At 36.7% G+C, this 132,693-nt stretch overlaps 8 protein-coding genes across 8 annotated transcripts; 5 read left to right on the plus strand and 3 right to left on the minus strand.

The window, feature by feature from the left end:
* The first annotated feature begins 17,301 nt into the window (after positions 1-17,301).
* On the plus strand, positions 17,302-17,811 carry LOC136231925 (uncharacterized). Its single transcript, XM_066020988.1, has one exon. The coding sequence runs from the start codon at positions 17,343-17,345 to the stop codon at positions 17,541-17,543; it is 201 nt and encodes a 66-aa protein (XP_065877060.1). The 5' UTR covers positions 17,302-17,342; the 3' UTR covers positions 17,544-17,811.
* Positions 17,812-31,191: 13,380 nt separating this feature from the next.
* Positions 31,192-32,544, plus strand: LOC136216148 (stemmadenine O-acetyltransferase-like). Its single transcript, XM_066002971.1, has one exon. It carries the CDS (start codon positions 31,192-31,194, stop codon positions 32,542-32,544), a length of 1,353 nt encoding a protein of 450 aa, XP_065859043.1.
* Positions 32,545-37,166: 4,622 nt separating this feature from the next.
* On the plus strand, positions 37,167-38,729 carry LOC136217756 (GRAS family protein RAD1-like). The gene has a single exon (XM_066004407.1). It carries the CDS (start codon positions 37,167-37,169, stop codon positions 38,727-38,729), a length of 1,563 nt encoding a protein of 520 aa, XP_065860479.1.
* A 16,434-nt stretch (positions 38,730-55,163) lies between these two features.
* On the plus strand, positions 55,164-58,312 carry LOC136229075 (nucleoside diphosphate kinase 2, chloroplastic). The gene is made up of 7 exons (XM_066017642.1): positions 55,164-55,486; positions 55,755-55,811; positions 56,034-56,120; positions 56,300-56,380; positions 56,474-56,586; positions 56,703-56,752; positions 58,070-58,312. The coding sequence occupies exons 1-7, from the start codon at positions 55,232-55,234 to the stop codon at positions 58,135-58,137; spliced, it is 711 nt and encodes a 236-aa protein (XP_065873714.1). The 5' UTR covers positions 55,164-55,231; the 3' UTR covers positions 58,138-58,312.
* Positions 58,313-59,005: 693 nt separating this feature from the next.
* On the minus strand, positions 59,006-60,557 carry LOC136232003 (uncharacterized). Its single transcript, XM_066021061.1, has 2 exons — positions 60,329-60,557; positions 59,006-59,600 (listed from the first exon to the last, which is right to left on the minus strand). Exons 1-2 carry the CDS (start codon positions 60,420-60,422, stop codon positions 59,131-59,133), a joined length of 564 nt encoding a protein of 187 aa, XP_065877133.1. The 5' UTR covers positions 60,423-60,557; the 3' UTR covers positions 59,006-59,130.
* A 2,872-nt stretch (positions 60,558-63,429) lies between these two features.
* LOC136229093 (uncharacterized) lies at positions 63,430-76,798 on the minus strand. Its single transcript, XM_066017663.1, has 12 exons — positions 76,436-76,798; positions 76,220-76,348; positions 75,876-76,070; positions 75,253-75,300; positions 75,057-75,185; positions 73,757-73,881; positions 65,891-66,001; positions 65,523-65,631; positions 65,255-65,373; positions 64,921-65,074; positions 64,497-64,641; positions 63,430-63,750 (listed from the first exon to the last, which is right to left on the minus strand). Exons 1-12 carry the CDS (start codon positions 76,550-76,552, stop codon positions 63,686-63,688), a joined length of 1,446 nt encoding a protein of 481 aa, XP_065873735.1. The 5' UTR covers positions 76,553-76,798; the 3' UTR covers positions 63,430-63,685.
* A 5,737-nt stretch (positions 76,799-82,535) lies between these two features.
* Positions 82,536-87,163, minus strand: LOC136229101 (26S proteasome non-ATPase regulatory subunit 6 homolog). Its single transcript, XM_066017675.1, has 8 exons — positions 86,940-87,163; positions 86,738-86,852; positions 84,112-84,202; positions 83,876-84,021; positions 83,565-83,784; positions 83,366-83,474; positions 83,063-83,231; positions 82,536-82,947 (listed from the first exon to the last, which is right to left on the minus strand). The coding sequence occupies exons 1-8, from the start codon at positions 87,073-87,075 to the stop codon at positions 82,773-82,775; spliced, it is 1,161 nt and encodes a 386-aa protein (XP_065873747.1). The 5' UTR covers positions 87,076-87,163; the 3' UTR covers positions 82,536-82,772.
* A 3,702-nt stretch (positions 87,164-90,865) lies between these two features.
* On the plus strand, positions 90,866-93,749 carry LOC136232075 (probable ubiquitin-like-specific protease 2A). Its single transcript, XM_066021137.1, has 7 exons — positions 90,866-91,033; positions 92,061-92,310; positions 92,385-92,552; positions 92,618-92,749; positions 92,836-92,917; positions 93,008-93,118; positions 93,229-93,749. Exons 1-7 carry the CDS (start codon positions 90,964-90,966, stop codon positions 93,298-93,300), a joined length of 885 nt encoding a protein of 294 aa, XP_065877209.1. The 5' UTR covers positions 90,866-90,963; the 3' UTR covers positions 93,301-93,749.
* The last annotated feature ends 38,944 nt before the right edge of the window (positions 93,750-132,693 follow it).

Consider the following 132,693-nt stretch of genomic DNA (forward strand, 5'->3'; position numbering starts at 1 on the left):
TTTAGATTAAAACGGTTTGCTCAACGTTTTCAAATGCTCGAGTCGTTCCAACGGCGATTCGAGTGAACATCATTAACAGGGCTTTGAAACGTACCTAAATCGTTCCAACGGCGATTAAGGTACGAACCGTGTAAATAAACTCGTTTTTGGGAGTGAGATTAGCGTAGATGTAATATACGACATAAAGCCTAAACCACACTGTGAATAAATCAATTCTTCCTTCTCCCCCTCTCTCTCCTATGTATTTTAAATTTATGCAAAATGGGTGATTCTTTACTAAAGTGGCTTTTAATGACATGCTTAAAACGGTTTTTAAAGCAAGAAAGAAAAGGTTTCAAATGAATTTTAAACTTAAAGAAATATGCGATTAGTCCGTTACCGCCTAACACGCTGAGTAGGAGGCCGGTGGTTCATAACCGGGCGATGTCGGGGTGCCTAGTAGCCTTTCTCCGGAAAGGAGCTAGCCTTCTCGGCTCATACCTAAGTTTCCCGAACCCTCACCGGTCTCCCGCAAGGGATCGGTGTTCATTTTCCCATTCGTGGGTGGCGACTCTTCCATATTCCAGGCTCCGGTCCTGCCGAGCAGTTTGATTCCATGATTGGTTGCTTTCGGCGCCAATCACCGCTTACGTCGCCATGAGGTGTCCACCCCCCGGTCCGCCCGAGCGAGGCCGTTCGGCACCTTGTCTAACACCAGTATTCAGGGACCGAGGACCCGAACGACCATGTAGCATCGTTCATGAGCACCATCAACCTATACTCGAAAGACGAGGACATCATGTGCAAGGTTTTTCCAACCACACTCTCGTCTAGTGCGCAAGAGTGGTATCGAGGACTTGCTCCAGAGTCAATCGACTCATTTGATCTCCTGAAGGACCTTTTCCTCTCCCGTTTTGCCGCAGCAGCAAAAGTAAGGAAGATCAGCTCAGACCTCAACGGGCTCAAGCAGCGAGCAACTGAACCGCTGCGCAACTTTCTCTCTAGGTTTCACCATATGGCCTCGCAGGTTAAAGGCCTCAACCTAGAGGTGGCTCATGACGCTCTGGCAAGAGGGACCTCATGCGAGCCTCTAAAGCAGAAATGTTTACGAAAGATGCCGAGATCTTTCGAAGAGCTCATGACCATGGCGCAAAACTTCGTCAGATATGACGACTGTGACCGGCCCACAGGATACGAGGAGTCAGACAGGGATAAGGCCAGAGGAGACACGCACAAGCAGGAAAAAGGCAGACCGATCGCAGAAGCACGTAAGGAGGGCCGAGCCCGTAAGGAGGCCCCAATGCCTTTTCCGGTTCGGACCGAGCGAGCAAACCTAGAGCGTAGGGGACATCGATCCCGTGGGAAGGAAGTGTATTACGCTGCTCAGAGCCAGCCTCGCCGATTCACGCAGCAAATCCCATCCGCCGACAAGAGCAAGACCCGTGCCGAGAAAGAATACTACAAATATCACAAATCCTCCGGACATTCCACGGAGAACTGATATCAGTTGCAGAAGGAAATTGAGCGGATCACGGGGCATGGAGCTCCACCAAAGGCGATCAGGCAGAGGGAGCAGAGCCCGAAGCAGTGGGAAGCAGGCCGAGCATATGAGCCAAAATGGCCAAGGTACCACGGGGAGCTACACGTCATAAGGGAGGGGGCACCAGCACTCTGCGCGCCTCCGGAGAGCTCCTGTAAAAGGAAGGCAATCGGATAGACCCTAACGGTGCAACCACCGCTCCGGACCAGCCATTCGGAGGCTCTTGTTGTCACCATCAACATCGTCGGCTTTAAAATGCACCGAGTGCTAGTGGACACAGGAAGTTCGGTGAACTTGCTCACCTGGACGGCACTCCGCGCAATGAAGAATACTCACACTACCCTCCGAGCCGGGACTTTCCCCCTGGTTGGCCTGTCGGAAATTGAAGTTCCAGTGAAGGGAGTTATCACACTGTCGACTATCTTCGCCGAAGGTGTCGAGGAGATCGAGGACACCACAGAATGGGTGGTGGTCGATATCCCCCTGGCCTACAATACCATCATCGGAAGGCCTCTGCTGGCTACCTTGAAGGCCACGGTTGATATCTCCGGATTATTCTTGACCTTGCCGCTTCAGCACGGAAGGATCACCATCCAAGGAGATCGCATGCTGGCCAAAAGATCGCAGTGGGAGGCGACTCAGCCTCGGACAACGCTTTACCTGGAGGATGGCCTGATGGATGTAAGGGGTTACAATCCCGTACCAATCAAGCCGGTCAGCGACTGTGTTCTCAGAGACACCAAGACAGTGAAGATTGGGACCAGGCTCGCATCCCCTTTGGCCGACGAAATCAAGGCTGTCCTATCAGAGCATTCAGATGTGTTCGCTTGGTGCACCGAAGATATCACAGGGCTCTCACCTGGTCAAGCAGTGCACAAACTGAGCATCGACCCCTCCGTGGAGCCCTTGAAACAGAAGATGCGAGTACAGGCGAAGGACAAGCAAGCCGCAGTTAAGGCAGAGGTGGATAAGCTCTTACCTGTAAAATTTATTCATGAGGTCCACTACCCGGACTGGCTTTCTAACGTTGTACTTGTAAAAAAAGCCAGCGGGAAGTACTGTATGTGTGTAGATTTTACAAATGTTAATAAAGCTTGCCCCAAGGATTCTTACCCGCTGCCTAATATAGATCAGCTCCTCGACCAAACTGCTGGTCGCAAAATTCTGTCTCAGTTTGATGCCATCGCTGGGTTTCAGCAAATCCCTCTGGACCCAGCCGACGCCGAGAAAACCTCCTTCATTACGCATGAAGGCACTTATTGCTACAATGTCATGCCTTTCGGGTTAAAGAATGTGGGGGCAACATACCAGCGGTTGGTAGATAAGATATTCGCCCATCTCATCGGCAAGACAGTGCAGGTGTACATTGATGATATGGTGGTCCTAAGCACTGAAGAGGGTGACCACCCGCGAGACTTGGCGGAGGTGTTTAAGATTTTCAGAACCTACAACCTTAAGCTAAATCCGGAGAAATGCTTCTTTGGGATTCGCAGCGGAAAATTCCTGGGATGCGTGGTGTCAGAGAAAGGCATCGAACCCAACCCTGCGAAGATCGAGGCAATCTTGGCAATGGAGCCACCGCGCGACTTACAGGGGGTTCAAAGGCTCAACAGAAGGATCATCGCCTTGGGACGTTTCATCTCTTGCTCGGCACAGCGGTGCTTGCCTTTCTACAAAGCAATCAAGAAGGAGCATCCTTTTAAGTGGTCTACGGACTGCCAGGCCGCGTTCAATGCCATCAAAATCTTCCTCGCCACACCCCCACTGTTGTCGGTGCCAATGCTAGGGCGGGACATTCACTTGTATTTCACCATCACCGATGAAACGGTAGGAGTCGTTTTAACTCAAGAAGAGGGGACGGAGCTTTATCCAATCTACTTTCTGAGCAAAGTTCTGAAGGGAGTCGAAATCCGATACTCCGAGGTTGAGAAGGTTCTGTTCGCCATAACTCAAGTAACTCAAGCATCCGAGCGTCTGAGACCGTACTTCCAAGCGCATACGGTTATGGTCAGGACCAATTACCCTCTGAAAAATTCCGTCCAGAAACCAGAGGTCTCCGGTCGAATCACCAACTGGTCCGTTCGACTATCCCAGTTTGACGTACGGTTTGAGCCCTGCACGACGATCAAGGCTCAGGTACTGTCCGATTTCATCGTAGAATTCACTGGATCATCTGCTGCCAACCCCACGACAACAAAAGCTCGCACCAACGATGTCTGGACCATGCGTATAGATGGGTCCTGCGCTCCAGGATGGGCAGGTGCAGGCATAGCCATTCAGGGGCCCGATAATCTCCACATACGGTATGCCGTCTGGCTCGATTTCCCAACCACAAATAATCAGGCAGAGTATGAGGCCTTGATCGCAGCTCTTCGACTATTGAAAACAATAGTGAACGGACAGCTGACGATATACTCGGACTCAAAGCTCGTCGTCAGCCACGTCAGCGGTACCTACAAGGCAAAAGATCCGACGATGTGCCAGTACTTGGCCCTCGCCACCTCCTTGCTCAATGACCTCAAAGCAAAAGGGATAACCCTCGACCTCATACTGGTGCCACGAGAGGATAATGAAGAGGCGGATGCTATCACCGCTCTCACAGCAGGCGAACAATCCAATGACCCGCACACCCTCATCGAAATCGCTGGGGCCCCGGCCATTCACGTAGAGAGCTCACTACAGATCGACTCGGCAGACGCTACGGCTAGCGGGTGGAGAAGTCCAATTATCAGATATCTTCAAGATGGAACACTCCCCACAGATCGAACACAGGCAGCCCTCGTGGTTCGGTGTTCCTGGCGTTATGCATTGCATGGTGGCTTACTCTATCGGAAGTCCGCCACGCATCCCTGGTTGCGCTGTATATCCGAAGAGGAAGGGGATCACTGTCTAAAGGAGATACACCAGGTCATCTGTAGCTCGCATCAGGGCGCCCGAACAATTACGAAGAAGGCCCGGCTCCAGGGGCTCTACTGGCATACCATGGATTCCGATGCGATGCGTCTAGTTCGCAGTTGCCAGGCATGTTAGCTACACACCAATACTCATCACGCCCCGGCGGCTCCGTTCAAAGGCATTATCACACCTTGGCCATTTGCAGTATGGGGCATTGACTTGCTCGGCCCTTTCCCGATGGCTTTACCACAAAAGCGCTTCGTCGTAGTGGTAGTCGATCACTTTACCAAATGGATCGAGGCTGAGACAATTACCAAGATAACCGTCGATAATGTAATAGGTTTCCTCAAGTGAACAATCATATACCGATTCGGGGTCCCTCACTCCTTCATCACTGATAACTGGAGGCAGTTCGACTGCAGTCAATTCCGCGAGTTTTGCGCAGAGTGGGGCATCAAAGGGCGATACACCTCGGTGGCACACCCTCAGAGCAACGGCCTCACTGAAGTAAGCAATCGAACACTCCTGTGAGGAATTAAAACGCGCCTATCTGACCAAGGCCGAGCATGGCCTGACCACATTGCGGCAATATTATGGTCATATCGCACAACCCCACATTCGGGTACAGGGCGCACTCCTTTTTTCCTCACTTATGGGGCGGAAGCAATGGCACCATCGGAGGTCATCCTTCATTCCCCTCGACAAACCACTTTCAAAGAGACCGACAACAACGCGGAACTTGCGGCAGCTAGTGAGCGGCTTGAAGAGGAGCGCCTTAATGCTTTATTACACATCACGGCCCATAAGCAGAGCATAGCGCGTTACCACGATATGAGGGTTCGTCCCTGCACTTTTCAAGTCGGAGACCTTGTGCTCAAAGACGCCGCAGCTGCACAATCCCCGTTAGCTCAGGGCAAGCTCGGCCAATCATGGGAGGGACCATACAAGATTGACACTGTCCTCCACAATGGAGCTTACAAAATCGCCTCTTTAGACGGCTTGGTCTATGACAATAGCTGGAACATCCAGACGTTGAAGAAGTATTATCAATAGCTTCTTGTAAGGAAAATCATGAATAAAGGGTTTTCGTTCTTTTTTTTTTCTTTTATCGAATAACCCCATGTGGTTGACGATTAAACAAGAAGCGAGCTACCCGATCCGGTCCTCGCAGTGCATTACTCCATGCAATCCAAAGGCTTATCGAGCATCTCGACTGCCTTCGTAATCGCCTAGCAATCCCATATTGTTATCGATTATTTACAAGCGGGCACCACAGATGTGTTCTCCACTGCAAAAGCATCAAGATGCAATCCAAAGGATTATCGAGCATCTCGACTGCCTTCGTAATCACCTAGCAATCCCATATTGTTATCGATTATTTACAAGCGCGCACCACAGATGTGTTCTCCGCTACAAAAGCATCAAAATGCAATCCAAAGGCGCATCAAACATCTCGACTGCCTTCGTAATCGCCTAGCAATCCCATATTGTTATCGATTATTTACAAGCGCGCACCACAGATGTGTTCTCCGCTACAAAAGCATCAAAATGCAATCCAAAGGCGTATCGAACATCTCGACTGCCTTCGTAATCGCCTAGCAATCCCATATTGTTATCGATTATTTACAAGCGGGCACCACAGATGTGTTCTCCGCTACAAAAGCATCAAAATGCAATCCAAAGGCGTATCGAACATCTCGACTGCCTTCGTAATCGCCTAGCAATCCGATATTGTTATCGATTGTTTACAAGCGGGCACCACAGATGTGTTTCTCCACTACAAAAGCATCCATGTGCTACCCAAAGGCTTATCGAGCATCTCGACTGCCTTCGTAATCACCTAGCAATCCCATATTGTTATCGATTGTTTACCAGCGGGCACCACAGACGTGTTCTCCACTACAAAAGCATCAAAATGCTATCCGGAGGCTAGTCGAGCACCTCCAATGACTTCATAGTCACCTAAACAATCTTGTATTATCAGCAATGGTTCATGGGTAAATATTTCGATTCATGCTCCGCTAAGTAACACTACACGAGCACCTAAAACGTTCTCTGAAGAAGGAATTTTACATATAATTCAGAGGAAAAAAGGCTAAATAACAAAGCTGCATAAGCGCATGAATTTTATAAAGCGTACCAAACTTCATTACAGAAAAAGAGCAACAATTATGTCCAAAACACAAAACACTACAGGTAAAATACATCACAATCACTCAAGAGAAGCACGGACAGTGTCGGGGTTCGGGATATCCTCCGCATCCACGAGGGCATGGTGCACTGCTCGCCAATCGATACATTCGTCAGTGTTATGCCCATTCTGCCTATGGTATAGGCATGCTTTCCCAACATGCGTCACTCGATGTGCCGGATCGGCCGGAATAGGCCCAAGAAACCATTGTCTCGAAAATTCAAGGAAAACCACACTACGCGGTTTCAGCGGATCGACAAACGTCACCCCGTGGGGACGGCTCGGTGAAGCATGGCGCCCAGGACAGTGGTTCTCTAGCACAGGAGGAAGGTTCATAACCCTGTCTAGTTCATCGGCAGGAAGTCTCCTTACCCAGGCAGGATGCGGATTCGTCACGGGAACCACTGACTCGTCAGGATTCAGGTACCCAATCCCATCCTGCGACCATGCTTTCTTCTCAGTAGAAGAAAAGGTACTAATAACCACGTCACGGGAGTCCGTCGCAGACCCAGTGTAAGGCGCGGAACTCTCACTCTCTCCATTTCGGCTTCTCCGTGAGAAACCCTGGTTCATCCACACCGGGGAAGCGTACCGCACCTTCCTATCCAACTCATGATCATCCATTGGGGGACAGTACATGTAGGGATGAGGCATCACCGAGATGGCCTTTTGCACTTCGAGCACCTTGGCAGAGTCCACCACATCCCGAAGCGACATCACAAAGACAGGTGCAAGCAAATCGCGGAGGATACGAGTACTAAAAGCAAGAACGGAGTTTTTGAACGAGACGCATAAGCAAAAAACCAACTCCTATTTATAGTGAGAATGGAAAAGACTTGACAAACACATTATGAAGCATCAAATCAAATCAAAAGTGCAAGATAATGATCAAAATAAAACTGCCAAAAGATCCTTCAAGATATAAACCGTACAATAAAATTATTACATATTTGAAAAACAAGGCGTCATATGGAGCAATACGCCTTCATCTCCAGCTACTTCTTCTTAAAGCGACCACATAACTCTACGGCCTTCGCCTGGGCAGCTTTGTCATAGACATTCGGAGAAAAGATGACCTCTGGAGGAATTTCACGCCCCGCAGCATAGGCAGCAGTGATAATCATCATCCGATCTATCTTGATCAATTTCGCCTTGCGATCTCCCGCGAGGGCCCGCAACTCCCTGGCCTCCTTCCGAGCTGCCTCAAGATCCTGCCTAAGCTTTTCGTTCTCAGCTGATAACGCAGTTGCTCGCTTCGCCCTCTCATCCACCTGCTCCTTCACTCGGCGAACCCATAGTGTGGCCGCCCTAAACAGAACTTTGTAGAAACGGAGTTCCTCGACTGCGCGTGCCAACTTTCTCGACTGCTCCAATCGGCACCCCGTCTCCACTTTTAGCTTCTCGCTTAGCACATCAATCTCGCCTTCTCGGCGCCCCAACAGCTCCCCGGCAGCAACTACTTTTCCATTCGTCGTCTCCAGATCCTTCACTGCATTACGCAGACCTTGCTCCATGTCGCGAAAGAGGTTTTCATCGGTCACATATATGTCGAACACCTTGTTAGCATTTTGAACGGCCTGCGTAAAATTTGGCCAATTCAGGGCACAGTTGTCAGGAATAAATCTAAGCAAGAGGATCAGAAAAACTTACCACACCGAGCGCCGACAGAGTCTCCACCCCAAGGTTCATCTTGGACACACTGTCCATCCGCATCACTTCACCGGGCACCTTTGCGACGTGAGCCATCACCCTCGCAAGGTCGGATGTCACCATATTGGAATGCACCGATAAGCCCATCATATATTCTCGGAACTTAGCAATTTTAGCATCCATTCTTTTCATCATCTCCGGGTGATCACCCAGCCGATCCATCATCCCCGCCTCCAGTTCATTTCCACCATCAGTACACGCTCACTTAGAGCCTTCGTGCCCCCCAACGGCATCCTCTCCAGCACGCACCTTCTCATTGTCAATCCCAACAACAACCTTACCTTTATCCTTCTTCCGTTTTCGGGTAACGGGTCCTTGCATTTGCTGCTCGCTTTGCTTCTTCTCCGCGGCAGTCACCTCCGCATTTTCTTCGGCCGCATCCCCTTCAACCGGCATCCCTTGCAGTATGTCGCCAGTAACATCAGTGTCAGCATACACGGCCAGCACGCCCCCCATACTCTGCACCACCTGGTTCGCATCTTCAAGCGATGATAATGAGGCCAAGGATCCAGATGGAACAACGAAGGCTTCCTCCGCAGTCTCAAGGCCAACACCAAACTCGTTCGGATCAAAATCCATGCTAACACGAGGATTACCTGGACCTGCATCAATAACATCAGGGTCAATACATATTTCAAAGTAGAAAAGCAGGTTAGAACTACGAAATAAAACTTGCAACCCGGACCCCTCACATACGATGGCAACATTTACGGTTATCGCCTCCAACTCCGCTAGCTCTCCGTCTGAGAAATTATACCCGCGTTTCCATTTTTCGAAATCCGCTTGCGACAAGCCAGCTAGCTGGGCCATTCGCCATTGTTTCCAAATATAATATCCAGCGGCCAGAAAATGTCCCACGAGTTCATCGACATCTTTCTTACTTTCTTCATCCGTCGGCAACCCCTTTAAGTACTTTATCAGAAGCTCCTCTGATGGCAGCATTTGTCGCATTTTTAGCCACCTACCCGAATCCATGGGATCGTCATTCCATGTCACGCGGAACGGAAAGTCGCCATCCAGTTTTCGCACTAAGAAGTACCGATGCCTAAACTCGGGGATCTTATCCTTCAAGCCACCGAGTACCTTGAACTTCTGGTGATAGAAGGTCACATGTTGAGAGCGGGGTCCTTTATTCGGCCGAAAGAACTCGCGAAACACCAGCCCGGTAGCTCGGTATCTGGCCGACCGACACAAAGAATAAAACGCCACCATCATCCTCCACCCGTTCAGATGAATTTGGCCAGGACACAAGTCATACTCTTTTAATACCTCAACAAAGAAGGGAAGCAGAGGTAGCCGCATCCTCGACTCCAACTGCTCCTCATAGACAACCAGTTCGTTTGCCCCGCCAACATGATGAGCTCGATCATTTTCCTCCAGCGCCACCAACTCATAAGGCTGCCCTAGCCAATACACGGAAGAAATAGCGGCCAGTCTGCAGACACAATAATACTATAGGCATCGTCCACCGCAAAGGATTCCGGCCTCTTCGGACGGTGCCTCCCCTCAAAGCGTTTACCGTCTGATGACTAGTGGAGAATTTCCGATAGGTTTCCGTCTCTGTGGGGGCGTCGTTGGGTTCGACGGGGGGAAGCTCCGATGCCAAAGTCAGTATAGAAGAACAAGAGAGCAAACTGAATTGACAAAGGGTAAGTGAATGTGTACCTTGATAGCTCGAGATACTAGCTATATATAGTCGTGAAGTTGTAACCTTTAGTAACTAGAAAGTATCCATTAATGCTCCATTAATGGTGGTTACTGATTCCCTTTAAGCATGTCCATTTAGGAAATTGATTGCTTATTAATGGTCTTTAGTGCGGGATCGGCTCAGCTGTTTCAATTGCGAATTGGGCGGTTATGGCGATTCGCCTCTTAGGTTCGCCTGCGGATCTCTTGTGGTGAGATTTTGGTGATCCGCCTGTCAGATCCCTCTGTTCAATACGCTATGATACGCCAGTATCAGGTGATCAACACGTGGCCATTTTAGGCGAATATCCTTTTTGATCCTTGGGATAATATCACAATGTTATCACCGTCTACACTCGTCACACCTGCCGACCTTGTCCATACCTTTTCCCGCATTTGTTCGTAGATCGAAGTCAAGGGTCGCTCTTTGATAATCACTCCCTCGGGTACAACCACAACTACTTCAAGAACACCAGCGGTGGGCCCTCCAAGGGGGTGCTCAACGCTGGGCGACGCGCGTACCACGATGGTTTTCCTTTTCTTTCTGGCGGCAGCACCGCTCCTCCACCGTCCCTACTCGTCTTTTTCGCTTTACGGATCATTTTCGGGAAGCATCACGGAGTGTAAAGTCGCCCGGTGTCACTAGCGGCAGTCGCTTTAGGGCTCCCCGTGAAGAAGCCTCTGACATACTCCCCCTCCACAGAAAGAAAACAAACTAGACACAAGAACTAAAAAATAGGAGAGATAAGCATTTCGACTGACCTCGAAAAGTTTACGACAAGCGTCGTGGAGAATCTTCAGAAGAACGCCGCTAAAACAGTATACCCGGTGCCCAGCAAGTGCGAGCAAACGACGAAGCACCGATGAAACGGTCGATAAAAAACAGCGGCTCCAAAGGGAAAGCACAACGGCCAAATTGTAATGGGAGGAGAATGTGACGAAATAAGGCAGAGGTAGCGCCTACCCCTGCATTTTATACCTAAACAAGAGCGGTGGCACCGGCAAGGCACGACATTCAAAGCCTTTTTTACGGCGCGTGCAGGAGCATTTAATGAAGGAGTAATAAATTGTGCACTAAAACCCACAAGTGCATGCATCAATCTGAAAGGTCTCTATGACGAAATCGAGCACCTTTCATCCAGCTGTCCACCACTCGTTAAGAAGAGAATAATCATATTAAATCCACGTCTCCTCGCATGCAATACTCGGCTAACCTCGCCGGGGGGGACTACTTGATTCGGAATATCACTTGAGCCCATGAAGGCCCAGCAATATCCGACCAACGAATGGGCCAGGACAACAGGAGGCCCACGGGCCCAATTCAATCCGCTATAAATACGAGAATGAAGGAAGAAGAAGAAAGGGGGTAACTAATTTCCTACCTCATTCATATTTGATTACTAAGCTCTCTTGAACCACTAACTGTCTTGATCTTCGGAGTGTCCGCAGGGACCGATCCCCGCGCAGAGCCGATCCCCGAAGAAGCCAGACCTGCCCGACGAAGATCCAGATCACTATGCGTGTTGTGCTTCACATCACGTTATAATAATCAATATAATTGCTATGTAGAACGAGTTTATGATCCTTATGAAGCCCCACGCGATCTTAATTATGTTGAAATATGGGAGCATCTACAGAAGAAAAATCCTCATTGATTGAGCGATGATTTTCATCATAAAATAGGGGAACACTAAAACTTTTTATCGTCCTTATCAGCAATCTTGTTTTGGAGGAAGTATGGTTGCAATTCCAACATATCATGAGACCTATGAGAATTACAGCTACTCTGATACTGACTTTAACACAAATTCATTCAAGGGTTCCAATCTTATTGAAATTGTGGTAACGATACAAGTTGTTGAAAAGGATGGAGAGACTGAATCCTTTGTTGTAGAAGAGAAACAATCAATGGAGAATTTTTCTGAAGATTTTGCAAAAACAAACCAATCCTTGAAGTAGATGGATGATATGTTCGAAGCATATAATGCTAAATTTTTCCCAAAAGACAATCACAAGAAAGAAATCCAGCCTGATAAAGAAATAGATATGGCTCACACACCTTTAGCTCCTCTAAAATCATTGGAAGCATTGAAGATTCCTAACTTGGATGAAGAGGCAGCAACATAAAGTCAAGAGGCGGAAGATGATTCCTACGACCTTAATTCTGATTTTTTTCATGTGGATGATTGTTTCTAACGATTTTGACTCGGGGGGCAGTGACGAGGTAGAGGTTCAACAAGAATCTATTCTATAAATGTTTCCTATAGATGAGAATCCCTTGTCAATGAAATTTATAAGGAGTCCTGACATGAATGATAAAATAGTTGTATAAGCCCACGAAGAGGAGGAAGATATCTCTTATGACTTTAATTTTGATTTCAGTCATAAGGATGATGACCTTTCAAATACTTCTGACTCGAGGGGCATCCATGAAGCAGTAGTAGAAATTTAATAAGACGAGGATGATATTTCCAATTCTAGGGGCATCCATAAGGAAAAGATTCAACACAAAATTATTTTAAAAGTGTCTCTCGCTCTTGTAAACTCTCTAAAAGCAAGAAATTTTATGAAAAATTCTGATATTAATAAAGAAGGGCCTTCAGAAACTCAAGGAAAGAGTGAAGACATTTTCTATGGTTGTAACTAAGAATTAAGTCAGGATGAAGATAATTTCTATGATCATGATTTAAGGGATGATCAAAAGAAAGAGATTCAACAAGAATCCACATCGGAAATACCTCCAATGATGCTTCCAACAACTCATATTTTGTTAGAACCTAGGATTGGTATATAGTTTGTTAACTTGAATGGAAGATCAAGTTTGCAATCTATGATTCTGTTTGTCGTCAATCTATTTCAGCTTTGCTACTATCGAAAAATTCAGAAGGTTTTACTTGTTTACCTTGTATATTTATTTGGATTCTAATTACAATTGCATCCTTTTATTTGGAAAGAAAATCATGAAAATATAGTTCCCGACATGGAACTTGTATCCTTTTTAAAGAAATGCTACTGAGCGTCTTTATTGTATGAGCGATAACATGATCGTGTTACTTACAACATACTCCATAAGGTCATTCGTGGTCAAAATAAGTTTGCATTTTTTTCCAGCATAAAAAATATATAAAATGAAAAATATTTCAGTTGAAAAAAGCATTTTGTAAATAATCAAGTTCAAGAATGTCCAATAATAGAACACCAGTCAAGGAAAACGAGAGGAATCAATCTACGACGAGCCTAGTCCGAACAAATCTTGATAGCCACATGCCTATGTTGCTCACTCTCCTTATCTCAAGCCCACATCTCGTGATAAAGAACCAATCTTTGATCACTTGATAAAGGAAATTGAGGAATAAGAGTCGTATCCGGATTTCCAGCAGGTCCAAGTGTGATAATGTTATCCTGAAATATGTTTTGCCCAAAACAGAATTAGCTGAAATAATGTCGGAGGACAATGAAGCAGTTGTAAATTCAAAGTGCAAAGCAATTCAATTCACAAGTTCAAGTTTTAGTCACAAATATTAAAAATCATTTGAGAATTTACTTTCATAACATGCTCGCATCAAATCCACACGCTTCAAGATTGAATACGAAATATTTCGAAAACACTATATATATATATATATATATATATATAATTAGAAAATAACTATAAAAGGCATATTTCTAATTAATGTTAATTTCCTATTATATATATAAAACTAGCAACCAAGTAGTGATTTATAATAGAGATGGTGATGGAAGACCATGATATTGTGGTTGAATTTTTGTATGGAGAAAAAGAAGAGGAGTTTGTCGTATGCATTTGATGGGGCAAGTCTTCATGTGCAAAGCCATGTGACCATGTGTTTATGTTCCACACTTCTACTCTTTTATCTTCATAGGACCCCATCCATATATAACTTCCTCTCTCTTCTATAAACCTTAATTCTCTTTTTTCTAAAAGCAAAAAGTATATACCTTAGGTTAGGGGTTCAGAGGAAAAAAAAATCCCCAAAACCGAAAAATCGAAAGACCAAACTGAAAGTAAAGTTAACCAAAATCGATGGACTAGTGTACGATTTTTAATTTTAAAAATAGTGGTTAATTGTTACGGTTTTTGTATTCCAAAAACCGCGGTTAACCGAAACTGACTGAATATCAATTAAATATTAAAAACATCTGAAAAAATATTTATTTATATTTATATATAATTGTATATTATCTCACTTAGAATAAATACAGAGTCAATAACAAAAAATTAATAAAAAACACTAATTATTTTCGATGATTAAGACTCAACTCATATTACCAATTTGTCACAAATTGGATAATTAGTGAAATTAATATACCTAAATAAGGCTTAATTGGTAAAACACGGAGAATAATAATTCTAGTCCAAAAAAATAAGCATAGTAATTTGATGTTGTAAAGAGTTATTGTAAGGGAAAAATTCAGGACCTGTTTGGTTTACATGTTGTTTGTTGTTTGCTGTCACGGTTTACTATTTATTAATGGTTAGAAACCAAAATAAAAGGTTAACCGACCGAAATAATTGGTTAACTGATTAGTAGTTAATCGAAATTAGTGGACTAGTGTACTGTTAGCATTTTTAAAAAACCGATTAAATGATTAACCGATCGAATTAACCTTAATGGTATGGTTATCCGACCATGTGCACCCCTACCTTAGGTTGTTCGATTCGAAGCTCGTCGATAATGTGACAATGGAGGACGAGTTTGATATGCTCTCTATTACCTGACTCTAATGGAGCTACTACATGAACCTTGTATACAAGGATTTAGGAAAGAATGAGATTTAAAAGGATACATGTAATGAGTATAGGACGAGAATAAGAATACCCTTAAAATACATACTATCCTTTACCCGCCATTGACGGATTAAAAACGTTGATGAATGCAAATAAAAAATAGAGAAAAAGATAAAGAGTGTCAAGATAAGCTATTTATTTCAAGTGTTTTTTACTTTCTTGCTAATTTGAATAATTTAAACTTGAATTGTTTCCATTTTTTTTCCCTTAAATTTGTGAATGATTTGTTAAATTTGTAGAATACTTATTTTATTAAATTTATAATTTATTTGATTTATTCTTAACAGGTGCGAGTACCTATAAAGTAAATGGGATGAAAATATGATTAATTCATAATGTATGCACGTGTATGGGACGAGTAGTTCTAATATAATAAAGGGATAAAGATACGAGAATGACATTATGTGTGGGTATCCTACCCATTGTCATTCCTCCTCGCCATACACTCTTTAGGTGAATTTCTTCCAATTAAAGTTTTACGCATGATAAGAAGCAAAGAGAGCCTACAAGTAATGCAAGTGAATCTAAACAAACGATCCGCCCCTAATTACCTTATCATATTAGACACGCCATTCTGAAGACATGCCAAAAGCTATGCATATCCTAACTTATGGGAAGGATCCACCACGAGGAAGGGATCTCTATTATCATGTGTCATTTGAATGGTTACAAGAAAAATTAAAAGGAACTGTTATTCATTCTAACGAAGAACAAATGACATTTAATAGAGAATAAATAGTCATTAATACGAATAATAGTGCAACGCCTCAATTAAGTCCCATTAAGGCAAGAGCATTGTAAAAAGCTGTATATATACCCTCCAAGGGACATCTTTTCAAATAAGCTAACTATCACTTTCGTACGTACTTTTAATATCCTTATACTTTTCTATACGATACTAACTTTAGCATCTGAGTGCCCTCGGCCTAACCCAAGGGGATTCCGAGTGACGAAATAGACAAAAGAAGGGTATTATCAATTAGTTTGTTGTGTTATTCTTATTATTTCAATTTAAATATGCTTTTTATATGTAATTTCCTAATTAAGGCGAAATTTTCTATTTCCAAGGAAAAGATGAATTTATTTTTCCCCTAAATAAGGTCTGATCATCTTTTATCAGACTGATTCATAAACTCTTCTATAATCTACGTTCTACATCAATTAATTAATGATTAAGACTTAAAAAAATTGAAATTTCAATGATCATATATATTCTTATTAAATACCAACTTAGAAAATCATTATCATAAATCTAATAATAGGTATTCAAACAGAATCCAATGCGCCAAAAATGCCAGCATGCTGCTAATATCTGTACATAAATTATAATAATATGGAAGTTTTAGTATAGAAGTACCTATAATATAATATTAAATTTTATAAGAAAAAAAAAAGATATTTAATATTACGTTAGTATGGGAATTATCTACAGCTACAGAGAAGGAATGAATATTGTATTGAGTTTGTTGCAAAAACACAAACAAACCCACCACATCAAATACCATCAAAGAATAAAGAATAAATACATAAATTTAAGACTTAATATACATCATGCCCCTGTACTAATACATATTATCCAATCGGTCCCTAGAGATGCCTTATTAATTATTTGAACTTGCTTACAATGATATATTAGCCCCTAAATTTATTTAAAGTGACATACTGGTCTTTGAAATGGTTGCAATGATCTGTTAACAAATTTTAGCTTGTCCAAATCTTTTGTTGTTCTGTCATGTGAATTTAGGAAGCTAATGTGATATTTTAAGCAAGTTTGGATAATAATGAGACATCTCCAAAATTCAGAAGAAGATAATTTGAATAAGTACATGAAGCTCTTGATGTATTAAGGGTACATAAATTTAAGGCTTGATAAACCAGGTTCAGATTATCCGATTGGTCCCCGCATTTTGAGGATATTACGTTAATTTTCTAAACTTGCTTATAATGATTTATTAGTGCTGTAAACTTGTTTCAAGTAACTTATAGATCTTATTTAAAGTAAGACATGCTTGTAATTTGTTCAAATATCTTTTTATTTTGCCACCTAAATTTAATAAGTTATTTAAAATGCTTAATACATTTGCCTTTTGGACTTGTTCAAAAAGCTTAATTGGTCCCCTAAACTTTTAGAGTGTCCCGATAACCCCCTCAACTTAGATAAAATATCCAGGTAACCCTTTGAACTTAGTTAAAATGTAATCAATATATCTTCCGCATTTAACTTACTTTCTTTTTGCAACCGAGTGATTAATTGATTACATTTTACGCAAGTTCAATGATTAACTAAATATTTTATACAAATTGAGTAGGCTATCGGGACACTTTAAGTCCAATCAAACTTTTTGGATACCTATTTAAAATTAGGAGGTGGATAGGATAATATGGGCCATAGTATCATAAGTAAGTAATATAATAATTAAATAATTAGAAAAAAAAGAAGTCTATAAAAGGAGTAGCATAGTCCAAAGCAGAAACTCAATTTCCATTGGTAGAAAACACCAGATCATAACTTAAAAAGAAGAAGAAGAAGAATGAAGAAAAGGCAGCAGCAAGAAGATAAGAACTACAGGTATGAAGAATATCAACAACAGCAGATGCAGAAGCAGATACAATGTAACAAAGGGAAAACATCAAAGTTCAAGAGAAGTATTTCCAATCTTGAAGATGATGGTGCTTCCTCTGCTATTCTCTTCCTTGCTTGCATTGCCTGCACTACTCCCTCCTCTTATTAAATTCTACTGTAGTTCGGGATCATTCATAAGACGACATATCATTCAGATGTGTTACTATCTGAATGGTCCGGAACCAATTTATCTAGCATCATTCTAGAAATTTTTCGCAAATACCAATCAATTTATGTTTAGTTTCATCCAATATTTTCTAGCTGCTAGTTCTTCAGTATTTTCTTATACATGTGTCTTACATGTTTAGTTAGTTTCCCTTGGTGTAGATTTTAATTAGTAATTGTTATCATATATATATTTATATTGTTTTTCAGAACTTATAATATATAATTCCTAGCATATTGTTTGTGATGAATAATAGTTGCCATAACAAAGTGTACTATGAGAATTGAGATGCACGTCAGTCATTTCAGCTAATGTTTAAAGTTACTTTATTATGATAAAAACAAACTTAAGTAAGACAATTTGAATTTTTGTGACTTTTTTAGAATATTATCTTGTGCCGATCAATACTAATTACCCCTAATGTCTCGCTGGGTTACTTTGCTCTCCTTTTCCGATTTTGGGTTCCTCAATTTTTCTTTTACTTTTATTATCGCAGCTGACTTCAAAACTGAATATTATGGTCTCTAACCTTTATACTTTATTAACATAATGACTTTTTTTTTATTTTTACCTATAATCAATTCAAAAATAACTCATGACGAACTGATGCGGATTGGTGTTGATAGTAGAAATAGTTTGAGGATTGTCTTAAACCAACATAAAGATTTTCAAACGAAACTTGAAACTTCGAAGGAGTTGAAATCCCCGATTCACAAATTAAACTTGCAATAATTTTGAAAATCTCCATTAGATGGTATTAGAATATGTAATTATTATCTTTTATATATTTGACTGTTAGATTCTTGAATTGGTCTATGGAAATGTAGCCACTTTTATGAAAGCTCCTTTTTTTTAATAATAGCAAAATAATTTTTTTCCTGAGGTTTTTTAATGTGAAAAATTATTTAAGGTTGTCCTTGGAATTTTTTTTTCTATCCAAGGTCCATTCTTCCTTCAACCACCGTGACCGGCTGGGCCCAAACCCTTCTACTGCCTCTCTTTCTCATCCTGCTCTTGTAGGAATTTTAGAAAAAAAAATTGATTGATAAAAAGATTACATATATAAAATTGGAGTTTATATATCCAATAAACTCTTAAAAATAAAAATACAATAAAGTTCTAAGAATAAACTATTATAAAATAACTTAAAAGGCTAAAATAAAAAGGGCTAAGTATAAATCAATAGCAAACTACTAAATATTGAGTGGTAGGACAATAAATAAATAGATAATAGAAAGTGTAATTAAACAGCGTAATGTAATAGAAGGCAACGGAGGGGAAAAGAGCAATGTTGATTCAAAAATTCACACCACGTGTCAGAATAGCCACACGCGGAATGAATTAAAATTCAAGAGGCAAAACCTCCTATTTAGAGTCACACGAACTCTACTTCTCTTCCGCTCGGTCTGTCGCCTCTTTGACCCGACTTCTTCCAACCACCTGTTTTCACACATTCGATCAACTTGATCTCATCATACGCTCTCTCTTAAAAAGAACTTGACTTCAAGTTGGTTATTGAGTATAGAAGAAACCCATCGATCGTGAACAGACTCCAAGCTTTCATATCGAATAAAAGTGTTATTTGTAATGAATTCGTGAATACTACCCCCACAAGCTTTTAATAAGGCTTAGAGGGTGTTTGGTTGCTCCTTTTCAGGCTCCTTTTACCTTTTCACTTCAAAAGGGAGAGTTTTAGGTGTTTGGTTAGTGACCTCCTATTTGCCTTTTACAATTGAAAAGCAGCATTATGTGTTTGGTTAGTGATATCCTGTTTGCATTTTACACCAAAAAAGCAGCCTTTTACAAAAGCAGATAATCTCTGCTTTTTGGAAAAGCAGCTTTTTCCAACAGGAAACAACAAACCGTAACAGCAACAACAATCCGTAACAGCAAACAGTAAACCGTAACAGTAAACAGCAAACAATAAGTAAAACAAACGGGCCCTTAATATAAGAAGAGCCCCATGTAGTTGTTTAAATTATCTATTGCCCTTACACTTCCAAGACAAATTTTTAAATGTCTCTTTAGATCCCAAGTCAACATGGTAGAAAAAATGAGATATTTGGAGAAATTTAAACATCCATCATTTTAAATAATTTTAGATGGACTAATAGATAATTATAATTATTTAGATGCTCAATAAATTATTTAAGCAAAGGTTAGAAAATTAATAGGTGTTTATAAACAAATTTAAGAACTAACAAGAAACTCAAGGGACAAATCAATTTTTGTCACCAAATTCAAGACATCCGTGATGAATTCAACCTTTTTAATAAAGTAAACAAAACATAAAATCTTAGTTAAAATGTTTAATAGGTTGGGCATTTAAAACTATCCTCTTAAAAAGGAAATTAATATGATAAATTTTTTTTTAAAAAAAGTCCCAATGCTAAATATAGAAAAGGATTTGTAGATATTTTGTTATATATAGAATAAAGAAGGTATAACACCTATTTTACCCCTCAAATTAAAACTCAAAGTCAATTAGACTCTTGTATTATCAAAATTAGCAATTAAATCCCTAACCTAAACTAAAGTTACCAATTAAATCCAATTTAACAAACTAATTTGTTCTTTACCATACAAATGGCTGAATGAGGATGCTAAGATTTAATTATTGTAATTTCAAAAAATCACCAAGATTAGTATTTTCTTTCAAGAAGTACATGACACTTATGAAGCACAAGTAGAGAATAGATAATTTGATTTTTTTTTTTTTTTTTTTTGTACGTGGTCAATATTCTAAACAGGCTAAAAGGAAAAAAATATCAATCAACCTTACTATATTACATTTTACTTTTTAACTTGTTAAACTGACTCTTGATTGTAAACAGTAAATGTAAACATTTCAATTTAACTTGTTTTGACAAATTATGGTAAATAACTGTTAGTTAGTGTGTTAGATTGGATTTAATTGGCAATATTTGTTTAATCCAGAGATTGGATTGTTGATTTTGTTAGTATAGGGTTCTAATGGATTACTTTTAGTTTAGGGGGGGATAAATGGATGTTAGGCCAATAAAGAAAGGAGTAAAAGAGACATGGGAGGAGGCACGTGGTGTAGCTAGGGTAGTAGTGCAATATCACGTGGGGGAGCTTATTTTAGTTAGAGTCCAAGAAAGAAACGAAACAAAACAATGAGTTTGATTCAGTGAACGACTATAGTATAGTGTACTTTAACTGTTAACATAACATGCATGAATCAACCGTCTAACTGTTTAATTGGCGACATACCCATGTGACGTGCCTTACTTCATTTTGGATAATTAAAGGCCAAAAAAGATTTTTTTATTTTTTTTATTTGGACATTATATTTTATTTTCTGTAATATTAAAGGTCCGCGTCCGTTTATTTTACCTACTATTTGTTATTGGAAAAAGAAGAGATTCAGTGCTTTTATGTGTGTAAAATACAAACAGAAACTTTATAACCAAACACCTAATACTCTCTATTTTGAAGTGAAAAAGCAAACAACCAAACATCCCTACACCTCTAAAGGTTATAAAAGTTAGTTTTAAATATAAAACTTGATTAACATAGTGTTATTTTTTAATACGTGAAGTTAAATGTGGCTATAGAAAAAATGTAAAACCTTATTATAAACTATAAAAGATATAATTTTAAACACGTGAAATTAATAATATTTTTTAAACTGAATTATCACAACTAATTAATTTGATAAGAAACCACTTAATGTTAAAAATATAAAGAAAATGAAATATCATGGATACTTTGTTTTTTACCTAAATTAAACAGGTTAATTGGTTAAAATTACATGGACTTTGAAATATCATGATATCTGATTATTACCATATCCAAGTCTAATCCTGTATATGCTATATTTGCGTCGAATTTGGGCCCAGTTGGGCCATGCTAAAGAAATGAGAAAATTACATAAAAATTCATATTTTAAAAACTATTTACAACTATGTCAAGTCATAATTTTGGATTATGTTAAACTAATAAAATCAGTACTTTTAATATATTTTAAGGATTAAAATTTATAAATTAGAAGTCTAGAATATATTTTATAGGGTTTATGATTTATGAATTGGAATTTAGAATTTTTAAATTATGGTGTAAAATCATAATATATAGAAAATAATGACAATTTAAGAATTAAATTTAGTGATATGACTTAATTGTAATTTTTTACTTAATTATGATATTTATGTATTTCACCCGAAAGAAGTCAATTTCCATATCCAACTCAATCTACCCAACTAGTTTTTTTTTTGTATTAAAAAAATAATTTAAAATTAAACTTTGATTACGAATAATAAAATGCATCAAATTAATATTTAAATATAACTTAACTAACATCATTTTAAATAAATAAAAAATATATAAGATAATGTGTAAAAATTACACTTAACGTACATGGCAATAAGGAACAACTTTATCCATAACATTTACAATGGTGTGATTTTACTTAATATGGACAACCAATAACAATTTTATTCATAACATCTGTAAGTTGGTCAATTTCAGATATCATTATCAAAAACATATTTTATTTCTTATTCCATACCGGTTATATATTAGTTGGTTCTAAAAAAAATTCACATTTTTATGATTTAATAATAAAATCAAAGATTGATATTTTTAAATTCGACAAAATAAGTGTATTTCTTTCATCCAACTCGTAAAAATACTGTATAATTTTTAAATTTTTTTTTCAATCTATTCATATGTTTGTGTTTTGTAATCATTATTACAAAATGCTTTTAACTATAATTCTATCTAACTATCATAATCCTATAGTGGCACTAAATGACGAAGGAGAGAGAGCGTGAGAGGGAGCGAGTTAGGGTGCGAGATCGGTCTTAGGAGAGGGCGGCGCAAGGCGGTCTGAGTGGCCGATTTTGGGCGGACGGGGCGGATCGGCAAGAAGGTAAGGGGATCGGCGGGATTAAAGGGCCGAAGGGGGAGAAAGAGGGAGGAGGAAGGAGAGCGGTGGGATCGGTTCGGGGGGAGGGGGCGATAGGCGGATCGGGTGCGGTGGAGGAACGCCTGGATTGGGGAAGGGGCGCGAATCGGTAGGGGCTTGATGGAGGCAGGCCGGTGGACGAGTGCTCGGATCTGGGAGGGGGCGCGAATCGGTAGGGGCTTGATGGAGGCAGGCCGGTGGACGAGTGCTCGGATCTGGGAGGGGGCGCGAGTCGGCAGGGGATAGATGGAGGTAGGGCAGGTGAAGGCAAGGGTCTCCTTGTGGCAGGAGAATTTTCCGCTGGCGGAGGGATGTTAAACGGGGCAGGAGGTGTCGCGCATAACCAAGAGGGTGCGCCTGCTGTCCAGGGGGTCTTGGCGGCAGCGGCCATGGCTGGGATAATTGCTGATTCGGCCTTGGCTGATGGGGGTAATCAGGTTGAGGGGGTTGAGGTGCAAGACGAGTCCAGGTCCACATTGAAAGTGGTTTCTAGGGCATTTGAGGATGTGAAAAGCAAAAAAGCTAACGAGCAAAGCGTGGGGAAAATCTCATGGAGAGATACAGTGATGGGAGTGGTCGAGGAGGAACCTGTGTTAGATGAAGAAATCATGGAGGATGATTTTGAGGAGGACTATTCTGACTCTGATAAAGAGGATGGAGAACATGATGATCCGTTATGTCCTGTGATTCGGCTATCCTCGGCTGATAAACGTGCCCTCAGGTCTAAATGGAAGCTAGCTTTAATAGTTACCGTGCTTGGTAAAAGAATTAGTTTTAAGGGAAAAGTACAAAAATAAACCTTCTGGTTACACCGGTTTTCGAACAGTACCTATGTGGTTTAAAAGTTTACAAAATGGTACATTGAGGTTCATTCCGTTAGCAAATACATGCAAAATTGACTAACGGTGTTAAAAGTCAAAGGAAAAAGAGTTAATTCGGTCCTTATATTTTATTTATTTTATAAATTAACCCACTTATTATCTAATTATCACAAACAAGCCCAAAAATAAAAAATAAAAAGGGTAAAGTTCAAATAAAACCCCTGTGGTTTTACTAATTTTTAGATAAAGGACTGTGGTTTACTTTTTGTCAAAACGAGGATTGAGGTTTTTAACTTTAACAAAATAAGGATTTTTTCGATTGATACTATTAAAACCACCTTTGACGACTTCAAAAATGACATATTTTAAGAACTACTAATATTTTAAGCAACTTTAATTCTTCAACTTTTTTATTTTGAGATTGTTTAGATGATGTTTGGTAAAGAGAGAGAAAGTTAATGTTTAGAGAGAGAAAGTTCCAAAAAAGATGATTTTCAAAAATAAAAAATGCAGTTCCATAGAAAATATGACATTGAACAACTTTAATTCTTGAAAATTTTCATTTTCGGGTCGTTAAAGATGGTTTTAATAGCAATAATCCAAGTTTGAAACCTCAATCCTTGTTTTGACAAAAAGTAAACCATAGTCCTTTATCTGAAAATTAGTGAAATCACAGGAGTTTTATTTGAACTTTACCCAAATAAAAATCAATTATACCATTTTCTCTATCTCTTTAATTTTTTATTTGTTTTTTTTTTACTTTCTCTCTTTTCTATCTTGATTTTTATCTCTCTAAAATCAATTAAACCATCAAACAAACACTCAATTATTCCATCTCATTGTTCCATTGTCTTGAATAGCTGTTGGAATAATATTGAATAAAATGAAGGAAAGAAAACTAGCCGAGTATGGGAAGAAACTCTTTCTCCTTCCTCTATTTTCTCTGCTCCTCCTAGTAAACACGAAAACCTAAATCAGATTCAATGAAATTCAAACTTTAATCACTTAATTTGTTCATCTTTTTTCTGGAATCAGAAGAGATTCATTGTGGAGGAAGACAACTTTTTATATTCAATCTTATTTCTCATCTGTTTCCTGCACTCTGTTTTCAATTTCCTCTGTTTTTTCATAGATATGAGCCGAAATGCCCAAATGTTCCTTTCATTTATCTTTGCCTCTTCGAATTCAATAAAATTTCCGCGGCGGATTCAACATCTTATGTACTTGACGGAGATGGACAGAAATGGGAACCTGATTTGAAATTTGTAAGTTCTTACGGTAATTCAATTACTGCTACAACAGATAGTCAAGATCCTTCTTTGCCGTCGACGGTACCGTACATGATGGCTATGGGTCTGATTGCATTTTTATCCTAACACTTATAGCTCTTTGAATCCAAACACGTCGTATTTCGCTGTTGCGGCGAATAAATTTCAACTTCTCAACAATTTCAGCGCATCGATTACTGCTGAAGCTATGACAATGGCGTATATAATCAAGGAATACAGTCTCACAGCGGCGGAGTCCGGTAGTCTGGCATTAGCGATGGCTTACCAAGTCGGTCAGTGATCACTACAAGCAGCTGTTGGAATGATGAGGTGTAATAATTAGATGTTTGTTTGATGATTTAATTGATTTTAGAGAGATAAAAATTAAGAGAGAAAAGAAGAGATAGTAGGAAAAAAAAAATTAAAGAGATGGAAAAGATGGTATAATTGATTTTTATTTTTTATTTTGGGGTTTGTTTGTGATAATTCGATAATAAATGGGGTTAATTTATAAAATAAATAAATATAAGGACCAAATTAACTCTTTTTCCTTTGACTTTTAACACCGTTAGTCAATTTTGTATGTATTTGCTAACGGAATGAACCTCAATGTACTATTTTGCAAACTTTTAAACCACAGGGTGTTGCCTCAAAACTGGTGTAACCACAAGGTTTATTTTTATACTTTTCCCTAATTTTAATTATTTCGCTCAGAGAATCCAGGCGCAGTGGGCTAAAAAAGGGAAAGTCACCATTACTGATTTAGAAAATGACTATTCTGTTATCAAATTTACTAGGGCGGAGGACTTTAATGCTGTTATTAATGGTGGTCCTTATATTATTTCTAATCATGTTCTGACATTAAGGTCATGGGTCCCTAACTTTAATCCTCATGACTGTTCAGTTAATAGGATTCTTACTTGGGTGAGATTCCCGGGCTTACATATTGAATATTATAATGAAAGCTTTCTTAATAAAATTGGTGGACTAGTTGGTAAAGTTCACCATGTGGATAAAACCACCATTGGGGCAGTTAGAGGTAAGTTTGCCAGAGTTTGTATTGATATCGATCTAGCTAAGCCTCTCTTGTCTAAATTCTGTGTTCAAAATATGGTTTACTTTATTGAGTATGAAGGTATCCATAATATTTGCTATGAGTGTGGTATATTTGGTCATACTTATGAAGGGTGTCCTAAAAGAGAGAAGCTGGTCGAAGAGGTTATGATGGTCGATAAAGAAAGAGAAGAGGGGATTAAAGGTGAAGGGAGAAACTTTGGCCCTTGGATGATGGCTAAGAGGTCGGGTAGACGAAGGACTCGTGCAACTGTTGTTCAAAATCGTCCTCCTGACATCAGTAAATAGATGAATCTTCTCCAGATAGCCCCTGAGATCAAGGAGAGGCCCCCAAATAAGAAAGTAGGTTCTGGAGATGAATTGGTCCCCGGCTCAGGATCCAGATTTGGGGTTCTGTCTATGGAGGATGCTCATGAATCTGACCATTCAAACGTGCAATTGGAGCTTTGCATGCCAGGGTTAGAATCTGCTGAGCCGGCGGATAATAAAGTGGAGGCTGTTAACCCTCTGTTTGAATCCAAAGTTGATGGCCTGGGGAGCTCCTAGAATCATGCCCCAATGGGGATAAAGAAGCAAAATGAGGTTAGTAACCCGAATATCTATGTTGATAATTTAAATGGAAAAGCTATGGGGGTTAATAAAATGAGTATGAAAAAACCTAAGGGTATTTAGAAAAATAACCATAGTTCCTTGGATTCATGGGATAAAAGGGGGCCTGCTGGTACCTCCTCAAGGCTCTCAGGAGCCCCGAATAAGTACCTGGTTTAGGGTGTTGGGTCTGTGGTCAGTAGTCTGCCTTTTTGATGGACTTTTTTGTATGGAATGTTAGAGGTGCGGCTAGTAAGGCTACCCGTATCCATGTTAGATTTAGTTAAACAATTTAACCCTTCTTGTTTTGCTTTGCTGGAAACCAAGATCAGTGGTAGTAAAGCAGATGAGGTGGTTAGAAAGTTTAGAAATTAGAATTGTGTCAGATCGGAGGCTACTGACCGGGCTGGGGGGATTTGGCTCTTCTGGAAGCCAGATCGTGTTCAGATTGACATTGTCAGTATGGATAAACAATTTATTCACAGTAAGGTTATTTATCCTGGTAATAAACCTTTCTTTATCACCTTTGTTTATGCTGATCCTATCATGGCCAATCGTAAAAGGTTGTGGGAGGTTCTGTATACTATGAGTACGAGTATTTTGGATGCTTGGTTTGTGGCTGGGGATTTTAATGATATTGCCCTTATGAGCGATCAAAGAGGGGGTGGGAACCACTATGTGAACCAGTGTCTCAACCATAAGCAGAGTATGGATTTCTGTGGGCTTTCGGATCTGGAAGCTGCTGGTCATAGATTTACTTGGAAACGTAATAGTGTTTTTGTTCGTTTGGACAAAGTTTATGCGAATATTGCGGCTATCTGTAGATTTCCCGAAGTGAACGTGTTAAATCTCCCTTTCCGTCACTCTGATCACTGTCCTATTTTAGTTAAGTTGGTTAAGAGCCATCGGCCTAAAGGGGACAGACCTTTTAGGTACCAGGTGGCCTAGGATTCTCACCCTGAGTTTAAAAACTTTGTTCAGGATAATTGGCAGCCGCACTCTAATGTTCTCCTTGCTGCTGAGGGGTTTAGAAGAAATGTGGTGGGATGGAATAAAAACATCTTTGGCCATATTATCAGAAGAAAGAATAAACTTTTAAGCAGAATCGAAGGCATTCAACATAATTTGGAGATTAGATTTGATCATAGCTTGAATGGTCTTCTTAGAGATCTCCAGAAAGAATTGGAAGCTGTGCTGAGGCAGGAAGAGTTACTTTGGTTCTAGAAATCTAGGAAGGCTTGGATTAAAGATGGAGATCGCAATACCAGGTTTTTCCACCTTTCTACTATTATTAGAAGGCAGAGGAATCGGATTGATGCTATCAAAGATTCAAATGGAGATTGGGTCTATGAGGATGAGGACATTCGCTGCTTGGCCCTTAATTTTTATAAAGACCTATTCAAAGAGGAGAGTGTGGATCTGGATAAAGCTTTTTCTAGGACTACGTTTCCTAGGTTGGAAGAGGGAACGATTCGGGAAGCTTTCCATCCTATTGACCAGAAGGAGATTGATCAGGCCTTCTCGAGTATTGGAGGTACCAAAGCTCCTGGGATTGATTGTATTCATGCCAGTTTTTATCACAAACATTGGGATACTGTGAAGGAAGGTATTTATAGTTTTGTTAAAGGAGCTTTCAGTGGTTCCGATGATATTAGGCTTGTGAATAAAACTCTTCTGGTCTTGATTCCGAAAGTTGAGAAACCATCCTCCTTTTTACAAATGAGGCCTATTAGTCTTTGTAATGTGTTGTACAAAGCTATTACAAAAATTGTGGCTAATAGACCCCGGTGTATTCTTCCAGATATTATTAGCCAGAATCAAGACAGTTTTGTTCCTGACAGACAGATGATGGATAATGTTGTAATAGCCCAGAAGATGGTTCACTCCATGAAAATTAAAAAGGGTAGGAGAGGTATTGTGGCTCTTAAGCTGGATCTGGAGAAAGCTTATAATCGCTTAAACTGGAGTTTTCTTCTGGATAGTCTGAAGAGATTGATCGAAGTCTGCATTTCTTCTCCTGTTTTTCAGGTTTTGATCAATGGAGATATGTCGGAGGAGTTTACTCGGGGCATCCGTCAAGGGGATCCTATGAGCCCCTTCTTATTTGTTATTGCTATGGAAAGGTTGTCTCACCTTATCCAAGAGGCGGTGGACAATGGGAATTTCCATCCAGTCTCCATCAACAAATTATGTCCTTCGATTACTCATTTGTTCTTCGCAGATGATGTTATGATCTTTGTGGAAGGGAATGAGGAGCAAATTGGTGTGGTGATGGATATCCTTAACTGTTTCTGCACTGCTTCTGGCCAAAAGCTCAATATCCAAAAATCCCGGATGTTGTGTTCTAAAAACATGAATAAGGGTGTCTGCAAAAGGCTAAGTGAAATATCTGGTATTCCTTTGACTAATTCTTTGGGTAAGTATCTGGGGGTTCCCCTCCATAGTGACAGAGTCTCCAAAGCCTCCTTTAAAGAGACTCTCGACAAAACTAATGGTAAATGTGCCATTTGGAAAGCTAAAACTCTTTCTCTGGCGGGCCGTCTTACTTTGATTCAGTCTGTCAATTGTATGCAAGCTTGTAGGTTGCCTGAGCTTGTTCTTAATGATCTTGATAAAATCAATCGGCGTTTCCTTTGGGGGGACTCTACGGAGGGGAAAAAGATCCACCTTGTTCCTTGGAAGGAGGTTTGTCAACCTAAAAACATGGGAGGCCTGGGGATAAGACAAGCTAACAAAGTGTTATTAATGAAGCTTCTGTGGAGAATGTGGCAAATCCCCTCTTCTCTTTGGGTTTGCTTTCTATGTGGGAAATATAGAAAAGATAGGATTTTTGGGGGTCCTAAGGAGAGAGTTGTCAATTGTTCTTTTCTTTGGAAAGGCCTCAGTACTTTGTTTTCAGAGTTTTGCTCTGGGATAGGTTGGGCAATGGGAAGTCTATCAGCTTCTGGAATGACGTCTGGATTGATGGTAAATCTCTTTTAGAGGTGTGTAATTCCCTACCGCCTGATAATATCTGTAATTGGAAGATTGCTGATGTGGTGGATTCTGAGGGGGATTGGATTTGGTCTAAATTTGACTCTTTTTTCAGTCTGGATACGCTCCTGAGGATTAGAGGGGTTAAGATAAGTAACAAGGAGGAAGATAGGGATAGTCATTGTTGGGCGTTGACAAATAATGGGGCTTATACCTGTAAGTCTGCCTTTGAGGCCTTCAATCAAAATGGGGCGGGTCCTCACTCTGAAGACTGGAAGCTTATTTGGGCTTTAAAAGTTCCTTACCGTATCAGGAGCTTTCTGTGGCTTGGTGTTAAGGATAGGTTGCTTACTAATTCAGATAGAAATAGACGGCATCTGGTGGATTCTGGTGCTTGTAGCAGATGCAGAGGGCATGTTGAAACAATATGCCATGCTCTTAGGGATTGTACTAGGAGTAAAGAGGTGTGGATGAAAGTTCTCCCTCACCACCTGCTTTCTACTTTCTTGGCCTACTCTGATCTAGAATGGTTTGCAGATGGAGTTAGTGGGAAGTTGTTGGCTGACCTAGAGCATGGTGATATTTTCTTTGCTATTGTCTGTCACCAGATTTGGAATTGGAGGAACGAGGAGATTTTTGGAAGGAAAACTGTTATTATTCCTAATTTGGGTGAGTTCTTCTCGAAAAAATTATTTAATATTATTGATAGCTTCAAAGGAGATTCGCTTGCTAGGTCTACCCAGAAGAAGTCTGTTCACCTCCTTGGCTGGTGTAGGCCTAGGGAAGGGGTGGTGAAATTAAATACGGATGGTTCTTGCCTTAAGGGGAGGTGTTCTGAGAGATGATGGGGGTGCTTGGTTGTCTGGGTTTGTTCAGAATCTGGGCTTGGGATCGTCATTTTCGGCTGAGCTTTGGGGGATTTTTTCTGGCCTTAGACTGGCCAAGAGTCTGGGTTTGAAGAAGTTGCTTGTACAATCTGACAACCTCGAGGCTATCAAAATGATCTCCGATAATAAAGCTATTTGTTTAAATAGCCAAAATATTTAATCAAAGGTATTAGAAGGTTTTGCTCTTCCTTTGACCTCATCAATTTCAGCCATGTCTTCAGAGAGCAGAACCGGGTAGCGGATCGTTTGGCGGCTGCTGTTCATGAGAGGATGTTGGGCGTCACAACCTTCTCTTCTCCTCGTGATTATTTATCTTCTCTTCTTTTGGAAGATGTAGTGGGGGTTAGCTTCCCTAGGCTAATCCCAGGTTAGGCTTTTGGGTTTTGTTTTTTCTTTCCTGTTTCTACCAAAAAAAAAAAAATCCTATAGTAGCACTACCATAGAGATATTTCAACACATGTATTGCAACATCCATTTGGAGCTGAGTTGGATTTTATAAGAATTGACTCGGTTATTGAGTTACATGTCTGGTCTAGTGAATCCCAAATACATAGCAAAGTAAGGGATTTTCATTACGATATCGTCACCTACGGAGAAAGGACTAGATGCAACTGTTGCATTTTGTAACCCAGCCTCTTTTAACATATCTTGCACATGGTTATGTTGAGATAAAACTAACCCTTCCTGTGATCTAGTTGACTCAATACCTAAAAAATACTTGGCAATACCGAGATTACTTTTTGCTTAGACTTTCTACCCCAAGGACCCACTGCGGACCGGGTGGGCATGTGATTTGATTTTAGTTAGCATAGTTTCCTTCTTTTGTTTTCAGGATTTTTTTTCCAAATCCAAACATATTCCTTTTCTTTGTTTCTGAACATTGACATTATCAAATTGTCAAAAACAATAAGCACCTTAACATACAAACAAATAGCAGAATATATATGTCCACAAATACTAAACTTCATATCCTCAGATTCATTACTATTTAACCACAAAACAACTCCAAATTAAGCTTTTCCCTTCTTCAAAATCTGAAATCTAGTGAAAATGGATCAAATAAACGTTTCAATCACATCAAGAGAGACAATTAAACCATCATCTCCAACCCCTCTAAACCTTAAACATTTCAAACTTTCCCTCCTAGACCAGCTCTCTCCTGCAGCATATGTTCCTATGATCATTTACTATGCACCAACACCTGATAGTTCAGACATCAAAATCCAAAAAAGAGTTCATCTCCTGAAGAAATCCTTATCAGAAACATTGACAGAATTCTATCCATTAGCAGGAAGAGTGAAAGAGAATTCATTCATCGATTGCAACGATGACGGTGTCGATTTCATTGAAGCCAGAGTGAATTTCCCCCTTTCTAGAATCATACAGCAACCTGAAGCTGAAATTATTGATCAGTTCTTGCCTCAGGAATATCATGTTCCTTCGAATTCGTCGCCAATAGTGTTGCAATCTCAAGTTGCTGTTCAAGTTAACATTTTTAGCTGTGGAGGGATTGCAATTGGTACATGTATTTCTCACAAGCTTGTTGATGGAATCACATTTACTTGCTTCATGAACATGTGGGCTTCCAAGGCTAGAACAGCCTCAGGAAAGCACTTTTCGCCTTTTTTCATCGGACCACATCTTTTTCCTGCAAAGGATTTGTCTGCTGCACTGCCTGTACTTAACATACCTCAGGCGAAGAATGTTACCAAGAGATTCGTGTTTGATATGCAAAAGATTGCGTTTTTACGAGAAAGGGTACTCGAAAATTCGTGTGTTACTCGTCCTAGTCGTGTTGAATTAGTGTCAGCATTGATCTGGAAATGTGCTGTTGATGCATCCAGAACAAAGTCAGCAGGTTCTAAAACCAAAACAAGTACATCTTTCCTGACACAGACTGTTAATTTACGTGCGAAGATGGATCCGCCTTTGCCAGAGTCTGCGGCTGGGAATCTTCTTTGGCTAGCAATGGCACAGGAACCGAATGAGGGGGCGGAAATTGGAGAGTTTGTGTGTCAAGTGCAGAAGGGTTTGGAGAAATTTGATAGTGAATATGTGAGGAAAATTCAAGGTGAAGATGGGTTTTTAGTGTTGAGTGAGACTTTGAAACAAATAGGAGAACTTGTTTCAAAAGATGTGGAGATATATAGGTGTACTAGTTTAAGAAAATCTCAGGTTTATGAAGCTGATTTTGGGTGGGGAAAGCCTGTTTGGGTGAGTAGTGCAGGTTTGACATTTAAGAATGTTGTTTTTTTGATTGAGTCTAGAGATGGCAATAGAATTGAAGCTTGGGTGACCTTAGATGAACACGAAATGGCGATTTTCGAGCGAAATCAGGAGCTTCTTTCATTTGATTCTACTGTCCAAGATGCTTCCTTTTTACAGCTTAATTCTCGTCTTTAGCTGCTGCCTAAACGGACACGAAACGTGAAAACGCTAGTGAAGAAGCGTTTCAGTGCAACATTGGCTGCTGCTGCTGCTCAAAATCATATGTATAATGGCATAATAAGATTGTTTCTTGTTCAGTATTTAGTTTCAGTTCCAATGTAATTGAAGAAAATGATATATTTGGAATCAAAACTCTGAGCTTGACAACTACATTTGTAGCATATGATTCTTGGGGACATCATTCTTAATTAATGATTAATCTTATGTGGAGATTATAAGACTAATTAACAATTGTTGTCACTTTTCTTGTTAGAACAATGTGAAAGAGACATCTTGATTGTAAAAAGTTGCTTAAAGTCACGTTTTGATCTCTTTAAAGTGATATATTAACCCTTAAACTACTTAAAATATGACCTTTTGACTCTTGAACTTGCTTAAACTAATCTATTAACACTTGAACTTGCTTAAAGCGTGATTTTGGCTCCTTAAACTTGATTAAAGTCATCTATTGGCTCCTGAACTTGTTTAGCGTGATACACACTTTAACTCGTCCGAATCTCCACTTTGATTTAATCATCCCACTCTAAGCAAGTTCAAAGAATTAATAAAACATCTCCAAAATTCAGGACCAACCAGATTATTTACCGAGTTAGAGACTGCTTGTTGTATTAAGCCTATAAAAGAAAATGGAAGGTACTTACTACTTAGGCTAGCTCCAAGCATATTGATCTTGATTTTAAGAACCTTTTCTTGTACTTGTCCACCTAAAAAACAGAACTCCCCTTTCTATAAGCTCCGAGGAGTGAGTCACTTTTTGAATTTGAGCAATTGGAGTTATAGTTAAATTAATGTAATTAAGCTTCTAATTGCCAAAGTTGTGGATACTATTAATGCCAAACTAATCTTCAAACTATGCAATCAAGGGGATCAAATTTTAGTTGAACCCAAGAACAAGAATGAAGAATGTTTTTAGTGAAATGAGCAGACTTTGTTGGATAAAAACTGACATTAACTTTATTTAGCTCAATTTGTGAGATAAGTTGACTTAGAGCATATCAGGTTACAATGAGGTCCAAACTAGAAACCACTTAGTTCAGTTCTGCCCTGCAGGCTTCAACTAAAGGACATGTGAAAAGAATTTTTAGGACGTGTTTGTTTCCAAAATTGTGAAAAAATAAGGTAGAATGCAAACAAATCATAGAACAAAATGATTCCAACATTATAAAAAAGGACAAATTGATGCTTGTAAAGACTCCGTTTAGCAAACCAAGGCTTCATGATGTATGTAGTAGTAGTATAGGCTATCACTAGGGTGGTAATTATTGGGTGACTGTGTGTTTGTATTGGTGTCGTGCCGAGTCAATTATCGAATTTGCAGCCTGCAATCCGAACTGAGGACGGGTTTTTGGAGTTAGCTCATCCTTGCGGTGTTAGGTTTCATAGACACACCTTACATCAAAATTAAGTCATAACCGGCAGACTTCTTAACCAAGTCTCTGCCTAGTACTTACGTGAATCTTGTGTTGTGCAAGCTTGAAATGGGTTTTAATGTTAAAGTTATTTCACTTGTTTTCAATTGTATTAGTTAAGTGATAATCGAGTATCTAGACTTACTACTGAGTGGCCGAAATTCCTGGACGTCTTTTGAGTTTGAACCTGTAAAACAGAGCAAGAAGTCGGAGAGGGGCCGGAGTCCGACGAACCCACGCTGATGCAGTCAGTAGGTGCAAAAAGGGTTTGAGGAGTAAGGACTAGCTATGAGACCATAACTTTAACATAACCTTTGATGTGACCGGACCGAACCTTTCCTGTTCTAGGAGTCGCTTTTGTATTAGGACTCCTATTAGTAGTCTCACTTAGAGAAAAGTTTTTGATAGGTCCCAGTCAAAGCTCAAAAGAAATTCTAAGAAAATAAAAAAATGTTCTGCTCAAGGTGAGAACAATAACCACCAATTTTTTATTGATAGTTCGCTCCCCTGTTACTAACAAAAGAAGAGTTTAAATAGAATTCTAAATAACAACTTTTCCTAATCTGTAGAAAGATAATACCTGCGATTTAGCCAACTAAGGATAATACCTACAATTTAGCTAACTATACTATTGAATTCAAAAAAGCATAAGGTGTTCTAGTTAGACCAGTTCTTTACAAATTTCACTTTAGTCCTCATACTTAGAATAATGCTGCACTTGGACTCAAATGGAGATAACAGGCTTATCAGTTTTTCATGATACCGAGTCTTTGACCCAGCGGCATTGGGGTTTCCTTTGTCGGAGATTAATATAAGATTTATGATTGGGCCTTAACTATCACTTCGACTTCGAGCTTTTAGTTCAAACGGTTCCATGACGTTCCTTAATATGGAAAATGTTCCATGGAAGTGGCAGATTTGGAGGTGTAACGATCCGGTCTGGAGTGGGTAATAAGGAGCGCCCTTAAGGGATGTCGATGGGGCAGGAATGAACTGAATTCCTACGTCGTAAATGGAGAGAGAGTGATTAAGGCTTATTAGTAAGATGAGAATCCAATACATGTAGACGCGTGTTGGATTTGTGTAGGGTGATGTTGGGGTGTATCAAAATTGTGACCTCAAACTATGAGAATTACAATTAATTCCTGGCCTCTTATCTGTTATTGTTATGGTTGCAGACAAATTGATGGCATAGTGAGTTTTGTCCATATTAATTTGATAAAAGCTAATATGAGAATGTCTTTTCATATGTGTAGTGTAGCGAGGAAGGGAACATATATAGTTGTAGGGGGAACATATATAGTTTGTATATTAAAATATCATAAGCCGACTCCATTGTATCTGTGGTACCAAATAATCCATCCATTACATTCTAAAACTTTTATGTTTGTTTTATAAAAAAAATAAAAATGTATTTTTGGGGACATAAAAGCATATCTGGATATCTGAATTCCCTTGTAATATGTTATTTGGCATGATCAGAAATATAGCTTTGCTTATTTCTCAGCACACTAAGAGGATATGCTCACAACAATAAGCTTTTCACCTTGTCTTATGATGTTCAACTTATCTCATTCCTCTCTGCTCTATAATATGAATGGTTAAATGTGTTAGGGAGATAGAAAACTAATAAAAGAAAAAAAAAATTAATAAGTAAAGAGATTATATAACCGTCTGTTACAATACCATATAAATATTGTCCCCTTCGTTCCAAATCTAACCTTTTAACCTCACAGCTTTAAAACATGTATACATGTATTAGAAATCTACTTTACTAATAAGTTTCTGTCACTCTCTATCCATTTCTGATGTGGAATTCAGTTAGGTCAAGCCTTCTATCCCGGCGCCATCCGTCCAGACCGGATCATTACAGATGATTAAATAGTGAAATAAGAAAAAAGAACGGTTAGAGAAAAAAGGAACAGTTAGAGAAGGGGACGGAGTCCGGCATCCCCGCTCTAATGATTAAATCAGTGATACTGAGAAGTTGGAACTTGGAAGTAATTGACAAGGGAATTTGTTGTGTGTACCTTGAGGTGTTGTGTTTAGTATTTATAGCAGTCTCAAAGGGTATCCTATGTTTTAGTAGGTATCCACATGTTAGAACCTTAATGGTATACTCATTTTAGGTACCTTTGGGACCACCCGCTCCTTCCATAAGTTCCGGCGAGAAACAAGGGAAAGTAGAGAGTGCACTTGAACTTTATGTTATAATTGGGACGCGTGCATTGGCAGTTATGCTTTTTGAGAAAACAACCCTTATTGGTTCACGCATGCTTCTTTCACAATTCTTTTTCTGTGATAGTATGATATCACAGCTTATCAGAGCTGGCTCGCCACATATGATGTGTTGATTGTGGGACGAACTAAGTTGAAGTTGGTGGACATGTAATGAATGGGTCGTGAAGAGGTTGTGCCGCAATGAATCTAAAGAATATAGCAATGGGGGAGTGACTGAGCTATATTTATAAGATGTTTTTCATACATGTAGACGCGTTTTAAAACCATAAGTCCAACTAATAGGACTCGTTGAAACCAATATCTACATTTTATAAGACCAAGTTGTTATAGTTGGTATCAGAACCGATTTTCCACGTATGATTTGTTGGTTCAGAAACCAATAAAAAATAATAGATCAGCAGAAGAGAAATTGATTATACAGGCATTACTTCAAATGGGGCATTCAAGCAGCCTCTGTCAGTCGTTTTGTCTCATAATTTTACTCTGAAAGTAACATGTTTTAACCTATTAATACATTGGATCAATCAGAAATAGACTTCATTAATTATCTTATCCTTTAGGGTAGATTTAGATAAACTTAAGGTAAAAAAAGAATGATTTGAAGTTGACACAATTAGGATCAATATTGCAGAAAAACAATGTGAACATAAACTTACCACCAAAGCTGGAATATTTAGGACAGACATGAAATTCCAAAATCTGTGGAACTTTTGGTACAGGAATTTATTTGATTGCTCTATGCAACCTCTCGAGCCGACACAATGCACTTCTTGTCTTTTTCTGATACCTTAGCCTAGGAATCAACTCCAAACAAGAACACCTTTGTGTCTTTATATACATTCTTTGCTTCATCATCCAAAAGTTCAGAGCTTCATTGAAACATCTTTAGAAATAATAATCATAATAATAAAGGAGGAGACTTGAGAAATGACTCCATTTCTGGTCAATGATTTCCCCATTGATGAAAGCAGCCTTGATTTAAGTCTTTCAGCTATGGCTAATTACTACCCCTACCCTTACTTGCCAACAATTTTAGAGAACAATGATTGCATCTGTTTCGTTCCGTTTGAAGACGAAACGAGAGAGCATAAGCGGATCAAGCGAACGCTAAGTTTCGCTGAATCCACAGGAAGTAATGGGAGTATTTATAGTGGTGGAAGTGGAAGTGGAAGTGGGAGTATGAGTCGTGACTCGAGCTATGGCAGCCTGAATAGCTTGCCAAAGCTGCATTTTCGGGATCATATATGGACTTATACGCAAAGATATCTAGCTGCCGAAGCTATTGAGGAGGCAGCCGAAGCTATGGCAGCAGCAAATTGTGATGATATTCGGGGCGGGGACAAAGATGGACATGCTGATGGAATGAGGCTTGTGCAGCTTTTAATTGCTTGTGCTGAAGCTGTGGCTTGTAGAGACAAGACACATGCTTCGGCGTTATTGTCTGAGCTTCGTTCGAGTGTTTTGGTGTTTGGTTCTTCCTTTCAGAGGGTTGCGTCGTGCTTTGTTCAAGGGCTCGCGGACAGACTGTCGCTGGTTCAACCACTAGGGACAGTAGGATTCGTCGTGCCGATGATGAACATAATGGATGTTGCCTCGGATAAAAAGGAGGAAGCTTTACGCCTTGTTTACGAAATTTGTCCACATATTCAATTTGGTCATTTCTTGGCTAACTTGTCAATATTGGAAGCCTTTGAGGGAGAGAGTTTTGTCCATGTTGTGGACTTAGGTATGACCCTAGGTTTGCCTCATGGACACCAATGGCGCCACCTGATCGAAAGCCTCGCAAGTCGCCCTGGGAAGCCGCCTAGTCGCCTTCGAATTACGGGTGTAGGCCTTCGTGTCGGTAGGTTCCGAACCATCGGTGATGAGCTGATGGAATATGCAAAAGACTTTGGTATCAATCTCGAATTTTCGGTAGTAGAAAGCAACTTGGAAAACCTGAAACTTACCGATATCAACAAGTCGGACGGCGAAATTGTTGTCGTAAACAGCATACTTCAGCTACATTGTGTAGTTAAAGAAAGCAGGGGAGCTCTGAATTCGGTTCTCCGAATCATTCACTCACTTTCGCCGAAACTACTTGTATTAGTGGAGCAGGATTCTAGCCACAACGGTCCATTCTTTCTAGGGAGATTTATGGAAGCACTCCATTACTATTCAGCTATATTTGATTCCTTGGATGCTATGCTGCCAAGGTATGACACGAGGCGCGCAAAGATGGAGCAGTTTTACTTCGCGGAGGAAATCAAGAACATTGTGAGCTGTGAAGGGCCTGCAAGAGTGGAAAGGCATGAGAAAGTGGAGCAGTGGAGGAGGAGAATGAGCCGTGCGGGGTTTCAGGCCGTACCAGTGAAGATGATGAGTCAGGCTAAAAAATGGCTTGAGAAGAACAAGGTTTGTGATGGATATACAGTTGTGGAAGAAAAGGGTTGTTTGGTGCTTGGTTGGAAATCAAAGCCTATTATAGCAACATCTTGCTGGAAATGTTGAGTTATGCCAAACATTTACTTATTATGATTGAAGTTTGAATAAAATTGGCTATGGTCAATGTCATGTACAAATGCTTGTGTTTTGAAGTGCAAAAGGTTGATTCTTTGCACTTGGTTAAAATAAATTGACTTGTTTTGAGTCTGGTTTTTAAGTTGTTCTTTCTGGTTATAAACAGATGAAATAAAAGTTGTGAATTTGATGTTTTATGTGAAAAAGGATTGGATTCAGGTTGAATATATTAGCAAACATTTATTCATTCTTTATTTGTCCAATTTGGAATTGCAACTTTTTCACTCTCAACTCATATAGATTTTGCCCAAAAGGAAAACGATGAAGTTTCATTGAGTCCACCTCCTTGAATACTTTATAAGAAAAATCAATTTGAACATAAGTAAATCTTAAAAAAAAATGGCTGACTGTATTTATGACACATAAACAAAAAAAGACTACAAACCTGTCACGTGCCAAATCTGTCTACAAATTTAGATAACGGATAGTATAGATAATAAAACTTATGAGATGAGACTTTACTTATCTAGTGAAAACAAATATCAATAACTGATAACGAACCAAACTAAATATATAAATAAATAAGTTCCCATCTATGGAGACATCCGCCTTCCTTCACAAATGACGTATGCCCGACTCTCCTATCCTTAGTGGATGAGGGTGGATTGCTTAAGCCAGTTCCGACTACTGGCCCAAAGGGTGGCGGAGATCTAACACTAGGGTAGTCCCTGTCCCATATAGTGTTCTTTATACCAACTCCGCCTCTTCCATCAACATACGTTGATATGTCCCATTCGACACTCCATGCCGAAGCCTTCTCATAGATTTTGCTAATGCTTGGGGTTGAGTATGCCTATGGCTAAACTCCCCTCCCCCTTTACATCCTTCCCCCACTTAGAGGATCAACGTCCTCGTTGATTGAGCTCGTCTCCTCTTGCAAGAGATTCACTTCCTACTCGAATGCTACTGAGGTTCCACCAAGCTATCGACGTTCTTGTTTCCAACTGATCTCCGTTCGCACTTAAACTCTACTTGAGTTTCCACGTTGTTCGCATGTGACTAGAGATGGTTTCAACTTCGACCACCATTATGTTGTTTCTGTAATCTACAACTTGAACGTCTTCGACTGAAGAACTTTTCTTGCGCTACAACTGTAAAACATAGGTTTTCCACCAAATTAACCACATTTGAGAGTATAAACACCCCACCAAACACTATTTTATTAGTTTATATGGGCGAAATCAGGTCTCCCATATCCCATTTCACTATAATTGGGTTCTTGAAGTCATTAAACTTATAAGAACCACCACTTTGAGTTCAAGCCTTTCAATACTGTTACAATTTGGTTTTAAACTTATTTGGAACTCCTTTTTCGGATCTTTCAAAGCCACTACCTTTGGGTTCTGGTTGTTGATCTACGTTCATGTCTCGTGTTCGTCAGCCTACCACACACAACAAAATGGAAAAGCACTTAAAAGTTAACTTCTGAAAAGTTTTAAAAGTCTTTCTCCCTTAAAGTGCAATTTGTTTCTTTTGTTTTACGTGTTTTGTGTTTATTTTGGGTTTTCAGATCAAGAAGGAAATCTGCTGCCTATAAAGGGTCACCAATCGGTGATGTAATCACTGATCAGCGTCCTTATCACCGCTCGGACACCTCGTGTCAGATCAATGACAAATGACAGACAAACAGAATTTTGTCTTGAGTCGGGCAGTTTTAAGTTTTGCTTATTTCGGAAAATTTACATTTTATTGTATATTTGCATGTGTTTAATATAGTATGGAGATGGAATAAAACCAAATAAGGGGTAAAAGGGTATTTTAGTCTGTTTCAAGATATTAAACCGATTAGAACGAATAGCTTGGGTGTGGATTAAATTGCATGCTGATTTGATTAGACAAATGTTGAAACACATTTCCACATGATTTTGATTTGACAAAATTATTTAAGTTAATCCATGATTAAGGGACAATTAAATTTAAGTGCTTTGATTTAATTGTACTAATATGTTTGTTCAATGTTGAGTATAAATATAAATACAAATAGAAATAAAAAGTAAGACAGGACGAAGTCAGCATAAGATCACAGCACAAGCTGAGTAGAGTGGAACTCAGCATAAAAAGAAGATAAGTTATCTTCAGAACAGAAGCTTAAAAATCAAGCTAATCAACGAAGCTGAGTGGAACGGAACTCAGTATTAAAAATAGAGAAGTCTTCTTGAGAATTATGTCTTGCAAAACGAAGCTGACCATGGAAGCTGAGTAAAAGAGAACTCAGTATATGAATTGACAACAATTAAAGACAACGACTATCAAAGACAAGCTGAGTGATCTTCAGGACAGCATGAAGGATCCGTTTGCTAAAAGACAAGATCCGACAACTGTCTGCACTAATCCAGAACCTTGGAATTACGCAAAAGCCAATTTCGAGAGGCATGGGTCAACTGTTCGTTAGCTAAAAGACAAACTGGCACAAGAAGACGAAACCTGCAAGAAGAAGACAAGCCTGGCGACTGTGGAAATTCAGACGACAGGATTGGCCTGCCGTCTAAAATTTTATTAGTATTTTAATAAAAGACAAATCTACGTGTTCATTATCAGATCCTTTAAAAGTTAAAGTCACGAACCAAACTCTAAAGATGTGGCATGTTGTGAGCCCGTATGCCGTCTAAAATTTGATATATTTCCGAATATTAAAACTCCGGTGGCGACTCTGAAATAATTAAGCTAATCCAAAAACATGACAAATAAGTTAGTAAATATAAAGAACGCATACACCGGAAGGGACAAGCTAAGCATCGTCCTTAAAAACCAAGGTTAGTGGTTCTAAACCAAGAAAAGGTTATATGGCGACCCGCATCCATTTTAATGATCTTATTAAGCAATTTAATCCTTCTTGTTTTTCTCTTCTTGAAACCAAGGTTAGTGGTTCTAAAGCATATGAGGTGGTTAAAAAGTTTAAGAATTGGAATTGTGTCAGATCGGAGGCGATTGGTCGGGCAGGGGGGATTTGGCTTTTTTGGAAGCCAGGTCGTGTTAATATTGATATTATCAGTATAGATAATCAATTCATTCATAGTAAGGTGTGTTATCCTGGCAATAAACCTTTTTTGTTACCTTTGTCTATGCCGATCCTATTTTGACTAACCGGAAAAGGCTTTGGGAGATCTTATACTCTATTAGTACAAGCATGGTGGATGCTTGGATGGTTGCTGGGGACTTTAATGATATTGCCCTGATGAGTGATCAGAAAGGGAGAGGTAATCATTATGTCAACCGGTGCCTTAACCATAAGCAGAATATGGATTTATGCGGACTGTCTGACCTGGGAGCTGCTGGCCACAAGTTTACTTGGAAAAGGAATAGCGTGTTTGTTCGGTTGGACAAAATGTACGTGAATGTTGCGGCTATTTGTAGATTTCCCGAGGTGAACGTGCTGAATCTCCCGTTCCGTCATTCTGACCATTGTCCTATCCTCGTCAATCTGGTTAAATGTCGGCCTAAAGGGAATAGACCTTTTAGGTACCTTGTTGCCTGGGAATCTCATCCTGAGTTTAGGAATTTTGTTAAAGATAATTGGCAGCCTCATTCTAATGTTCTCCTCGCCGCGGAGGGGTTTAGGAAGAATGTGGTGGGATGGAATAAAAACATCTTTGGCCATATTATCAGACGGAAAAGTAAACTTTTAAGAAGAATTGAGGGCATTCAACGCTGTTTGGAGATCCGTTTTGATCACAGTCTGAGTTGTCAGCTTAGATCCCTCCAGAACGAGCTGGAAGCTGTTCTTAGACAGGAAGAGCTTCTTTGGTTCCAGAAATCTAGGAAGGCTTGGATTAAGGACGGAGACCGGAATACCAGGTTTTTCCACCTCTCGACTATTGTTAGGAGGCAGAGGAATTGGATCGATGCTATTAAAGATTCCAATGGAGACTGGGTCTATGAGGATGAAGAGATTCGTCGCCTGGCCCTTGACTTCTACAAAGTGCTTTTTAAAGAGGACGAGGTGGATCTGGATAAAGCCCTCGCTGGGATTTCTTTTCCTAGGTTGGAGGAGGATGCTATTAAAGAAGCTTTCCATCCTATCGACCAGAAAGAAATTGATCTGGCGTTCTCTAGTATTGGAGCCACGAAAGCTCCGGGGATCGATGGTATTCCTGCCAGTTTTTACCACAAACACTGGGACACTGTGAAGGAAGGCATCTACAGTTTTGTTAAAGGTGTTTTCAGCGGCTCTAATGATATTAGACTGGTGAATAAAACCCTCCTGGTCCTGATCCCAAAAGTTGAAAAACCTTCCTCCTTTTTGCAGATGAGGCCGATTAGTCTTTGCAATGTGTTATACAAAGCTATCACTAAGATTGTGGCTAATAGGATCCGGCGTATTCTTCCTGAGATTATAGGCCAGAACCAAGGCAGCTTTGTCCCTGGCAGGCAAATGATGGACAATGTGGTTATCGCCCAGGAAATGGTTCATTCCATGAAAATGAAGAAGCGTAAGAAAGGGTTTGTGGCGCTCAAGCTGGATCTGGAGAAAGCTTATGACCGTTTAAACTGGAGTTTTCTTCTGGATAGTTTGAAGAAAGCTGGTATCCCGAAGAGCTGGAGGAAATTGATTGAGGATTGCATTTCCTCTCCTGTTTTCCAGGTTATGATCAATGGAGATATGTCTGATGAGTTCTCTCCCTCCAGGGGAATCCGTCAAGGAGATCCCATGAGCCCCTTCCTTTTTGTTATTGCTATGGAAAGATTGTCGCACCTGATCCATGAGGCTGTGAGCAAGGGGATTCTCCATCCTGTGTCCATCAACAAATTTTGCCCTCCTATTACCCATTTGTTCTTCGCTGATGATGTGATGCTCTTCGTGGAAGGGAATGAGGAGCAAATTAGTGTGGTAATGGATATCCTTAATTGTTTCTGTGCTGCTTCTGGCCAGAAGATTAATATCCAAAAGTCTCGGATGCTTTGCTCTAAAAACATGGATAGAGGCATTTGTAGAAGCCTGAGTGATCTTTCTGGCATTCCCCTTACTCACTCTTTGGGTAAGTATCTTGGGGTCCCTCTCCATAGCAACAGAGTCTCCAAAGCCTCCTTTAAAGAAACTTTGGACAAAACCAATGGTTTGTGTGCTAGTTGGAAAGCTAATTCTCTTTCCCTAGCAGGCCGTCTAACTTTAATCCAATCTGTCAATTGCGCAGCTCCTAATCATATCATGCAAGCCTGTAGACTGCCTGAGCCGGTCCTCAACGAGCTTGACAAAATCAACCGGTGTTTCCTTTGGGGAGAGTCTGGAGAAGGGAAAAAGATTCACCTTGTCCCTTGGAAGGAGGTCTGCCAACCGAAAAGCAGGGGGGGTCTTGGTATAAGACAAGCTAAGGACAATAATAAAGTCCTTTTAATGAAGCTTCTTTGGAGAATGTGGCAATGCCCATCCTCTCTTTGGGTTCGTCTTCTCTGTGGCAAGTATCGGAAAGACAAAATCTTTGGTGGCCCTAAGGAGAGAGTTGTCAGTTGTTCCTTCCTTTGGAAAGGGCTTAGCGCTATGTTTGCAGAGTTCTGCTTGGGGGTTGGTCTGGAGTTGGGTAATGGTAAGTCCATCAGCTTCTGGTATGATACATGGATTGGTGACAAACCGCTTGTTGAGGTGTGTAGATCCCCCCCGCCTAGTAACATCCGTAACTGGAGAATTGCCGATGTGGTGGACTCTGAGGGAGACTAGATCTGGTCAAAGTTTGATACATTCTTTAGCCTGGAGACTCTCCTTAGAATTAGAGGAGTTAAGATTAGTAATCATGAGGAAGATAAGGATAGACATTGCTGGGCCCTGACTATCAATGGTGCTTATTCTTGCAAATCAGCCTTTGAAGCTTTTACCCCTAACAGGGCCGATCCTCTTTCAGATACGTGGAAATCCATTTGGGCGCTTAAAATCCCTTACCGTATTAGGAGTTTCCTGTGGCTGGGAGTCAAGAACAGGTTGCTTACTAATTCGGATCGACACAGACGGCACTTGGCGGATTCTGGAGCTTGCAGTAGATGCAGAGGCCATGATGAAACTTTGTGTCATGCTCTGAGGGATTGCTCTAAGAGTAAAGAGGTGTGGAAGAAAATTATCCCTCTCCACATTCTTCCTTCCTTCATGGCCCACTCTGAGTATAACTGGTTCTTTGATGGTGTTAGTGGGAAATTATTGGCTAACATGGAGCATGGTGACATTTTCTTTGCTATCATCTGTCACCAAATTTGGAAGTGGAGGAACGAGGAGATTTTTGCTGATAAAACTGTCTTTATTCCTGACTTACTGGATTTCTTCTCGAAAAAACTCTCTATTATTACTGAGAGCTTCAAAGGGGATCCACTTGCCAGGTCTACGCAGAAAAGAGAGGTCCACCTCGTTGGATGGAGCAAGCCAGGAGAAGGGGTGGTGAAGCTGAATACGGATGGCTCCTGCCTTAGCAATGACAAGATTGCTTCTGGAGGAGTTCTTCGTGATGCGGGTGGCGCTTGGCTGTCTGGGTTTACCCAGAACCTGGGGATGGGTTCTTCCTTTTCGGTGGAACTGTGGGGTATTCTTTCGGGTATCAAGCTTGCCATTAGCCTGGGTGTAAAGAGGTTATCTGTGGAGTCTGATAACATGGAGGCAATCAACAGGATTTCAAATAACCAGGCTATTTGTCTTAACAGCCAAAATCTTATCAAAGCTATTTTAAGGCTTCGCCCTTCCTTTGAGTTCTTAAAGTTCAGCCACATTTATAGGGAACAGAACCGGGTTGCGGATCGCTTGGCGGCAGCTGGGCATGAGGGGATGTTAGGTGTCTCTACCCTTTCTGATCCTCCCATCTTTCTTTCGTCTCTTCTTTTAGAGGATAGAATTGGGGTTAGCCTTCCTAGGCTGATCTCGGGTTAGTTTTCTTTGTTTGTTCGTTTTCTTTTCCTGTTCCTACCAAAAAAAAAAAAAGGTTATATTAGTTCCTAACCCCCCCATTGGAACTAATCACACGGGACCAACAACAATAAGATCTGATTGGGTTCTAATTGATCGAGTCCGGCGTCGTAGTTAAATCCGAAAGACGAGTTCCAATGTCCAGCGGCTAACGTTTATTGTTTTGCAGGTTTAATAGATTTATTTTATAGGACTAGAACTGATGTAATAGGGCTCTTGCGCCATTTGTATCGTGATGTAATATATTTTATCATTTCAGTATTTATTTATCACTTTCGAACGTAAACCGATATTTAAATGAAATTTGATTAGAATATAAATAGTATTTTAATAAAAGACAAATCTACGTGTTCATTAATCAGATCCTTTAAAAGTTAAAGTCACGAACCAAACTCCAAAGATGTGGCATGTTGTGAGCCCGTATGCCGTCTAAAATTTGATATATTTCCGAATATTAAAACTCCGGTGGCGACTCTGAAATAATTAAGCTAATCCAAAAACATGACAAATGAGTTAGTAAATATAAAGAACGCATACACCGGAAGGGACAAGCTAAGCATCGTCCTTAAAAACGTAAGTGACGATGTCATGTAAAAACAGAATTCCATTTACCAACATAAAACCTTCTTAAAATAAGATAATCGGGTTACACGGCTGCTCACAATAAGGTCTATAAAGATTTTTTTGAAACAAAACTATAAAACCGGATCATACGTCCACATATTCTCTTTTCCAGGTGGTGGTTCCAACTTTATAAGTGCTGCGTCTGATATCAAAAATATTAACTCTAAATTTTTTTCAAAGATAGCAATTTCAAAATCTGATTGATTCGATTTCTCCGTTTTAATATCTTTTATCAAGTGGGTTACTAAACCCAGCCCTAAATTTATACTTCTAGCCCCTGGAATATACCATACTACCCTTTGAACTAAATTTTAAAAAACCTAAAACCTCTCAAGACCCCTATACGATTTTTGCTCAAATCCGGACAAATTACTGAACCGAATCATGGATGGTGACAGAATTCGTAAAGGAAAAGATAAAATGGTAAGATTTACCGCTTATTTCGTTGATTTGTAGCTCGAATTGAATCTGTTGGTTTATTGAAAAAAATCGTCGGAATCGCAGTCGGGCGTATGAACATCACGCCCAATATGCGGTTCGGGCGTATGAGTATCACGCCCGACCAGTGGTGCGGGCGTGATAGCCACATGCCCGAACCAGTGGTAGGGCGTGATACTCATACGCCCGAACCACTGATAGGGCGTGATGCTCATACGCCCGCCCAGTGGTTCGGGCGTGATTCCCTTACGCCCGCCTAGTGGTTCGGGCGTGATTCTCTTACGCCCCACGCTGTTTTTGTATAAAAAAAAATATTATTTAAAATTTTAGTATTAATTTAGTAGTATTTATTTTAGTACAATGTATTATAATTTTATTAATTTAGTGTAATTTATTTATTTTAGTATAATATATTATAATTTTATTAATTTAGTGTAATTTATTATTATAATTAGTATTAATTTAGTATTAATTTAGTATTATTTTAGTATAATTTTATATAAATTGAGTATAACTTTAGTATAATTTAGTATAAATTGAGTACAATTTTAGTATAATTTATTATAATTTTATTAATTTAGTGTAATTTATTATTATCATTTGTATTAATTTAGTAGTATTTTAGTATAATTTACATTGTTTACAATTTTATTAATTTAGTGTAATTTTTTTTGTAGACGGAGCGGCCTACTAGGGGTGGGAAATCCATCCCGTCATCTGCTCGTCGTCTAGATATGGACGACGAGGATGATACACCACGGCATACGAGATTGCGTGGTATAGATATATCTGGTCGTAGGCGGAGAGGGGCTGCGACGGAGCAGGTGAGGAGAGGGCCGATTGCGGATCAGCCCGATATTCATGAATCAGAGGGGACGACTGATTTTGAGGACTACCTGGATGTGGCAGCCCGGGTAGTGCGACAGTCTGCAGTTGCACATGATCGCGAGGTTGAGGAGAGCGATGAGCAGCCGACCCCGGGGAGACAGCCGACCCAGCGCGTAGGAGGTCGTTTTGCGAGTACAAGTATTTTTTATAATTTTAGTTATATTTATAACTTTAGTATAACTTTAGTAATTTTAGTATATTTATAATTTTAGTATAATTTTAGTATATTTTATAATTTTAGTAAAATTTTAGTATATTTATAATTTTAGTATATTTATAATTTTATATAAATTGAGTATAACTTTAGTATAATTTAGTATAAATTGAGTACAATTTTAGTATAATTTTAGTATATTTATAATTTTAGTATATTTTAGTATAACTTTAGTATATTTATAACTTTAGTATAGCTTTAGTATAATTTTAGTATATTTATAATTTTAGTATAACTTTAGTATATTTATAATTTTAGTATAACTTTAGTATATTTATAATTTTAGTATATTTTAGTATAACTTTAGTATATTTATAACTTTAGTATATTTATAATTTTAGTATAACTTTTGTATAACTTTAGTATATTTATAATTTTAGTATAACTTTAGTATAACTTTAGTATATTTATAACTTTAGTATAATTTTAGTATATTTATAATTTTAGTATAATTTTAGTATAATATTAATATAATTTTATAATTTTCAGGGACAAGCAAACGTTCCAAAGCTAGTGAGGACGAGAGCTGGGTAGTTACTACACCGGTTGATAGTGGTCCCGTTGATGGTTCCGTGATTCCTAGTTTTCTAGGACATGTTGCCTCACGGATGTTGGGAGGGGAGATTCGGTCGTTTCTGACATGCTATAATAGATCATCAGCATGCAAAGATTTGTGTCAGTGGTTTTCTGATGCGTCACCCGAGGTAAGTATAATATAGTGTGTCAACATTTATTGTAATTTGTATTTTTAACTATAAACATAAAAAACATTCAGTAATTGTATAAATTGTATATGTGTCATTTTACAGCTGAGGGAGATGATCGAGAGGACTGGTTTGTCTCACCTTCCACATGCCATGTTCAAGAACCTCGACACTCCGCTGTTGACTGCGTTCGTGGAGCGGTGGCAGCCTGATACGAACTCATTCCACATGCCGTTCGGGGAGATGACTATCCAGTTGCATGATGTGTGGCAGATTCTTCGGATCCCGATCGACGGTCCGATGGTGTCCGAGTCTCCCCCTACTGACTCGCTTGATGCCATGTGCATGATGATGTTTGGGGTGAGTCAGGCTGAGCTTCTGTTGCCGACTAGTCATTTATGGGGAGGTGGAGGTGTATTTGTTGGGGCTGTACATGGGCTTCTCGCCGAGGGTAGGGATGACGCTACTCGGGCCACAGCGTGGATGTGGCTTATGCTTAGATCCACTCTGTTTGTTGACAAGAGTGGAGATAGGATTAGGCCGGCCCATCTTGCTGAGGTTTACAGCGGTGTCAGCGGGGCATCTGGACTATCATGGGGGTCTGCTACACTAGCCATGTTGTACCGGCAGCTGTGGATAGAGAGCAGGGGAGACTGTTCATGTATATGCGGATGTTTGACTCTACTGCAGACATGGATATACGAGTATTTTTCGGTGTTCCGGCCGCATAGAGGAGCTCACTTGATCCCAGCTGACCATGCCCGTGCACTGAGATGGGAGGTCGGGGTACCAGGCAAGACGACCGCCCGACTAGATACCTTTCATGGGCAGCTGGATCGTATGACGGCGGCAGAGGTATTTTATAAAATTTTAGAATTTATTTAAGTATTATTTATAGTATATTATTATTTTTTTTATTGAGTATTACTTTTTTTCCAAGTGAAGTGGTTGCCTTATGGTCCTGTCGCCGATGATGATCGGCTTCGAGTGTCCTACGCCGGTTGGATACGGTGTAAAGACATCGTCGAGCCGTATATGCCCGATCGAGCGCTGCGACAGGTCGGATATATTCAGCCTATCCCAGCTGAGCGTATTAGACCTGATAAAGCAGTACGACCATGGAGATCTATCGCGTATAAGCTCACGCATTCCTTAGTCACAGTTGAGGATACGTGGCAGAGATTTTCATCAGCTCGGGGCATTGATCGGAGGAGATGCCGACCCGTTGGATACGATCCCACTGCCTGTGAGCCTGATTATATGGACTGGTATAGGCGACATTTGCATCCCCATCTCCTTCATGCACCACAGGCTGCACCGGTACAGCATGCTCGCGCCAACAGCGAATTTGTAAGTTTATTATTATTTAATATTATTATTTAGTATTAGTTTATATGTGTTTAATTGTTAATATTTATTTATTTATTAAGTTTTATTTTTTTTTGCAGTGGGTTAGCTGGTTATGGCGTGTCACCCAACTATCGGCTACCCACCGATCTGACGAGGATGTTCCACGCATTAAGAGGGAGATGGATGAGTTTATGGATGCGTGGCGTCGGGCGAGCTGAATTTTTGTTGTAAAAATTCATACATTTTAACACTTTTTGTTGTATATATTATATTTAACCATTTACGTTTATAAATGTTTATGTTTATTAATGTTTATTTTAATTTTTAAGTTTTCTATTTTTATTTGTTACGTACAATTCTGTAGTTACGGGCTTAACGGCCTATTTACGGGTTTCACGGCCTATTTACGGGTTTAACGAACTATTTACGGGGTTAAAAAGCTTTTTTTTTTGCCAATCCGACACGCGGGTGTGTGGATATCACGCCTCACCGCGTGGTCGGACGTGATATACACACGCCTCACCACGTGGTCGGACGTGATAGCCCCACGTCCGATCTTGCGGTGAAGCATGGGGCTATCACATCCTACCACGTGGTGAGGCGTGTGTATATCACGTCCGACCACGCGGTGAGACGTGATATCCACACGCCCGCGTGTTGAATTGATAAAAAAATTAGAAATTCCCCTCCCAAATTCCATGAAAGGGCATTTTCGTCCTTTCACGAGGTTAGGGGTGGGAAAATGGGACTGGGTTTAACAACACCCTTTATCAATTGTATGATAACACATGCTCTAATTTGCTCACTAAAATATCCAAGTAGTCAAAGTTCAAAAAAGGTGGGCGATGCCTGAGGTTGGTGACTAATTTTTTTTTTTTTATTGATGGCCTTAATCATAGAATTGAATTTTTTATTCATGGGTGCCTATGAAAGTAGTATTCTTTTCATGGCATAATACCCATTTGGTTGTCTAAAAACGAGTTTCAAAATCAATTAAAATCTTAAACTATCAAAATCATCAATCAGATCTCTAAACTAATAAAAAATCATCAATTAAGTCTTTATTTTAAATAAAAATCATTCAATTAGGACTTAATAAAAAATCATTCGGTTAAACAGTTTCAGACTCTTTTCCATAAACTCATACTGAACCAACATAAAGATTATTACTGTCTATATCAAACAGTCACAATTTCTGATTTTAGGATATGTACTCAATTGATGATTTTTACTTAGTCCAGGGACCTGATTGACGATTTTGATAGTTTAGAATCCTAATTAACATCCTGGTCCAATGTAGATATTGTCCGTTTTGGTCCAAATTCAACACATTGGGTCTCATGACTTTAAAACGCGTCTGCATGTATTGGATTTCCATCTTACTAATAAGTCCCAATCACTCACTCTCCACTTTTGATGTGGGATTCAGTTCATTCCTGCCTCCATCACCATCCCTAAGGGCCGCTCCTTGCTCAAGCCTCTACCTCGGTGTTACCCACTCCGGACCGGATCGTTACAATATCTTGTGTCAATATCTGTTTATTTATAGGATTTTCTAGGTTAAGGTTATCAACTTCTTTAGGAACCCTTGTAAGCTTAGAATTCTGTATCCATCAAGGAATCCAAGTCTTAAGACAAATTTGGGTCTTATCCCTAAACTTATTGAACTTGTTTGACAACATTAAGGGTAAAATTGAACTTGTTTGACAACGTTAAGGATAAAATTACATCATTTCACATGTTAAGGATAAATTCGTAGTTCTCCAAAAACGTTAGGGACAAATTTGGACTTGATCCCTAAATTATTTAGGGATCAAACAGTATGTAAAATAAAAATAGAACCCATTAAATTTTTTAGGATCGGTCAGCGGTAGACATGATAATTTTTCTTATTAACAATTAATAAGTAGATATGAAACTCTGAAACACTCCCATTTTCAAATTTCATCGGCTTTTGCTTTTGATCTCCCCGCGATCCAATCTTGGTCTTGTCTGCCCTCCTTTTTCTCTCGATCTCGATCGATCGATCGTCCCTCCCAAGGGTTTTAGTATTTCCTATTCTCTTTCTCTCTAACGGCGAATTCAATCTTAAAAAATTCATATATTTCGCTAAATTTATAAATATTAATATTCAATTCTATTCTTAAATTATAATAAATATGAATTTTTTTTAGAACTAACAGATATGCAATTGGTGCAAAATAAGGAATAAAACATCTGTGTTTTATAATAATGTCTGAAGTTGACACAACTTGCCAACATTTGGGATAAAATTACACCATTTTAGACGTTAGAGGGTAAAATTGCTCATGGTTGTAAACATTTAGGAGTATTTTTACATATTTTTACGTAAAAATATAAAGACTAATAAATTATTGGGATAAAGTGACATTGTTAAATAAGATCAATTGTAATATTATGGGTTTTCTATTTGCAATTTCATGTTCTGAACTTGCTTCAACTTCTATTGTTCTGTTCATTCGATATAGTTTGAAATTTCCACTATGTCATTTTTCCTTTCGCATGACACAAGATACATTACAGACATTTGTTTCTGTGTCGTCTGAATATTTTTCGTAACAGTATTTTAACTTTATGTCATCTGAAGGCGAAATAAAAAATGCACTCGATTCTCAGATGATGTTATGATTACAGTCTGATGTCATCCCAAAAGAACGCGATTTTGATAGAAAAGTCACTTAACCATCAGACGACACTTCGAATAAATGACTGTCATTGTTATACGAAAATAAAAAAGCGGCAACCAAATATTAGAAAAACGAGGGAGCAAAAACTCTAACTTTCATTTTGCACGTTTAAAAAAGAACGGGGTATATAAGGCCAATTTAGCCTAAACCCAGTCTTTGGAACTGCTCTTCTCCTTCGATCTTTACCTCTGTAAAAACCCTAAACACAATTCATCTTCTCCTCCTGTCAATCGGGTGAATCGTGTTCTAAATCGTGAATTCTTCATCTCGGTAAGGTTCTTATTAGGGTTTATTTAAGACATTACACTGTGTTCAAACGATTGTTCTTGAAATTATTGTACTATCTGCATGTTAATTTTAACCTAATCTACTGCATATTCTTTCTATAATTCGAAGTTTGTTTACTTAACATTAGGTATTTACATTCGTTTTAGTATATATGTTTATTTTTTATATTTATCTGGTTTTTAGTAAGGATTTTGTCATGCCAAGCAGTTATTCTTGTTCCAATAATGGTCATTCATATTGTAGTTTCATTTCCTGATCACCCATTAGACATATGGAAGCAAACATTTGAAAAGTTAGATATCTAATCCTCATTGGAATGAAAGTTCAGTTATGTAACCCTTTCATTGTGTAATCTTTCCTATTCTTCTTCGCAAATAAGTTACATCAATATAAATAAAATGTGGACTCTAAGCTTAAAAATATTATAATATTTCCATTAGACATTACAAGTCATTGCACTACTGTAGGAATGAGAATATAATATTGTGTTGTGTCAGCACTTGTTTTCGGGTTACTTATCAAGTCCATGTTAATGAGTAGATGTTTCTTAAGACTACTTCAACTGCCTCAGATTGCTGCTGAACTCTTTAAAGGCGGGCAATTAATATCTGCCCAAGTTTTATTCCTTCTTCAATGCATAAAATATATCTATTGAGTTTTATAAATTAAGCCCAACACAAACCTGTTGATTTTTGTTTCTATTACATTTTATATATTTTTATTAATTTTATTTGATTTTGTTATTACTTTTATTGAATTAATTAATTAAATTTGTAATTTAGTTTATTTTTATGATTCATATTTATAGTTTAAAATACTTTTAAAATAAAAAAAATTAGGCTTAAAAGCCCTTTGAACTTGTCCAAGAAGATTGATTGACCTCTTGATCTTGAACTTGTACAGTGTCTCGTTAATCCATTCAACTTATTTAAAATAACATATTAGCTATCTGAACTTGCTTATAGTGATCCATTTAGGGTGAGCATCGGTTAACCGAACCGAAATTTACTCTATTTTCATAACCGAACCGAACCGAATAAGTTTGGTAACCGAATTTGATTTAACCGAAAATTTTCGGTTCGGTTCGGTTACCGACCGAATAACCGAAAAATTGAAATATTTAAATTTTTGTACATTTTTATTTAATTAATTTTCTTGTACAAAAGTTACAATTGAATAAATTAAAGGCTACTAAACTAAAATATATATATACAAAGATAAAAGTGTATTTTTTAGGGTTGGACTATTTATTTATATATATATAAAGATAAAATTATATTTTTTATATTTATATAATAAGTTCGGTCGGTTATCGGTTACACCGATATTTTTTTTTCAATAACCGAACCGATAACCGATTACCAAATTAAGCTAAAATCAAAACCGTACCGAACCAGAATATTAAAATAACCGAACCAAACTAAGATTTCGGTTCGGTTATCGGTTCAGTAATCGGTTACCGGTTTTTTTGCTCACCCCTAGATCCATTTGTCCCATAAACTTGTTTAAGGTGACCTACATTATAATTTGTCTAACTCCATAAAAAGAAAAATCAAAACTTAAAAAAATAAAGACTTAATTCATGATTTCAAGTCTTTAAAATAAATTAACTTTTTATTTTATACATTTTTATGGCGATTTTATAGATTTAGGGACTTAATCATAACAATTTAAGCAAGTTTCGATAGACTAATAAAACACTATATAAGTTTAGGGATCAATCAATATTTTTGGATAAGTTCAAGGAACAACTAATGTATTAAGCCAGTTTTTTAATATAAATATATACTAGTTAGATTGGGCTTGAAAATCAATTTATTTACTTTGATCTAGCCGGGCTCGAACTCGGTATAAATATTTTTTTACATGAAAATCATATCTGATTATAAAATTACAATTAAATCATATTATAAAACAAAACTTAATTCTTAATAGGGTTAGGCTATATTATATATGTATGAATTTATACTCTAAATTATAAATTTTAGACATCAATTTATAAATCATAAATTCTAATAAAAAATATATTTTAGACTCCTAATTTATAAAACCTAATCCTTAAAATATACGAAAAATTTAAATTAATACTCGATATAGGTGTAAATAAATTTTTAAATCTGAATTTATGTGTAAATTTTCTAAATATGATTTGAGTTCAACTAAGTTAGGACAAAATCGGCCAGTGTAAAACCTGATTAGGTCGGACCTGGCCTAACCCATGACTCGATCGGGCATCTAATATTTTCTTATACGGAATTCAATTTAGTAAAAGGAATAGGCATACATAGCCCAATTCAAAGGGTCAATTTTTGGATAGAGAAGAAGAAGAAGAAGAGAAGAAAATGGAAGCAGTAGGCGTGGTTGGAGGAGGTATACCCTCTCTTTCTGCTCGCTTATCTTCGGGGACAACTCGCCGAACCACCGCCGGTCATTTAGCCTATGCTCCAGGCAAAAAACTTAGCCCAGCCTCTACCCACCTTGCAGCATTTCATTCTACATCGCACCTTTTCTCCTACCAACCTTCACCTCTCTATCATGCTAAATCCCGCAATTCACCCAAAACCCATATCTTCCTTCCTCATTTGGTCGCTTCCATGGTATTTACTCTCTCTTTCTCTTCATTTTTACTGAATTTGCTGTCTGCCATTGCTCCGTTGACTTTTACTTCTAATTGAACTCTGTCGATATTTTTTTTATTCTACTGCTTTAACCTCAAATTTTACGTTTCTTCTTGCTATAGGAAGAAAATCGGCTGGTTAGGGTTTGAATTAAAGTGAAAATATACAGTAACCCCTGCTCAATTTTGACATTTCGAGTCGAGTCATTCACATTGGTTTTTCATTTATTTTTAATTTTGTGCTGCAGGAACAAGTTGAAGAGTCTTACATCATGATCAAGCCTGATGGAGTTCAACGGGGCCTTGTAAGCTATCTATTTTTGTACGCACTGTAATTACTAGTAAAGTTCATTCTTCGGTTGCTGAGAATGTTGAAGAACTGTTAAATTGGGTTATTAGATGCCTAAATTATACTGTTAAATGATTATTTATCAGTGATAGTTCGCTCTGTAGTGGTTGAAATGACATTAATATGTTTTGACCTTTTCGTACAAATTTTATGTTTGCTAAATGGACTCTTTTTTCAGGTAGGAGAAATAATCTCAAGATTTGAGAAGAAAGGATTTAAATTGACTGGATTGAAGCTATTCCAATGCCCCAAAGAACTGGCAGAGGTTTGTTATTTGACAACATTATTTCATTCAATCTTTTTAGTGTTTAGTTTTCTCATGTAAGTGATGGTGAATAGTGGTCTTCTGTTATTATTGCTGATTAATTCACTTCATTATTGATTTTCATATCAATTCGTTGTTGTTTCATCATCCGATAATCATAACCCTTTTTATAACCGTAGGAGCATTACAAGGATCTTAAAAGCAGACCTTTCTTCCCTAAGCTAATCAATTACATCACTTCAGGTCCAGTTGTGTGTATGGTATGTTCCCCATTTTCTCTAGTTTGCCTACAGTGAATAATAAATTCGATATTTCTGTAGTTCTTTTGATAATCGTAATGCTACTGTAACTAGGCTTGGGAAGGTGTTGGTGTTGTGGCATCTGCACGGAAGTTAATAGGATCTACTGATCCTCTTCAAGCTGAACCGGGCACAATAAGAGGAGATCTTGCTGTTCAAACTGGAAGGTTAGGCTTGCTACTTGGATGATTCGCATGTTTAATTTGTTATTGCTGCAGCAGACCAAACTTGTTCTTTTTTTCCTGCCAGTAATTTGTTATGTCTTATGATGATATTTCTGCAGGAATGTGGTCCATGGAAGTGACAGCCCTGAGAACGGGAAACGGGAAATAGGTAACTAACAGCTTTACTGCTCCAAGTCTTTATTATATAATAACAGAAATTATTTTCTAGCAAATGCCTTTGCAAGTCTAGTTACATGGTCTTTAATTTGTAATCCAAATGCAATCATTGTAGGTTGCAATGAAATCTTTTTTTTTTAATATAGGAAAAGGTTGTTACTTTTGTAACAAATGCTTAGTATAGAAAATTCAAGATCTAAAAGTCTAGAACTGTATTTGAGATTCCAGTCCGAAGGAAAGTATATCGAAAAATGAAATTAATTATAACAACAATAATCGATCTTCTAGGAGTTACAACATTGATGTCAAGAAAACAGAAGGTCTTAGACCATCTCTAGTGGGGGTGATTTAGTTGTTACTAAATGGGTTAAGTAACAACTATCCACTAGAGAGGTCATTACTTACATGTTGCTGAATTAAGTTTGTTACCTCTGTTGGTAACAAACAGTATTTGATTCCCTAAAATCCAAAAATAATCTGTTTGAAGGCCACGCCAGGGCGCAGGAGCGCTGGATCTGGCGCGTGGCATTAATGTGCCAGGCCTGGTCTTGTGCCAGATTACTTTTTTAGGTAAAAAATGCTGTTTCATCCCTGGTCAATTACAATTTCAGTCCCTCTTGTTAATTGATATTTTTTTTACCCCACAATATTTTAAAAGACTACAACCTCTCTAATGGGATGTTACTTATCCTTGTTACTAAATGCATCTAACAACCATTATGGATGCTCTTAGATTTTAAAATCTAGGCGGGGGGAAATCAAGGTGTCTAAAGAGATGTCTAGTTCCTGGAGATGTTATATGGGGCTCCAGAAGTTCCATGTCAAATGGAACTCCCCCCATCCACTTGTTGACATGTGTTTGGGAACTCCACAATATTTTACACATTTGTAGGGTCCCCATGCACATGTCAACATGTGTATGGGGGGAGTTCCATTACATCGAATTCCCAGAGCCCCCAATAAATTTCCCTAATTCCTGATAGATAGCAAATGTGCTTCTTTTTGTAGCAAATACAAAGCTCCAATGTTCATTTTTCTTTTTGTGGTTATCAAGGTTAAAGCAAGTACTCATGATAATTAGATTAAGAAATCATTTGTTAAATTAACACAAAAATTACACCTAGAGTCCAATTACTAGGTGTTCATTGAGCATTGTAGTCAGATTAATATTAACAAGATTGAACATGGAAACACACATTTGATGTTACATTACTAGAAATCATGGATAAGGGTCTGTAAAAAAACTGATTATCACTCTTTATCATTAAATGAGCCCTTGTAATAATTTATGGAATTTGCTTTCTCACAGGACTATGGTTCAAAGAACGTGAAGTATGTGAATGGACACCAGCTCTAGCACCATGGTTCAGGGAGTGATTTTCACACAGCTCTCTATTATAGAGGCGTGTGCAGTTTTGAATATTTTTTCCCTCCAAACAGCTTTATCTTAAATCATCCATCATTTATTTTCACAAATTTGAAAAATTTCTTCTTGTTAGTGAAACAGAACCATTGAGAAAAACAAAGACCATCTTCCGCTCTTGATGAGTTAGAGACTTTTTGTTATGATATCATTCTTTTGGATTTAAGTACGGAGCTAAGACCAATTTTCCTCATGTGTAATATGCCTAATCTTAATGGAACTTGAATCTGCCCTAACGAGAGATTTTCGTCATGAGCAAGAGAAAGATTTTTGTTCCATGTGTAGATGTTGAATGGTATTGGTTTAGGGTTGTAAATTTCTGAAACGAAAATATGATTTTAAAGAAAGAATCACAATACAATTATGATTATGAGACAGTAATCCTTTTTGATACCTCTATATTGGTTTCTAACAAATTGATTCGGGTTCGTCTTTTTGAGGAAAGGCAAAATTTGCCCTTGACATAAATTCTAAATTTCAATTTCGTTCCATACGGTTTTATTTCTTCAATATTTGCCCAAACGTTAAAATTTTAATCCATCAAATCTTTTTTTGCATTTAATACTCATTTTTAGATAAACAATCTTTTCAAAGTTAAGATTAAAGAAAATAGTTAATTGGTGAATATTTCAATTATCAAGATCAGTTAATGTGAATTAATTGAATAATGAATTAATCTCAACATAAGGATCTGCACTTTCTCTTTCCTTCCTAAAGCAATATTACACTATTGCTCTTACTGAGTGCATCTTTTGGGGAGAAAAAGCAATGAAACAAACTTGTTTCTTTCGTGTTAAAATTAGACATAAATACCGTCGATCAGGCAATAATCGAATTGTTTATGAAAGTCTGCCATCTCTTAAGCCAAATAAATAACAACATTTGCCATCATACATAAAACCTCTATACCCAGAGGGAAAAAAAAATTGGAAGATACAACACAAATCTTACATGTTAAACCCAGATGAGGAGCTATGACATTCATGTTCAGACTGCTGTTTTGTGCAGCCAACAGAAAGACAGCTGCTGCAACTTGGAGAATTAGCTGCAGAACCATTGTTTATTGACTCTCCTTGAGATGAGTTCAATGTGTTTCTAGAACTGCTATATTTCGAAAATAGATAGAGAAGCGATACATTCTTGCCTCGTTCTTGTTTCGAGTCACAAGTAGATTGGCTGACACTTGGACTGGATAGGATACTTGTAGAAGAAGAGCTATCTGTATCAATCACCATATTCTCCTCATCAGATGAGGATACAAGATGTTGGGAAGTTTCACAAGCATTTGCAGAACTACAAAAAGTGGACTCCATGGTTTCACTTTCTGTTGTGCAATCACTTGCCATCTCCATTACATCCATGGAAAGAGTACTTAAATCACGCTGAGAGCCTTGTTTAAGCTTTATCAAGGTAGCCTCTGCAACAAAAGAAGGATTCATCGGTAAAAACCAACCAATTCAACTTAATAGAAGTTGATAAATTGCAATCAAGCAGATCAAAGATTCAAATTTTACAGTTCATTGCTATGTGCTATTTAGGTAAACATTAGACACAACCCATAATTATCATCATTCAACCAAATACTGAGTAAGGGCTCATAAAATTCAAGTGCTTACTAAGACGTTAGAGAAAGCAGTTGATTATCATGAAAGGATAAAGCTTCCATAAATCTGGGTCCAAACGCAATATTCATCCAAAATGGAAGTTTTTTATATATAATTTAGATGAAACTCTCCCAGTTAAAGTTCATTTCATACACTATAACTTGAACTCAAGATTTCTAGTTTAACAACACAAGTCAGCTTAAATTGGTCAACAACATAGAAGTTGAAGTATGGGTTCTCTTATGCGCTTAAGAACCCTAAGGAAATTGCCTAACTCCAAACTCAAGCCCCAATGAGATAAACCCATTCGAATTCATGCCTTTCCCTGCTCTTGAGGACAGAAGGCCAATTCATTTCAAAAGCCGACATAATAAGCGACATCTGAAATGCAAAATATGCCAAAAAAGAAAATCCCCAAATTGCAGAATTCAAAATTTGGCAAGATACAATCGAAATTTTCTCGGCCCAAGGCATCAAATTATTGGATTAAAAGAAAGGAACTGGAGTAACAAAGACGAAAAGAGAGAGAGAGAGAAAGTACCGTAGATGGAGAGAGGATCGTCTTTGAAGATCTTGGAAGGTGGCGTGTCGAAGCAATCCAGAGAATATGGTGATGCTCGCACCCTTCCAAACATGGTCTACCTGTTCCTTTTCTCTTTCACTGGCAGAATACCCAGAGGATTCATACAAGTAGTAGATCTTGGACTAGGGGCAGATAAAGAGACCAATTTTGAGGTTTTGGCGCCACAATTGAACACAGGAAGGAAGCGGGAATTCTGAAATCTTCTACGCTGTCTGATTAATGGTGAACTGATATTGGGCCGATTTAGCTCGAACAAAGATTCATTTCAATCATTTGGGCCTTAATTCCAAAGGGTTTTTTTTACATGAAATTCTATATAATAAGGGTTAGGCTATGCTTATTTTTTATTAATAAAGTTGTCTTACTTTGTGTGTTTTCACCATTAGAAGGCACCATATAATAGTAATATTTATTGTTTAATCAATATTGATAATTTAATTAATATAATATCAAAAGTATAAGTTTTTATTTGATAAATGTAAAATTTTGTAAATGGTTTATTTGATGAAGTTGTAGTGAAAATTTATTAACTGCCAACTTGACTTAATTCATAATTTTTATTGATAAAGTTGTAAATAATCTTTAAAATTTGAATTTTCATGTAAATTTCTCATTCCAAAGTGAGAACTGAACCCAGTTATTATCTGTACAGATCAAAAAATTCTGATATTTTAATTTTTTTAAAAGAAGATATTTTAAATTAAAAATAAGATAAAAGATAAAAATATAAGATAATTAATTGTAAAAAAAGTTCAAACATAATTTTCTCTTGTAATTTCCTCTAAAAAATATAAAATTTTATTTGGTATGTTTTATAAATACTCCTTTACAATACACTTTCTGTTTCTATATATACAATTATACTCTCAAATAATATGCTATGTACAGTAGGGATGACAACGGGTAGTGTACCCGCGGGTACCCGGTACTACCCGACCCTAATGGGACTACCCGTACCCTGTATAAAAGGGTATGGGATCAAAATCATTACCCGTTAGGGTAATGGGATGGGTATGGGAATACCCCCTAGGGTACCCGGTACCCGTTACCCGTCATAAAAAAAAATTATATTAATAAATACCATTGTTTTTTAGATGTAAAAGATGAAATTTAAACCCCAACCATTTGGAAAGCAAATGTCCCTTACAAAGTCTGGTACTTCTGCTGGCGTCTTGTCCGTGACTGTTTACCTAATAGAGTTCGTTTGAGAGTAAAAGGTGTTGATGTATGTGAATCTTGTGTCATGTGCTCTGAGGATATTGAGGATTCCTGGCATTTATTTGTTCTATGTCCGAAGCTGCAAGAGGTTTGGGAAGAGGCGGGACTGTTGCATTTTATCACTGCATTAGCTGCTGATGCAGAAAATTTTTCTGCATTTTTCTTTGCTATGTGCAGGTCCGGAGGTAGGATACAGGTCGAGAAATTTATGGTTACTCTTTGGAGCTGGTGGCGTGCCAGAAATACACTTCTATGGCGTCAGGTATCCATGACACCTGCTGAAATCGTGCATGGCGGGATGCGTTGCCAAGCGGACTGGCAGCAGGCACAAGCCTTGAAACTCGGAACTCGACAACCTCAATCTGCCTCCCTGTGTGATTCACTTTGGCACAGACCACCGATGGGCACGTTCTCATGCTGCTCGAATATGGCACTCTTCTCAGCGACTAATCAGACATGTATGGGGGCAGTTCTAAGGGATTCAATAGGGCGGTTCATCCTTGGCAGAACAAACACAGTGGATTACCTTATGGATGTCAGGGAGGGAGAGGCTTTTGCACTCTTACAGGCGATCAAATGGATTAGGGAGTTGGGCTATCAGAATGTTACGCTAGAGATTGATTCCAAAGTGACCAGTACTGCTATTAGGTCTACTGCAATTGACAACTCTGAGTTCGGTGATATTATTGCAGAGTGCAAGAGCCTTCTTGAAGATAATAACGGATTCTCTGTCCGTTTTATTAGGAGAAAAGCAAATAGCGTGGCCCATGCTTTGGCTAGGTCCGCTTCTCATAATGCGAGTCTGACTCTTTATGATGTTATTCCAAGTTTTATTTCGTTCTCTATGTTGAACTATTGTTGTTCTTTGGCTCATTAATGAAACTCCTTTTCAAAAAAAAAAAAAACCCCAACCATTTATTTTTCAACAATTGAGTGATACCACTAAGCTACTTTATTCTTATTAATTAAGGTTCAATTTATTCAATTTTTTAGATTGATGATTTATTAAATTTATAGTTTGTTAAATTTGTAATTTTTTATTTATTTATTGATTCTTAACGGGTAAGGGTACCCGCGGGTACTCGCGAATTAAATGGGAAGGGTATGAGATGCAAAAAGTATACCCGTTAGGGTAATGGGACGGGTACGGGTAATTAAAAAATAAAAGGGTAAGGGTTTGGAAATGGCATTACCCGTGGGTACCCTACCCGTTGCCATCCCTAATATACAGTATAAACTAATGAAGTGCTATGATATTTTTATTTATTTTATTTATTTTTTTTTTTGATGAAAATGAATTGTTATGGTATTCTTTTAAGTATGATAAATAAAGAAAATTTTTTTGAAGCACAAAGAATTATTTATTTTATTATATGTGAAAAATCATTTTTACTTTATTAAAGTAACACATAATAATATATCAATTATTAAAAATCTAAAGTTGGTTGGATTTATATTTTTTTTTTTTTATAGTTGTTTGATTTCTTGGTTTGTGGCTCATCAAATCAGGTACCCTTTAGGTGAATCCTTTCCCAATTAAAGTTTTCTGCGTGCGCTATAGTTGTTAATTAGCAATATTTGTATTATAAATGTGTTTTTTTTTTAATTATAGCAATTAATAATAATGATATGAATATTTACGTTTTTGTGTTAAGTGAATTAAAAAGAATAAAATTAGACTAATTTATACAACGAGAACAAAATTAGACTTCTCCAATAAAATTAGGAGCAAAATTGACCCTTATCCAAATAAAAGAATAAAATCTAAGAGCGAATTCATACTTTTTCTCATTTGGAATCTTTTTTTTTTCTATATATTTCTCAACTAGAGGTCACTCACATGAAGTTGAAAATTTTATTTTGGGAACTTTAACAGCTTTTTGTACAAAAGTTTAGCTCCTCAAAAATCAAATACAATCCAAAAGGCAGCATTCATTAATCATACAATACAATTAAACTAATGGAGAATTATGAACCTCTAAAACATGGTACAAAGCACTGCTGTAATAAATAAATAATACAGAAGCAGAACAAGGAATCAGTCCTGCTGTGATTTTCATACCTATTCTCTCACCAGTTAATTTATCATTAGTCAAATCACTCTCTTCGGAATAATCTTCTAAACGAACGCCGATTACGAATCTTACTCTTGAGATCTTTATCTGAAATTATCATAATTCAACAGTTAGCAGCAACTAGTGTTTTACTCCTGTCACTAAACTTCAACTTATATCATAACAAATATCTCAGTTTTGATTTTTGTCCCATTAAAGTCGATATTGTGAAGTTTTGACCACGACTATGCCGAAAAACTGACATGACATGATTTGATTACGGACTCAAGCCACCTCAAAGTCCTAAAAGTTGTCATGTCAGCAATAGAAATATCCAAAACTTCAATTTATTATTGTTTATAGACCACAATTGGTGTGTTTTTATTGTCATATAACAATAAATGAGTTCAGACGGCGTATAGCTCAAAACCTTATCTAATGTAGCTTGATCAATAAAGGGCTGCCCAGTGCACTACGCATCCCCGCTAAGCAAGGATCCGGGGAGAGGTCCCACCACAAGGGTGTATTGGGGGCAAGCCTTCCCCTGCCAATATTTTGGCAAGAGACCGCTCCTAAGACTCAAACCCGTGACCTCTCGGTCACACGACAACAACTTGATCAATATTAAGTTATTTTTACGACACGAAATGAAGTCTATGACCGTCTAGAAACAATAGCAATAGCCAAAGTTGAGTGACTATAAAGTCTATAATTGCATTTTATCCATGCTAAACAGAGTCATCCCCGGTATTGAAAAGATTATGCCATGTGAGAAAATGAAAAAAATGATTAAATATATTCCATAAAATAATGGGTTCCTGGTTTTTGTAGTAATTAGGATTTAGAAGAGACACCTTTTAATCTGCCAGCGCGGAAGAGCGCTTCTTCAGCAATGGGTCTCCATTGTTCTGCACAAGAGTAATTGATTCCAATGCCAACGCTCAAACCTCTTAAAAGATGCACTGTCCGAAGAACTGAAAACAGTTCCTCTGGGAAACCCTGCAATAGCCAAACCTTATTTTAAGTCCACAAATAATCAAGCTAAGTCCAGTTCTATTAAATTTCTATAAAATAATTATGTAATTCTCTATTCATAAATTACTGAAAGTGCCTACTAAGAAAGCAAGCAAATAAGAAAGATAATGTGCAAGGGATATGAAATTGCATTGCATTGCTGAAATGTTTATCTCCATCTTCTTTCAAGGACACAAATTGTCTCACTGTCAAGGCATGAATATTAGATATTCATCTTCTATTTAACTGCTGACTGACGATTACCTGAACTGCAATCTTTTTAATCGAAGACTCCTCCGCGAAAGGCTGCAACATCACTACCCCAGGGGGCAGTTTAGTATCAAACATTGTCTGTGCCAATTTAAGCATTTCCTCTTGCTCATTCTCACATTTGGTTAACGTATCTATGCCAAGCTCCCTAGAAAAAGAAATACAAAAAAAAAAGTGAACAAAATGCAAGTTCAATAGTTCAATAACTGCAGAAGATTGGAATGTAATAGATGTACGAAAGGGGCCATCATTTTAGACCTTAGTTTCACTGGATTTTCAAAAACAAAAAAAAAATGCTCAGTAAGCGACTACGATTTGAAATGATTACCTGTAGCTCTCTGATGCTTTTATAGAGTCATTGTCAGCTATTGCAAGTACCAAATTAGCATACCCAAGCCTCAATGGTTCTGGTAGATCCTTCACTTGGCCATAATCTAGCAAGGCAACCTGAGTTCAGTAGAAAATCACAAAATCAAATCTACTTGCAAATTGGAAAAAGCATCTTTATTATCAACACAGCCAATAGTCGCAACACTATGAATTAAGGATACACCAGATCAAGAATAAGGAAGATGGCACAAGAGTTACTGACTTGCCTCTGAACCTTTACAGATTAAGATATTTCCTGGATGAGGATCTGCATGAAAGAAACCACTCTTCAATATCATTTGCCCATATGCTAATGTAAGACTTTTAAGTATGTTCCTGCAGTCACAAAATTTTTAGCAAGTGTGTCATGGTTCCTCACCATTTTCAGAGGGAGAATGCTATTTGCTTTTTGACATTTTGAGAAGCCCGCAGAGAATACAGAAAGTGATTAGTTAACAAAATTAACTGGAACAAATTTTGCTCCCATAAAAATTATGTAAAAAAAATCCAATTACAATTCAAGATGGGGAAAATAAGCACAAAGCCATTTGCAAAAAGAATAATGCTTTCTCCGGGATAATCTATAGGGCCTTACTGCTTTGCTGTTGCTGCAATCTTACCACCAGGATTTATTCCTCTTTTAGCCATTTCATCACCAAGATTCAGGATCGGGATTCCATCAATGTATTCCATCACCAAGACTTTCCTACATAATAAGTATTGTTGGCCATTTGTGAAGTAAGACATGAAGAAGTTACAAGCATTTGGTCTAAGATAAATAAATGGTCATAAGAGCACACATGGCCATGGAAATGAAGGCACAACATATAATAATGTATCACATAATTAATACTTCATCCCTCGAAAGATATTCCATTCTTAATATACACACTATTTAAATATGGTTAATATAGTTTTGAGACGAACTTCTAATTCTATTTCCTAATTTACTCTATCGAGATGAGCATGTATTTCGGCTCTCAATAACATTAATGTTGCATAGTTCGATTTATAGGAAAAAAGACAATGAGATACCTAAACTAGCCACAATAAAAAAATTCAAAATATTAAAAGTAGAAATTGTAAGGAACCATTCAACCAAGAGCCAAATAATGCCCAATAATAACTTTTATATACTATCTCTCACACACTCCTATATGCAAATGCCCCTTGGACTTTCACCATGTACAATATATGCCTACTCTACCATGTGTTGAAAACAATAAATAGTGTTGTCATGATTTGAACCCTTGACCCCTTAGTCTAAGAGGCTCCAATGTCATGTCAAGAATCATTCAACGCATACATCATAAAAGCATATGATTCTAATCAAGGAACCATTCAACCCAAAAGCTTAAGTCGATAGATAATGTGATAGAGATCGGGCTAACAGGGCTAATGTGCTGGACCCTAATCAAGGGAAGCCCAAAGTGTGGAGAGTATACACAAGGAGGAGCAAGGGTAATACAGGGCATATTGGTAATTAACAGTAGGAGTTAGTTATTTTGGAATTGATGAGCTGTAAAGGGAATAAGGAGTATAAGAGCATGTGTCAGGGGATCCTTTAGGGTATTGAGAATATTGTTATCGGTAATGGCTGCTTAGTGCAGAGGCTCTACTTTTGGGTAGAGAGGGGAATTGAGAGTTCTCAATTCATTTATCTTTCCAGCTTTTCTTCTTCTATTTGTTTCCTACCTTTTTATATCAAAGAATATCAGCATCAGTTGCTCTATAAGTGTTTGTGTGAACTGTCATTGAGAAATACTTACTTGTTGTGAGGTTGTGTATCGGTATTTTCTATCAAATTGGTCCGACCTGCCGGATCTGGAGAGATGGGGAAGACTGTCGATGGTGCACTTCAGGCAAGGATAGAAAATCACGATGAGATGTTAGACACCATGGAAACACAGCTGGATGATGTGAAACGCTCTGTTTCCTCCATTCAACAAAACATGGAGGCTGAACACCAGCGTAATTTAGGTCGGGATGAGAAGTTCGACTTACTCCAACAGGATATGCGAGAATTGAGGATTCTATTAACAAGTGTTGTGAAGCAGTTGGGCAAACGACCCATGGGAGAAAAAGAAGAGGACCCAAAAATTTCAGAGCACAGGGAACCGACTATAACTCAGGTGCAAACTAGTGGTTCTCATGGACGCTTCTCTCATCAGGGCTCTCCTCAGGGACAATCTTACTCTCAAACAGCACCAGAAATGAGGTTTGTCATGAGACCTAATCACTTTCCCGATTCTAATTTCTCTCTTCAAAAGGTTAAGTTGCCAGCGTTCTCTGGCCACGATCCCCGAGGTTGGATTACCAAGGCCGAATTATATTTCAGCGTCAATGAGATTCCACCACATCGTCGTCTACCAAATGCGCAGATGTGTATGGATGGTCCAGCCATTCACTGGTTTTCTATTTTGCAGAGTTCTTTTCCGGCAATTCAATGGGAGCAGTTCAAGGTTGATCTCATGAGTAGATTCAGTTGTGTCACCATGTACAACGCACAGGAAGAACTCGCGGCACTGCAACAGACGGGAACGATATCGGAATACATCGATGCCTTTGAATTAATTGCATCTCAGTTGAACACCCAGCCCCATGAGGATTATCTCGGTTTATTCATCAATGGATTACGAAAATAAATCAAGGGTTGGGTCAGGATCATGCGGCCGGCCACTAGGGTTTATGCTATGCGGATGGCGAGAGATGTAGAATCCTCCAATTTAGTGCCGCCGATGACAAGTGCGCAGAAGGGAACGATGATTCATTATCAAGGGGGTGACGTTCGACGTGTTGCTTCTGGGCATGTAACCACCAGCACGTGGCATCATAATCCACAAACATATGGGACCCGTGACAAATATGGTGTGGATAAAAAATTTGGGTATGACCCAAAAACCCATGGAGCCTCCACTAATCTCAAATACCCAGAACACAAAATTCTTCCTATTTCATCTAAACCTAACGATCGGCCAACCCATGACCGTCAAATAGGAATGCGCGAGATGGAAGAGCGCCGGCGACGCGGGCTATGTTTCAAGTGTGGTTTAAAATATAGTCCCCAACACCGCTGTACAGAAGGTAGTCTGCGTCTCATTGTCATTGATGAAACGGAGTCAGACGAGGAAGGTCACGAGCAGTTTGTAGATGTGCCGGAACCAGGGGTGGAAGAAGGCGAGTGCTGCCGTCTAGAATTGAACGCCCTCACCGGCCAATCCGTATTGTCAGGGTCAACAATGAAGTTCCAGGGAGAATTACAGGGGATTCCAGTTGTCGTCATGGTATATTCTGGGGCCTCACATAATTTTGTTTCCTCTCGATTGGTGCAAGCCTTAGGGCTGCCATGTGTTACTGTGGCACCAATTGGAATACAGTTAGGAGATGGGCATCGCATCGTTATCACTCGACAATGTCAGTCACTCTCTTTAACTCTCAATATGATGAGTTGTACTGTGGAAGCTCTGGTGTTAGAGTTGGGAAGTCTGGACATGATATTGGGAATGGCTTGGCTACGTACTTTGGGGGTTGTAGTTCATGACTGGGATTTACAATTGATGAAATTCACACATGAGGGAAAATCTGTGGTTTTGCAGGGCCAAAAGGATCATGAGCAATCTTCTGCTTCTTTACATACCTGGTTGCAGGGCACACAAGGGGGCCTGTTCAAAGCAGAAGTCGTGACTCCGGGGGAATTGACTACACAACAGGAACATGCATTGACATCCGTTCTGACGCAATGGCAATCGGTTTTTCAAGACCCTCAAGGCCTTCCCCCACAGCGACAACATGGTCATGCCATTAACCTCAAACCAGGAGCAGGACCGATTAGCGTACGGCCTTATCGGTACCTCCACACACAGAAAGAAGAGATTGAACGACAAGTGGCCGAGATGCTGCAACAGGGGGTAATTCGCTCTAGCTCCAGTGCCTATTCTAGCCCGGTGTTATTAGTTAAAAAGAAAGATCAGTCATGGCGGTTGTGCATTGATTATCGGGAATTGAACAAGGTCACCATCCCAGATAAATACCCCATTCCAGTGGTAGAGGAATTGTTGGATGAGTTGAGTGGTTCTCAATATTTTACTAAAATCGACTTAAAATCCGGATACCACCAGATCCGTATGCGGCTTGGAGACGAAGAGAAAACAGCATTCAGGACTCATGACGGCCATTATGAGTTTTTGGTCATGCCTTTCGGGCTCACCAACGCTCCCTCTACTTTTCAAAGTGTGATGAATGAACTGTTTCGGCCATGGTTACGGAAGTTTGTATTGGTGTTTTTTGATGATATCTTGGTTTTCAGCCCGTCTTGGGAGTCCCATATCACTCATGTTTCGCAAGTGCTACAAGTTTTGGACTCACATGGGTTTAAAGCTAATAAGAAGAAGTGTTCATTTGGACAGTCAGAGGTTGAGTATTTGGGGCATGTGGTGTCTGCACAGGGTGTTGCTATGGATCCTCAGAAAATTAGTGTTGTTCAACAGTGGCCTGTCCCTCATAACGTGAAGGGTGTTCGTGGTTTTCTGGGATTAACGGGCTATTATAGAAAGTTTATCCGTGATTATGGGAAGTTGGCACGACCATTTACAGAATTGACAAAGAAGAACAATTTTCAGTGGAATTCTCACACTCAGCTTGCTTTTACCATTCTCAAGGAGAAGTTGAGTACTGCCCCGGTTTTGGCTCTACCCAATTTTTCTCAACCTTTTTCTATCGAATGTGATGCCTCGGGTACTGGTATCGGAGCTGTTCTGCGACAACAGAAACAACCAGTAGCCTATTTCAGTAAAGCCTTATCAGAGAGAACCCTGGCTAAATCCACATATGAAAAAGAATTAATGGCGTTGGTCCTAGCCATTCAACATTAGCGACCCTACTTACTCGGGCAACGCTTTACAGTGTATACTGATCACAAAAGTCTTCGTCACTTGCTTACCCAACGCATTACTACAGCTGATCAACAGAACTGGCTGGCCAAACTGATGGGGTATCAATTCGACATTTTTTACAAACCAGGATCGCATAATGGGGCTGCTGATGCGTTATCCCGACAACAGGAAGGGGGAGAATGTATGACCTTAGTGTCTACTCCAATGTGGCCTGATGGGAAGAAATTACTGGCTGAAAGTCAAAATGATGCTCATCTACAATCAATTGTTTCTGCTCTTGACAGTGATCCTCAAAGCAAGCCAGGCTACCATCTCAAAAATGGTATATTATACCACAAGGGCAGGTTAGTGATACCCGCTACTTCCAAGTGGATTCCAACCCTCCTCACCGAATTTCACAGTACACCAACAGGGGGACACTCCGGCTACTACCGAACTTATAGGAGAATGGCAGCCAGCATGTATTGGGTGGGGATGGTAAAGACTATAAAGGAATTTGTCCAAAATTGTGATACCTGTCAACGTTACAAGACTTCTACTTTAGCACCCGGGGGCCTTTTACAACCACTCCCTATCCCGGACGTCGTTTGGGATGAGATTTCAATGGATTTTGTGACAGGGCTGCCTAAATCTCGAGGTTTTGAGGCTGTTATGGTTGTGGTCGACCGCCTGTCAAAATATAGCCATTTTGTGGCCCTCCGCCACCCGTATACAGCTCGTTCAATTGCCGAGACGTTTATGAAGGAAGTGGTTCGTTTACATGGTATCCCGAGTTCAATTATTAGTGACCGTGACCCGCTGTTTCTTAGCAAATTTTGGCAAGAAATCTTCAAGTTTCAAGGCACCGGTCTACGTTTCAGTTCAGCCTACCACCCAGAGATGGATGGCCAGACTGAGGTAATTAATCGTTGCCTTGAATCTTACCTTCGTTGCTTTGCTGCTGAACAACCGAAATCTTGGAGTCATTGGTTAGCATGGGCTGAATATTGGTATAACACCACTCACCACTGTTCTACGGGTATGACCCCTTTTGAGGTTGTGTATGGCCGTAAACCTCCCACTATCACGCAGTTTATTCCCGGGGAGATTGAAGTAGAAGTAGTGGTCCGTGAATTACATGATCGAGATGAAGCACTTCGTCAATTAAAGCGTCACTTGTGGCACTCTCAACAACAAATGAAGCTCAGTGCTGATAAAAAAAGACGTTCCGTCGAGTTTGCGGTAGGCGATTGGGTCTTTCTTAAACTCCGCCCCCACCGACAGCAATCTGTGGCCCGTCGTATCTGTCCTAAGCTCGCTCCTCGATTTTATGGTCCCTATCCCATTCTGGAACGCGTGGGAGCAGTGGCTTACAAGTTACAACTACCGCCTTCTAGCAAAATCCATCCGGTGTTCCATGTCTCACTGCTCAAGCGAGCTTTGGGCAATCAACAGACTGTGGTCCCTTCTCTTCCCTTGGAATTGAAGTTGGACGATTCTGAGATGTCCCTCCCTGCAGCGATCCTGGCCAAACGGATTGTCCAAAAACATGGGGATACCATTTCCCAATGGCTGATTCAGTGGAAGAATAAACCAATTGACAGTGCTACATGGGAAGATGAGTTTACAATTCAGGCTGAATTTCCAACCATTAGTCTTGAGGACAAGACTGCTTTTGAGGAAGGCGGTATTGATAGAGATCGGGCTAACAGGGCTAATGTGCTGGACCCTAATCAAGGGAAGCCCAAAGTGTGGAGAGTATACACAAGGAGGAGCAAGGGTAATACAGGGCATATTGGTAATTAACAGTAGGAGTTAGTTATTTTGGAATTGATGAGCTGTAAAGGGAATAAGGAGTATAAGAACATGTGTCAGGGGATCCTTTAGGGTATTGAGAATATTGTTATCGGTAATGGCTGCTTAGTGCAGCAGAGGCTCTACTTTTGGGTAGAGAGGGGAATTGAGAGTTCTCAATTCATTTATCTTTCCAGCTTTTCTTCTTCTATTTGTTTCCTACCTTTTTATATCAAAGAATATCAGCATCAGTTGCTCTATAAGTGTTTGTGTGAACTGTCATTGAGAAATACTTACTTGTTGTGAGGTTGTGTATCGGTATTTTCTATCATAATGCCTAAGAATAGCTTTTATCTTTTTTAAAAAATATCTCGAGATATAAATATGAGAGACAACTAATTATAATTTAATATGCTTCTTTGATTACTATACAAATAAAGGTATATTGGGAATATTGAAAGTTAACTAATCATATAAAAGGAAATTAAATAATAGTTTGGAACAAAATTTGGGACATGCATTAAAAAAAAAAGATCATTTGCTTATGATCTTAAGCAAGAAGTAAAAAAATGCCAGTCTATCAATAGATGGCGAATCTCACGAGTTTGTCACAAGCAAGATATATCCCTGTTCCTGTAACTTTTATAAGGATGCATTATAATTTCTTGGTAGATAACATGATTGTCTCTTCGGCTGGTCATTGTGCATCATCCATTTCCTATAAAAAGGGTGGCCCGGTGCACTACTCGTCCCCGCTTAAGCGAGGGTCCGGGGAGGGGTTCCACCACAACGTTTACCGTTGCGCCAAGGCTCGCCCTCATCATCCATTTCCTATAAAGCAATAAAACCTTAACAAAACAATCAACTACTTACTAGTTCCATATGTTGCCCGGACACGGATACGGATACGGTATCCGACACGGACACGGATACGGGAAACGTCATTTCTATAAAACAAAGGACACGGATACGTGGGAGAAACGTGTAAATATTAAAAATATTGGGGCACATTTATAAATATTAAAAATATATTTTTATATATGATTTTTTGTAATATAACTAAATAAATACATATTAATTAGGAGTTTCTGACATTAATTCCCCCTATCCTTTGGTTTTCTGCAGTGAATTTTTCTGATAAGATTGATGAATCTGTAACTGCTCTCACGGACTATGTCTTTTTAGTTACCTCTGATCTTAATTTCTCTGCACATACATATAACATAATCTTTGCATATTCCTATTCCTGCTCTCCAAATCTATTTCAAATAACGATCGATGATTGAAGTTGAACCTCTGTTTTTTCAAATTTGAAGAATCGATATTTTTTTTCTGGGACACGCGTATCCTTCACTGATACGCGTGTCCAACTTTCCGATATTACGGACACGGCCCCGACACCGTATCCCAGGCGTTTCCGGCCGTATCCGTATTGGATACGTATCTGACACGCGATACGTTAGGTCTATCGCGTGTCCGTGCTTCAGACCATCCCATGAAAAGAAATGCACAGGCCAAACTATGCAAGATATCCATAAACTACATTTCAATAATTTATACCTTCCATCCCTCAGAAAAATGCATCTCAAAAGAGAGAAATACATAGCAGCAACGGAAACAATGGTTTTGTCATTACCAGCTATATGAAAGGCAATATGAAAATATCTCTCGAACTTTAAACAGACAGGACCAGAGTTTACAATCAAGCTGCTTTATGTCTCATCATGAAGTTTCAAGCAAAGATGAAAATTAAATTCATCATACTAAATAATCTTCATGAATTTGTAGTTACATACCTAGTGACCAGATCCTTCAGTAATCGTGGCACAATAACAGGACTTCTTTTGTTATTCTTGTACAGAAAACTCCGTATTTGTTCCATAGCATTCGCCTCCCTCACGAAGTCGAATTCATATCCAATCTTCAACAGCATAAGAAAAACATCCAAACATTATAAGACATGAAGAAGCCAGATACCAGGCAGTTTATAGTTTCTGATATGGACTATGCATTTCACAACGCTATTCAAATCATTTATTTAGAGAAAACCTTAACTACACGATCTGAGTGAAACCATGATCTGAAGAAAAGAATGATTCACAGGTCACCATTCAATTTAGCACTGGATGCAACCCTTCTAAGAGAAAAAAGTTGTCCTTTTTTTCGCAATTACCTAGCTTAATAATTGATGTACAGCTTAAACCAAACTTTTAGTGCAAGAAGATGTGGTTCAACTTTGTATCATTTTCCACACCAAATGCATTTAGGTGCTAACATGAGGAAGATAAGTGTATGTTACAATAACATAGCTGTGATCATATATGACTTCTTAAAATTTGCACGTCATCTGCTTCAAAGTTGATCATGAACTGCAAGAATTTATTGTGACTATTTATTATTTTTTTACTTGAACAAGTTCGCTGAATAAGTTTGAGACATCAAAATGTAATAAGTTATTACATAATTAACTCTCCAAACCAGAAAAGCAAAAAATTACAAGAATTGATTTTCTAAAAAAAGAAAGTTGCAAAACAATGCACCTGCTGACCTGCATAAGAAATTGAAATATCATCTCAAGAGGTTTGAAGAATAAAAACAAATTATAGTCCAAGTAAAACAAGTAAACTTTTCAGAAATTTAGACCATAGGGTGATAGTTCATTTCTAGAGCAGCACAATTAAGTGGAAAGCCAACCATCCAGCAATAGCTTGGTGACTACCACACTCCAAAAAGAAGTGTGGGGTTGTGGGTTCGATCCCTACAATTCCAATAACTTAGCAAAATGCCCCAAATTTATTGGAAAAGAAGAGTGGCAAGCCAGCTATTCTAGAAAATTCAATTGATAGTTTGATACGTACTTGTTATATTGTTTTAACTATTCATTTCATTTCTACATATATGTTCACAGAATCGCGGCCATGCTTTCAGAAACTATTATGCTCAAAGGAATCAAGGATGTTTGTCCTCAGATGGCTAGTTTCCTCAACTCGAACAAGCGCTCACTTCGCCAATTGAAACAAGGAAAAAACACAGAAGTACAGAAAGAAAAACAACGAACATATCTTAAAAGAATACCAATACAGGAAAGGTGAGCACCTGTTTCTCCATTTCTTTAGTCACAGAATACAGATCAAATTTGATATCTGTCTTTTGCATGTATAAGGCAAATGCTTGTACGTTGCGAATGTCTGTCATCATCAGCTCTTGAACCCCAGGATGTTGCACCTATTATACACTTGGGAGTTAACTTGATACCTCGAAAACTCTTTTCAATTAAACACCATATCCATACCTTGACAACAACATCATCTTTCTGACCCTTCAATCTTGCTCGATGAACCTAATTTGATAAAAGAAAAGATAGATTGATTACATTACTTAAATTTAGTAGGTAAGTAAATATCCTATTGACGTTCGACATTTTATCGCACATTATGGCAGATCAACACTTCTGTGTAACTTTCAGATATGACTTAATAGTTACTACATTATACTAGATTTTCAGAAGATTATAATGTCATATACCAAAGATCGTAATCCTCTTATGCTTCACATTAGGTTCATTCTTGAAACTCAAAGCAACTAACAGCTTATCAAAATATCTTGCAAGACGTCTTCCTTGACTGCGATGTTTGAAGTTTATCTAGTAATGATTAACGTCTCCACCAACTTCACACAAGAGAAGAAACCACTATGTATAATGAGGAATAATACCACAATACAATTGCCTTTCTTCAAAACAACCAACTCTTTTAAGTTTTAACTTCATAATCACAGCAGAGGTACGGCCAAAAAATTGAAGATTGTTCTAGTGATCTTCCATAGCGAGATTTTGGTTTTCCAATATTGAATTAGGGATTGAAGTGCATCCAATAAGTTGAGATATGGGAGAATATTGAGAAAAAAATGCATTACCTGTGCAATTGAAGCAGAGCCAAGAGGTTCTACATCAAATCTCTCAAAAACCTCTCCAACACTTCGACCTAGCTCCCCCTCCACCACAAGTCGAACTGTATCAAATGGCGTTGCAGGAGCTCTATCACAAAGTGTAACCAGCCTTCTTACCCATGGAGCTGGGGCCAAGTCAGGTTTCCCGACGATTTGGGCAATCTAATTTACAAATTACAGTTATCGAAACAATTAAATTGGAAAATTGAACACACAACAGTTGAACTCATTTGAATCAAAAAAATTCAAGTCTTTCTGAAGTAACATCGAACATGCAATTGAATTAAAGCATTTGAAAACACAATTCATACCTTAAGGAAGAATCCACCAAGATCATAGCACATGTCATATAATTTATCAGCAGCCAACTCATGCTGCCTTTCCCACATTGCCTCCTGCTTTTGAACATCCTTCACAAAACTCACTCGAAGTTGAAACGCCTGAATGATGATTCCCCAATCCAATAAAAAAACTCTGAAACCCAATAAAAATCAAAGAGATTGAAATAGAAAGGGGTGGAGAGGAACCTTATAGCCAGTGTAGATATCAATTGCGCGAACCCAGAAATGAAAGGAACGTTGCCAAGGTCTAAACTGAGTAGAAAGCTTATCCTGAATGTCTCTGAAATCAAGAGGGGGATTCATGGAAATTGATTGTTTGAATGTGGAGTAAACAATAATTGAGTAATTCAGTTTCTGGTTCAAATGAGAGAAAGTGATGGAATAGAAAGAGAATTAATTAATTAAAGACAGAGGATGGATAAAGAGTGGATTCTGGCTGAGAATACAAGAGAATATCTGGTCGAGATTGCCATGGAATGGCCGTGACTGTGAATGTGAGTGTAAAGCTCAAACTTGCCCATGAGAAGAAGAGGAGCCCATTGTGACGTAAACATTACACAACTAAGAGGAAAGGAAAGAAAGCATCAATTTTCTAGAAAATTTTATTATACTCAACAATTTAATATACTAAAATATAATTAATTTGGTTCTAACCCTTTGTTGAGGAGTTACAAGGTTAAAGGAGCTAAGAGTTGGAAGAGTTAAATGCAATGAAAATGGAAGTGATGTAAATGAAGATTAAAATTTAACCGAGTTGATGGAATATAAATAAAAGTTAATGAGGTAAACTATTAAAAATTTACATTACTCCGTTAATCCCCGTTTTGGAGTTTAGAGATATAGAGTTAATGAGAGTAAACTATTAACCCCCATTAACTTTCCTTTATTCTCAACAATAAGCTTCCGAATAAGGTTAATTTAAAAGTTTACATTCAATTACTTACTTCCATTAACTTTCATTAACTTCCTCCCGAGGGCTAAATGTCTATGAGAAGTTTCTAGAATATTTAGGATAAGGATCAAATTTGAACTTAGTGTTTTTAAAGTTAGCCCTAATGTATGGAATATTATAAATTTAGTCTCAACGTTTTCAAGCACTATCAATTTTAGTCATGTGTTACTAAAAATTTGAAAAAGTTTATTTGACTATCGCATTAGACCTTCTAAAATAAGTTTATGAATAAACTTTCGTACATTTATAGTTGGTTTTGTAACTACATAGTGATAGATTAAGCATTTTACAAAAAAAAAATGTATGTTACAGACTTAGTTGTTAGGATTTTAACAAAAAAAAATTATAACGGTATTAGTGAAGGCTACCAGTACAAAACAATATGTCACCTTGGAGATTCCTACTTCTTTCATTTCCAAATGGAGGCAAGAAGGATACTCTCATTTCCATTTTGGGGCAGTACGTATTATTTTGGCTCTTCATGGTAGGAAGGGTCTCCCAGTTACAGCACGAGTAAGCGTATTGGATACCAAATTTCTTAAGTTTGAACATGCTGTCATCGACATAGTTTTAAAAACATTAAATGTCGGTAGTATTGTTCTAACATTTTTTCCAAACTTCAACCTTTCATTACATGACCCAACCATTCCTTCCACCTTTAAGATTCAAGTACAACTAATTGGTGCTGAACAAACCTCTACAGCTGTTGCAGCAACAGTTCATCACCAACTCATTATCGACTCCAGAATCATACACTTGACATGCCAATACAGGATACTTGATCTGAAGCCTTGTTTTTTTTTATTGCGGAAGAAGATGATAATCCAACAATTGTACAAATCCCTCGCCAGATCTCCAGGGAAGAGCTTACTCAGTTGATGCCACTTGAATGGCTTATTGCATATGAGAAATTACACTAGATTTCTCAGCCTGTCCAAACCACTTCTTCATCTTTACTCGGACCGCGTAACAGGATTTTCCCAGTTGTTTGGTCCTTCACAAGAAAATGGTTAGGCCAAAATTCAAAGAAATAGGAATTGTCACGAGCAAATTTTTGAACTGACAAAAGGGATTTAGTGAGTTTAGGAACAAACAAGGCATCATTAATTTGCAGATTATTGATATGAGAGTTTCCAAAGTGAGAAATTTTCAAACTTTGACCGTTGCCAAATTGAACTGTATCATAGCCTTGATAGGGATGCATCTGTTGAAGCTGAGCCGGATTTGCTGTCATGTGATTTGTGGCTCCAGTGTCAGGATACCACGGCTGATTAGGGCCCATGAACGGATTTTGTGGTTGTTGCCATGCCATGTGTGCTTGCGGACCTGGATGTGAGAAGGTCTTCGGTCGTTTGCACTTGTCAGCCCAGTGACTGGGATCTCCACAGTTGTAGCACTTGTCACTTTTTCTCTTCTTTGGATTATGTTTCTTTGACTGTGTTGATGCAATTGTGGAGACATTAGCTTCACGGTGCACATGTATACCATCAGAAGGGAGCAGAGATGACTTTCTTGTTGATTGAATCATGCCTTCAACTGTCTTCAAACTGTTCAGAAGCTCATGGTAATTGATATTGGTGTCGCGCTGGGTAATGAGATTTTGAACAGTGGAGCGGTATTCTTCTCCCAAACCTGTGTATATCACAGACGGTAATAGATGTTGAGGGTATGGATTACTTGAAGCAGCTAGATCATCAAGAATACACTTTACTTTTTGCATGTAAGTAGTTACTGACATCCCTCCTTGCTCGAGCTCATGTAATTCAATACCTAGCTGAAATTGTTTGGTTCCTGTGATAATGCCATAGGCATCTTCTAAAGCTACCCAAATATAATGAGAGTATTTTTGATATGTGATATTTAGGAGCAAAGTCCTAACAATATTTTTTAAATCATCTCATTGGAAAAAAGATGGATTTATGATTAAATCCGTAATAGATGACATAAAACCTGTGCGAGAAAGGAATTGAGGTGGAAAAGGTGTTGTACTGATAATGTGAGAAAAAAGGTGATAGGTTTTGAATACTCCGAGAATTTTCAAAACCAAGGGAATTTTACCGTATTCCGGGAGTAATATTCTCGACCAATAAAAATTATTTTGAATACCATTACATGGATGATTGGTGAAAAAAATATATACATATATATATATACATGTGTCTTGAATTCATTGATTGGGATAAGTACCCTAAAATTTTGCATCAAATACACATATGTATGATCCTCTAAATTATTTTCTCTCATCTATTAACTCCATATTTAAACCACGAGTGTATGCGCTAGTGATAGAAGCCATAATAGAAGGATTTACAGTCAAATGGATTCTAATTAATATGCGGCTTAGAGCATCTCCAACAGCCTCTTAAGTTGGCTCTTAAGTTAAAATTTGAGGAGGGAGAATAAAAAATGAGCTCCAACAGCCTCTTAGTGGCTCCTCAAATCACTAAGAGCTTCTCCATCCTCTCTATTAATATAGAGACTCTCTCCACCTCTTAGTGCCTCCTAACTTCATTTTTTATTTATAATTTATTATCGAGCAGTCTCTCTCCTCACACTATTGGTAAATATAACAATAAACAATAATTTAATAATAAAATAATAAATGAGTAAATATAAGGAGTATTGTTGGAGATGATATATCTTAGTCACTCTTAAACTACTAAGAGTCAATTATTTATATTATTTTTAGAGAGTGTACTAAGAGTATTTTGAAGATGCTCTTAGATCTAGTTTATACACTTGTGGTAGGTTTGAGTGGACGTGTTGCCCATTTAGTTGGCCAGATATTGATGATGAGTTGTAAGTATTGATGATGAGTTGTAAGTTAGGGGATATAAGTAAAATGTGGACTCCTAATTGTAAATTCACCATCTTAGAGGTTAACAATGTCATCATGAATAGATCCTTCCTATCATAATAGAAGGGCATAGCAATTGTCATTTTCAAAGGAAATCAATTGGTAGCAAAAATAAAATTTTGTAGCTCTCCTTCAGACAGAACGTATGAATACAGAATTCATCGAGCCCAAAATGAAAATGAACCATTAAAAGAAACATGCACGTTGGTACCATTAAGAAATAAAGATGTGTTTAGAGCAAGTTCTTTTTGTTATCGCTTACATTTTGAAATAATAAAAGTAATCAATATAGAATCATTTACATTGTTTTGATTTATGAATATTCTTTTTCATGCTATTGAGCTTATATTAGCCGTAAAAATTTGTTTACTAGCATTGAAGTTTTGTCATACAAGTTTTACAACTAAATAAATTTGTCCAAGGGATAAAATGTTATTAATTGATTTATCTGTAGTAGCTGTTTCAAAATTTCAATAAATCATTTTTTTATTTCATGTTTAAAATTAAAAAGCAAAAAATAGTTCCGAAAAAATGGAACTAAATGGACATTTAGCGTAGAAACACCTTAAACATCCTATATAAATGAATGGAGCAAAAAAAAAAAAAAAAGTAATTACATATAGATGTCATGTGATTTCGCCGATTTGCAGATGAGTACATGTGATATTTTTTTTTTTTTGCAAACGCAACCATGTGGTTTGCGCCGTTACCAAAATCAAGACAATTGGATGGAATCTGTTAAGTAGGTGATGTGATATAGGAGTATTTTGGAGAAAATGAATTTTTTATTTGTTTGACTTTTCTATCTCTTTTTCTTCTTTCTTAATTTTTTTAATTCTAAAATTCTAGATGGTTCCAGATGTTCTTCAACATCTGGAAATTCTAAAATTCCAAATGTTCAAACGTCTAGAATTCCATAATTAAAAAAAGTCAATTTTTTTACAGGGTGTAAAAAAACTCACAAATGCCCATCTGCAAATCGGCGAAACCACAAAACATTTATATCTATATATCTATAGGTAATTAACCCTACAAAACATTGAAAATAACAAAATTGTCTATAACCCACAAATATTATATGTTCTTTTTAACATAAAATAGCATAGAGTAGAAACTTTTCCACAGTCATGGAAATTGAACTCGTGAGTTGTTTTTTTTGTCACATTTGATTAAATTTTCTTATTTTATATTATCTGTCAAGTTTAGTTTTTGAGACATTTTTTCCTATTTTACCCTTATTGATAACCTTAATATTAATTTAAAAATTTGTCATTTTAAGTTTTCAATGGACGAAGAGTGATTCAATTTAATGAATGACACAAAAAATGAAAATTATTAATAAAAAAAAAAATAAAAGATATTTTAATCTATCTTTAATTTATGCAAATCAATCATTTTCTTAATATTTAAATGTAACCATTATTTTAAATGTGATCATTATTTTAAAATGGAGTGAGTAAATAGTGCGGAACCAATGGAGTATTAAAAATAATCATTAAACAAAAGGTTACTTAATGACATACTAATACATATTCGATAATCAATGCTTTCCTGAATTTTTTTTTTTTTTTTTTTTTTTTTTTTTGAAGTTGTTAACCAATCTATAAATAGTTAATTTCCATATATACTGAATTACAATAAGCTAATTATTAAAGTGAAAATCTCTCTTGGAATTAGCTAATAATTAAATGTGTTTCTTTGAAAGAATAGTATCATTAACTTTAGGTAAAGTTAATACCAAGCTCTTTACCTCTTTAGTCCTTTTTGAACTACTCCAGCACGTTGCCTGGGGACCAAAATATGGAACTGTGTTGCTTTTGTGGACCAAAAACTGAACGAGAAAAACAGTTGCCCACTCGGGGAAAAAAAAACAAATGTGAAACGTGTTGCAAGTATCAACACACTAACCACATAGATTTAGCAAACAAAGCATCAACCAACAACTCCACTAAAAGGTAAAAATATAATAGTAGAATATGATAATCCAAACATTGTATACACATTTTTCACAATGTACTTTGATCCATGTACTTGCCAACATTTATCTGACGAGACATTGTACTTTAATTTTGTGGTACACGCCTAACAAAATCATGCCAATTTCTTAGAAAAATTAAAATAGAAGAATGACACAAATCAAAAATTAAAATACAGGCACCAAAAATGACAAATCCGTCCTGAACATAGGAGTCAAAATCTTAGCTTTTCTGAAACTTTCAGTTCCTATATTTCTATGTTCTCCATAAGCACAGGACCACAACAATGAAAATCCACCAACTGCATATCAGAAATGTGCTCAACTTACCTTGGCATTTCAACTTAACAGTTGGTGACACCAAATTTTTCTGGAAAAGTAAGTACATACATGATAACACACTACTAGACAGGGTTCAGACTTTTCTTTGCTAAGGGAAACAACTATATAGGTCCATAACGCGTGTATAATCAACACTAGCTACCCAAGCTAACGCAATTCGTAACGGAGAATTGAAACCGGAAATGTAATTAGCAGCATCTTTAAATCTTAATACATTTGCAGTATCAAATCAAATGAATCAAAGATATCCAACATGAAGTCTGGGCTCCCTGATGCACCAACTTCTCTAGTATCAGATTTGATACCATTAGAAACATACAACATTAAGTCCATTTTTTCTTTAAGCACCTCAAATTTTGGTATCATTTGTAACTGGAAGAAAAAACACCTATGAACTTCACAGATCAATGACACGGGAAAGCTTCTGAATCCGGTTTAATAAGAAGTCTCCCTGCTTGATTGTGGCTTGGTAGAGAGCGTTCTTTGCATCAGGGCGGTTCGTTTCAAGGACACCTGCAACCTTATCAATCTTGCAATGAAGCTTACCTGCTGCAATAAAACGTGATAATTCCCTGAAAAATAGATAAGCTTGACTTAGTTTAAAATTTTGTCATCTCAAAATGCAGAAGTTTCAAAGGGAAAGAAGAGCAGAACCAGTGGGTTGAATCCGTGAATTCAATAACTTACACATCAATGAACTCCACCGTGACCCCAAAAGCCTTTGCCATTGCCTCAATTGTAACACTCTTGTAGGATTCCAAAAATTGAGAATAGACCACTGTTCGGACCTCCCTCATGTAATATCGGAAGTGTGGTTGCAAATAGCGGTCGAGTTTAATTTGCTCCGTGAGGCCAGCTGAAAGTGAAAAACAAGAAGAAACCAACAATGAGACATACAATCCCAATAATGTGGGGATCAACCATATAACAGCAAATACTCTCATCATACATCCCTCAACCATTAAGACATATAGTTCAAAGCCTACTCACCAAATGCTGAGAAGAACAATTTATATTGACAATCATATAATGAGTTTAGAAACTCTGAAAGATACTGTACTTTCCCTATCACTGCCAAGATTTCAGGAGCATCCACCACCTGCCAAATTTAGTACAATTTTATATTTCCAGGAAGAGCAGCAAAATAACATGAGAGAAGAACCAAATCACATAAAAAAAAGTTGAGAACCTTTTGCTTCAGTGACACTCTATCCAATGAGATGATGCTTGTAAGGACAGTGTAAAATATGAACGTATCATACGGGAAAAGTTCATAAGTAGTGAAGGTTGAAATAGAATCCAAAAACAAATCGGCTGCCTTCTTGAAATTTCGAGTGGACATGCAATACAAGCCCTCGTATACCTTCAACCGGTTTTTCCTTTCCCAATCACCTCCCTCTTCAAACAAGCTGGCAATGGATCGCACACAGATAAACCAAAATCCTAGCATGATTTGGGAACGAAGAAAAATAAAGAAGACAACAAATATGTTTTACTTACTTCTTTGCTTTGTCAATACTCTTTGAAATAAGATCAAAATCCATGTAGAAAAACCCAAGCTGTAAAGTAAAGAATACCAAGTCCATCTTCTGTCCAACTGCAACTGTTTTGCTTTCTGTAAGCTTTAGTTGTTCCAATGCTTTTTCCTGCGCTCAAAGGAAACAGATTTACAAGTGAGCAGAGGTAGATGGGACAGACAGAACAATTTTGTGCTGCAATTCATTGCTCTTAATCACCTTGTCAGCAATCCGGATGTAGAACAGAGATTTGGCCAAATGAGCTTCTCGAACTTCACTTTCACCTAAGTTTTCTTCAGCATCAGCAATCCTAAGAAAGACAACTGAACTGAGTAAAAATATGCTACTATGAAGAGTAAATTAGCAATTAGCATTATATACCATGTAACATTCAATATTAATTCCTCAATCAGACCAACCATCTAAACTATAGGCATGCCAAGGCTCTCCTTTAAGATAATCTAAGAGCATCTCCAATGGGGAGTGCTTGAATTAATGCTTGGAGTAGTGCCATGCATACTTGACACTCTAACAATCAATTAGCAGCGCATACATCCTCCTACTCTACTTTGATCACCTAGAATGCAATTAGCATTAAATGTCATATGACATTCAGTATTAATTCTTGAATCAGACCAGCCTTGCAAACTATAGGAGCTGGAAAGGCTCTCCTCTGAAATAACCTAACTGCAAACATCCTCCTACCTATGTTGCATGGAAACTCTTCTTCAGTAGCGTTTCCGTTTTTTGTGTCCGTTTCCATTCCGTTTCTTTTCTGTTTCCATTACCGTTTCCGAGCTATATTTTTTTAGAAATAATGTTTCCCGGTGTCCGTTTCCGTGCAACATAGCCTCCTACTTCTATCACAAGATCCATGGGACATATTCACAATTATTTATGTTAATGTGCTGCCAGAAAAACAGGCTAGGTATTGAACTTGAATCTGAAGAGATATCTCAGTGCAACATATCTAAAGCATTGTGTCATGTGTGTAAATAAATGAAACAATGCAATGAAAAATTCACGCTAATATTCCTGTTTTCCCAGCACATCAGGAAAACAAAAGGTAAGTAATCAAATGACAAAAAGAAGAAAAAGAAAAATTAAATATGACCAATCGATCGTTTTCCATTCATTGGCATAAGCTCCTCTCTAGTGAACAACAATCACATGAGTATTTGTTGGCTCATTCTACTTCAGATTTTAAAACCAATGACAGTTACAACCATTTATAATAGTTACATATTCACATATCTTCTCTAAATGTTAGCATTATTGTTCCAGAAGAAATTCAGACAAATACAATTATTTTATTCATACAATAAAAACAATTATCGAAGAAAACAAGCAAGCAAATTGATGTTAGAGAATTCTTACTTCTGGCACCTACACCAAAGAAGGGAAGGCAGAAAGTAGTTGAAGCTGAAAAACTTGACATGATTCAACTGGAGAGAAATAACTCAGCACTAATACTAAAAGCACAAAATACAAATTGACTCCTAAACTTGGACTTGATGGGCAAATGAACCTAAAATTAGCTTTCTAACCCAAATTCACCCAGAAGTTGCAATCTCTAGTAGATTCAACCCAACTCATGTGTTAACTCGCCAGAGGCAGTGCTTCATAATGTCAATTTGTGCATGTCAACTTGCAAATTAGATTATATTAGTCAATAATGGATTTGGGCACAAAAAAAAAATACTTTTGGCCAATTTTTCTGGATGATGCAAAGGGCGACTTCGCCTGTTTAACCCTTTATCTAATGGACGAAGAGTATATAGCAATAGCTTTCTGAAGAACGCATTCAGAATTACAAAAACTCAAGTGATTTTTGGGCTCTTCTCCCAATCAGAAACATTAATAGCACCGCTCGATCAGGTTGGGGAACTGTATTTCAAGAAATTTAAACTCAAAGCATCCTTAGCCTGAAGTCAACAACTAAATCTCTCAGAATAAATAGTTCTTATACGCATCTCGTAAATCTCAAAACCAAGCCCCTAGCTCCCTTTCAGGGTATTGCTAGCCTAGAATGCTAGGTACAAGGACAATCAATTATGCACAACTGGGTTAGATGGTTACAAACCCATGAATTAACACATGGATCTATATGGGGAAAATATTTAAACAAAATGTCTGAGTAGACTCTCAAATTCGGTAACTTGTTATTCAGCCTATGTAAACTCTAGAATATCATCTCGTGAATCATTTCTCATTCGCCAAAAAATTTCACTACATGCACCAAATCATCTTAGGCCTCCCCACATCTTTAACCAGCCCTTCATAATCAGGAAAAAGGAAGCTAGTAGCTACACTAAACTTAGAAACAATGCAGTAAAACTACCCACTGTATTGTATCCTCGTAGCTCTCAGTAATAAAAAAACTTACAACTCTGCATATTCTCAACCTAGAAATGGTAAGGTTGAAACAAAGCTTGGCTGGAAAAGGAACAATCTAGGAAGGCAAATTTTAAAAAGAAAAAAAAAATGAAGCGCTCATAGCAGTAGCATCATAGAAGCTATGTTTCGATCTGGAAGTTGCTGATAATTATAGCGAAAATCAGCTGGTTCAGGAACAATGCGATGAGATTGCAGCCAGTTCACCAAACATCAATCAAAAAACATTCTTCAACAATTGCACTGAATCTTAAATAGCAAGCTCCTGCTAATTGTGCAAGCAATTTAAACTGCGCAACTAAACCAGCCTTCATTCATTTGAAAGCATGTTTGACTATTATCTCCTACATTTCCAATCCTAAACTGTCTGCTCATCATCCATGCCATCAACAACTAAGTAAGAAAAGAACAGGAAAAAGATGCCTGTCAAAATTGAGGACACAAAACTCACTTCTCATCCAGCTTTTTGAGCTCTTCCTCATTCTTCTTACGCATCGAATCCAAAAAACTCTGATCCTTCTCCATCAACCCTTCGCCAACTAGGGTTTCGTACAAAGGAACCATATCTGAAACAAAAGAGCCCGAAATCACATTCAAGTCATATACAACTGAGTACTTACTAAGTTATGAAACAGTGCAAATCGGTGAATTACCGTCAGCTTTAACGAACGCAAAGACCTCCTCCTTGAGGCGCACCTTCTCTATGTCTTGCACATCTGGGTGGGTCAAGAGGAAGCGCTTATGAGCAAGCACGAGATGTGGCTGCTGAGTTCCCTCTTCTCCTTCCATTTTGCCGGAAACAGTGAGTGAGATTTGAAAAAATGGTATAGTTCTAGCTAGGAGATTGCTTGAGCAAGGAGAAACAGAAGAACCGGCGAGAGTGAATAAACGATGAGTCTTTTATATTGCTGTGAAGAGGTGCGATCGCCTGCTCCCTAGACTATTTTTAGTGGAGATGTGAGCCCATTATGACTTTTTATTTCTTTTTATTTCTAATGATAAAAAGAAAAAAGAAAAATATATAAATAAATATGTGCAAAATTTAAAAAGAAAAAAGAAAAATATATAAATAAATATGTGCTAAGTAAAAAATAAATTGTTTGTAAATAGATGTGTATGATATGTTTTTTTATAAAATAAATAATTGAAATTACATTGTTATTATGTTATGATGAGCATTTTTATTTTTTATTTTAAATTACATTTACCAAAATCAAATTGTAGTTTTGTAAATTAAATTTAGATATCAATTTAGTTTATAAACGGTCAAATTAGTAAAAAAAATATATGATATTCATCATATGATTATTGTTTCGATTTAGGGAGCTATGTTTTGGGGACTGTATTTTGTTGATATGTAAGAATACTTTGTTTAGAAGAGAAAAATCGACTTTGATTATAAGCACAACTTAATAATGTAATTTATAATATTTTGTTTTGTAAATAAAACATATCACGTACCTTTATTTACAAATTTTTAAACTGCATGCTTCTGTTTGCAAATTGGGTAAACCATGGTCAAATTTTCGTACTTTCTCATTTATATCATTTATCATTTAACATTTTTCTTATTTTTCTTTTATTAATAAATTTAACATTAATTATTTATCGCTTTATGTTTTCAGGTATGAAGAGTGATGTAATTTAATGAATGTTAAAGAAGGTGTTGAATATTAATAAAAAGAAATAAAAATGTATTTTAGTTTATTTTCTATAAATTTAATACAGATTAATCATTTTTTTAGAATAATAAGTTCCTTAGCATGTGTAATTTGGTCAAATATGACAAATTATATGAATCAGAAAGAGTATGTCGTTTAAGTTTTTTTTTTATCAAGACTAATGTAATGTTAATTAAACAATTAAAATAAATAATTTACTCTTAATACGGTTCTCTTAAATCATGGTTTTTTATGTCAAAATTCTCTATTTTTTTAATTTTTTTAATTTAATTAATATTATTTGTATTAATGCTAAAAAAAATTCTTACCATAGATAAGAATAAATTTGAAAAAATATTCCCAAAAATACATTGGTAAGATAAAACGACAAGTAAAATAACCAATTGAAAACCCTAAAATGACAAATAATAAAAAAACTGAAGGAGTATACTTTTGCACATTTGCAAAAATATTTTATTTAAAAAGTTTATATATACGTGTTTAAGATTTTTCTAAAGACAAAAATTTCAATTTAATACATTTGGCTATTTATACTTATCCAAATTATCTGATTGATTTTTTAAATTTTGAAATTATCTTAAAACTCGTGTTCTTATTTTTTTTTTTCGTTTTTCTTCTCTCTTAATCTACACTTCGTTTCATAGCCTTCATATTATTAATAATAAATAATTGAATTTTTAATTTTCATTCGTTATTAAATTAAAAATATTATTTATTTTTTTTTGTTGCTGAAAAGTTTGTCTATCCACTCCCAAGGTCAGGGCAAACCACAGACCTCGATGAGGGTTTACAGTGGAATTTACAGATCACCTACCAATGAAGGCTAAATTTTGACAGGTTCAACGCCTTACCACTCGGACCAACCCTCATTGGCAAAAATATTATTTATTTTTAATTTTGATAAAACATGATAAAAATTAATTTTAGATGTATTTTATTAAATTAATAAGAATAAATGGTATGTAGGATGACATCGGTAACAATTTCTAGATAGTGTGACCTGCGTCGAGAATGGTCCCATGAATACACTCTCATGATCAAGTTAGAGAGATACGGAAGAGAGAAATTGAACCACTTACTTGGTCATTTGGGGTTTGTATTTATAGGGAATGGTGGGAGGGTGATATGTCCTCACTACCTATATAATTCGATCCAGTTTGATTATGGGGCATTATCAAGTTATTAGGCTTTTGGATGGACCATGAAATGGCCTAATAGTGGGTCGAATGGCCGCTTTATTATCGTGTCCATCTAAGGTTAGGCTCTCGTGGGGGATTCCATCTCTTCCTATGATTAATCAGTTAGGTTCAATGTGTGCTTCTTCTTCGAGCCGGTTTTTAGCTTGAAGGAATTCTTACATTTTCCGGTTATCCTCTTGGATCACCTTATGAATCTCAATCACTTGCCTCCGGGTCTTAGCATATTGGGCTTGTGAGGCTTGGAAACTTTAAAGAGTCTCCATTAGCTTCATAACGGGGTCAAGACTCGTTAAGTCACTCTGAATGAAAACATTATCTTCTAGGATCATGTTGAGAGAATGGTTCTCTTTTTCTTTGTCTTTCGCTTGCTTGTTGGTTCACAATCTCCTTTATGGGAATAATTCCGAGAAGAGGGGATCTCGTCATATCTGTTTTCTTGATTGTAGTGAAGGACATGTAGTGCTCTAGTCCATGCTCTCCACACTAGATAATGATGTATTACGATGACGTCGGTAAGAGATTTCAGACGGTTTTAATGGCCCCCTTTAATATACTATGATCAAGTTAGAGAAAATAATCATGTAGAGATGTGAAAAAGAGAGAGAAGGGGTCTAAACAATGCCTTTGTGATTTATCCCGATTTGATTATGGGGGCCTATCAGGTTAGGCTCTTAGACGAACAATGGGATGCTCCAATGGTAGGCTGAAGGCCACTTTGGATATGCCTCTTTGTTGGGTTAATGAGCTTGGATTCATTTGCTATATCATCGTGTAATAATTGATATTATTATAATAATAATAATAATAAATAAATATTATTTGTTAGCAATTATAAAATAGAGAGAAAAAATGGAGTTTTGAATTATATGGGGACTAAATTATTCAATTTGAAAGGTGAGGAATTTCAAGGAAATTTGAGGATATAATCCATCATAAATAAATCTATACCGTTATAGTATCCCCAATAAATTCTTAATCATATGTCTAAAAATAATATAAACAATTTAGTTACTAGTCATATAAGACATATAAATACATACAATCTCTTATAATCTTCTCATACTGCTTATTTATTTCTTTTATTAATAAATTTACTATTTGTTGTTATGTTTATCAATAGAGAGAAGAAAGAGACTAATAAATCGTTAATAAAAAAAATTGGATAATGAGATGGGAGAACTCTTTAATAATAAAGAGGAAATAAAGCTAAATTATGATTGAAGTTGTATTTTACTATAATATCCTCAAAATTTAACTTAAAATCAAAGAAATCTATAGAGACATCGTCACACGACCAATTACTTTTCTTCCAAGAGGTTTTATTAACAACATCCTCTCAGATTACGCCATGTGGCGCAACTCAATTTGATCAGCAACATTAGCCAACATCCGCTATTGCCAATAATTTCCCATCTAACAAGCTCTACATTACAAACTCCTCTCATCAAACCCTAAAAATATTTAACTCCTGCCTCCATTAAACTTCCAACCGCGAAATAAATGTATATAATTTTCCTTATAAATTCTACATTACCAACTCCTCCAATCAAATCCTAAAAATATTTAACTCCCGCCTCCATTAAACTCCCAATCCCGGAACAAACTCTATATTATTAACTCCTCCCATCAAACCCTAAATTTTTTCCCTAAATTTTTTTAACTCTAGTGTCCATTAAACTCCCAACCCCTAAACAAAGGCTTAGCATACTTATTAAGTTTTTCACTTGGCAAATTAACCACAAAGTCAAGCTGTTATTTTTTGCCCAAAAGAAGAGCCCAAGTTTGAATATTTAACAATGGGGGAGACAAAGCCTGGAGATGAAACTATTATAATTGAGGACTTTGACGAAGATACTATAAAATCAGGTTCCACTTACAGGCCTTTTGATAATTTTATTCTGTATTATCTATTTATTGTTAATTTGATGATCACTACCTCTGCTGAACGATTTTTCTATTGTTGTCCGTTTGGTTATCGAGAAAACGAAGGAAAAAATAGGAACTTTTTCAGCTTTGCTATAGTTGAATATTGATCGTTTATGGGCTCAGTTTACTGCGCAATAAATTCTCTTTGAAAATTTTACAACAATGAACCCTTCTTTTGAAACAATCAAAGTTGAAAGAGGCTTCATATGATGATTCAGATTTCTAAACCCCTGTTTGTTTGGGAGGAGGTCAATGGGGTTAATGAAAGTACTGAAATTTAAAATTTAAAATTTAAAATTAACCCTGTATCTTAACCTCCAAATTGAGTGTTAATGGGAGTAATGAAACCTTCTAACTTCCATTTCCATGGCTTTCTGTGCCGTTCCATTGCCTAAATTCATTTGGGTGGGCGTGATTGATAAAAAGAGAATGTTCTGTCTGCATTCAATATCTACTTTTGGCTCACAAGATCAATTTGCTCAAAATGAAATTTGGTATTAATTTAGTCCACAACTTGGTTTTTTTGTTTAAATTAGTTCGAAATTAACACCTTTCAAACATATGATTTGCAGCTTTTTCATGCATGTTAATCTCTAATGCTGATATATGTCATTTTGATGTCAAGTTGGAGGACCAAATTGATACCTAAAACTGTTTTCGGAACAATATTGACCCAACGAGCCCAGTTATGGCTCCGAATTGATCCTTTATCCACCTACATTTTGATCTAAAATGCTTGAAATTAGCAATCAGATCAAGCTAGTGTAGCTCTTTAGAAGTTTTTGTGAGCAAAGTAGATTAGTAATGTGTATGTGGATTGTCATTTTCACCAAGCTTTATGATCATTCATAATCACTCACTTGTTCTATGTAAAGCAATTGATGTTATTTTCACCAAGCTTATGCTAATTCACACTTGTTCATATATAATCTTCTGAGTAATTTATAGATGTAATATTATCTAACAGAGTTGTATGCACGAAAAGCCAACCATCGGTCATGTTGGAAGCATATGGTATTCAGCTTGCACGACCGGGGAAAGAAGATTAATAAACGACAAGCGGAAGACTTGCGGGGATTTGAGTTAATATCACAGTGTTCTTTAGGTACTATCCCTACTCGCAAGCGATCAAAGAGGAGATTTAGGCCTAAGGATACGATTGCAAGAGTAAAGAAAAAGGAGAAGCTAAATAGTGGAGAGTTTGATCACTATTTTCAGTAAGTTTCTGCCTTCCATATGCTAGAGGTCTTATTCGAACTAATTTATTGATCATGTATGTCTTTATATGTAGAAATTTGTGGAGAAGCTTCTCAGAAGATCAGAGGACTTGCTTCGCATACTTCGATAGCATGTGGTTTAGCTTGTATATGAAAGCACAGTATAAAGGAAGGGTGCTTACATGGATAAAAAAGAAGAAAATTTTCTCCAAGAAATACGTTATTGTTCCCATTGTATACTGGTGAGATTCTGCTAAGTTAGTTTTGTTGTGCTTTAGAACAAAGTATACTAAAATCTATTATTTAGGGGTCATTGGAACCTCTTGATCTTTTGCCACTTTGGCGAGAGTTTCGAGTCAGATGTCAGAAAACCCTGCATGTTGTTACTGGATTCACTTGAAATTGCAGATCCGAGGCGCCTTGAACCATATATAAGAAGGTATGAGTACTTGAAGGAACTGCGTTTTTTTGTTTTTCCTCTGATGAGGATTCAGAAAGTAGATGTTTTATTTTTTATTTTTTCAGGTTTGTGTTAGACATATATAGATCAGAAGAGAATGCTGAAAATGAAACCTTGATCTCTCACATTCCGTTGCTGGTACCGAAGGTATGTAGCTACAACTTGAGCTCTTGTTTACCTCAAACATCCATCTAATCAAATTAATGTTTCTTCTTATTGCTGTTGAAATTGTTTTAGGTTCCACAACAAAGAAGTAATGTAGATTGTGGGAATTATGTTCTCTACTATATATATTCATTTGTACAGATGGCCCCGAACGATTTTAATGCAAAGGAGTATCCTTACTTTGTAAGTCCTGACAACTGCTTCGTTGTTTCTAGCTGAAACGTGCAATGAATTGCTTCGTTTAAACTTTTTTTATCAATGGAGTGACAGAATATTTGATCAATGGTATGCAGATGGATCGAAACTGGTTCAGTGCTGAATGCTTGGAGCGTTTTTTCGAGGAACTGGAACCACTGGAAGAGTAAACTAACTTAATTCCCATTAATATGTTTGACTTGTGAATGGCAAAAGCATAGATGTGAAGGACTCTTACCATTCTTTGTAAAGAGAAATTCTTAAACAACATTGCTGTGTGTTCCTACCATCTATCTATGTCTGAATTATGATCTTTTGGTGCTGAACACTTTGTGTTTGGCTGCTTGATCTGAGTTTACAGCTTAGAAAATACAGGTGTATATCCCATTTCGAAACGAACTTTTGCACAGTTATTCCGTTTTAGAGGCTATGTGAGACTATGTTCTCCAGTTCAGGGAATCTATAAATGTTTTGTTTCTGTGTCTGTTGTATTCATTTTGCAGTTTTATTTTCTTTTTGATATAGAAGAACGGCGCTCTATTGTAATTAATCGGCTACTTGGATACAATTAATCCTGGAGAAACTTTGCTGATTGTTTTCTTCATTCACAGCACTTGAATTTGACACCTGTGATTAAGGGATTAGCACTTTTGATTAACAGCTTCTCAAGTAGTACACTATTTCACTTCTCGTTGATTTCAATACACACTGGGCATGGATATTGCTGCGTGAAGCAAAATCAATAACTGGCATTCTAGAAACATAAAAAAAAAAAACTAGTATTCCGTATTTGAGTAGGGGATTCTGATCGTCTCCCGAGACATGATCGAATCCACTCAAGGCCTTTTATGAACTTTCTACATTGAATTTTGACTTAATATTCTTAAATTTACCAAATAGAATTGGTGAATTTAAAATATTGAAGTGTGATCGATTACATTATTGAGAGGACAACTTGTTAGATTACTAGTGGTAGTACGTAATAAAATTTTTAATTTTTTTAGGATGAGATTCCCCATAGAAACACATGCAGGTAGTGTTGAGGGGTGAAAAATCCTCTAATATATTTTTTTTTTTAATTCTTCGAATTTCTGCCTCATTACCATTCCTGATTTTTCACTTTCAGATACTTGAATTTCATTCTATAGAAAATTAAATCACAAATCTCAAATATAACAAATTACAAGGATAGCATTATTTATGTTTTGTATTATTTTGTGTTATTTTCATTTTTTCTCATTTCTCATTTTTATTATTTTTTTCCTCTCTTATTTTCTTTCTTGTTTGCTTTTCATTTCTATAATTTTCCATTTTTATTTTCCAATTTTTAATTTTTTTTTTCATTTTTCATGTCACATCCGTGTCCTTAATTTTAGTTATTATACCCTAATAAAAGGTTATATTATAATTACTTATTGATTGATGAATTAATTGGATATTATAGATATAGTTTGGAGGCCAATTTCATACTTTAAGTGTAAAATTAAAAGTTTAGGGTAAGTTTTAAAAGAAGTTAAAGTTAGAGGGACCAAATGGGATGTTTTTCCTTATTGGGAAACTAAATCCCACATATTAAGAAGGTGGATTCGTGCTTCAATGATCAGATTTGATCAATTGCATAAAAGGAAAAAAAAAAATATATCTCAATCTTCTCCTTTGTTCATCATTCACCCCAAATTACATAGCTTCAATCATACCTTGATATCTAGAGATTGAACCGTCGGATCGAGCTGATTTTTTTACAGTAACTTCTAGACATCATAATACACATTGTGGTCGGTGTGATTTTGATTTGGAGATTTCTATGATGGATTCGACCTAGACAGATTAGAGGGACAAATTTGGGGTTTAATGTGCTAATTTTCTTAATTAGTGCTAAAGTAAGTAATTATCAACTACCATTTTGAGTTTTTATGTATATATATGTATATATAACTCTATATTTTTCAGAAAATTTATTGTTTGTGGTGATTTTTGACATGCATTTGATTAATTGGAGTTTATATGGATTAATTTTTAACATGAGCTTAAAGTTAAGTTCAAAGGAATTATATATGTATTTGCATGTTAATTTTAACCTATAATATATATTAATTTATACATGATTTGGGTTTTGTTTTGATGAACTTTGAATATTTGATTAATATTTGTGTAAGATTTGATATTTTGAAGAGTAAATGAGTGGTTTTCTATAAGTTTATCTCTTAAAGTTTATTTTAGTTTTAATTAAAAATTGTTAAAGTAGTAATTTTGATGAATTTGTGATTTATTGAAATAAAGTATTTATATATATGATGATTTATGTGTTTATATTGTTAAGAAATTGAAGTTAGTCTTGATAAGTATACTTTTAAATTATTTATTGGTGATTTTAGCTAATAATGATTTATGACTTAATATTTTGGAGAGTGAAATTGAAGGAAAGTACTTGAAAATTTTATGATGTTGATTTATATATTTCTGATTTTAATTATATTAAAAGAGTATTTGATTGTAAATGATTTTGTATTTTGAGCAATTTTTAGAGAATATTTGAACAATTGTGGCTCTTTTGCGGAAGCCAAATAGTTTATGGTTGTGAAAAGAGATTTGAATATATTATAATTTTATGATATAAGATTATGAAATAATTATGAAATTTGATTGTGAAAAGTGATTTGAGTTATAAAATTTTTAGTATCCATCAAGAGTAATTCGGATAGGTGGATTTAATTAAAGTCCGTATTTAGTGAGAAATACGGCATGTGTACACAGTTGAAAGACCTAGCGGGTATGGCAAAGAAGTGTTGAGTAAGACCATGCGGGTTAGGCAAAATTATGAGATATCTCGGTTCTATATATATTGTGGGGATTGATACATACGGGGATTATCTCTCGGATGTATACGATTTGTGAAGAATTTATTGAGATACGATTTGGAAAGTAATTATTGAGATACGTTTTGTGGAGTATTTATTGAAATATGGTTCATGAAGTGTTTATCGAAACACAGTTTGTGAAGTATTTATTGATTTACGGTTATTTTGAATATAAGTTTTGGTATTAAGTATTTTAATATAGTTTTAGAATGTGTGATATTCGATAAATAATGTTTATAACAAGCTTGTGATATTTTAAATTGCATATTTGGTTAAAAGTACTACTTTGAGTATTTTATTATGGTTTAATCCATAAAATGTTTATTTTTAAGAATATGAGTTTTATATGATGCATTTTGGAAATTAAAATATATATATATAGTTATTTTGAGTATAAGTATTTTATGTAGTTGATAATTGCTTACTGAGATTTCTGTCTCACTTTTTAAATGTTTTAATGTTTTAGGTGAGAAAGTACATGATAGAGAGAATGTTATCGGCCGATTAGGCGAGGATTGAAAGTTGAGGCTTACGGTTAGAATTATCATTAGAACTTTAGTATTTCAATTGTAATATAATGCAGTTGGAAAATATGTTGGAGCTTCTTGAAGGACTAATGTAGTAGGAATATGAGTTATTATTTCAGAATATATCTAAGAAGAATCTTGAAAGTGTGATATTTATGATATTTGGGTAATTTTGGAGACTGTTAAGTGTTGATTGTGATATTTCTATTTCATGCCCGATGCCGATTGAGGTCGTTTTAGGGTCGGGTGTGACATTTCATTTTCTCGGTTTTTTTCATTTTCCCTTATTTTTCAATATTTCCATTTTTGAATTTTTTATTTATTTTTTCGTTTTCTCAATTCTCCATTTTTACAATTTTCATTTTTTCGATTAAAAAAATGAAAACATATATCAAATTATGAATAAAAATATATTTTTAAAATTCAATTGAGATAAATAAAAAATAAAGTGCAAACATAAAGAATTAGATTGATTCATTAGTTGCTAGACGAGTTATAATAAACTATCTCATAAATATTACTTTTCATGAATTGGTTGAGTTGAAATTTGGTGGGTTATACTAACCCACTCAATTTTGAACACCTTACCAATATACTTGAAGCAGCAAAAAGCGAAGCGATCATAAAATATTTATAATTTTAATAGTTTGGCGATAATGTTTAAAGATTTGATATTATTATTGCTAATATAACATAAGAGATCTCACCTGGATTGAAAATCACACTAATTACTTCAATTCAACAATCACATAACTTAATTACTAAATTGATCACATTAATTACTTCAATTGAATTGTTATTTAGTCAAGTTCAGATTTGGAATTAACAAAATGAAAAATTAACATGGTTGTTAAAATTGGAACGATCAAAGAACTGGAAAAAAACATAAAGGTTGGTCGAGGTTTAACCGGTGTTCAATAAATCATGTGAAAATTATATTTTTATTCACATTTAAATTTATAATATACGACAATATTAATAATATAAAAATTATATTAATAATAATATTTTTTTTAATATCAAATTAATAAATTTAGTATTACATAATTGAAATTTTATTAAAATTCAATAAAATATAACATTGAAAAAAATATTTATTTTAAAAATAAATAATTATTATTTTTATTAATATTATTAACACATAAATATAATAAAAAATTTATTTTACAACAACATGAATTATATATTGTTTAATATATTTTATAATTTTATTTATATATACTTAAAGTTTAAATACTAATTAAAATATATTATTATTGAAGGGATAGAATAATGTTTTATGATATTTATTTAAACATAAAACAAACAATTAATAATTAATACTAAAAAAATATTATTTATCTATTTAATGTATAACATTAATATAATAATCATAACTTAAATGGTGGTGTCATGGTGATCACTCGTGTTTATAGTTTAAGAGTTTAAGGTTTGAATTCCATCTTTCTAAAATTTACATTTTTTTAGTAAACATGTTTTGAAACTATAGTAGAATTGGGCGTTTGATGTCTCAATCATTAAAATTATTGAAATCAGTTCCAAAAACAAAACAAAACAGAATATATAGCAATGAAAGGAAATGAACCGAGAAGGTGAGCTATAAGTAATTAAACCCTAGATTGAGAGGCTCAATGAGTGATTTAAATCCACTACTAATGATTGCACAATGAAAAATTCCAATTTAAAATGGTTATAACTATGATATGTCTTTTAAAAGAAAGTAATGTTCATTGCTTTTCTGATTCTGCTTTTTTATTATTAATTGTATTTATTTTTCAACTTTTTTCTCAAATTTATAAAATTATTTCATAACCAACTTTTTGTTTTACGCTTATTCGTTACATGATTTTGTCATAAGTTTTTATTTAATAAAATGCAAGCTTTTTTTTTATGGAAAACAATTAAATTCAGTGACAATTTCACAAACTCAAAAAAATTATAAAATGCAAGTTTTTGTGTGCAAAGCATTCGATGCAATTTCAAAAACTCAAATTGAATAAAAGTGGAAGCTTTATGCATATGGAAGAGTTAGATTAACCTAATTTTTTTATCAAATTCTCAAGATGTACGGTCAAATAAAAAGAGTTGTTTAAAATAAGTTTTAAATAATACTTACCATTTCACAATAAATAATTATGTTACTTATTAAATTTCTCATATTTCTTCATTTTATAATTATAGCTCTTTTTTCAAAATTTAAGATCAACCATGTTGCTTCTCCTATATTAACCATGAATAAATTTATTACTATATCAATGAGTCGTATTATATGAAAATATTATTTAGCATCAATATATTTCTTTATATATTTTAAACTTTTTATTTTCTCATGTACTTTTTTAATGAATACAAGTTTATAGTATTTATTTTTCTTTCCATATCATTACTTATTGATTTATGAATAAATATTATTTCAATTCTATAATTTATTTTTTTCATTCCCAAAGCAACGTAATGGTATCTACTAATTTAACTTAAAAATCAAAAAAGCTTTTTAGAGATGTCATTACAACCAATTATTTTTCTTCCAAAAGGTTTTATTAGCAATACCCCTTAGATTGCGCCATGTGGTGCAACTCAATCTGAGCGGGAGCGCTAGCCAACAACAGATGTTGCTAATAATTTTCCATCTTACAAACGCCTTTCATCAAACCCTAAAAAGACTTAACTCCCGCATCCATTAAACTACCAATCCCGAAACAAATATGATAATTTTCTTTATAAATTATACTAACTCCTCCGATCAAACCCTAAAATGATTTAACTTCTGCCTCCGTTAAACTCCTAACCCCGAAACATGCTCAACATTATCAACTCCTCCCATCAATGGTATGGAATAGGAATGAGAATAAGTAATTCCATTTATTAATGTTTGATTAAAGAAAATATAATATGGAATGAGAATCATATTTGTGAGTGTCTCGATCCTTTATCATGGAAAATCCCGTTTTTTACATTACACCGTCACTTAACGTTTTTAAGGACGCCACTTGACGGGTCCCTTCCGGTGCACGCATTATTTATTTTATTAGCCTTTTTTTTATCAAGTTTTTAGGCTAATTCGATATGTCAGAGTCGCCACCAGGGATTAATATCTGGGACATAAAAATTAGATGACATATGGGCTCACACTATGTCATCTCTTCAGAGTTAGGTTCGTGAATTAAACATTAAGGGTCTGATTAATAAAATCGTAGACTTATCTTCCGTTTAAATACCAAATATTTCTAAGTCGTTTTTAGTTTATGCACATTCACCATACAGATTACGGAAAGCGATAAATATAAGTTAAACAACAATGTTTTTTTTTTTTTTTTGTCTCTTTTCATTTTTAGTAATATATGATATTTTTATTATATTAGAACATTAACAAAATTTAACCATATAAATATAATCCACAAAAACTATAAGTACATAATAAATTAAAATTAAAATTAATTTTGAATCAGAATGTATTATATTATTATTATTATAAACTTTAGTGTTAAGTCGGATTCCTATTATTAAAAAACCAAAAAACTTCAAATGAAGTTTGATTCTGATCTCACCCTAATTTTTTTAGATTTCCTATTTCATCAGAACTAAACATTGATATTAGTATCAGAGATATTCCTTCCTCTAACCACTCCGTGAATGATAAATAACTCTTATAAAACAGGAAGAAGAATATCTGTTGAGTGGAAGGTGTATTACCACCACCATCGGTTGGGATAACGGTGTCGTAGCAGTGGTAACAGCAGTAGCACCGACCGTAATGGGAACAGCTTGAGCAACTCCTTCATAGAAAAGAAGAGTGAAGGTAGCCATATAAGTTTTGAAAAACCAACTCAAAGAACTAAAAGCTCGGTCTTATGACATAGATGAGTCCATATCAAAACAACTAGAGTCTATCAAAGCTCAACAATCCTCACAGCAATAACGATTCGAGAACCTCCTTGCTGAACATAATTGTTGGTCCCGTGTAACGTAATAGGATTAGTTCCAAAGGGGAGGGGGGGTTAGGAACTAATATAACTTTTTCACTTAATAATGCTGACTTAATTTAATGTTTGATAGTTTAACTCAGTTTTAGGCCAGCAAGGCTGAGTGTGATGTGAGACAGCTTTAATCAGATGCTGACTAGAGCTGTTTCAGTTGTGAGTTAGAAAGTAACACTTGAGTCAGTTTCCAACTCAGCACTCAGAATACTCAGCTTCAGCTTGTACAGATTATTTACTGAGTAATTTTAAGCAAACAACACATACATATATATATATATCAAGAGAAAGGGTTAGAGTTTACTCAGCAGACTTATCCTGGTTCAGCCTCTCCGCCTACGTCCAGTCCCCGGAATCCTTCCGAGCTTTTTCAATCCTCTACTGAGCTCTTTAAAGGTAGAGCACAAACCGTTTACAATAGCAACTGAGTATGCAAGAGTACCGTCCTCTATTCGTCTACTTAATCCTATCTACCACTGAACACTATAACTGAGTATTCAGATTTTCTCTACCACTGAGTACTATAACCGAGTACTTAGCTTCACTCTTCTAACTTTTTACAAATGATAAGAAATTATTCTTAATACAACAAAGAACACTTTAGATGACAAAATCAATCTAGACTTTTACACAAATGATTGGAATTTGGTGTAAGAGCTAGCTTTTTCTTTTCAGACAGCTTCTATTTTGGATTATCACTTAGTGAAGATTTTGCTTGTCTGTATGTCTCTTGTATATCTTTTGATCCAAGTGATGATTTGGCCTATTTATAGCAATCTTTGGGGTGCTAATGATTTGAATTCCGACATAGCCGTTGTGGGAAAAACGGTCTTCTTCGTCATCACGTGGTCAGCTTCCAGAGCTGCAGGCCAATCCTATCTTCTGTTTTTAGCAGGAGCCAGGTTTTCCAGATTCGTCTTCTTGCGCCAGGTTTGTCTTCTTGCCCAAAGTTAGATGGTCCATACGTCTCGAAAAGGTCCTTAATACGGATTTCCAAGACTTCTGATTTGTGTCAGACCTTGTCTGCCAAGTTGACGGATTATTGACGCTGACTTGATTATTACTCAGCTTGACTCAGCGGCTTCGCTTTCAAACTTTTCTGAAGAAGACATTTCTTTTCTTAAAGCTGAGTTGCGTTCTTACTCAGCTTCTGCTGTGTGACTTGCTTATGCTGACTTTGTTCTGTCTTTCTTTTATGGACTTTCAGTTCCTGTTTTCGTTAGTCAACTTACTCAACATTGAACAAACTCATTAGTACAATTAAATCAAAACACTTAAGTTTAATTATTTTAATCATGGAAATAATTTTATCAAATCAAAATCATGTGGAAATGTGTTTCAACAATAACACCCTTCGAAATGATCCAAAACCAACATGCATCTATTCAGTTTCTTTAAATTTTATATATAATTAGAGCACGTCGACATAGTAACTAATCTGCATCTTAAATATACGCATTCTAGTAAACTGATTTTATTCCTTGGTTAATTAAATATTGCACCTAAACTTAGGTGATATTCTAAATTTATTAGAGCTAATATATAAACTAAGACAAAAACATAATTATAATTATAATATAATTTAATAACTATAACTATTTAACACTTGTAACTATAATTATTTCCTATAACTATTTAATAAATATTGTCTAATACCTATAACTATTTAATAACTAATAATTATAATTATGTAATAACTATACTATGATTATTTAATAACTATAATCATAATTATTCATAGCTATAACTATTTAATAACCATGACTATAATTATTTAACAACTATGTTATGATTATTTAATGAAAACAATAATTTAATCTTAATTCTAAAACTTTTAATTATTCTATTTCAATTAAAACCTAAATGGAAATGATAACGGGAAGAATGAAGGGAAGAACACAAATGAAAACGGGAAGAAAGCATTAAAGAGAGAATAAGGAAAAAGGAAGATATAGAGGATGGGAAAACCATAGAAAGGGGAATTGGCAGCCGAAACAACAGAGAGAGAAAGAGAACTTGAATGAAATAAGAAGGAAGAATAAGGAAACCCTAAAATATTGGTAGAAAATGACGGGAGTGGACATGATTTGTGCGACGTCATTTTTCTATTTTTGTGCTAAGTACACAAATGCCCATAGCACGTGTTCTTGGGCCCGTGACATTGATTGGTAATTAGAAATTAAAAAATCTAAAATTTAATTATTGTTTAAATTTAATTTAATTTTGTTAATGTTAATTCGTTATAATGTTTTTCTTTAAGATTTATATATATATATAATGTTAATGTTAAATACAAATTTATGGTTCCATATTTTTTGCAGATCAGAATCTACGGTTGGAAAAAATTTCACTTTTTTTTAAATTTGGCCGATAACGATGTCAAAATGAAATTTTTCAAAAATTAAATGATATTATAAGCAACTTTAATTCTTCAACTTTTTAGATTTGAGGTCATTTATGTGTTTTTTTATGAGAGAGAAAGTTAATGTTTAGAGAGTGAAAACTTCAAAATGATGATTTTAAAAAATAAAAAATGTGGTTTCAAAGTATATATAAAACTAAAAAACTTTAATTCTTGAATTTTTTTTATTTTGATGTCGCTATCAGCCAAATTTAAAAAAATGAAATTTTTTCCAACCATAGATATCGATATGATACCACGGACGGAGTTTTATCAGAAATTAACCCTTAAAATTATTATATTTATTTTATAAAACTTACACATACATTTTTGGATTTTTTTAATTTTTTTTATTTAATATTTTAGATAAAATATAATTGTAAAGCTAATTTTCCATTGTGACGGAATGGATAAAAATGTCAAAGCACTACGACGAACTAATTTTCGTCTTGCATTCCATCACGCATGACCATGGGAATTCTCCCGCCAATTCATTTTGACGAAAAATTTCTTTCCGTCTCAAATTTCCATCTCAACCTTTGATGGAATGTTTAGTGACGGAAATCCATTGAAATTTGATAACTATAATTTTTTATTAATCATATAATAATGCCCAATTTATCAAATACCTAATCAATCTATCAAATACTTAATCAAAGTTTAATCAAATCACTAATTTAGTATCTCCACTTAGACAGAGGGTCGAAACTACCCTTGGTCAAGGTGGTTCCTATGGTCGGAGGAGCTTGGACCCCCTCATATCTCTATCTATCTCCACCCACTATAACTATAATTATTCGTAGCTAAAACTATTTAATAACCATGACTATAATTATTTACCAACTATGTAATAATTATTTAATGAAAACAATAATTTAATCTTAATCCTAAAACTTTTAATTATTCTACGCTATTTAAATTAACAACTAAATGGAAATGATAAATATCAACTAAGTTTGAAATTAATCTAAACTACTTGAATTAATAATTGAATGAGAAAATAAAATTCTAATCGTAAAAAAATATAACACCTCAGGAATAAAAACATATAACATCTTAGGTGGCTTTAAATCCCTTCAAAAAGTTACCTTTTGAATTTTGATCCAACATTGACATAGAGGTAGACTCCGACGAACGGCACGAACGAAATTCGGTAGCCGAAATCCACGAACCTTTTTCAAAATGTCTCACTTGGAATCTTAATTCAAAAGTCCATATTTCATTGAGGACTTAATTGAATCCAATCCCAAAAATTAAACTAGCAAATTGAGTCTTTAAATTGAATTTCTTAAATTGAATTCTTCAAATTTTAATTTAAAGTGAGATTTTTTTTATATAATTAAAAGTTTAATTCCACTTTTCTCTTTCAAAGGAATAAGAGAAGATTAAACTATTTGCTCCCCTTTCAAATGAAAAATGAAAGCCTATTTGTAGGCATGGTTCAAAAATCGAATTTTATAAACTTATAATAAGGACCAACATGTACTTATCCAATCCTCTTTAGTAAATATTAGAATAAAGAAAGTCATACATATCAGCCTAGTCAACACATGTTTACGTGTATCGGTGCACGGAAGGTGCCTGTAATAAATCGTTAGTTTCCTTATAAATTCATCATTCCTATGAAAGCCTAGAAAGTAATGAAGTTCGGCCGAAAGAACAACCATCAAGCAATGGGAAAGACAAAGCAAGGTTCGACTTATATTTTATCTTTGCTTTCCATAATTTTATTATGTTTTATCTAAGAGGCTTCGTATGATTCAGATTTCTAAGCAAAGATGCTGAGAGATCAAATTAAATTCATTTCGGTGGGTGTGATTGATAAAAAAAGAATGTACCAGCCTAGTCAACTTATGATTTTGTAATATTAAAGCAAGGAGTAAGCCAACATTCGAATTCCATTAGGAAAAGGGCCGAAGCAGCTAATTCTCACCCTTTGATCGTAGTTCTCACATGCCCAAAGAAAGAAAGCCCATTCATTTAAAAAAAAATGATACACGGTATTTACACTAGTTTCCTTATAAAATCATAATACGACAATATTAAAATTAATTAGATAATAATAATAATATATTTAATGGGTAAATAAAAAATAAAAAATAAAACCATTAATAATTAATAAAGCTGAAAAATAAAATTAATTTATATTATATAAAATATTAAAATTGTATTATTAATAAAATAATCATTTATGAGTGATCAGAGAGGGGGATCCAATCATTATGTTAATCGCTGTCTGCATCACAAGAATAGTATGGATTTATGTGGGCTTTCCGATCTGGGGGCTTCTGGTCATAAATTCACTTGGAAGCGTAATAATACTTTTGTTCGATTGGACAAAGTCTACGCTAATGTTTTAGCTCTAACTTCCTTCCCCGAGTGCTCTGTGTTGAACCTCCCGTTCCGTCATTCGGATCATTGTCCTATTTTGTTTAGACTTTTGAGAGGTAAGCATCCTAGGGGTAAGAGACCGTTCCGGTATCAGTTGGCTTGGGAGTCCCATCCTAAGTTTAAAGAGTTCGTTCATGAGAGTTGGAGACCTCATTCGTATGTACTGCAAGCTGCTGAAGGGTTCAGGAATAAGGTGCAGGGGTGGAATAGGAATGTGTTTGGGCATATTATCAGAAGGAAGAACAAGTTATTAAAGAGGATGGAGGGCATTCAACGCAGGTTGGAGGGGAGGTTTGATCATAGCCTTGAGGGCCTCCTCAGAACCCTTCAGAAGGAGCTGGAGGCTGTGCTTAGGCAGGAGGAGTTCCTTTGGTTCCAGAAGTCTCGGAAGTCTTGGATTAGAGATGGGGATCGTAATACCAAATACTTCCATCTCTCTACCCTGATCAGAAGGCAGAGAAATAGAATTGAGGCCATTAAGGATTCTAATGGTGATTGGGTTTATGAAGATGAGGTTATTCGGAACTTAGCCCTGGATTTCTACAGAGAGCTGTTCAAAGAGGAACTTGTTCTTTTGGAGAGGGCTCACTCTATTGCTACATTTCCTTTAATCAGTGAGGATTGTAGTCAGGAGGCCTTTCAACCTATTTCCCGAAAAGAGATTGACCAAGCTATCTTCAGCATTGGGGCTTCTAAAGCTCCTGGGATTGATGGTCTTCCGGCGGGCTTTTACCATAAGCATTGGGATGTAGTGAAGGAAGGCATCTATAATTTTGTCTTGGGGGTGTTCAGTGGTTCGAAGGATATTGAGCTGGTTAATAGAACCCTCCTGGTTCTGATTCCTAAGATTGATAAGCCTTCTTCCTTTTTGCATATGAGACCTATCAGTCTTTGTAATGTTCTTTACAAAACTGTTACAAAGATTGTGGCTAATAGAATCCGTGGCATTCTTCCTGCGATCATTTGTCAGAATCAGGGTAGCTTTGTGCCTGGTAGACAAATGATGGATAATGTGGTGATCACCCAAGAGATGGTCCACACGATGAAGATTAGGAAGGGGAGGAAAGGCATTGTGGCTCTGAAGCTGGATTTAGAGAAGGCCTATGATCGAATTAATTGGGATTTCTTGATGGAGAGCCTTGAGAGAGCTAGAATCCCGGACAGCTGGAGAAGTTTAATTAAGGTATGTATTTCTTCTCCTGTGTTTCAAGTTATGGTCAATGGGGATATGTCGGAGGAATTTTCCCCGGGCAGAGGAATCCGTCAGGGGGATCCTATGAGCCCTTTCCTTTTTGTGATTGCTATGGAGAGGCTCTCTCACCTGATTCAGGATGCGATTGATAATGGGAGTTTCCACCCTGTGGCGATCAACAGCTTCTGTCCCCAGGTGACTCACTTATTCTTTGCAGATGATGTCCTTATCTTTCTTGAGGGTAATGAGGAGCAGTTGAGAGTCATTATGGATATTCTGGATTGTTTTTGTTCGGCCTCTGGGCAGAAGCTTAATATCCAGAAATCTAGGATGATGTGCTCTAAGAATATGAATCAGAGAGTCTGTAAGAGATTAAGTGATCTCTCAGGTATTCCTCTTACTGATTCTCTTGGGAAGTATCTGGGCATTCCCCTCCATAGTGAGCGTGTGTCTAAAGGCTCCTTCAAAGAGACTTTGGATAAAGCTAATTCGAAGTGTGCCACTTGGAAAGCCAAGACTCTGTCTCTCGCTGGCCGCCTCACGTTAATTCAATCTGTTAATTGTGCTGCTCCCAATCACATCATGCAGGCTTGTAAGCTTCCGGATCCTGTGCTTAATGATCTTGACAAGATTAACCGTAGGTTCCTGTGGGGGGAAGCTGCGGAGGGCAGGAAGATCCATCTTGTGCCTTGGAGTGAGGTTTTCCAGCCTAAAGATTCTGGGGGTCTGGGTATTAGGAAAGCAAAGGACAATAATAAAGTTTTATTAATGAAACTCCTTTGGCGTATGTGGCAAAACCCCTCATCTCTTTGGGTTCGCCTCCTTTGTGGTAAGTATCGGAAAGACAAAATCTTCGGGGGCCCGAAAGAGAGAGTTGCTAATTGTTCCTTCCTCTGGAAAGGACTTAGTGCTGTGTTTGATGAGTTCTGCTTGGGAGTTGGCCTGGAGGTGGGGAATGGTAAGTCCATTAGTTTCTGGTTTGATAACTGGATTGGGGATAAACCGTTAATTGAGGTGTGTTCTTCCCCCCCGCCTAGTGATATATGCAACTGGAGGATTGCCGATGTGGTTGACTCGGAAGGGGACTGGATCTGGTCAAAGTTTGATACTTTCTTTAGCCTTGAGACTCTCCTTAGAATGCGGGGAGTGAAGGTGAGTAATCAAGAGGAAGACTTGGATAGGCACTGTTGGGCGCTGACTAACAATGGAGTTTATTCTTGCAAATCGGCCTTTGAAGCTTTCTCTCTCTTTAGATCTGATCCTCCTCGAATGTGTGGAAGTCGATTTGGACCCTTAAAGTTCCTTTCCGTATTAGGAGTTTCCTGTGGCTGGGCGTTAAGGACAGGCTTCTTACTAATTCGGATAGGCACAGAAGGCACTTGGCTGATTCTGGAGCTTGCAGTAGATGCAGAGGCCATGTTGAGACTTTGTGCCATGCTCTTAGAGATTGCTCTAATAGTAAAGAGGTTTGGAGGAAAATTCTCCCACACCATATTTTCTCTTCCTTCATGGCACATTCTGAGGTCGACTGGTTCTCTGATGGTGTTAGAGGAAAGTTGCTTCCATACATGGAGCATGGTGACATTTTCTTTGCTATTATCTGTCACCAAGTTTGGAAATGGAGAAACGAGGAGATTTTTGGAGATAAAACTGTTTTTATGACAAACTTAGCTGATTTCTTCTCGAAAAAACTTTTCTCTATTATCGATAGTTTCAAAGGAGAGTCCCTTGCCAGAGCCTCTCAGTGTTGTGATGTCCATCTCGTGGGATGGAGCAGGCCAAGAGAGGGGGTTGTGAAGCTGAATACTGATGGTTCCTGCCTCAGTAACGGTAAGATTGCGGCTGGAGGTGTGCTTAGAGATGTAGGGGGCGTCTAGCTTTCTGGGTTCTCCCAGAATTTAGGGTTGGGTTCTTCCTTTTCTGCGGAGCTCTGGGCTATTCTTACTGGAATCAATCTTGCTAAAAGGCTGGGTGTTAAGAGGCTCTCTGTGGAGTCTGATAATTTGGAAGCAATCAAAATGATTTCTGAGAATCATTCTATGGGTCTTAACAGTCGCAACCTCATCAAAGCTATTATAAGGCTTTGCTCCTCCTTTGAGTTCGTAGAGTTCAGACACATTTTTAGAGAGCAGAATCGTGTTGCTGATCGCTTGGCGGCGGCGGGCCATGAAGGGACGTTAGGCGTTACTACCCTTCCTGTTTCCCCTAGTTTCATCTCTCATCTTCTCTTAGAAGATAGGATTGGGGTTAGCTTCCCTAGGCTAATTCCTGGGTAGTTTGTTGTTATTCGTTTTTCTTTTCCTTTTCTACCAAAAAAAATAAAATAAAATAATCATTTATATTGTAATATAAATGTGTATTATAAGACTATATATTAAAATCCTAACTAACATAAAAAGTAAAATGAATTAAATTATATATAGAAAAAAAACAGCAACCACCCATGTATACAGAATACAAAACGTGCAAGTTAAGGGAAAAAAAGATTTTTTAGTTTATTCCCTTATAATCAATTTCGATTACCATATATTAAGGAGGGAATGTGTCATTCCCTTAATTAGAAGAATCACATTCTCATTGCATAATTAAATTTGGTTAATCAAAACACTTTCAATAGAAATAACTCATTCACGTTCTCATTCCTTGATTTATTTTTATCCAACCAAACACTCTTTAAACATTTATACAAGTTGAAATTGATGTACAAAACACAAGTAAAAAGGTTATTATTATTGGATTAAAAAAGAATTGTTTCAATTCACCTCATTTCATTCCATTAAAAAAATTATATTTCATTTTTAATTTTTTTTATTATCATAACATAATAAAATCATTTGATTTTATTATTTCATTTAAAGATTATGATGTATGATGTTTACACTAGTTTTCTTATAAATTTATTCATCCAATAAATTAATTGTATTGATAATCCTGAAAACCAACTTTTTCTATTTTCTATTTTTTTGTTTTAAAAACCATTTTTTGTTTACAACTCTATTTTGTACACACTATTTTACTCTTTTTAAAACGTATTCATAAAATGGGCTTGCCCAGTTATTTTTTTTTTTTTTTGCTTAAAAACCCACTTTTTCATATTTATTTAGAAATCATTTGATTTGGTTATATTAAAGCAAGGCGCGAGTTAGCCAACATTCGAATTCCGATAGGAAAAGGATCGAAGCAGCTAATTCTAACTCTTTGATCGTAGTCTCACATGCCCAAAGAAAGAAAGACCATTCATTTAAAAAGAATGATGCACGATGTTTACACTAGTTTCCTTATAAATTCACCCCTCTAACGAATTAATTGTATTAACAATCCTGAAAACCAACTTTTTCTATTTTCTATTTTTTTTGTTTTAAAAACCATTTTTTTTACAACTCTATTTTGTACACACTATTTTACTCTTAGAATACATTCACAAAATGGGCTTGCTAAGTTATTTTTTTTGGCTTAAAAAACCACTTTTCCATACCTATTTAGAAATCATTTGATTTTGTTATATTAAAGCAAGGCTCGAGTAAGCCAACGTTCGAATTCCGATAGGAAAAAGGCTGAAGCAGATAATTCTAACTCTTTGATCATAGTTCTCACATGCCCAAAGAAAGAAAGTCCATTCATCTTAAAAAAAATGATGCACGGTGTTTACACTAATTTCCTTATAAATTCACTCCTCCAATGAAACCCTAAAAAGAAATGAAGTTCCGCCTTCTAATCCCGAAAGAAAGTCAACCATCAAACCCTAACACTCGGCTCCGCCTCCACCTCCACCTCCGACTCTATTAAACTCCGAACCGTAAAACAAAAGGCTTAGCTTAAATTCTAATGGTCAGTTTTCCGTTAATAATTGCAAGAGTAAAAAAAAAGGAAGAATTGGGGAGATTTGAGTTAATATCAAAGTATTTTTTCGGTACTATTCCTACTGGCAAGCGATCAAAGAGGAGATTTAGGTCAAACTCTACAATTGCAAGAGTAAAGAAAAAGGAAGAATTGAGGAGATTTGAGTTAATATGTGTTTTTTAGGTATTATCCCTACTCGCAAGCGATAAAAAAGGAGATCTAGGTCCAACTCTATAATTGCAAGAGTAAAGAAAAAGGAAAAATTGAGGAGATTTGAGTTAATATCATAGTGTTTTTTAGGTACTATCTCTACTCGCAAGCGATAAAAAAAGAGATCTAGGCCCAACTCTACAATTGCAAGAGTAAAGAAAAAGGAAGAATTGTGGAGATTTGAGTTAATATCAAAGTGTTTTTTAAGTACTATCCCTACTCGCAAGCGATAAAAAAAAGGAGATCTAGGCCCAACTCTACAATTGCAAGAGTAAAGAAAAACGAAGAATTTGAGAGATTTGAGTTAATATCCGGTGGCCGTAGGGACCCGGGTCCCTCGATCCATCTCTATCTCCACTCCTGACTATAACTATAATTATTAATAGCTAAAACTATTTAATAACCATGGCTATAATATTTACCAACTATGTAGTAATTATTTAATGAAAACAATATAAAGTAAATTCCCCAATGTTTCCAAATTAGTCCAACTTCGTACCTTTCCGGCATAAACCATATATCTCAGAGAAATCGTATTTCTTTGGGTTGGTAATAATGGAATGCTTTCATTATCTAAAATGAAGAACATTTCCCACCAAAGGATCAGTTGTCAATTTTTTTTTTTTTGTAGCTTAGTCAGGCTTAGTCGATCTCTTTTCTTGACACTCCCTTTAGCTCCGTCCCAGATTCCATCGCCGCGGCCATCTGGTTCACCGGTACTACCAAAAAGTCTCATGCTTACGTTACTGTTACTGATGGTTTAATTATCATGAACCACGAAGACCCCGGTCGTGCTGGATTCCGAAGGATACCGCTCCTTGGGGTCAAAAAAGCACTTCCGGGTCACTTTTTGCCTGCCTTTCTTTCGTGCCCTTTCAGCTTCGTAACCTTTGAAATGAAGTGGTATAACACTCATCTCCTGATATTAGAGCCAAACCTAAGCCACACGGACTGAACGTATTTTAAGCTTAATCCTAAAACTTTTAATTATTCTAGGCTATTTAAATTAACAACTAAATGAGAAAATAAAATTCTAATTGTAAAAGAATATAACACCTCAGGAATAAAAACATATAACATCTTAGGGGGCTTTAAACCCCTTCAGAAAGTTACCTTTTGAGTTTTGATCCAGAATTAATATAGAGGTAGACTCCGACGAACGGCACAAAAGAGAAGATTAAATTATTTGTTCCCCTTTCAAATGAAAAATGAAAGTCTATTCAAAAATGGAATTTTATAAACTTATAATAAAGAACATCATGTATTATCCAATACTCTTTAGTCAATATTAGAATAAAGAAAGTCATACGTAACAGCCTAGTCAACAAATGTTTATGTGTGCCGGTGCGCGGAAGGCGCATGTAATGAACTGTTAGTTTCCTGATAAATTCATCATTTCGATGAAACCCTAGAAAGTAATGAAGTTCGGCCGAAAGAACAACCATCAAACAATGGGATAGAAAAAACAAGGTTCGACTTATATTTTATCTTTGCTTTCCATAATTTTATTATGTTTTATCTAAGAGGCTTCGTATGATTCAGATTTCTAAGTAGAGATGCTGAGAGATCAAATTAAATTCATTTCGGCAGGTGTGATTGATAAAAAAAGAATGTAACAACCTAGTCAACACATGATTTTGTTATATTAAAGCAAGAAGTAAGCCAATGTTTAAATTTCGTTAGGAAAAGGGCCGAAGCAGCTAATTCTAACTCTTTGAATGTAGTTCTCACATGCCCAAAGAAAGAAAGCCCATTCATTTAAAAAAAATGATGCACGGTGTTTACACTAGTTTCCTTATAAATTCACCCCTCCAATAAAACCCTAAAAAGAAATGAAGTTCCGCCTCCTAACCTCGAAAGAAAGTCAACCATCAAACCTTAACTCTGAGCACCGCCTCCACCTCCACCTCCGACTACAAAACGTGGAAGTTAAGGAAAAAAAGATTTTTTTTATTTCATTCCCTTATAATCAATTTCGATTACCATGTATTAAGGAGGGAATGAGTCATTCCCTTAATTAGAAGAATCACATTCCCATTGCATAATTAAATTTGGTTAACCAAAACACTCTCAATGGAAATAATTCATTCACATTCTCATTTCTTGATTCTTTTTTACCCAACCAAACACTCTTTAAGCATTTATACAAGTTGAAACTGATGTACAAAACACAAGTAAAAGAGTTTATTATTATTGGATTAAAAAGGAATTGTTTCAATTCACCTCATTTAATTCAATTAAAAAATTTATATTTCATTTTTAATTTTTTATTATCATAACATATAAAATCATTTGATTTTATTATTTCATTTAAACATTATCATACAGAGTGTTTATACTAGTTTCCTTATAAATTCACTCCTCCAATGAATTAATTGTATTAACAATCCTGAAAACCAACCTTTTCTATTTTCTATTTTTTTTTGTTTTAAAAACCATTTTTTGTTTACAACTCTATTTTGTACACACTATTTTACCCTTTTTAAAACGCATTCATAAAATGGGATTGCCAAGTTATTTTTTGGGTTAAAAAACCACTTTTCCATACCTATTTAAAAATTATTTGATTTTGTTATATTAAAGCAAGGCCCGAGTAAGCCAACGTTCGAATTCCGGTAGGAAAAGGGTAGAAGAAGCTAATTCTAACTCTTTGATCGTAGTTCTCACATGTCCAAAGAAAGAAAAAACCCATTCATTTAAAAAAAATTGTCAAACCCGATCCAAAATAGAATCGGATATGACAGTGAGACATTACCAGACGTGAACGAGTCGGAAGTAACATCTCACAATCAAATGTTAAGAATTACAAATCATGTTTGAACTTAAAAACATTTTCTACATATACTTTTACATTTGTAAAAGGTCGAAAATCATTTATAATTTCCAATTACGAATCCTTTTCTCGTGTGTTTTACCAAAACGAGTTCGAAACATAGAAAATTACTCAAATTCTAACTTGTTAACTTTTAATTTGCCTAATCTCACAAATTAATACCATACTTGGACATTCAAACCAAAATCCGACATACCACAACTTTATATTCGATTCAAAATGGGCGACGTAAGTTCCTACATATTCACAAGTACAAAAAAAAAACGCCTATATCTACATGTACAAAATGGTATGCAATACCCTAGAAGACGACTTGAACAATCGTGGCCGTATCCAATCCTCGCCCTAGTGTCGAACACTTCCCTCAGTACCTCGTACTTCTTCGCCTAAAAACATTAAAACATTTGAAAATATGAGACAAAAATCTCAGTAATCAACTATCAATTATAACAACTAGTTTTTTTTTACGTAAAATAGCTATATGTATACATTTGTGAAAACATTTAACCAAACCAAACCTTAAACTTATTAACTTGTAAACAACATCAAATTAAAATAGAATGTTAATCAATAACCTCAAATCAAACTTAATCAAAACACAACGATTCTTATATAAACATTTACTAAAAACCGAAGTTCGAATCAAATGCAATATCGTATCCATCACCGAGTATCCCCTCGTAAATCAATCCACAACACGCAAACATAATCGAGACGTCTCTTTAACCATGCCTAATCCCGTATTGGTCTTACCCAACACTTCCCTGCCAATACCCGACTAGGTCTTTAGACTGTGTATACAGGCCATGTTCCTCACTGAACATGGTCTTCAAATATCAAACCACCCGTCCGGACTACTCCTGATGGATACAAACTTTACCCAAAATCCAACCAAACTTCAATTTCATCAAATAGATCCAACTTTACTACAATCATCAATAAATCGAAATCCAACATTTACTGAATCAAAATAGCAATTGAACCCCCGAAGAAATCCAAAATATCATTAAAACCCTTAAAGAAATCCAATTGAACACTAATTGAACCAAAATAACATTAAAACCCTTAAAGAATTCCAATTGAACACTAATTGAACCAAATTCCAATTTGAACACTAATTGAACCAAAATAACATTAAAACTCTTAAAGAAATTCAAATCCACATCAATTGAACCCAAATAGCACTTAAACCCTTAAGAAAACCAATTCAACATCAATTGAACTAAATATCCCTTAAGAAAACCAATTCAATATAAATTGAACTAAATAATAATCAAACTCTTAGGAAAACCAATTCAACATCAAGGTAAAACCAATTCAACATCAAAATAGTTCAAAATTACCATTGTGAACTCATTTCCTTCAAACTTGAACACAAACTTAAATCAACAACCAATACTCAAATAATTTCTAAGAAAACCCTTAGGAGACAAATTCATGGAGATTTATAGCTTAATATACATATATTTATACATGCAAACCAAAAACTAGTTGATAGTTACTTACCTTAGCCTAAATTTGAGATTAACACCACAAAACCCTAAATCTGTCCCAAATTCTGTCTAGCCCGTATTCTCTTCTCACACCTCCAAATCACAATCCCTCCGGTCAGAAGTTGCTTCTATGTGTCTAGAATCTCTAGTTAAAATTTGAGGTCATTTGAACGGTTAGATCTCCGGCAACACCCAAAACGGTGGAGCTGCCCTGTTTTTGGTGGTGGTTGAAGGTGGAGGAGAAAGGAGAGAGAATGGAGGAGGAGAAGGATGTAGAAGCAAGAGTTTTGATCAAAATGATCTATAATTATGAATTAATGTTATATATAGCCCTTGATGTGAGTGAATAATTATTCACTTTGGTCCTCCAAAAATCTAATTTCTTTTAAAACTTACCCTAAACTTATAATTGTTACAAAAATGTACAATTACCCTCAAAACTATACCCGTAACATCCAATTAATCGAACAATCCTAAAACTAATATAATATAACTTACGGTTCGGGATATAATAAATAAAAAATTAAGGACACGGACGTGACAAAAATGATGCACGATGTTTATGTTCAAACACCTTTCCACATAATTTTGATTTGACAAAATTGGTTAAGTATAATATATATACATATTCTAAACACACTAAGTTTAAATGCTTTGATTTAATTCTACTAATGTGTTTGTTCAATGTTGAGTTAAAATACTATAAGACATAAGAATCGAAAGGCCCAAGCCCAATACGGAAGCCAAGACCCAAGTCAAACAACTCAGTACACTCGGCCCGCGTATGTCAAGACGTTGCCGTTTTTGAACAAAAATGCAACTCAGCAAACAGAAGGATCTAGAAGACCTTCGAGAACAACTTCACAATGAAGCTGCTGAGTCGTCTCGACAAAGCGTACAAGACAGCAGCTGGCAAAGGAAAACTTCCAGACAAAGTGTTTCCTCTTTTGGCAAAGTTCAGACGACACAGTATACTGTCCAATTGACTTTACCATAAAAGGAGAGACCATCTGCTGAGCTGACCGAGGACAGAAGATACACGATTGTGATTGGCCGATAGCTCTGAGCAAGTCAGGATGACAACGACACATAGCCGTTTCCCTCCAACGGTTATTTCAAAATTCAAAATGACCGACGCCCAGACATCTCTATAAATAGTGCCATCACAAGCTTCACAACATACAGAACTTGATCAAACCATTACGCTGACCAAATCTCTACAAGTTCTGCAAGCAAGAAGCAAAGCAAAAATTCTTACACTACATTTCTCATATCTGTGTAAAAGTCTAGAGTGATTGTAAATCGTCTAAAGTGTCTTAGCACATCTTTGTATTAGGACAAAACACTTATCATTTCTAGAGATAGAAAGGAGAGGCCGAGTACTCGGTTTTAAGTACTCAGCGGAGAGATTAGGATTGAGTAGAAGTATAGAGGAAGGTACTCTTGTCATACTCAATTGCTGATATTGTAAAAGGTTTGAGGCTCTACCTTTAAAGAGCTCAGTAGAGTATTTGAAATCTCGGAACGTGTTCCGGGGACAGGACGTAGGCTTAGAAGAAGCCGAACCTGGATAAATCTGCTGAGTGAAGTATTTCTTACCTTAACTCCTTATTTATATTGCTTGCTTTAAATAATCAAAACTGACCAAGTAAAGAGGTCAAGTTGAGTTGTGCGCGTTGAACGTCTGAGCTCAGGAATAGACTCTAAGTGCTATCTCCTGACTCAAGCTAAGAAACTGACCTAGTCACCTGTTGACTAAGCCAGTACCTTACTGTTTACTCAGCGCCGCTGTTGAAACCTTTTTTTTTAGAAAAAGAAGTCTGCCTAAATTGCAAAAAAGTTTAAATAGTTCCTAACCCCCCCCTTGGAACTATACTTGCAACTAAACAAGGGACCAATAAGTGGTATCAGAGCTTAAAAGCTCACTTTAAAAGGTCTAACAACCTTGAGCTGATCCCTACCATGGGCGAAAACAGCACTCGATTTCTCCCTGGAAACCAAACAACTCAAATACTGCCTGAGGGGTTGTCCATTACTAGGCCTCCCCTATTCTTCGGGTCAAACTATACCTTCTGGAAGAATAGGATGAAGAACTTCATTCAGGCTACAAACCTGAGTGCCTGGCTATCTATAGTCCAAGGCCCGCTTGTACCTGTCGAGGTTGTGGCTGGCCAAATAGTTATAAAAGTTGAGGCCAAATGGACAGAGGATGATCTTAAGAAGCTTCAAAACCATGCTTCGGCTATCAATATGCTTCACTGTGCGCTCGATGCTGCAGAATATAACAAAATCTCAGGTTGCGAATCGGCACAAGAGATCTGGAAAAAGCTGGAAGTCACCTACGAGGGAACAAATAAAGTGAAAGAATCCAAGGTGAATCAACAGATGAGACTGTACGAGCTGTTCGAGATGAACAATGATGAGGGCATTTCAGACATGAACGCAAGGTTCACCAACATCATAAATGAGCTCAAGAGACTTGGGAAAATCTTCACTGAGGAAGAACAAGTCAAAAAGATACTCATGAGTCTTTCGAAGGACTGGCAAGCAAAGAAGACAGCAGTTGAGGAAGCTCAGGATTTAACCACCTACAAATATGATGAACTCATCGGTTCATTGCTGACCCATGAGATATCCATGAAAAACTTTGAGGTGAAGGAAAAATCTGAAGACAAGAAGCAGAAGTCACTTGTCATGAAAGCTGACTCCACTAACGGGAGTTCAACTGATGATGGGGAGATGACTATGTTCACAAGGAAGATGAAAAGGCTATTCAAGAAGAGTGACAAATACTCTAAAAAGCCTTACAGAAAGTTTGATAAGTATAAGGCTGACTCAAGTGACAGCAAATACAGAAAGGACAGCTCAAAGCCCATTACATGCTTTGAGTGCCATCAAACTGGCCACATTAAGTCAAACTGCCCCACGCTGAGGAAAGACAAGAAAAGTGGGAAGAAAGCAATGGTGGCTACTTGGAGCGACAGCGATGAGTCTTCATCCACAGAAACTGAGGCCACCGAGTCAGCGAAGATATGCTTCATGGCTGACGAACTTACTGAGCCATGCGTCTCTGAGCATGCTGACCCATCCATCGCATCAGATGATGAGGAACAATCAAATGAGGTAATTTCTCTTCCCCAGCTCAGAAACGATATGGTTAATGCCCTGAGTGATCTCTATACACTTGTTAAGAAGTGTAATAAGAAAGTTAGAGCACTCAGCAGGCACTGTGACGAAGTGGAAGAGGTCAAACTGAGTGACCTCAGATACCTTCTTCAGGACAATTCGACTCTGCATGATAACATGAAGATCATGCATGAGTATGTCTCTGAAGTCCAGACAGTTTCAAAGAAACTGAGGAAGGACGTCACAACCATCCAGAACCAACTAAAGGTTCCAAATAAAAATAACATTCCTCTGAGAACTCAGTACCAAGGTACTCGGCAGAGATGGAATCCCCAACGAAAAGTCCAGTGTGACTTTTGTGGGAAGTTAGGACACACCACTAAGGTGTGCTGGCACGCTCAGCACTGGGGTGCTGACAAGTCAGTAAAAAATCCTAAACAGAAGGTCAGTTGTGACTTCTGTGGAAAGAATGGCCATACTGTCCATGTATGCCGCCATAAAATAAAGTATGATGCTATACCTGTTGCACCTAACAAGTCAGGACCCAAAAAGAATTGAGTATCTAAAAGTAACTAGTTACAATGCAGGTAAGCCTGAGATGTGCCGAGAAGTCAAAGATGTGGTATATTGACAGCGCATACTCAAGGCATATGACGGGTGATGAAACTCAGTTCATCACGTTTGAACGTAAACGAGGAGGGAGCGTAAGTTTTGGAGACAACAAGAAGGGTAAGATAGTAGGCTCAGGAACCATCGGAGGTAATCCTACTATTGAATCTGTCTCCCTAGTCAGCGGACTCAAATATAACTTACTCAGCGTAGCTCAGCTATGTGACAATGGGAGAAAAGTTATATTTGATGCTACTGGATGTAAAATATACGAGGGTAAAACAAATGAGTTAATTTTAACTGCCCCTCGGATAGATAATGTCTTTATGCTAGACTTAGAGAAAAAGTTTTCAAAAACTGTGTGCTTAGTAACAAAGGAAGAAAATTCCTAGCTATGGCACAGGAGACTTGGTCATGTAAGCATGGACCTCCTGGCCAAACTAGCAAGAAAGAAATTGGTTGAGGGACTGCCCGAACTTAAATTTCAAAAAGATCAATTATGCCACGTTTGCCAAGCTGGAAAACAAACCAAACAATCTTTTCACAGTAAAAACATTGTCTCAACTAAACGTCCGTTAGAGTTGCTACACTTGGATCTCTTTGGTCCAGTCCAGCCGCTGAGTCTGGGTGGAAGAAGATTTTCCTTGGTCATTGTAGATGACTTCTCTCGGTATACGTGGGTCATCTTGCTGACCAGCAAGGATGAGACTTTTGAGACATTTTCAAATTTGGTTAGAAAAATTGAAAATGAAAAAGACCTAAAATTAGCTCATATCCGTAGTGATAACAGTGGAGAGTTCAAAAACCAAAAGTTTGTTGAATTCTGTGAAGCCAGCGGCATTGACCACAATTTTTCTGCTCCTAGAACACCTCAGCAAAATGGGGTTGTGGAAAGGAAGAACAGAACTCTGGTTGAAATAGCCAGGACAATGCTGGATGAGCATAGGCTTCCAAAGTATTTTTGGGGAGAGGCTGTTAACACAGCATGCTACATTCTTAATAGGGCTCTAGTTAGACCTATACTCAAGAAAACCCCCTATGAACTTTGGAAAGAACGAAAGCCCAATATTGGATACTTTCGTGCCTTTGGCTGTAGATGTTTTATTTTAAATACCAAAGATAGCTTAGCAAAGTTTGATTCAACAGCTGATGAGGCTATCTTTTTGGGCTACTCAACAAACAGCAAAGCATACAGAGTTTTTAATAAGCGAACTCAAGTGTTAGAAGAGTCAATACATGTAGAGTTCGATGAAACTGACCCTGCAGGTAGATACCAGCCGCTGACCGAAGATGATCCAAACTCAGTAACCATCGCTGACCCAGAACCAGCTACTGAGTCATTCACGAAAAGGCTGACCAAGAGTAAGAGTGAACCTAAGATTACTTTTACTGACCCATCTACTTCTGCAGAGATTGTTGAAACAGGAACAGCACAAGACATAAATCTACCCAAAGAAATAAGGATTACAAGAGGGCACTCCGAAAGTGCAATCCTTGATTCTGCTGGGAATACCCTGATGACGAGGAATCAACTCAGGAAGTACCTCAGCAATGTTGCTTTCGTCTCAGTACAAGAACCGAAGAATTTCGCTGAAGCTGAGTACGATGAATTCTGGATGAACGCAATGCAAGAGGAGCTCGATCAATTTCGAAGAAATGATGTATGGGAGTTAGTGCCTCATCCAAAGAGTCAAAAGACCATCGGAACAAGATGGGTCTTCAGGAACAAGATGGACGAACAAGGAAACGTAGTCAGGAACAAAGCAAGGCTTGTAGCTCAGGGCTACAGTCAGCAAGAAGGTATAGACTACGGTGAGACCTTTTCCCCAGTGGCAAGGCTAGAGGCAATTAGAATATTATGTGCATATGCATCTTACATGAATTTTAAATTATTCCAAATGGATGTCAAAAGTGCATTTCTTAATGGAGTTATAAACGAGGAGGTTTATGTAAATCAACCTCCAGGTTTTGAGGACCCTAAGTTCCCAAACCATGTTTACAAACTCAAACAAGGCTCTGTACGGCCTCAAGCAAGCACCACGTGCTTGGTATGAGAGGCTGACCAGTTTCCTGCTGACTAGAAATTACGTCAGGGGTAAAGCTGATACAACCTTATTCATTAAGAAAAAGGGTAAAGATACCCTGCTGGCCCAAATTTATGTTGATGATATAATATTTGGTGCAACTAACGAATCAATGTGCAAGGAGTTTAGCAAACAAATGCAGACTGAGTTTGAAATGTCTATGATGGGAGAACTCAACTTCTTCCTTGGTCTTCAAATTAAACAAGGAAAGAATGGCATCTTCATCAGTCAAGCCAAATATGCTAAGGAGATCTTAAAGAAATATGACTTGGAAAATTGCAAGCCAATATCCACTCCTATGGGCACTGACACTGTCCTCTGCGCTGATGAGAATGGTAAGTCAGTAGACAGCAAGTTATATCGAGGTATGATAGGCTCTCTACTTTACTTAACAGCCAGCAGACCGAACATTCAGTTTTCAGTATGCTACTATGCTAGATATCAATCTAACCCTAAGGAATTTCATTACATTGCTGTAAAAAGAATCCTTAGATATTTGCAAAGCTCAGTGAACGCAGGTTTGTGGTATCCAAATACTCATGATTTCACACTCATCGGATACACTGACGCTGACTATGGACGAGATAAGCTGGAACGAAAAAGCACCTCTAGAGGATGCCACTTCTTAGGAAGCTGTCTTGTATCCTGGTTCAGCAAAAAGCATGCGTCAGTAGCCTTATCCACCACTGAAGCTGAGTACATCGCTGCTGGTCATTGTGTTGCTCAAGTCCTATGGATCAAGCAACAACTTGAAGATTATGGTGTTCAAACGAAGACAATTGAAGTCAAATGTGACAACAAAAGTGCAATTGATCTTTCCAAGAACCCAATTCAACATAGCAGAATGAAGCATGTCAGCATCAGACATCACTTCATTAGAGACCATGTACTCAAGGGTGAGATCAAGCTGACCTTTGTCCCAACGGACGAACAGCTTGCGGATATCTTCACGAAGCCATTGGCCCGTGAGCAGTTCAGCATACTGAGAGAAGCAATTGGTATGTTTAATCCTCTTTAGTAAATTCCTGTGCTAAATGAATATGAATGCTGAGTGAATTACATGCTGAATGATTTATTGTTTGCTGAGTAACTCATCGAAACTGACTGAATATACAATACTGAGTAAACTTGCACGCTGAGAAACTTAGTTTAGAACTTGAACTTAAAATCATCCTTAAATACTGCACTGACCACTCAGAATATCAAACGCTTGACATTCTAAATACTGAGTGATTAATCCGTTAGCATAAATGCAAAGCACGCGTATAGCCTAGGATGACGTATTCGCCGTAATGTGTCATAAATGCCAGGATCGTTGTCGGTACATGATCCCAAGGCAAAACTGACACATGGATTCGATTAAGATCCACACCGTTCATTTCGTCTATAAATTATGGGTATTTCCCCATCTTTTACTCTTTACGCTTAATCATTTCTTAAGGTAAAGAAATCACTTAGAACTTCTTTTCTCTCAAATTCCTCAAATTCCTCCATCTTCGAAGAATGACTAAGTTATACCGACCGACTTCATTGTACCGGGTGATTCTCATTTCACTCAATGCCAAGGTACTGATGCTACGGAAACTGAGGTCCAGTTAGATGACCACTTCATCTCCCAAGTTGAGGAAGAACTTGACGGAGATAGTTCTGAGGAGGAAGAGGAAGAAGAAGAAACCAGCGGTCAGGATGACGCTGAGGATTCAGAAGAAACTGCCAGCGAAATTGAAGCTAAGGATGCTAACACTGGGTTAGCTGGTGGAAATGTGCAAACTGACACTGAGTTAGCTGCTGGAGTTGAGCAAGTTGAGCAAGTTGATCAAGCTGACCAGACCCATACTGAGGAAAAGGAACCTACTCCTACTCACTCAGAAGAACCTGCTCATCATACCACTCCACCACGTAGAAGGCGAAAGCTGGTTAAGGCCAGTGAAGTGATGGTCAGTGAACTTCCTGTGCAATCACCATCTATTCCTGAACTTGTCCTCTCTAAGACAACAAAGGACCCTTCTACTGTTCAACTAAAGTTTTTCAAACGGCCATCAACTTCCTCTACTACAACGCCATTGGAAAAACAAGCCTCTGTTTCTTCTCAACAGGAACATGCCGACCATACCACTTCAACCACTTCAACAAGTCACGTTGAACCAACCACTGTCCATGCTGTCTCCTCAAGCATGGTGCTGACTCCCCATCTTTCTTCTGTCAGCACAGACAGTGTTCGGGTTATGTCTTCCATCAACAACCTCTCTGCTGATCAATCAACAATTCCTTCAACTCAAGTGCAGATTGAGCCAACTCATCCAGTCACTGACCAGGGTACTCCTTTCACTCCTCTTTCTTCTGGTCATACTGATGTACATCGGGATGCCACTGAGTCCGGCAAAAAGCTCATTGACTCAGTGCAAGCACTCATCCACGATCTTCAACATTCCGCTTCGCCTGTTGCTGGATCTTCAATTCCTGAGACAACTCAGCTCTCCCAGGTCACTCTACTTCTCAACGAAGTCAAAGGACTCAAGGATCTGCTGAATGTCGTCTTGTCATTCCAAGCCCAGCAAGCTAAGCAGGATTCACTTGCCAAGTTGGCAGAGATACAGCTGTCAACAATTCAACATCTGAACTCTCTCCATCAGCAAGTTCAGAAGTTGTCTGCTGTGAACACTGACTACGCCACTTCCTCAGAACTCAAGATGCTTTTTGCTGAGCTTCATACTGAGCAACTTAAGACAAATGAGCAAATGGTGTCCTATAGTCAGTGCTCAGTCGAGCAAATCGGTGAGGCCATCAGGCTACTTAACCTCAACAAGCAAGAGATGGATACTGACGCTTTGAAGCAGAATGAGTTGCTGTCTCTCGCACAACAATCCTTCAATCACATCCGTCATAATAATATCCAGCGTCATCATTATGACTCAGCTCTCTTGAAAACTTTCCACCAAGTCTTTGCTGGCCTCTCTGAAGCTCTCATCTGGCAAGCAAAAGCTCAAGCTTTCAGTGTAAATATGCTCAGTGCTGCTGATCTTCGCGTACTAGTCAAAGTATCAGCTGATGGAGTTGCCATCTTTGATGGCGTAAATGAAAGTGCTGACAAACTAAAAGAGCTTTCACAAGAACTTTCTCGTGCTGTCTTAACCGATGCGTTCAAGCTCCCTGAAGTTGACAAAACGGGGGAGAAAGCGCAAGCTGCCAGAGCTCAGCATGAGCGACGTCAGTACGAGCGAAGTCAGTCACAGGGCAAGAAGAAGAAATAGATAGGCTAGCATAACTTAGGCCATATCAGTGTAATCTATTTGTCTAGTTTATTTCTTTTACTATGTACTTGCTGACTTCTTTCAATATATATCATACTTATTTTTCTTATTCCAATACTGAGTTATGATATATGCTATTAAGTACTGAGTTATTATGTATCTTCATTTATATAATATTTATTGACTAAATGATATGCTGATAACATGTTTGACATTAACCTATGTACTTATGAAACATTCTGATAAGAACTCATTGAACAACAAATTACTCAGCGCGCTCTATATGTCTAAAACTTCCGCTTAACACTGAGTAAATAGAATATGTGATATAGCTGACCTATACCTAAAAACTGACCTTAGACTTACTCATTTAAATCCTTAAATGTTTTAAGTAAAACTAAGTCAGTAGCTCAACCCTTACGGGGGAGTTTGCTAAAGTATATTAGGTCAACTATCATGGGGGAGCTCATACTGAGTTCTTTGCTGAATAGTTTTGCCAACATCAAAATGGAGGAGTTTGTTGAAACACCTTTCCACATAATTTTGATTTGACAAAATTGGTTAAGTATAATATATATACATATTCTAAACACACTAAGTTTAAATGCTTTGATTTAATTCTACTAATGTGTTTGTTCAATGTTGAGTTAAAATACTATAAGACATAAGAATCGAAAGGCCCAAGCCCAATACGGAAGCCAAGGCCCAAGTCAAACAACTCAGTACACTCGGCCCGCGTATGTCAAGACGTTGCCGTTTTTGAACAAAAACGCAACTCAGCAAACGGAAGGATCTAGAAGACCTTCGGGAACAACTTCACAATGAAGCTGCTGAGTCGTCTCGACAAAGCGTACAAGACAGCAGCTGGCAAAGGAAAACTTCCAGACAAAGTTTTTCCTCTTTTGGCAAAGTTCAGACGACACAGTATACTGTCCAGTTGACTTTACCATAAAAGGAGAGACCATCTGCTGAGCTGACCGAGGACAGAAGATACACGATTGTGATTGGCCGATAGCTCTGAGCAAGTCAGGATGACAACGACACATAGCCGTTTCCCTCCAACGGTTATTTCGAAATTCGAAATGACCGACGCCCAGACATCTCTATAAATAGTGCCATCACAAGCTTCACAACATACAGAACTTGATCAAGCCATTACGCTGACCAAATCTCTACAAGTTCTGCAAGCAAGAAGCAAAGCAAAAATTCTTACACTACATTTCTCATATCTGTGTAAAAGTCTAGAGTGATTGTAAATCGTCTAAAGTGTCTTAGCACATCTTTGTATTAGGACAAAACACTTATCATTTCTAGAGATAGAAAGGAGAGGCTGAGTACTCGGTTTTAAGTACTCAGCGGAGAGATTAGGATTGAGTAGAAGTATAGAGGAAGGTACTCTTGTCATACTCAATTGCTGATATTGTAAAAGGTTTGAGGCTCTACCTTTAAAGAGCTCAGTAGAGTATTTGAAATCTCGGAACGTGTTCCGGGGACAGGACGTAGGCTTAGAAGAAGCCGAACCTGGATAAATCTGCTGAGTGAAGTATTTCTTACCTTAACTCCTTATTTATATTGCTTGCTTTAAATAATCAAAACTGACCAAGTAAAGAGGTCAAGTTGAGTTGTGCGCGTTGAACGTCTGAGCTCAGGAATAGACTCTAAGTGCTATCTCCTGACTAAAGCTAAGAAACTGACCTAGTCACCTGTTGACTAAGCCAGTACCTTACTGTTTACTCAGCGCCGCTGTTCAAACCTTTTTTTTAGAAAAAGAAGTCTGCCTAAATTGCAAAAAAGTTTAAATAGTTCATAACCCCCCCTTGGAACTATACTTGCAACTAAACAAGGGACCAACAGTTTACACTTAGTATCCTTATAAATTCATCGTCCAATAAAACCCTAAAAGGAAATGAAGTTCCACCTCCTAACCTCGAAAGAAAGTCAACCATCATACCCTAACTCTCGGCTTCACTGTTAATGCTCTGCTGTTGATTTCTTTTAATAGGAATGAATGTATACTTACTAAATGATTTCTGATAATGAATTAGTTGTTGCTCTGCTGTTGATTTCTGTTAATATGAATGGATGTATGCTTACTAAATGATAACATGAATTGAAATATCAGGTAATATGAACGAATTTATGCTTTCTGAACCTAGGGTTTTTTTTGTGGAATTTCCTGGGCCAGAAATTCAATTCCACAAAGCTATCCCCTTTCTGACTTATCTTACTTCGATTCCTCTAGTGTGTTTTCTTTTTGGAATTTGTCTGGGACAAAAATTCATACAAAATGGTTTCTGTGTTGTTATGGATTGCGGTCGTTTTCGAATTTCAGGCATTGTTTTTTCATTTTGTTCATGTTCATTGTTAATGCTTTGCTGTTGATTTCTTTTAATATGAATGAATGTATACTTACTAAATTTTACTCTAAATGGTGTCCACATTCTCATTTTATTTTGCTTTAAATGATTTCAATCTGCTTCTAAGCCATTGAAGATCTAAATTTACATCTTCAATTTCAATTTGTTAGATCCAAAAATTGCAAACTAGTCGAAGGTGGTAATGGATTCTATTAGCCTAATTAAATTGATCCTCACCTTTTTTCTTTGTTCATCTCTTGCAACCACATGAAGGAAGAAGCACAACCATCTCATTCTTCTCTCAACTCTCTGTCTGCTTTTGACGACTACACCGGCGACGACACTCAGATTCGACTAATCTGCAACAGGATCCTTCCACGGTGGCACCCTAGGGAAACCAATGCAACAAGAACCTTTCACGGCGGCAACCTACAGAAACAGATGCAACCAACGGCGGCACCCTAGAGAACTCGATGCAACTGGAGCCTTCCACGACGGCACCCTAGAGAAACCGATGGAACCCGAGTCTTCAAAGGCAGCACCATAGATAAACCGATGCGACCGAAGCCTTCCAAGATGGCAACCTTGAGAAACCGATGTGATCGGAGCCTTCCACGACGGCACCCTAGAGAAACCGATGCAACCAGAGCCTTCCACGCCTGCACGCTACGTTGGAGACAAAGATCATTCAACGCCCTAGCTACATCAATTGGAGACAAAGAAGATTGGTCGACGCTACATTGGAGACAAAGACCATTCAGCGCCCTAGATACATCAATTGGAGACAAAGAAGATTGGTCGACGCTACATTGGAGACAAAGATCATTCAGCGCCCTAGCTACATCAATGGAGACAAAGAAGATCAGCGCTCTGGTTGCATCGGCGGAGACAAAGAAGCTCAGTCAGTTCTGGTAAGTCGTTACAAATTAATTACTGTTTATTAAACTTATAATGTTAGTACTCTTATTTTAGTTATTCTTGATGTTACAGACTCTAAACTATTGACTTTTCTCTATTTCAGACTGCGACGACTCTCGTCTATTCAGGGGGGGGGGGGGGGGGACGGGGGTTGGGTTGGGTTTGGGGGGGAAGGGGCGGGGGCGGGGCGGGGCGGCGCATGGGGCTGCGCGTGACGTGTTGCAACTATGAAGAAGGTAACTTTGGTCTATAACTTTTGTTTCTAACTCGACACTCATCCATGTATATTTTAGTTTGACAAGATAATAATGCATTTTTTTTTTGTTGTTGTTTATCAGTGAAAGAATGACACGTTATTTCTTATATCGATCTAGAGGAACGACGAATCAGTATAACATAGCTTCACTCTGCAGATAAAGACATGTCTTATAACACTTAAGTTTTTTTTTTGAACTATCTAACACTTAACCTATTACATATTATTAATATACATTGTTTTTTTACATGGACAATATAAATAAAATTAAATATATTATAATGGTATTATAACAAAAACCATATAATAAATAATTACCATGTAGATGTTATTTAATTTGATTAGACTAAATTAATTAATTAATTAATTACCTAAAATGATATAACTAATATTGAGGTGTAAATTCTATAAGTTTGATTTTTACCCAAACTTCGAAAGTATAGGCCACCTTCTATATATTATATGTTGCATGGATAACTGCATGTTATATTAAAGCACAATTACACATGCCATTTAAAATAGATATCTCCATTACACATGTCCATCTGATTTTATTTTTGGTTACCAATTTCATGTATATTATATAATATCATTTATTTTAGAAGAATAATTCAAGTAACATGAAACTAAATTGTCCAAAATATAATTTATCTTTATAGACAAGAAATCCAATGTGACAGATTTCTTATGGCGAGATAAGTCTTATGGTGTGATAAGGACTAATTTTATAGTTAAGTAGCAGAATGTGTAAAATTTGTAAATAAAAAGAAAGAAAAAATTGTTTTATTTCTTTTCTTTAAAATGCATTTTTCCGACTTTCTCAATCTCGTTTTTCAAAAACTTTTATACCATTAGACTCGTCTTAATTATATGGTCATTTTAAGATCCCAGAAGCTCAGGTAAAAAAATTTCCGTTGAACAGAATCCGGCGATCTGTTTTTCTGTAAGAAAAAAATTTTCAAAAAATTCTAGAAAATGTAAAACATTATTCTGAGAAACTTTAATTCTTGACTCAAAATGAGATTCCTTATGGTTTAATCCCAAATCAATGGAATCCAACGATTAGGTGGGCTTTTTCGGTGAGAAAAAAAGTGTCCAGAAAATTCTCTAAACATTTTAAAAAATGTAAAACATTATTCTGAGAAACTTTAATTCTTGGATCAAAGTGAGATTCCTTATGGTGTAGTACCAATAAATTGTTGAAATATATAAAATGGATAAAATTAAGGAAAATGATTTATTGATTTTTAAGGGTAATTTTTTTATTTTCAATAAATTTTAAGGATTAAAATTATTTTCTAAATAATATAAATAATATAAATTTGAAGATAATAAAAAACAAAATTGAAATTAAAGACGATAGGTAATAAAATTGATTTGGAACAATTGGTAAACTGATTTATTATGTTAGAACAATATAAGTATTATGATGGAACAATATAACTATTTTGTTGGAACAATTGATACACTGATTTATTCTTGCGTCGAAGTGAGATTCCTTACGGTTTAGTCTCAATAAATTGTTGAAATATTTAAAAGAGTAAATTTCAAATAAAACTCCTGTGGTTTCACTAATTTTCAGATAAAGGACTGTGGTTTACTTTTTGTCAAAACGAGGATTGACGTTTCGCACTTTTAATAATGCTATTAAAACTATCTTTAACGACCTGAAAATGAAAATTTTCAAGAATTAAAGTTGTTCAATGTCATATTTTCTATGGAACTACATTTTCGATTTTAGAAAATCATCTTTCTTTGGAACTTTCTCTCTCTAAACATTGACTTTCTCTCTTTTTACCAAACATCATCTAAACAATCTCGAAATAAAAAAATTGAAGAATTAAAGTTGCTTAGAATATTAGTAGTTCTTAAAATATGTCATTTTGAAGTCGTTAAGGTTGATTTTAATAGTATCAATCGAAAAAGTCTTTATTTTGCTAAAGTTGAAAACCTGAGTCCTCATTTTGACAAAAAGTAAACTATAGTCCTTTATCTGAAAATTAGTGAAACCACATGGGTTTTATTTGAAATTTACCCTATATAAAATGGATAAAATTAAGGAAAATGATTTATTGATTTTTAAGGGTAATTTTTTATTTTCAATAAATTTTAAGAATTAAAATTATTTTCTAAATAATATAAATATAAATTTGAAGATACTATATTAAATAATAATAATAAATGAAATTGAAGACGATAGATAATAAAACTAATTTGGAACAATTGGTAAACTGATTTATTATGTTGGAACAATATAAGTATTATGATAGAATAATATAACTATTTTGTTGGACCAATTGATACACTGATTTATTCTGTTGGAACAATATAAGTATTATGTTGGAACAAATGGTACACTGATTTGGAACAATTTCTTACATTGTCGGAACAATATAAATATTCTGTTGGAATAGTTTAAGAATTCTGTTGGAATAATATAATTATTTTGTTAGAACAATTGATACACTGATTTGAAATAATTGGTACACTAATTAGAACAATTTGTACACTGATTTAGAACAACGTGCTGGGTCCGGCAGTATAGGCTGGTTTTTCTAACACATAGTACTGAAAGGTAGGAAAAAAAACGTGCCCAGAAAATTATAAAAAAATTCTAAAATATCTAAAACATTATTTTAAGAAACTTTAATTTTTGGCTCAAAGTGAGATTCCTTACGGTTTTAATCCACTAAATTGTTGAAGCATGTAAAATAGATAAAATTAAGGAAAAAGTTTTATTGGGAGTAAACCGTAAGAAATACCACCTTGACCCAAGAATTAAAGTTTCTCAGAATAGTGTTTTACATTTTCTGGAATGTTTTGAGAATTTTCTGGGCATTTTGTTTTCTCGCCGGAAAACGTCCACCTAATCGCCGGATTCCGTTCACCAGATTTTTTTTTACCTGAGCTTCAGGATCTCAAAATGACCGTCTAATTTAGATGAGTCTAACAGTATAAAAATTTTCGAAAAACGAGGTTAGGAAGGTCGGAAAAATGTATTTAAAAAAAAGAAATAAAATGTAGTTTTATTCTGTCATACCATGAGCTCCTTATCACAGCATAACCCTTTATCTCACTAGATCTCACCCAATCTTTTTATATATATATATATAGTTTCCAGTAAAAATATATATTGATTTTAGTCTTTCTAGCTTGTAACTTTTTAAAACTTAGCAAAAACTTTTAAGTTACACCTAAACCATCTAATAATATACTTATAATACCAGCACATCTATATATCTTTCCTTTTAAAATTTCTTTTTAAATTAATTATTTATTCCATGAAATAATTATTATGTACTATAATATTCTTAGACTAGCTATCATTAAACAAAATAAATTCTCAATTTCTATATGATTTAAATCATATTAATTCAGCCTATCCAGAGCTACTTTAGCCTCCTCTTATACCTCAAGGAGGTTGGCAGGACATTGCAATGGATTTCATTGACAAATTACCTATGTTAGCAGCAAGGTCGTAAAAAATGCTAGGCGCAGCTTTCATTTCAAACAGTAGTTAGGAGGCTTTGACACTATTTTAGTAGTGAGGGATAGGTTTACAGTGACACTTTATTCCCATATCTTGCAGCTTCAGTTAGGGATGTCTGCATCAGTTCAAAGACGAAATAATCGAATATCGAAATAACTAAAATAATTGACACCGACACCGAATATATGTAAAACCGAAATATAACCAAACCGAATTAGTTAAAAAATAAAAAACAAACAACTAAAATTTCCAATACCTCATTAAATTTATCTCAATAAAAAAATTAAAATACTTTCAAAATATATTTAGGTAGAAGTTATGCTTACTTTGTGTGTTTTCACCATTGGATTAATTTTACACTCCATCATCCAATGGTGAAAATACACTAAGTAATGATACTTTGTCAAAAACAAAGTAACCATAGAAGTCACCATTATATTTATATTGACTTATTATCTCAATAATATTTTTTTTAAAATAAACTTATAAAACCGAATCAAATATCAAAATGCATCTAAAACTAAAACCGACTCCGAACCAAAGTGTCAAAACAACTGAATTCAATCGGTTTGGTTGAACCTCAGTGGTTAAGAGGGTACTTTTAGAGAGAGTTCATGAAGTTGTTGGGCACAAAGCTGTAAAACTACTTGCGCAGTATGCTTTCTCTAAGAAATGGCGACCTGGCTCAATTCAGCTGAATATTGGTATAATTTAGCTCAATTTTTATGGTTAAGGTGCAAAAATACCCCTAACGTTTTGGGTCAGGAGCAATTTTACCCCTAGCGTCTAAAATTGTGCAATTTTGCCCCTAACGTTTGTAGCCAAGAGCAATTTTACCCCTAACGTTGGTAATTTGGGTCAATTTAGACACTATTATAAAACACAGATATTTTTATTCATTATTTTGCACCAATTGCATATCAATTCATTCTAAAAAAGGATTTCATGTTTTTTGTAATTTAATAATAGAATTAGAGATTATTATTTATAAATTCGGTGAATTTTTTGAATTTTTTTTGTCTAATTCATACAAAAGACAGTATATTTTTTCATTATTTTTTTTATTTTTTCACATACCAACATATGTTTATGATTTGTTACTGATAAAATGACGCACATGTGAAGTGTAGATGATAAGATTCATGACTGAGAAGACAGTTTGATGAATTATTTCTAAAATTGAACCAATTTATCAACGTTAGGGGTACAATTGCTCTTAGCTACAAACGTTAGGGGTAAAATTGCACCATTTTAGATGTTAGGGGTAAAATTGCTCCTAACCCCAAACGTTAGGGGTAATTTTGCACCTTAACCCCAATTTTTATGTGATTTTTTTGTTTATAATATGGATAGACGGTTTGATGAATATTCTTTCAGAACATATATCCTATTTTATTAGAATGTTTCCTGTATTTTATGTTCTATAATAAAAAAGGAAAAATTTACAAAAATAAAGCATATGGGTTGAACCATTTTCAAATATGAACGATATGGTTTAAAAGTTGAAAAAAAGGTAAATTGATGTTCATTCCGTTAACAAACACAGTCCAAACTGACTATCGATGTTAAAAAAAAAAGTCAAATGACACTCAAAGTCATAGATAAAAGAGTTATTTTTGTATTTAAAATTAATTATTTTGTAAATTAACTTATTATTATCTAATTATCACAAACAAACCCCAAAACAAGAGACAAAAATCAAATTCAGTATCTCCTCATTCTCTCACGTCTCTCTTTAATCTGTTTTATT

This window comes from Euphorbia lathyris, chromosome 1 (genome assembly GCF_963576675.1).
Source record: "Euphorbia lathyris chromosome 1, ddEupLath1.1, whole genome shotgun sequence".
NCBI classification, from domain to species: domain Eukaryota; kingdom Viridiplantae; phylum Streptophyta; class Magnoliopsida; order Malpighiales; family Euphorbiaceae; genus Euphorbia; species Euphorbia lathyris.

What these genes read in the sequence shown, in the direction of transcription:
- LOC136217756 (XM_066004407.1), top strand. Translation starts at nt 37,167, where the DNA reads ATGACTCCATTTCTGGTCAATGATTTCCCCATTGATGAAAGCAGCCTT.
- LOC136229101 (XM_066017675.1), bottom strand. Translation starts at nt 87,075, where the DNA reads ATGGAAGGAGAAGAGGGAACTCAGCAGCCACATCTCGTGCTTGCTCAT. An exon ending in CTCAAAAAGCTGGATGAGAA is followed by an intron (nt 84,203 to 86,737) that starts GTGAGTTTTGTG and finishes TGTCTTTCTTAG; the next exon opens with GATTGCTGATGCTGAAGAAA. An exon ending in AGTATTGACAAAGCAAAGAA is followed by an intron (nt 83,785 to 83,875) that starts GTAAGTAAAACA and finishes ATCCATTGCCAG; the next exon opens with CTTGTTTGAAGAGGGAGGTG.
- LOC136229075 (XM_066017642.1), top strand. Translation starts at nt 55,232, where the DNA reads ATGGAAGCAGTAGGCGTGGTTGGAGGAGGTATACCCTCTCTTTCTGCT. An exon ending in ATGGAGTTCAACGGGGCCTT is followed by an intron (nt 55,812 to 56,033) that starts GTAAGCTATCTA and finishes CTCTTTTTTCAG; the next exon opens with GTAGGAGAAATAATCTCAAG. An exon ending in CTTGCTGTTCAAACTGGAAG is followed by an intron (nt 56,587 to 56,702) that starts GTTAGGCTTGCT and finishes ATATTTCTGCAG; the next exon opens with GAATGTGGTCCATGGAAGTG.
- LOC136231925 (XM_066020988.1), top strand. Translation starts at nt 17,343, where the DNA reads ATGAAGAAAAGGCAGCAGCAAGAAGATAAGAACTACAGGTATGAAGAA.
- LOC136232075 (XM_066021137.1), top strand. Translation starts at nt 90,964, where the DNA reads ATGGGGGAGACAAAGCCTGGAGATGAAACTATTATAATTGAGGACTTT. An exon ending in CGAAGATACTATAAAATCAG is followed by an intron (nt 91,034 to 92,060) that starts GTTCCACTTACA and finishes ATTATCTAACAG; the next exon opens with AGTTGTATGCACGAAAAGCC. An exon ending in ATTGTTCCCATTGTATACTG is followed by an intron (nt 92,553 to 92,617) that starts GTGAGATTCTGC and finishes TCTATTATTTAG; the next exon opens with GGGTCATTGGAACCTCTTGA.
- LOC136232003 (XM_066021061.1), bottom strand. Translation starts at nt 60,422, where the DNA reads ATGTTTGGAAGGGTGCGAGCATCACCATATTCTCTGGATTGCTTCGAC. An exon ending in CGATCCTCTCTCCATCTACG is followed by an intron (nt 59,601 to 60,328) that starts GTACTTTCTCTC and finishes CTTTTGTTGCAG; the next exon opens with AGGCTACCTTGATAAAGCTT.
- LOC136229093 (XM_066017663.1), bottom strand. Translation starts at nt 76,552, where the DNA reads ATGAATCCCCCTCTTGATTTCAGAGACATTCAGGATAAGCTTTCTACT. An exon ending in ATATCTACACTGGCTATAAG is followed by an intron (nt 76,349 to 76,435) that starts GTTCCTCTCCAC and finishes ATCATCATTCAG; the next exon opens with GCGTTTCAACTTCGAGTGAG. An exon ending in GCTCTGCTTCAATTGCACAG is followed by an intron (nt 75,301 to 75,875) that starts GTAATGCATTTT and finishes TTATCAAATTAG; the next exon opens with GTTCATCGAGCAAGATTGAA.
- LOC136216148 (XM_066002971.1), top strand. Translation starts at nt 31,192, where the DNA reads ATGGATCAAATAAACGTTTCAATCACATCAAGAGAGACAATTAAACCA.